At 40.2% G+C, this 136843-nt stretch overlaps 1 protein-coding gene across 4 annotated transcripts; it reads left to right on the top strand.

The window, feature by feature from the left end:
* The first annotated feature begins 63909 nt into the window (after positions 1 to 63909).
* Positions 63910 to 116933, top strand: KDM3A (lysine demethylase 3A). 4 transcript variants are annotated; one of them, XM_060655869.3, is made up of 26 exons: positions 63910 to 64041; positions 64648 to 64863; positions 71425 to 71580; positions 72696 to 72806; positions 75963 to 76065; positions 76773 to 76897; positions 77150 to 77222; positions 77333 to 77421; positions 83188 to 83351; positions 85112 to 85632; positions 90936 to 91140; positions 94582 to 94796; positions 98239 to 98391; positions 98529 to 98624; positions 99033 to 99160; positions 100650 to 100845; positions 102929 to 103101; positions 103480 to 103716; positions 105117 to 105288; positions 107644 to 107731; positions 108400 to 108530; positions 112787 to 112906; positions 112992 to 113128; positions 114855 to 115031; positions 115115 to 115249; positions 116222 to 116933. In XM_060655869.3, exons 2-26 carry the CDS (start codon positions 64678 to 64680, stop codon positions 116300 to 116302), a joined length of 3972 nt encoding a protein of 1323 aa, XP_060511852.1. In that variant the 5' UTR covers positions 63910 to 64041; positions 64648 to 64677; the 3' UTR covers positions 116303 to 116933. The 4 variants fall into 4 exon arrangements, with proteins under 4 accessions (XP_060511852.1, XP_060511835.1, XP_081651367.1 ...); XM_060655852.2 differs by having other exon boundaries at positions 112989 to 113128; XM_081795241.1 differs by lacking the exon at positions 63910 to 64041 and adding an exon at positions 64064 to 64156 and having other exon boundaries at positions 112989 to 113128.
* The last annotated feature ends 19910 nt before the right edge of the window (positions 116934 to 136843 follow it).

Genomic DNA, 136843 nt, shown 5'->3' with positions numbered 1-136843 from the left:
ATAAGGAAGTTATCAAACTCAACACCCAAAAAACAAATATAAGACATGAATAGACACTTCTCCAAAGAAGACATCCAGGTGGCTAACAGATACATGAAAAAATGCTCAACATCACTCATCATCAAGGAAATACAAATCAAAACCACAAGGAGATACCACCTCACACCTGTCAGAATGGCTAAAATGAACAACTCAGGCAACAACAGATGTTGGTGAGGATGTGGAGAAAGAAGGAACCCTTTTGCACTGTTGGCAGGAATGCAAAATGGTGCAGCCACTCTGGAAACAGTATGGAGGTTCCTCAAAAAAATTAAAGATAGAACTACCTTCAGACCGAGCAATTGCACTACTGGGTATTCATGCAAAGGATACAGGAGTGCTGATTCGAAGGGGCACATGCACCCCAATGTTTATAGTGACATTATTGACAATAGCCAAAGTATGGAAAGAGCCCAAATGTCCATCAACTGAAGAATGGATAAAGAAGATGTGTTTTATACACACACACACACACACACACACACACACACACAGGAATATTACTAGGCAGTCAAAAAGAATTAAATCTTGGGGCACCTGGGTTGGCTCAGTTGGTTAAGCAGCCGACTTCAGCTCAGGTCATGATGTCATGGTTCATGAGTTCGAGCCCTACATCAGGCTCTTTGCTGATAACTTGGAGCCTGCTAAGGATTCTGTGTCTCCCTCTCTCTCTGCCCCTCCCCCACTTGCTCTCTCTCTCTCTCTCTCTCTCTCTCTCTTTCTCTCAAAAATAAACTTTAAGGGGCGCCTGGGTGGCGCAGTCGGTTAAGCGTCCGACTTCAGCCAGGGCACGATCTCACGGTCCGTGAGTTCGAGCCCCGCGTCAGGCTCTGGGCTGATGGCTCGGAGCCTGGAGCCTGTTTCCGATTCTGTGTCTCCCTCTCTCTCTGCCCCTCCCCCGTTCATGCTCTGTCTCTCTCTGTCCCAAAAATAAATAAACGTTGAAAAAAAAATTTAAAAATAAACTTTAAAAATTAAAAAAAAAAGAATAAAATCTTGCCATTTGCAACAATGTGGATGGAACTACAGTGTATTATGCTAAGCAAAATTAGTCAGTCAGAGAAAGACAAACATCATATGATCTCACTTATGTGGAATTTCAGATACAAAACAGATGAACATAAGAGAAGGGAAGCTAAAATAATATAGAAACAGAGAGGGAGCAAACCATAGGAGATTCTTAAATACAGAGAACAAACTGAAGGTTGCTGGCAGGGTGTTGGGTAGGGGAAAGGGCTCAAAGGTTGAGGGGCATTAAGGAGGACACTTGTTGGGATGAGCACTGGGTATTATATATAAGTGATGAATCACTAAATTCTATTCCTGAAATTAATATTACACTATATATTAACTAACTTAGATTTAAATTTTAAAAAAGAATTAAAAAATAAAACCACAATGAGATAGGGGTGCCTGGGTGATTCAGTTTGTTAAGTTTCCAACTTTGGCTCAGGTTATGGTCTGGTGGTTCATGAGTTTGAGCCCTAGGTTGGGTTCTATGCTGACAGCTCAGAGCCCAGCACCTGCTTCAGATTCTGTATCTCCCTGTCTCTCTGCCCCTCCCCTGCTCGCTCTGTCTCTCTCTCAAAAATAAACATTAAAAAATTTTTTAAAATAAAAAATAAATAAAACCATGATGAGATATTCCCAGCCATGAGGATGGCTAAATTTTAGAAGACTGACCCTACCGAGGAAGACAAGCATGAGGAACAAGCGGAACTCTTCTACATTGTTGATGGGAATGTAGAATGATATAACCACTTGGAAAAATAGGTTGGCAGTTTCTTACAGAATGAAATATATATACAAAAAGTATAAATATGAAAATGTATGTCTTTACAAAAAAAGAAATGTATATTTACTGCATAGTCCAACAACCTTATTACCTAAGAGTAATAAAAATAGATCATCACAAAAGACTGGTACACAAATGTTTATAATAGTATTATTTGTAACAGCTAAAAAGTAAACAACTCAAATAGCCATCAACAGGTGAACGGATAAGCAAAATGTGGTAGATCCATGCAATGGAATACTGCTCAGCAGTAAGAAGGACTGAATTACTGATACATGCAACAACATGCATGAATCTCAAAAAACTCTATGCTAAAAAATATCTTTGGAATTCTGAAGGGAAAACACAAATGTAGATGGAAAAACAAACTACCACTTAACATTTGCAAGAAGTTGTCTGTCTCTAGAGCTCTGTTCTGGAATGGAAACCACACAAGGGCAGGGCTCCCGGTTGGTTTTTCTCTGCGATGGATCCCAAACACCCACCAATTAGTACCTGAAACTTGGTTGGGACTCTATTAGCATGTATTGAGTGAAAGTACCTTTGGGGGCATACTGTTTCTTTGACTTGATGAAAGACTGGGCCAGGCTTTTGCATTTCCTATTATAAAATGTACATTTCTTGGGGAAGATGCAGGCATTACTGTCATATGGATCCAGGCTTTGAGATTGCTGGTCGGGAATGTGAAACTGTATTCTCTTGTACCCTGTAACCTGTCTCTCTGTATATCTTTTATTTTAAGGCGTGGGTGTGAGCGAATGTTATTTGACTGTGAATGAATGTCTTTGAGAGGGTTGCCTCTTGCTGTGGTGATGAGGGTGGAGTCCAGTTTTGGTTTTGTGAGGGGAAGGGTGTTGCTTGCAGGATCTGAGAGGTGGGTGGGACAAGAGGAAGGGCCTGATTTAATAAGAGACTATGTGGGACCCCAGACACAAGCTGGGCTGTTTGGGACAGAAGTAAAGATGTGTGGTGTTAGGAGGGAGGAAAAGACGTCCTTGACCTCTTCAGACAGAACCCAAATCTGCTTTGGCATGTGGACGAATAGGCAGGGAGCCAGGGAGGCAGCTTATTTTGGTAGGATGCTCATGGTCTCTCAGGGCACTATTTGAAGCACCCATGGGGATACTCCCTCAGGTGTTTGGAATAGGAAGTGAAGGACATGGCAGGTACTATATGGAAACCTTTGTGATCTGAGAAACTTGTGAGCTCATATGAAGTGCCCTGTTGGGGACCCGATAGACAATGGGGAGACACTTGATGGGGTGAAGAGAATCAGAATCGAAAATCAAATCAGCAGAGGGCTTGAACTCTTGTTTATTCAGTACTAAAGTTAATGAGAATCTAACAACCAATACTGTGTAGTATTTATAAACACTCACATATAAAGTAAAAATAGAAATGAAAAAATACTGGGGCACCTGGGTGGTTCAGTCGGGTAAGCATCCAACCTTGGCTCAGGTCATGATCTCATGGTTGGTGAGTTCGAACCCTGCATCAGGTTCTGTGCTGACAGCTCAGAGCCTGGAGCCTGCTTCAGAATCTGTGTCTCCTCTCTCTCTGCCCCTCCCCTACATGCTCTCTCTCTCTCTCTCTCTCTGTGTCTCTCTCTCTCTTTCTCTCTCTCTCAAAAATAAACATTAAACATTTTCAAATATTACACATTTAAAAAAAGAAATGAAAAATACTAAATTTGAAATCCTGATTCTTTCTGGGCAGAGGATGGCAGGGGATGTAATCAGGTAGAAGTACATAAGGTATATCCATCAGAGAGGCAAAATTTCAAGAAGATATCTACCCATCCCTAACTATCCACCTGTCTACTTACACCTATCTCTATATGTTCTTTGTTACAGGATTTAAACTTATACAATTGTGGGGGCAGGTTAAATAGTTTCTGAAGGCTATTTCTTCTCTGATGCTGCAGCTAGAAGTCCACAGTTCAGGGGGTCAGGAGGAGAAAATTGAGGTAAAGCAGAGAAGAATGAGAAAAAGGTGAAACCCACAAGCATGGACTGAAACCCACAAGAATGGACAGGAAGTTTTGTCAGTCACTCACCACCGCCAGCCTTGGTGAAGAGTTCCTGCAGGAGAAGGTGGCATCCTTTGTTGTGGAACGAAACACACACCTGGCTCAGCAGCCAGAGAAAGAAACCAAAGAGAGAGGGGGGCAAGATGGAGCATTACAAGGCTGGATGCCGCCCCTGCTAACAAGGTGAGCAGAGAAGAAGCAATGTGCAATAAAACACCTGCTCTGACCTTCTGTGTGTAAAGAATAATACAACTCCTGCTTCAGCTCTGTCCTCTGATCTCAGAAAAAGTCTCTTGTGGCCTACCTTAAGCAAAAAGATATAGGAAAGGGAGTTTCAGGAAATGAAATTCAGCCCAGCCAAGACACAATACAAAGCAACCTTGAATTTGAAGTTTCATGTCTTAAAGCTGGTAGGTAGGTACTTTAATATTCATTATGTTGTTCTCTGTATTTTTTGTACCTCTGAAATGCTTGATAATATTTAACAATGTACCTTACAGCTGGGGAATTATAAAGAGGTGGATTACACTTGTCCCTGATCTGTATGGCCTGTACACATTTATTTTACTTTATTTTCTAAAATAATTGATCATTTATTTTTTTAATATTTGTGAAAGAAAATTTGATAATCCATGCTATGGAAAAGATTAATTTAGGGGCTCCTGGGTGGCTCAGTCAGTGAAGCATCCGACTTCGGCTCAGGTCATGATCTCACAGTTCGTGGGTTTGAACCCCGCGTTGGGCTCTGTGCTGACAGCTCAGAGCCTGGGGCCTGCTTTGGATTCTGTGTCTCATTCTCTTTCTGACCTTTCCCTGCTTGTGCTCTGTCTCTGTCTCTGTCTCTCTCTCTCAAAAATAAATAAATAAACATTAAAATTAAAAAAAAGATTAATATATGTCTGTTTTTGTATCATTTTTAAAATGAAAAAATTAGATTTCATCTATAATTCATTTCATTCTTTTTTTTAATTTTACTTCTGAGTTCTTTTTTTTTTTTTTTAATTGTCTAGTTAGCTCACATACAGTGTAGTCTTGGCTTCAGGAGTAGATTCCCGTAATTCATCACTTACGTACAACACCCAGTGCTCATCCCAACAAGTGCCTTCCTCAGTGTCCATCACCCATTTTTCCCCACCCCCATCAACCCTCCGTTTGTTCTCCGTATTTAAGAGTCTCTCATGGTTTGCCTTCCTCTCTGTTTGTATCTTATTCTTCCTTCCCTTCCTCTATGGTCATCTGTTAAGTTTCTCAACTTCCACATGAGTGAATTCATATGATATCTGTCTTTCTCTGCCTGACTTATTTTGCTTAGCATAATACCCTCCATTTCCATCCACGTTGTTGCAAATGGAATGATTTTATTCTTTCTCATCACCAAGTAGTATTCCATTGTATATATAAACCACATCTTCTTTGTCCATTCATCAGTTGATGGACATTTGGGCTTTTCCCACAATTTGGCTATTGTTGATAGTGCTGCTATAAACATTGGGGTGCATGTGCCCCTTCGAATCAGCACTCTGGTATCCTTTGGATAAATTCTTAGTAGTGCAATTGCTGGGTCATAGGGTAATTCTATTTTTAATTTTTTGAGGGACCTCCATACTGTTTTCCAGAGTGGCTGCGCCAGTTTGCATTCCACCAACACTGCAAGAGGGTTCTTCTTTCTCCACATCCTCACCAACATCTGTTGTTGCCTGAGTTGTTCATTTTAGCCACTCTGACAGGTGTGAGATGGTATCTCCCTGTGGTTTTGATTTGTATTTCCCTGATGATGAGTGATGTTGAGCATCTTTTCATGTGTCTATTTGCCATCTGGAGGTCTTCTTTGGGAAAGTGTTTATTTATGTCTTCTGCCCATTTCTTCACTGGATTATTTGTTTTTTGGGTGTTTGGTAAATTCTTTATAGATTGTGTATACTAACCCTTTATCTGATGTGTCATTTGCAAATATCTTCTCCCATTCCATCCATTGTCTTTTAGTTTTGTTGATTGTTTCCTTTGCTGTGCAGAATCTTTTTATCTTGATGAGGTCTCAGTCCATTTTTGCTTTTATGTCCCTTGGCTTTGGACACGTGTCAAGTAAGTTGCTGCTGCTGAAGTCAAAGAGGGTGCTGCCTGTTTTCTCCTGTAGGATTTTTATGACTTCCTGCCTCATATTTAGGTCTTTCATCCATTTTGAATTTACTTTTGTATATGGTGTAAGAAAGTGGTCCAGGTTCATTCTTCTGCATGTTGCTGTCCAGTTCTCCCAGCACCATTTGCTAAAGAGGCTGTCTTTTTTCCATTGGATACTCTTTCCTGCTTTGTCAAAGATTAGTTGGCCATATATCTGTGGGTCCATTTCTGGGTTATCTAGTCTATTCCATTCGTCTATGTGTCTGTTTTTGTGACAACACCATACTGTCTTGATGATTACAGCTTTGTAATACAGCTTGAAGTCTGGAATTGTGATGCTTCCAGCTTTGGTTTTCTTTTACAGGATTGCTTTGGCTATTCAGGGTATTTTCTGGTTCCATACAAATTTTAGGATTGTTTGTTCTAGCTTTGTGAAGAATGCTGGTGTTATTTTGATTGGGATTGCATTGAATGTGTAGATCGCCTTGAGTAGTATCAACATTTTAACAATATTTGTTCTTTCAATCCATGAGCATGGAATGTTTTTCCATTTCTTTGTGCCTTCTTCAATATTTTTCATAAGCTTTCTATAGTTTTTGGCATACAGATCTTTTACCTCTTTGGTTAGGTTTATTCCTAGGTATTTTATAGTTCCTGATGCAATTGTAAGTAGGATTGATTCCTTGATCTCTTTCTGTTGTTTCATTATTTGTGTGTAGAAAAGCAGCTGATTTCTGTACATTGATTTTATATCCTGTGACTTTGCTGAATTCATGTATCAGGCTCTAGCAGTTTTTTGGTGGAGTCTTTGGGTCTTCCATGTACAGTATCCTGTTATCTGTGAAGAGTGGAAGTGTGACTTTTTCTTTGCCAATTTGGATGCTTTTTATTTGGTTTTGTTGTTTGAGTGTTGAGGCTAAGACTTCCAACACTATGTCAAACATGTGGTGAGAGTGGACATCCCTGTCGTGTTCCTGACCTTAGGGGGAAAGCTCTCAGTTTTTTCCCCCATTGAGGGTGATATTAGCTGTTGGCTTTTCATATATGGCTTTTATGACATTAAGGTATGTTCCTTCAATCCCAACTTTCTTGAGGGTTTTTATTAAGAATGGATGCTGTATTTTGTCAAGTGCCTCTCTGCATCTATTTACAGGATCATGTGGTTCCTATCCTTTCTTCTATTAATGTGATGTATCACACTGATTGATTTGCAAATATTGAACCAGCCCTGCAGCCCAGGAATGAATCCCACTTGATCATGGTGAATAATTCTTTTAATATACTGCTGAATTTGATTTGCTAGTAACTTGTTGAGAATTTTTGCATCCGTGTTCATCAGGGAAATTGGCCTATAATTCTCCTTTTTAGTGGGGTCTTTGTCTGGTTTGGGAATAAAGGTAATGCTGGCTTCATAGAATGAGTCCAGAAGATTTCCTTCCATTTCTGTTTTTTGAAACAGGTTGAGAAGAATAGGTATTAACTCTGCTAGCAAAATGTCTAGTAGAATTTCCCTGGGAAGCCATCTGGCCTTGGACTCTTATTTGTTGCAAGATTTTTGTAACTGATTCAATTTCTTCACTGGTTATAGGTCTGTTCAAAATTGTTATTTCTTCCCTTTTGAGTTTTGGTAGTGTGTGAGTGTCTAGGAATTTTTCCATTTCTTCCAGATTGTCCTGTTTGTTGGCATATAATTTTTCATAGTATTATCTAATAATTGTTTGTATTTCTGGGGTGTTGGTTATGATCTCTCCTCTTTCATTCGTGATTTTATCTATTTGGGTCCTCTCTCTTTTATTTTTGAAAGTCTGTCTAGGGATTTGTCAACTTTGCTTATTCTTTCAAAAAACCAGCTCCTAAAAAAACAAAAAAACACAAAAAAACAGCTCTTAGATTCATTGATTCTATTCTACTGGGTTGTGTTTTTTGTTTGTTTGTTTTTTGTTTTTTGTTTTTTTTTTTTTGGATTCTATACTGTTTATCTCTGCTCTAATATTTATTATTTCTCTTCATCTTCTGGCTTTGGGCTTTCTTTGCTGCTGCCTTTCTAGTTCCTTTAGGTGTGAGGTTAGATTATGCATTTAGGACCGTCCTTGCTTCTTTACATAGGCCTGAATTGCAGTGTATTTTCCTCTTAGGATTGCCTTTGCTGCATCCCAAAGGGTTTGGACTATTGTGTTTTCATTCTCGTTTGCTTCCATATATTTTTAAATTTCCTCTTTAATTTCCTGGTTGACCCATTCATTCTTTAGTAGGATGTTCTTTAACCTCCATGTATTTGGGGGCTTTCCAATTTTTTGTGTGTAGTTGATTTCATATTTCATAGTGTTGTGATCTGAAAATATGCATGGTATGATCTCAGTTCTTTTATATTTGTTGAGGGATGTTTTGTGACCCAGTATGTGATCTATTTTGGAGAATGTTCCATGTGCACTAAAGAAGAATGTGTATTCTGCTGCTTTTGAATGAAAAGTTCTGAATATATCTGTTAAGTCCATCTGGTCCAGTGTGTCATTCAAAGCCATTGTTTCCTTATTGATTTTCTGCCTAGATGATCTGTACATTGTTGTAAGTGGAGTATTAAAGTCCCCTACAATCATGGCATTATTATCTATACATTTATTTATGTTTGTGATCAACTGATTTACATATTTGGGAATATAGGAATATTGGGGGCATAAACATTTACAATTGTTAGCTCTTTTTGATGGATAGACCCCTTAATTATGATATAATGCCCTTCTTCATCTCTTGTTACAACAAGAGATGTTTTAAAATCTAGTTTTAAAATCTAATTTATCTGATATAAGTATGGCTACTATGGCTTCCTTTTGCCGTCCAGCAGCATGAGAGATGGTTCTCCAATCTCTCACTTGCAATTTGCAGTGTCCCCGGGTCTAAAATGAGTAGGCAGTATATAGATGGGTCTTGTTTTTTTAATCCATTCTGATACCCTATGTCTTTTGATTGTGGCATTTAGTCCATTTACATTCAGAGTGATTATTGAAAGATTGATTTAGTGTCATTGTGTTATCTGTAGGTTTTGTGCTTGTGGTTATGTCTCTGGTCCTTTGTCGTCTTTGCTGCTTTCCACTCATAGAGTCCCCCTTAGAATCTCCTGCAGGGCTGGTTTAGTGGTCATCAACTCCTTTAGGTTTTGTTTGTCTGGGAAAGCCTTTATCTCTCCTTCTGTTCTGAATGACAGCCTTGCTGGATAAAGAATTCTTGGCTGCATATTTTTCCTATTCAGCACATTGAATATTTCCTGCCACTCCCTTCTTGTGTGGCCTATACACATTTAGAATCATAGCTGGGGCAACTGGGACTCAAGGCCACTCAGCCAGCAGAGGGCAGCACTGAGGCCAGGACAACTTTCCATGCTCTTCTTCTATTCTAGGCTACCTACAACAAACTTGAGTTAGAGGTGATCTAAAGAGGCAGCTGCTAATGCATACTGTCTTTTTAATTTAATTTTCTTGTTTCTCATTTGTCTTGTAACCAAAATGCAAGCTCCATGAAAACAAGGATATTTGTTCATTTGTTCATTGTGGTGTCCTCAGAACCTAGAACAGCGACTGGCACACAGCAGATATACAGTCATTATTTGTTGAATGAATGAATAAATGTTCCAAGAGGAATCAGAAAAGGATTATATTCCTTACATCACATGAGAGCTTTGGATACACGCTTGTTTAACCTAACAAGACATTGCAGGGAGTCTGAAGTGGGACATGTTTCACATTCTGCCTCTAGCCTAAAGCTTCTAAATACCAGCCAATGTTCCAGAGACATTATGATTATCACATAGCATTGAATTGTGGTCTATAATCATAAGAGAAGAACAGATCCTAAGGAATTCGCTAGCATTGTTGAGAAGGGCCCTACATCCTGAAGACCGAGTCAGTGGGACTGAGTTGTGTGCCTGAATGGTGTGATTCCAACGGTGCTCAACTACTGAGCATGAAGATACAGCCCCTATTACCTCCTTGCACCAGGATGCCTAGGGCAGTCTCTACTGTTTTATGGGTTCAGGTGTATCAATCAAGAGAGGCCAGATTTTGCCACAGTAACAAACAACCCCAAACTCCCCAAGGTTGTTACGCAAATTTACTTCTCAGTTGTCACTATGTGACAATTACAGTTTGACTGGGGGCTCTACTCCATGTCTCTTCACTCCGGGACTGAGGCTGACAGAACAGCCACTACTGGAATACTGTTCAGGAAAGAGTACTCTGGAGAGTCTCACACTGGTGACCATTGAGTTCATACCCCATTAACCAGACCCCCTCATATAGTTCTACCTTACCACAAAGAAGCTAAGAAGTGCAATCCTATCATATGGCCCAAAGCAAGAAGCTAGACATAACAATCACTACCATATCAGGACTCTCCACCTGCCATAACCTACTGTATTTCCCCTTCCCTGATGATGCCCAGGCTTCTCCTACTCTCTTATCTATTAAAAGGCAAAACTGACCTGTCTAGTCCCCATTCTTTCAGGATCCTGTGCTCTACTCTCCATGGTGACATCTGGCTAAATTGATCCGCTAACTCAGATTGTGTGAATAGTGCTAATATTTCACAGATTAGGTTGCTGTGGACTGAACTGTGCTCCCCCAAAATTAATATGTTGAAGTCCTAACCCCCAATGTGATGGTATTTGGAGATGGAGTATCTAGGACATAATTAGGTTTAGACAAGGTCCTCATATGGGATTAGTAAGAAGAGATACCAGAGAGCTTGCTCCCTTTTTCTCTCCACATTGTGAGGACACAATGAAAAGGTGGCCAGTGCAAACCAAGAAAAGAGTCCTCACTGGGAACCAAATGGGCCAGCACCTCAATTTTGGACTTCCCAGCCCAGAACTGTGGGAAATAAATTCTTGTTGTTTAAGCCCCTGGTCTATGGTACTTTTATTATAGCAGCCCAAGCTTTAGGGTCTGCAAGGTAGGAACCCTGCATTTAAAGAAGGGCTATCTGGAGACAAAAATCTTCAACTCAGGCATGGAGGGAAGCTCTTTGGGGATAGCAGTTCAGGATCTATGGGTCCTCTGGGGCCTCTGAACTCATCACACACAAGGTTAGCTACTAAACATGCATGAGAAGGTATACACCAAAGAAACAATATGGATTGAGCAATAGAGACTGTCTTGGGAATCAGAATTTCCAGATTTCTGCCTCTGCCACAAATGAGCTGTTGGCCTGGGAGCAAATCACAACCTGTCTGAGCTTCAGGTTTTTATTTCCTGTAGCAGGGAAAATTACTTTTGCCCTGCCTACCTGTGAGGCTGTTGTGAGGCTCAAATGAGATGCTCAAAAGTCCATAATACAACCCCATTATTCTTATGAGATGCGTAACATTCTGGGAGTGGAAAGGTGGACATAAACAGGATCACAGGTAGACGTGTAAAGGGCCAACTATTCCCGTCAAAGGATTTCTGACCATTGGGGACCCCTGGAGGCTAAGGGATATTCACCAACAGCCAACAACAAGCATAGCAAGCCCATAGTACCAGCTCTCTGAGGGTGGGAACCCTAATGCCCCCACCCACAGCCCAAACCCTTCAAGCCACCCCCCCCCCCCCAGCTCAGACAGGTCCTTAAGAGAGCTTTATTTACCTTTATAATTTATCATCTTTTGGTATACTACACATTGTTCATTCTCATTGTTTTATTCCGTATTTGTGAATTCACCTAATTGCTAAAATTTATCTGTAACCTCCAATCAATACATGCAGCACTTTCACGGTCACTTGTGGACATGCCCAGAGTTCTGAAAAATTGAGTCACCCAGAACACACATTCCCAATTGAGGTCAAACAAAGCAATGCTTTGCCTTCCTGTTTTCATTCTCCTATAGACAAGTGTCCTTTCTGTGATCTCTTTAGTGCTATTTTACTTACCCAGAGTTTGTGCTTTTTGTGGCGATTTCATTGTTTAAAGTGGTCCCAAGAGCAGTGTTGAAGGGTTGACTGGTGTTCCTAAGTGCAAGAGATGTGATGAGCCTTACACAGAAAATATGTGTGTTGGATAAGCTCCATTCAGGCATAAAACATAATGCTGTTGGCCGTGAGCTCAATGTCAATGAATCAGTGGTATATATTAAATAGGGTGTCTTTCAACATAAAAACACATAAAACAGGGTTAATGTTGATTGGGTGATGGAAATGTTGTGACAGGGCTCCCAAGAACCTAACCCTAGATTTCCCATAGAAACAGCTGTTCAGTGTTTGCTAATTCAGTGCTAGTGGAGATTTTATAGAACTACCATGAACAAAGAAAATAGACTATACTTTTTTTAATGCTTATTTATTTATTTTGAGAGGAGAGAGGCAGAAAGAGAGTGTGAGAGAGGATCCCAAGCAGGCTCCATCCTCTGGGTGGAGCCTGACATGGAGCTTGGTCTCACTACCATGAGATCACGACCTGAACCGAAATCGAGAGTCAGACGCTTAACCAACTGAGCCACGCAGGCACCCTGAAAATAGACTATACTTTGTTAATTTATCTTATTTGCTGTCTGTCTCCCCCACTAAGTGTAAGCTCATGAGGACAGAGATTTTTGTCTTTTTTTTTTTTTTTTTTTATTCAATCTGCTGTGTTCCTTGCTGCTTCCATGGTACCTGTGCCAAGCACAGAGCAAGCACTCGGTGAATGAAGTGCAAACCTGTCATATGGCCTATCATATGGAATGAGTGGGTGGGAAGGGAGGAATGGGGCTCAAGTCCACAGCACAGGCCCTCCCATAAGTAGATTTTGTTACCGCTTCCCCTATTACTGGCTTTCTCCCATGACACACAGAACAGCAGCATCGGCCTCGTACTTATCCTGGCTGCACTCAGTGTCAGCAAGACCCTTCCCTGATCTCTCTGTTCTCTTGTACATCTTGTACGATCTGGTGTGGAGCAAATCTAATTACTCTCTACTTTGCACACCTAACAGGTGGTGGTGAAATGGCTTGTATTTGATTATGTATCATTCAAACCCAGTAGACTGGGAGATCCAGGAGAGCATGGGCCTGGCTTATTCATCTATAATTTCTGGCTCTTTGGCTCATGGACTTAAGGTAAACATGTGGCAGTTGTTACGTATAAATTTGTTGAATGAATTAATTAATGAATAAATGAAAAATACAAACTCCCAAACTGCCTACTTTACTCGTATCGCCCCCATTGAGCTCTGTCTCACTCTGCCTTGCTGATATTTGTGTCTGAATGGAAGGGGTGGCCACAAAGACAGCCAAAGACAGATGGCCCAGTGGCCCCAGACTTTTATCCCCCGCGGTAGACAGACCCAGAAGAATGAGCCTCTAAGGGGCGCCTGGGTGGCTCAGTCTGTTAAGCATCTGACTCTGGATTTCGGTTCAGGTCATGATCTCACATTTCATGAGACTAAGCTCCACGTCTGGCTCTGGGCTGACAGCATGGAGCTTGCTTGGGATTCTCTCTCTCTCCCTCTCTCTCTGTCCCTCACCCCCTAGTGCTCTCTCTCTCTCTCTCTCTCTCTTTCTCTTCCAAAATAAATGATAACTAAACTTTAAAAAAAACACTTAAAAAAAAAAAAGAAGCTCAATTCCCCCAGGTACACATATCAAACCCAGAGAAGAAGCTGATTGGTCCTCTCTCCCCATCCCCACTTTCTACCCAACCTCTTTTAACTTACCGATGGATGTCTTCTCATTGGTGATTACCTATAAGGGGTTCATTTATTACTCCACAGAGCTGATGCTATAGACTGAATGTGTTCCCCCTGACCCCCCCCCCCTCCCGATTCATGTTGAAACCTAATCCCTGATGTGACAGTAGTAATGGGATCTTTGGGAGGTAACTAGGTCAAGAGAAAGGAGCCCTCATGAATAGGATTATCGCCCTTATAAATGAGACCCCAGAGAGATCCTCCACCCCATCTGCCACGTGAGGGCACAGCAAAGAAGACAGCTTACTGTGAACCAGGAAGTGAGTTCCTACTAGACGTGGAATCTGCCAGCCTCTTGATCTTGGACTTCCCAGCCTCCTGAATGGTGAGAAATAAAGTTTTGTTTTTTAAGCCATTCAGTCTATGATATTTTGTTATGGCAGCTGGAGCAGACTAAGACAGCTGGGCTGGACGAATGCTGAGCACAGCTGACTGCACACACTTCCTTTCCCATAGGTCCGGGGTCCTCTGGGTGAGGGCCTAGAGAGAGCTGGTTAGATTTCAGGATAACATCCCACTGAGAAATGTGAAGGAAGTTCATGCTTCCCTGCAATGCCATTGTTCTAGAAGACCTGGCTGACCAGTCTGGAAAAACAAGTAGCTCTCCCTCCAAATGGGAGAATTAACGTGGATTGTACAAGTAGAAAATTGCTAGAGCAAAATAAACCTGGCTCATGTCCCATCTTCAGGAAACAGTACAGTTTAGGCTATGCAGGAAACAAGGGTCTCAGTAGAAATCAGAATCATAACCATCGTCATTACCATCATAATAAACCACAGCTCTCAGAACCTTAGTTTCTTACCCACAAGTAAGTATCTCCCACAGGGTTGTTTACAAAATAAAATTAAATGAAATAATACATACAAAGCAGGTAGCAAGTATCAGGGTGACACAAAAGAAGCACTCCCTAAATTTCAGCTACTTCTCTGCCACAATCAGCCTCTATCCCACCGCAGTTGGGAATAAAAATTCATGAACAATAGCTTAAATGAATATACACACACATTTATTCTGGATATTTATATTCTTTTCATTCAATGATCAGGTACTATTATTTTAACATAATAATCTTTTGCTTCTATATTTTAATTGATTTAGTTAAAAATGAGATCAACATTAATCATTTAAGTCTGCTGAGTGTGTAAAACTTGAAATTCTGACGTCTACAGCTAGCTTAAATTTCAGTTTGCTTACTCTGATTGGTAGCCTGGAGAGATTTTTTTTCTAGTTATTTTAATTCAGAATTAATTAAAGCCATTTCTTTTTCTCTCTAGGCAGAAGCAGGTTCTCTGGAAGCTGGGTGAATTACTAACCATAAACTCTAATTAATCCACCCGGAGTCCAGTTATTGTGACGAGCGCTGGCTAGCCATGGCACAGGAGAGCAATGCTTGCAGAACACTCGGATTTGGAGGTGGGAAGCATTTCAACTCAGAGCCAGGGCCACAGAAAAGGCCCAGAAAAGACTGCTTTGTCTCTCCTTACTGTTGAGCTCATTAAAGTGGATTACCATCAGGACAACCAACCCCCAAATCACAAACTCTGTTGTGCTGCAAGAGCCCTTTAGAGTCTGTTGTGGAAGCAAGCTTGCATTTCCCCTTGGAAACTGTGTTGCCCAGTAAGCGGTTAGGTCCGGATCAGCACTGCTTTCTGATTAACGCACAAAGCTGCTGCGTGTTTCCAGCCTGAATGCCAGGAGCAAGGGAGTCTATGGTGTGGGAGGGAGATGGTCCTGGGGCACTGCTGTTCTTTTCCAGAGTATATGTTGTCACTCTGGAACAGAGGGTGTTAACCTGGGGCCCACAGGCCCTTTGTTGACCCCAAAAAGTTTGTGTAAACATTGGTTTATGTGTGTATATGGGCACTGTTCCAGGGAATGGATTCAAAGTTTACTTGTGACTCAGAGATGTCATTGACAACTCCATCTGCCCTATCTCCCCCACTCCCACCCCCATCATGGAATGTTAGAGTTAACTGTGCCACACTCCAAAATGAGCCGCAGTCTGGTCATATCTGTCTGTCCAGATTCCCCTCTAATACCTCATCCCTCTCAGATCCCCATTCTGCTCCCCCCAGCCACTGCCACCTGAACTAGGGTGGCAAAACTGTGGTTCATTGGTGGAACATAATCCTTTGGCAGGGCTGGTTAGAATGCAGATTTTGGGGGGGGGGGTGCCTGGGTGGCTCAGTTGGTTAAGTGTCCGACTCTTGAATTTGTGAGTTTGAGCCCCACATTGGGCTCCCCACTGACAGTGCTGAGCCTGCTTGAGATTTTCTCTCTCTCTCCCTCTTTCTCTGCCCTTCCTCTGCTCACACCCTCTGTCTCCCCCCCCCCCCCCACACACACAAAAGAACGCAGATTTTGGGCCCTACTCTTTGGATAGAAGTGGGGGGTAGGGGTAGGGTTGGGGGATGCATGTGACAAAGCCAGGCCTCCTGGGCCTGGAAGCCAGCCAACCTGTTGTCTTGGCCCCCAAACCTCACCCATGGCCCTGCCTGAAAACTTGGTTCTTGGTTTCCCTACCACTGGAAGGGGTGGGGTGGGGGTGGCAGTGGGGGATGTTCAGCCTTAGATTCTGCTGCAAGTTAGCCATGGTTAACCTGGAGTCAGCACTGCCTCACCCCTGCCAGCTCTGTGTTAGTCTGAGAGACTGTGCACATACCACGTCCATTCATGCTTCTTCTTCCTGGACAGAACATTCTCTCTTAAGGAAAGCTTCTTCTGACCTCCAGATGGGAGCAGTGCTCCTGTCGCTCATACACCCTCTGAATTCCCAGAAGGCTCCTTCATTGCCTAGTACCCTCACTGATGATTATGCTTTGTGATATTGATGAGCAACCTGGGATAGGAACAGTGTGTATTCCAAACAGCCCCATTGGCGCCCTGGTACCTGCACATAGTAGGTGCCCGGTTGTTGAATGAAAGACTGACTATGGGGGAACTGGGGTGGTTCAGTTGGTTGAGCGTCAACTCTTAATTTCAGCTCAGGTCATGATCCCAGGATCCCATGATCCCATGGCGCTCCGCACTGAGGAGTGTGGAGGCTGCTTAAGATCCTGTCTCTTCCTCTCTGCCCCTCTCCCCTGCTTGTGTACTCTCTCTCTCTCTCTCTCTCAAAAAAAAAAATTATTTCTTAAAAAAATACTATGTGTTAAGGACTGGGTAAAGTTTTTTTTTTTTTTTTTTTTTTTTTTTTTTTTTTGCCCCCAAATTGGGACAGCAGTCTGACAAGTGTGTGTGTGTGTGTGTGTGTGTAGCTTTGGATAACAGGAAGAATATTTAAAAGGGGGATTGTTTCTGAGAATACAGAAGGCAGAGAGGCCTTAGCTATAAACCTCAAACATTTAGGCTGCATCTCAAACACCCAGTATTTAAAAATTTTTCAAGCCAAGACAGCTCTCTTTACACCTTATCCAAATTCCCTCAATCTCTGGCTTTGGTGAACTTCTACAAATATCCATAAACACTATCTGGCATTTTCTCAAAGATCATTAGAGGGCCTTCCTCTCAGCACTGTGAGATTTGTGCAGAAATATCTGAAGTGAGGGTCAAATTTGTCACACTGTACTGTTTTTTTTTTCCTATTTCATCCCTAACACCACTCTCCCACCCATCAGTGAATGATAGAGTTAGAGCAATTCAAACATGATATTCAAGCTAGCAAAGATTCCTCAATTAAAAGAGCATCTATGTGTGTTTCTTTGAACCTAAGCATAGTCTCACCTTGGTAGACCATGTATCTCTCTCTCTGTGAGGGACCAGGACCACCTTCTAGGAGCAGTAACAACCCCACCGGTGGGATGGGAGGTGAGGGAGTGTAGTGGCATGAACAATGTCCCCCAGAATTCCTATCTATCCAGACCTCAGAATGAGACCTTATTTGGACACAGAGTCTTGTAGATGTAAGTAGCTAAGATGAGGTCATACGAGATTAGGCCACTCCTAGGACTTAGGACCAATGACTGCTGTCCTTAGAAGAAGAGGACAGGATACACAGAGTCACACAGGAAGGTCACGTGATGATGGAGACAGGGATTGGAGTGAGGCATCCAGAAGCCAAGGAAGACCAAGGGCAGCCGACCGCCACCAGAAGCTAGGAAAGAGGCACAGGACAGATTCTCCTCAGAGTCTCCGGAAGGAACCAGCTCGACCAACACCTTGGTTTCGGACTTCCGGTCTCCAGAACTGTGAGAGAATAAGTGTCCGTTGTTTTAAGCTACCCAGTTTGTGCTAATTTTTTATAGCAGCTCAAGGAAACTAATACGAGTGGCCGCCTTCAGAATCCTCGGGGACCTGCCTTTGTGTCTCCATGTTCTCTGTGGTCTGGGCTCTTTCTGCATCACCTGCAGGGCCCAAGGTGGGAATCACAGTCATATTAGGCAAGCATACAAGGCCATGGGTTTGTGACAGCCAGCCACAGGGCAACCTCCTTGAAAATAACTCTGCAAAGTCCAATCATGGGTCTGGGGACAGGATGCACTGCTCACCTCAGTTGCCCCCTGTCTACAGTAGAGATGATAATATGGCCCCAGTGTGCAGGTAGTGTTAGTGAATGAGAAGAATTTTGCTAAAAATAGACAAGGCTGGTGCTCGGGAAAGAACAAGGAGTCAAAAGCATTTGGAGGTTATGATGCAGTTCTTATTAATTATGTAATGATAAGACCTACCATTTATTGGGCACTTAGCATGCCAGGCACCCATGCTAAGACTATACAAGCGTTGTCTCAGTTTAGCCTCCCATCGGGCCTGTTGACATATATAACATGTCCAAGGTCAAAAAGCTAGGCAGTAACAGAGAAGGGCAGATAAGACACGTGTACATTAAAAGAAAGAAGAAACAACAGAGCCGAAGATAGGATGTGCTTAGGATACGACTTAGCACCAGAAACAGCATGCGGTGTAGAAAAATCTGTAAAATAGAGACAAAAATAATTCCAACCTCATAGGGTTGTCCCGAAGCCTAAATGAGCTAATGTTTCAAAGGATTTTTTTCTAAAGTGTCTAGCAGAGAGTAAGCTCTCAATATTAGGAAATCTAATTATTAGTCAAATGGGTGGGGCAGACAGCCAGAGCCTTCCAGATGGAAAGACTATCTCAAGAAAAGTAGAGATTCTGGAGTGGGTATTCCGTCCTGGAGGCAGATGTCTACAATGAGCATGGAGATGAGGAAGGCACACATGTGTGGCTAATAAAATAACAGGCAGTGGGAAAGTGATCGGTGATCTCCTGAGCCAGAGGGCCCACAGAGTTGCTGTGGGAGGAGTGAGCAGGAGGCAGATGTTCTAGGCCCTTCCCTACCTCTCCCACCCTGAGCCAAACTGCACTGAGCTGCTTCACCCACAGGACTTCATTATGGGATTACATCTGAAAAAAGGGATTCTGATTCCCAGCTTTGCCCCTCCTAGCTCCATGATGTTGGGCACATCGCTGCACCTCTCTGAGCCTCAGTGTCCCCATTGTGATAATATTAGCCCTTCTCTCCCAGGGTGGTCATGAGCAGTGCTTGATTCAACATGTCAAGAAGGTAGAACACTACCTTACAGAGGAGGAAACGACTGCCACCACCTCATAGAGGAGGAAACTGCTGATCAGAGACAGGAGATGACTCCTTGAGTTGCCAGGCTGACTAGTAGCAAAGCCAAGCCAAATCAATCTTTGACAAGTCAGATCCACTCCATAACCCCGACCCGTGCCACCTCTATGCCAGACACGGTGCTAAGGACCTCACAAATATAACCCACTTAAGCTCCTGACAGCCGTGGGAGGCAAGTATTATTATTCTCCCATTTTACAGATAAGGGCACTGAGGCCCAGAACAGTTGAGTCACTTGCCTGAGGCGTCAGAGCTGGTCAGTGGCTGGGCTGGGATGCAAACCAAGGCAGGCTGGTACCAGACTTAAATTTTGCCTCGAATGACTTAACTGTTTGTAATTAGGAGGGCTGATATACAAATTCAGGGGCAGAGTACAAGTGGCTTGCTGGGCTGATTGTGGGACAGGCCAACTCGGGCTGCCTTTGGGAAGCAGCCCTCTGGGGACCGGGTCTTCCAGGACCCAAGTGCTCTTGCTGAGTCTCCTTTGCCCTTCCCCAGGTGCCCTGGCTTCCACTGGATAAAGAAAAGCTTTTCAACTCCGGGGTTCAAACCCCAGCTCTTTGTCGTGCTAACTGTGGGCAGGTTATGTAACCTGCCTACACCCCACTCACTATCTCTACAGTAGGGATGGTTTTCTTGTATTTTCTTTGCTTTACTGGGAGAATTACATTAACAGCGTCTATAAAGCAAGTGGCATATAGTATTCCCAGAATTCTTCTTGCTTCCTCCCTCACCCCCACCCTGCTAAGCCCCTCCTCATCTACCCACACCTTCCCTCTAATTGCAGAATCCTGTGCCCTGGCTCTTTCCTGCAAACATCCCTCCATCAGATGAGAAAATACTCAACTCAGATGGAAATTAATGGATCCAAACTTAATAATAGCAACTTCCATTTAGAACACTGTTATGCACCAAGCTGGTGGTAAGTGCTTTAAATGCAGCTTCTTGTTAAATCGTCACACTAATCCTGCAATTTCCTGAGGTTTTAGGGACGGTGAGTACCTTGCCCGAGGTCGCGCAGGAATTTAGCGTCTGAGCGGGACCCAGCAATCCGACCCCCAGCCCAGGCAGAGGCCCCGCCCCCAGTGCCTGCGCCCCACGATCCGTCCCACTGAGAAGCAAGCCTGGGCGACCCAATTTCTCTCCCAGCTAGGGCGGTCCAGGCGAGAAGAGGCTTGCGGTGCGCGGCCCAAGGAAGGGGACTCCCCCGGGATCGGCCTGGGGCGGGTGCGCCCCCTGGGGGAGCGGGCGGAGAGAGCCCGAGGAAAGCCACAGCTGCAGGTGGGGAGGAAGCAGGAGGTTTGGAAGCCCCCTCTGCCTTCAGTAGGTTTTGGCTCTTTGCTAGGGATGAGAATTAAGTGAGGTCCCCAAGTTAAACCCAAGTTCAAACTCGGACTGTTCGAATGCTTAGGACCTATGAAGGGGATGGGGTAGCATGAATCAGGAACAGGTGGGTGAGAATTTTCAAAACAAGCGAGGTTCCCAGAAGAGCCCCCTTCACAGGCGACAGTCCCTGGTGCCGGCCAGCGGACATCATCTTCGGTCCTGGGCTGGTCAGAGGCAGCCGGGGGAGGTGAAAGCTGTTCATGTCCAACTCAGAGGTAGTCAATGAGGGGACTAGGACAGTGGACTATTACAGAGGGAGAAGTTTCAAGTGCAAAGGACCACTTGGATGGGGAAGAGGATTCCTGTTTGGGACACAAAGTTGGAATTAAGAGAAAACTCTGAAGTTTCTCTGATTAAAGCTTCTGTGTCGAGAATCCGTGGTTCTGTGACAGGTACCTCCCTAGGGAAAAGTGCACCTTGGAAGTCTTCCCACACCTGGGGCTAATCTGAGCATTACAGAAGCACATTTGGAGGGAATAGTGTGAAAGATGGGTGTGAACTAGCTTAGTGGTTCTCAAAATGTGGTCCCTGACCAGCTGCTGTAACATCACCTGGAAACGTGTTATAAATGCAGATTTAGGATCCCCCCCCCACCCCAGACCCATGGCATTAGAAAGTCTATGGGTGGGGCCCAGGAATCTGCATTTTAACAAGCCCTTCTCTCCCAGCACCCCTTACCTCCACCCTCTCTACCCCCACCTTGGGATTCCGATGTAACCTTAAGTTTGAGAACCACTTGTCTGAGTTCATCTTTTTCTGGTTGTTTTTGTCCTCTGCCTGTTTATCGCTTAGTATCAGTTCTGTTACTGGCACTATAACAATACAGCATTGGTTAATGAGGCACTAGTGATTTAACACAAAAATGAAAAAAACATGGTACCTTCTTAGTAGAATGCACAATCTAATGGGAAACTTGACTGTAGCCCAGACAAACTGTGATCTGCTCTGCAGCCAAGGGATAAACACGATAGGGGCACAGAGGAGAGAGGGGATTCATTCCTACCGATAAGTTCAGAGAAAGCATTACTGAGACATGTGATTTGGATCTTGAAGGATGTGTGTGATTTCCAGGAAGCAGAGGAAGAGGAATTTCTTATGACTCAATAGCAGTTCAGATACCCTTCAACTGAGTTTTTGTTTTGTTTTTAATGCTCAACAGAGCAGAATAGCTATTATCCTTGATGTCTCTTGTATACCCAACAAGTCAGGGAGCCTCATTTGCTGGTAGCTCTGCATACGAACAGGAAAGGGAAAATAAATGATCTTCATTAGTTTACAAGGTTAGTAATCACGTAGGGTCATGGCTGGGGACTGTTAACCCAGATGCCACTGGTTTTGTGTAGAGAAGCAATATGCAGAGATAATTACCTGGTGACAGCCAGAATGCATCGTTGTGCAAAGAGGATTAGATGCCTGAAATGGAGAGAGGGGAACGGAGAGACATCAACAAAGAGAAGGAGAGAAGAAATGGAGAAGTAATTGACTGAACTGGTGGCTGCTGCATAGACGCCATCAGAAAAGATAAGCAATAGTTCAGTAGTGGCTGCACTGAATTCAATGTCAATAAGGCTTTCAACCTGAAAGCTCCAAAGGAAATTTAAGTCAGAGTTTCAATTATTTAATACTGCAACATAGGCTATTTGGGGCTGGCAGAGCTGAGATCCGAGTTGGCTTGAGGGATTAGGCTGCATTACCCATGAGAGAGATGAGGACAGTCTCACCCCTGGATCAGTCAGGGTCCAATCAGAAAAGAGAAACCACACAGCAAGTTGAACAGGGAAGGTTTAATATAACGAATTATTAACTGCAATAGTGGATTGGAGTAACAAGGGGTTGGCTGGAGGGAAGCAAAGGAACTCTAAAGAATGTGGAAACAGTGGATACAGGGAGCAGCTGCTGGCCCTAGGGCTGCCTGGTGCACAGGATGGCAGGGTTGCTGAGATGCTGCAGCAGCAGAACTTGCCAGGAACCAACCCCCTAGGGTGCTGGGGAAAGCTGCACATGGGGAGGTGTCACCAGAGGTGCTCTGCTACAAAACTGCCAGTGATGTGGGGCCAGCAGAAGGCGCCAGGCTCTGGGTGCTGCAGGAGCCTGGGGCTGGAGAGGCTGTTCTGCTGCGGGAACCTGTCGAACAAGAACACAGGACCCAGAAGCAAAATTCTTTCCTTCTGCGATGTCTCTCTAGAGCCCTCTACTGATCAAGCTTTAATGCCAGTTGGGAAGGGAAAAATGTTTCAAAGTCTCACCCTCATTTTCACAGAGCAGTCAAAAAGGGTGAATCTGGAGCTGAAAAGCAAGAAATCGATAACCAGCACACTCTAGAACTATTTCAGAATATTCAAGATACTGAAAAAATGGCATCCTTTGATTTGAGTGGGGCTCACGTTACATGTAGGAAACAATCTAAACTGTCTACAGTTGGAATTATGGCGAGTGGAGACTTGCCTGATGGGCCCCTGGCCACGCGTGCATCAAAAACTGTTTAGAAAGTCCTGCTCTTTGAGGTAGGATTTCTACTCCTAAAGACCCATGATAAGTGGATGCAAACAAATTATCATTGCTGTGCTGTTTATAACAGGAGAAAAAAGTGCTTAAAAGTCCGACAAGAGGATGTTTAAATAAATTATGGTGACTTTACAAGATGGAATATCATATGGTCATGAAAAATGCTATTTTAAAGCAATTAACAGGGTGCCTGTTTTGCTCAGTCAGTTCAGCCTCTGACTCTTGATTTTGGCTTAGGTCATAGTCCCAAGGTTGTGGGATCTAGCCCTGTGTTGGGCTCTGCGCTGAGCGTGGAACCTGCTTGGGATTCTCTCTCTCCTTCTGCCCCTCCCCACTCATGAACGTGTTCTCTCTCTCTCTCTCTCTCTCAAGTCAAAACAAAACAAAACAAGGAATTGTAAAATTCTCAGGATATAAAGTACAAAGGGGAAAAGACCAAAATAATGTATCTATAGAATATTCTCAATTATGTTAAGATAAAAAGAGTGTGTGTATATGTAATGAAACAGAAGGAAATTATAATAGTGTTTATCTCTGAATAGTTATTAATTTTTCTTTTCTTCTTCATATTTATCTATACTTTCCATGTTTCCTAGACTGAACATGTGTCACTTTTATAATTAAAATAAAATATATGGAGGCACCTGGGTGGCTCAATTGGTTAAGCGTCCGACTCTTGATTTCAGCTCAGGTCATCATCTCATGGTTCGTGAGTTCAAGCCCCGAGTCTGACTCTGTGCTGACAATGTGGAGCCTGCTTGGGATTCTCTCCCTCCCTCCCTCTCTGCCCCTCATCAGCTCGCTCTCGCTCTCTCTCTCTCTCTCTCTTAAAATAAATAAATAAGCTTAAAAAAAAGAAAGCATGAAAATAAAATGTATGATAAATTTTGAGGAATATACATCTCTCCAGCTTTCGGTAGCTGGAGGGAAGCTTCACAATTCCTTCTGGGAGCTTAACTTCAAGATCTGATTCCTCTCCAGGAGCACAGACATTTAACTGCCTATTTACAGCTCCAGTGGGGATGCAGCTAGGGGTCCACTACCGCCTTTCTCATTTCCTCTTTGTCTCTCTCTTGAATATTTCCTCTCTTTGTGCAAGAGGAGAGAGAGAACAAAAACATGCAGCAGTGTGATAACATGGTCTTAGTAAACTCTGCCTCTGACAGCAGGCAGCAGGGCATCCCACAGTTTATTTACAGACTGTAGAACCCCCTTCTGTCCTCCCCCCAAACCCCTCTTTCTCTCCTGGTTATGTACCAGTTCACTTGTCTCTATGTTTCCTCTGAAGCAATCACTGGAATAAGATGAAATGACTTTTTCTTAGATTTTCACTTGCCAGATCCACATTCCAGAATCCTGAGTGTTGTTGTAATTGTTTTTTAAATAGAACTCAGTTATGGTAAAGAAATGCATGCTACATAACAATAAAATCTAATGTTCATTTCAAATAAAAAGGTATATTAATCAATATCCATTTGCATAGCTTCCTGTATAATAAAAGGAATTGCATTTTCATAGGATGCTTCAATAAATCACTGTGTGGCCAGCGCCTTCCTCTTCTTGTGAGTCTGAAGAAAGTCCAGCAATTTAATGACCGATACCACTTAGGAAATAATGGGAAAGCCATGGAGAGAGGTGTTTTAAACTATTAACCAATAGGCCTCCCACCCCCGCACACACTCAACGGGAGATGGAGATTCCCTTTGGCCTATGGAACAGAGGCACTGGGAGAGAAGCAAGAGAACTGAGACTGGTGGGAGTCTCAGAGGAAAGGGTATCATTTCCCACCAAGGTTAGATCCAAATGAGTGGAAAATAATAGTCTAACTGTCCAGGGGAGATCTGAGAGCAGAGGAGCTCTGTTCTACCTTTCCCTCCAAAACTCTGGTACCTCACAGGAATTTCTCATGCCCTCATGCAGTGGGAGCCATAGAGTAAAAATGGGGCATTGGGATGCCAGGGACATAGAGGTCCTGGGACAACCTCACCTAACTTCCCATGGTTCAAAGGGGTATGGGGGAACAGTCAGCCACATCTTCCTGAGCCCCTCTCCTCCAGAGAGTACAGAAGTTAAATAAAAAGAGAGAAATGCTAACCTGCATGGTCTTTTGGTCATAAGAAGGGAATGTTGCTGTAGAAAGTGGTGTGAGCTCTATGGCTACAGCCATATGAAGACCGGGCCAAGAGCCTGGCTTTAGTGGATACTGTGGTGCTCCCCCATATTTCCTCTCGACGGGATGCACCTCCCTCCCAAATGCTGGGGATACTGGTGGCTGGTCATTCTGCAATGGGAATTTCCCTGGCTGTGGGAAACTGCCCTCTGTGCGGGAGCAGACCGTAGCTAGAGACCGGCTGATGCAGGAATCCAAAGGTCAGACTCCCTTGCTTCAATTTGGAATAATTCCGAAGGATCATTCCAGCTCCAGAGCCCCTCCTAGGATGTGCTAAGGCCTCAGCTGCAACCACATTACAGGCTGGCTTCTTTGTCTGTCTGTCCTACCTTCCCCATTCCTTTACAGATGCACTTCCCACAAATACTTTCCAAAAAACCCTTTGTGTGGGTAGACAGTTGCAGCTCTCCATGTCAGAATGGGAATTTATTCTAGGGTAATTGGTGCTGGGGGTGGTCCTAGGAAGCTAACTCTAAAAAGGAATCTGGCAGGGGTGGGTGCCTGGATGGCTCCATTGGTTAAGCATCCGACTTCAGCTCAGGTCATGATCTCTCAGTTTGAGGGTTCAAGCCCTACATCGGGCCCTGCACTGACAACTCAGAGCCTGGAGCCTGCTTTGAATTCTGTGTCTCCCTCTCTCTCTCTCCCCCTCCCCTGCTCATGCGTTTGTGCACGCTCTCGCTCTCAAAAATAAACATTTAAAAAAAATAAAAAGGAATCTGGGAAGTGAATCATTTGTTGGCTAGCTGGCAGCGAGGACCTCAGTACTAGTGGTTGGTGGAATACAGATAGTCCCTGGAATGCTGTAGCCATGCAACTGTTAAAATTTTCACCGGTGGTGATCTGGGATGCAATGCCAGTAGAAGGGAATACACCAGCAGATCCAATGAACCCAGCACTGGAGGGAGAGGGTGACTGGAAGGACTATGGAATTGGATGACTGTTGCTGAGAGCATTGAAGTTATTGAAGAGAGAAAATGGCCAGCACAGGGGGTCACTCACCAACTCAAGGTGAAATGTGAAAGCCAGGGGGCCTCCTTGGCAGTATTTAAGGAGACTCTAATCTCCTGCAGCCAGAGGGCAGACAGAACAGAAGACCAGACTCCAGCTGTGGACTTAATTGTAATCACGGAGCATCAGAGGATACTGGATTGTCAGCCCCCATGGCCTTCTCTATGGCCTCCCACAGTGAGGGGCCTGCCAGGGCAGTATCGGATTCTGAGACTCACCATGGGGATATCTGGGTAGATGCAGATGAGAACTTCGAATGCTCGGATTCCCCCAAATGCTTTGCAGAAGTAGCAGTGAACTTTGGCTTAGCCCTTTGGAGTTCAGGTGAGCAAGAATTTTCACGAACAACATCCCAATGCTACTTGTCCCTGAAAATACCCAATGAGATGGGCAAGGCTGGTATTATTTCTCCCATCCTTCAAGGGAGGGGTTCGAGGTTCGGAGTAAGAGATTGAAAGAATGACTCTAACCTGGGACTCTGACACCTACTCTAGTGTTTTTCTCGTGAGGAAGGCAGAGTCAGGCTAAGTGGCCATCAATACAGTTGCTTCTGCAACGACACTACATTTCCCAGGCTGTTTGCCCTTGGGTTGGCGCCTTGTGACTGAGTTCTCGACAGTGGACTATAGACTATTGCCACTTTCAGAGCTGCCTGCCCGGCCTAAAATACCACCTCTGTGCCATCTCAACTTTCTCTTCTCTACCCTTGGTGACTTTGGCTGCTGGATACCTATGTATTTATTTGTACAGCTCCTCTGTTTGTGATAGGTAACAAGAAATAAAAGTCAGACGTGGTCAGGAAAAATTAGCACATCATAGGAAGGCACGTATGGGAAAAATCACTGCAGTGGTGCAAGCGTGAGAAACACTGCGTTGTAACCTTCCACGTTTTGATTTCAAACACACGTGTAATCACTGGGGACAAGCGAAAGAGCAAAGAGATAAAGGAGCAGGTGAATCTGGGGACTCGTGGTGGGAGAACTGCCCTGGAGCATCCTGTTGGAGGCTATAAGGGTGCGTTGGGTGGATGGAAGGAGCAGGTCAGGCTGGTCCCACCGACCCAGGAATTAACAACCCATGCAGGTAATGTGTCTGTAACTGTTTCCCATCAGGCCTGGCTCCCAGAATCTGAATGAAGTCTCCCTGAGGGCAGAACACATACCTCTCTCTGTCTATGTCTCCTTGGCTGCGGGCCTGGAGCCACACACTCAGGAGGCCTTCAGGAATACCAGGTGCAGGAATTCTGCAGAAGAGCAGGTAAGGTCTCAGGTATCATCACTCCCTGAGCGCTGATGGGACCACATGTGGCTGGCAACCCCAGGTAGGCCATCTGCAGAAGTGCATCTGCAGGTAGGTATGGCCGCAGAAAGCTCTGGGAGGCTGGAGTTTCAGTAGCCTGAGGACACCTCTTTCTCTGCAGCCCATGGCTCCTGCTGCTCTTGGTGTGTGGGGGAGGGGTGGGGATAGGGAATTTCACAGAGTGGGTCTAGTGGGGAGAGGCTGGCAGGGCGGCAGTGGCAGGGGAACCACTCATCTCTGCTCTCGGCGCCCAGGGCCTCCTGGGCAGCTGCAAGGTGAGGAAATTTGAGAAGAGAAGATTGGGTTTGCTCCCCCCTCCGCTCTCTCGTGGCAGAGCTGGGCAAAAAGAGGCAGGATGCCCTCCCCACACACTGTTACATCATCCTCTACATGCAGGCTACCAGACTTGGCTCCCTGGCTCCCTGAGATGCCCATAGGAGTGTGCGATCTAGCGGTGGAGACAGCAGATGAGTCACAATTACACCTTAAGGCAAAGGAAGAAGAACAGAGGCCCCGGGGCAGGGGGAAGGACCAGACACAAGTGCCATCATTGGGAGGCAGGCCTGTGAGGTGAGGGCCTTGCCAGAATTGACACAGCGAGATCCAGAGAGCAGCGGGAGGAGGGGCTAAAGGAACTCAGCAGCACCTGCAGGACCAACCTGGCTCTCCTCTGGCCTGTTGTCTACTGCAAAAGTGGAAGCAATTGTTTCCTTCTTCCCCTTCGACCACACCCCTTTCCATCTTGTCCCTTCCTGGTTTGCCCAGGCGGCCAGGCTGAGGGGTCCTGCCCTACTTGGCTGTTCTTGAGGCAGAGACAGTCTTAAGAGAGGCCTATTTGCTGTCACAGCAGAGGTCACCAAGGGACTATGATGAGGATGCACGAGGGGCAGGGCCTCTGGGAATCAGGCAGGGGACCCCTCCCCAACCCCCCAAACTGAACAGGAAGGAAGAGGTCTGGGAGCCTTGAGCTTTGGTCACTCTCACTCTGCTCCACGTTCCATGAGATGGTAGCCAGGCCTCAGGAGGATGACTGAGTATGGGAAAGAGGGAGGCTGAGACTCCAGTAGGGCATTCCCAACCTCAGAAAAGATCCCACAAGTGACCTTCAAACCAAAAGGTACCATATCTGGAAACACTGCAGGCCTGAACAATGAGGATAGTGGCAACTGTTCTAAACTGGAGAGTAAGGACCCTTCTCTGATTCTCAGGGCTCCGTACCAGCATTCTGGAGTGCCAGAACACCCCTGTGCAGGGAGCTCAACAGTGCCCCGAGGGATCTTGTAGAAAGGACTAGGTCTTGGAGCCAGAATTAAATTGATTTAAAGAAAATAAATTTAGGGGCACCTGGGTGGCTCAGTTGGCCGAGCATCTGACTCTTGATTTCAGCTCAGGTCATGATCTCATGGTTTGTGAGCTCAAGCCCTGCCTCAGGGCTCTGTGCTGACAGTGCAGAGCCTGCTTGGGATTCTCTCCAACTCTTTCTGCCCCTTCCCAGCTCGCTCTTTCTCTCTCTCTCTCTTGAAATAATAAATAAATAAATAAACAAACAAACAAATAAATAAATAAACAAACATTAAAAGAAAAAAACCTAGGCCTTTAAAAAAAAAAAAAAAGAAATTTAGCCAGCTGAGACTTATACACACCATTACATTTGTTTGATTATGTAGCTTCCTCTTTCCTACCTCAGCCCTCTTAAAAGTGGATTATCATTTGCATAAGCTAATGTATGTGTAAACACACACACACACACACACACAAAGTTTCCATATAAACCCATCCCCACACACCCACAGGACCCTCTACTCTCCGTATCCTGCACCAGAGTGGTACATTTGTAGCAATTAAAGAAACTATATTGACTCATTATTATCACCCAAAGTCCATAGCTTATATCAGGATTCACCCTTGATGTTTTCCATTCTATAGGTTTTGACAAATGTATAGTGACATTTATCCACTGTTGTAGTATCATACAGAATAGCCTCATTGCCCTAAAAGTCCTCTGTCCTCTGCCTGCTCATCTCTCTTACACTGCTCCCCTGCATCGCATTGCAACCACTGATCTTTTTACTCTTCCCCTAATTTGGCCTTGCCTGGAACATCATATACTTGGAACTGTACAGAATGCAGCCTTCTCAGACTGGCTTCCTTCACTTAGTAATCTGCATTTAAGGTTCTTCCATATCTTTTCATGGTTTGATAGCTCATCTATTTTTAGTGCTAAATAATTTCATTGTCTGAATGAACCACACTTTATTTATCCATTTACCACTGAAAGACATCTCGGTTGCTTCCAGGTTTTGGCAACTGTGTATAAAGCTGTTATACACATCTACATGCAGGGTTTTGTGTGAATGTAAGTTTTCAGTTCCTTTGGGTAGAAACCTAGGGGTGCTATTGCTGGATTGTATGGTAAGAGTAGGTTTAGTTTTGTAAGAAGCTTCCAAACTGTCTTCCAAAGTGGCTGTACCAGTTTGCATTCCCACCAGCAATGAATGAGAGTTCTGGCTACTCCACATCCTTGTCAACATTTGGCATTGTCAGTGTTCTGGATTTTGTTCATTCTGATAGGTGCATAGTGGTATCTCACTGTTGTTTTAATTTGCAATTCTCTCATGACATGATGTTGAACCTTTCATATGCTTATTTGTCATCTGTATTTCATTGATGATGTGTCTATTCAGGTCTTTGGCTCATTTTTTAATTGGGTTCATTTTCTTAATGTTGAATTTTTAAGAGTTCTTTGTATATTTATTTACCTGAAATATCTTTTGCAAATATTTTCTTCAGTCTGGCTGTCTTCTCATCCCTTGACATTGTCTTTCACAGAACATAAGAACAGAACATTTTCAATTTTGATGAAGTCCAGCTTATTATTTCAATTAGTTCAAATTAGTTTTAATGTATCTTGAGAGTCCTTTTTTGACCTATGTGTTACTTTTTCTTTATTTTTTTAAATGTAACTTATTGTCAAGTTAGCTAACATACAGTGTATACAGTGTGCTCTTGACTTCAGAAGTAGATTCCCATATTCATCGCTTACATACAATACCTAGTGTTCATCCCAGCAAGTGCCCTCTTCAATGCCCATCAGTTGATCCATGTGTTATTTAGAAGTGTGTTGTTTAATCTCCAAGTATTTTGTGATTTTCCAGCTATCTTTCTGTTACTGATTTCTAATTCAATTCCATTGTGATCTGAGAGCATTGTATAGATTCTATTTTTTAAACTTGTTAAGGTGTGTTTTGGCCCAGAATGTCTATCTTGGTAACTTTAGCACACTTTTTACTTTTTATTATGTGGCGAACATAGTATAATAAGTTATATTTTCATCACTCAACTTCAACAATTATCAACACATGGCCAATCCTATTACGTTACTGATTTCTCACTTTCTGGCCATTTGATTTGATTTGATTTGATCTAAGTGTTTAATTTAATTTTTAAAGTAGGCTCCACGCTCAACATGGGACTTGAATTCATGACCAAGATCAAGAGTTGCATGCTCTACAAACTGAGCTAGTCAGGTGCACCCCTCACCCCCACCCGGCCATTTTAAAGCAAATTTTAGACATGATGTAAGTTTATCCATATATACTTCCATATATATTATAATGTAGTCATCACCTTTGTGAATGTGATCCTTTGGAGTTCAACAAAATCAGCCCATACTGAGACCTATTGGTATCCTGCTTTTACCCACCCCACTCCATGCCCTTACCCTTGGCCAAAGCTAGATAAATCTAATTTGGCTCTGTGCATTGAGAAGATGCCAGAGGCTGGTGATGTAAACATGCCTTTAGGTAGCTATTTTGGGTGGGTGAGGGACAGTGTTGCAGTTGGGAGTCTGAGTCCAGCTGTCACCACCTGTGAGCCATGTAAACCAGAGCAAGGCATTTAACTTTAGAACAGTGTCTTAGTTTTCCTCTCTGATTAAATGGAGATCATAAGACCTACTTCACCAAACTGTCGTGAAGCTTAACTGAGATAGTAGAAGTGAAAACCATGTTAGTCGTTATTATCCATTGGCACAAAACCATGTTAGGGAAGATTTTCAATTAGCCTTTGGTACAAGAACCTCTTTTGTACACAGGAAAGCCTGTGCCTCTTTAGAGAAGAAAGTTCAAAACACACCCACCCCCACCCTCCATGAAACCACAAGCTCCCAGGACACTAATTCTCAGAACAAGGCTGAATTTAGACCCTGGTAGAGACTGAGTCTTAAACACGAGATACTAGGCAACCCAAACTATCTATCATGAATTGAGGTATTATCTGATCCACTGAGTCATAAAGTTGGCTTTGTGAAGATATCCAGATGGCAAACAGACACATGAAAAGATGTTCAATGTCACTCATCATCAGGGAAATACAAATCAAAACCACAATGAGATATCACCTCACACCGGTCAGAATGGCTAAAATGAACAACTCAAGAAACAACAGATGTTGGCGAGGATGTGGAAAAAGAGGAACTCTTTTGCACTGTTGGTGAGAATGCAAACTGTTTTCCACTCTGGAAAACAGTATGGAGGTTCCTCAAATAATTAAAAATAGAACTACTCATTGACCCAGAAATACACTACTAGGAATTTATCCAAAGAATACAAAAAGACTAATTCTAAGGGGCACATGCACCCCAATGTTCATAGCTGTGATATCAACAATAGTCAAATTGTGGAAAAAGCCCAATGTCCGTCAACTGATGAATGGATAAAGAAGATGTGGTATATATATACAATGGAATACTACTCAGTGATGAAAAAAAAAATGAAATTTGTTTTTTCAACAACATGGATGGAACTGGAGAGAATTATGCTAAGCTAAATAAGTCAGAGAAAGACAGATTCATGATTTCACTCATATGTGGAATTTGGGAAACTCAGATGAACATAGGGGAAGGCAAGGAAAAAATAAGATACCATCAGAGAGGAAGGCAAACTGTAAGAGACTCTTAAATACAGAGAACAAACTGAGCATTGCTGGAAGGGGGGTGGTGGGGTTTAAATGGGTGACAGGCATTAAGGACAGCACTTTTCAGGATAAGCACTGGGTATCATATGTAAAAGATGAATCACTGGGTTCCACTCCTGAAGCCAAGACTATACTGTATGTTAACTAACTTGAAAATACATTAATTAAAAAAGGGTGTAACTGACATACAATAAACTACATATATTTTAAGCAAAATAATAATAATAATAATTAAGTTGGCTTTGTTCTCTTGGACTGGCTGCTCATTGGTTGAGGGGATGTAACTGTGGGCAGTCCCAGCTTTACATCTTGGGAGAATGCAACCAGAGAGGAAATAGGGCTGTTTTCCAAGTTCTAATGAGAAAAATCCCACAGAAAAACTCTGTCCAGATCATATGCCCATTGCTGGCCCAATCACAATGCCTTAGAAATCAATTCCCAACTTGTGCCACCTACCCTCATTAGTGGCCAGAAGCAGACTCATGGCTGGGTGCAAGGATAGTTTCCTAGATGAAGGAGGTTGCTGTTATGGGCAGATGATATAAATAATCATATACCACACAGATACATACTAAATTTTGCTATGGAGGAAATACATGCTTGTGAAATAATTAGTATTTTTTAAATTCTATTTTCATATATTGTCTTTTACTCAGAACAAGGTATTTGCCTTTTAATATAAATTAGCAAATAACTTAATTCAAAGTTTCAGAAAAAAAATATTTGATCCTGTTATTTTCAGCAAATTACTGTGATTTTACAACTCAATTCATGTCCATGAGATGAATATTTGTCATTTACTTTATAGTAACCTTTATAAAGGGACTTATTAAGCCCTGGCTTAGGGTGAACAAGAACCTTCTTGCCTACTCTATGGTACATAGGGCTTCTTTCTTTCTGTGGCCACAAATGCCTATAATTCCCAATATTATGTGAGATTGTCAAGTGAAAAAGTATAGATGGAAGAGAAGACAAAGGAACTCTGCAGGACATTCCCTTCATGGGTGGAGCAAGCAATTGAAGCTAGAGAAAGAAGCAAAGAGGGAGTTAGAGAAGAAGCAGAAACTGGAGAAACCATGACATAGGCATTAAAGAAGAGTTGTAGGAAGGAGAGTAACCTGGAGGCTAGGAAGTCTAAGATCAAGGTAATGGGAGGATTCAGCGTCTGGTGAGAACCTCTTCCTGGCTCATAGATGGCCTTATTCTCCTTATAACCTTACATTGCAGGAAGGTAGAGGGAGCTCCCTGGGGCTTTTTCTTATACGAGCACTACTCTCGTTCATGAGGGTTCACTCTCAGGACCTAATTGCCTCCCAAAGGCCTCACTTCCAAATACTATCACAATGGGGATTAGGCTTAAATGTATGAATTGGGGATGGGGTAGGTGCATACCAACATTCAATCTATAGCACACATCATGGCAATGGGCTCCATTATTAGTGATGTTGAGTTATTTGAGTGTGAGGGAGGTCTTTTTGGAAAACACACTGTGCAACTCACCTTGAGATCAGACAGAACGCCCCTCCCCCTGAGTCTAGACCCTGGAGAGACTTTCAAATTGAGCATGTGGCTGACAGGCAATTTTTGAGATCCCCTAACTTAGAACAGCATTTCCCTGCTGAGGGGTTAAAGGTTGAATTAGTTTGCAACTTTTTCAGAGTCCTGCAGCAGCTGTGACTGTGGCCCAGAGGCTGGGGTATTAGGAGTAGGAGACAATGACAGCTATAGTTTGCTGCTAAAAAAGATGTTAGACTAGTCAAAGGCAGCCAACATGAGTAGGAGTGTCTGGGATAGCCTGGCTCTTCTTTCCCTACCCATAAGGGTCCGGTTCTCCTGGAAAAGAGTTTTCTGGTCTATGGGACAACTGAGGTTTGGAATCCCTGTCCAAGAAAGCTACACTATGAGCTGGGGCCAGGCTCACAATGGGGTCTGGAGGTAAATGCATGCTGTGCTTTGCAAGTGTTGTGGCCCTCCAGCCACATGGGCACATGCTGCCCCCATGAAGTCCAGCTATGTGTTCAAAAGGCAGTGAACAAAGCAGAGAAGAGAACATCACCTTGAGGAATCCTCCTTCCTGGCTGAAGAAGCAGTAGCATCTTGACCTGCCAGCAACATGACACAGGGACAGCAGGTCCTCCATCCTGTTCAGATCATGTGGCAAACCCTACCCCCACCTCCATAGTGTCTGGCAAAGTGTTCACGGAAAGGTCAGAAGCTTTCTGTGACATGCTTGGCCCATGAGCAATACTAACTCTGAGACAATAGAAAATATGTGTATTAGTCTCTGCCCCTGCTTTCTGGCACAGGGCTCCTAAAACCCTTTTAATTGCCTAAGTGATAAGAACACTAGGAGCATCATTTGTTCCAATATTTGGTCTTCGACCCTGGTTTCTCCAAAATTTCTTGGGATTCCTGGGTGATAGGAATGTCTTTTGTTCTAATGCGATGACTCTTGATGGACTCCTTGTTAGGGACTTGTTAGGGTCACCAGAAAGACCAAGCCACAGTTAGAAGCTTGGAATTTTGGGGGCACCTGGGTGGCTCATTCGGTTGAGCCTGTTATGATCTCATGGTTTGTGGGTTTGAGCCCCACTTCAGGCTCTGTGCTGACAGCTCAGAGCCTGGAGCCTGCTTCAGATTCTGTGTCTCCCTCTTTCTCTGCCCCTCTCCTGCTCATGTTCTGTCTCTGTCTCAAAAATAAAATAAACATTTTTTAAAAATTAAAAAAAAGAAGTTTGGAATTTTCAGCCCCATTCTCCATCTTCCAGAGAGGAGAGAGGGGCTGGAAATGGAGGTAATGATTGATCATGCCTATGTGATTAAGCCCCCATAAAATCTCAAAAATACAGCATTCAGGTTGCTTCCAGATTGGTGAACACATGGAGGTGACAGGAGAATAGTGTGCCTGGAGAGGGCATGGGAACTCCGCACTCCTTTCCTGGCCCTATGCATCTGTCCCATCTGGACGTTCTTCTGTATCCTTTATCATACCCTTTTATAATAAGCTGGTAAACAGTAAGTAAACTATTTCCCTGGTTCTGTGAGCTGCTCTAACAGACTAATGGATCCCCAAAAGGGGGTCATGGGAACCTCTGATTTATAGCCCATTGGTGAGAAGCACAGGTGAGAACTTGGACTAGAGATTGGCATCTGAAGTGGGGTGAGGGCAGTTTTGTGGGACTGAGCCCTCGACCTGTGGACTCAATACTATCTCCAGGCAGATAGTGTCAGAATGGAGTTAAATTAAAGGACACAGCTGGTGTCACAGAGTACTGCTTGGAGGGGACAAACTTTTACACACGTCCAGTGTCAGAAGTGCTGTGAGTATGGTAGTTGTGTGAGAGCAAAGGAGACACACAGGAGGAAGAGTGAGATTTTTCTACACACTAACAAACTACAGTGTGTATGGCCCAGTGTGTATTCCAAAACACTTTCCTAGGTTTTCTAACTCAATGCCCATGACAACCTTATAATATCAATGTTATTATTACTACTATATGGATGGAGAAAAGGAGGCTTTTATAGGTCAAGTGACTTGCCCATCTCCAAAAAGCTAAAAATTATCAGAGCTAAAATGCAGACCCTGGTTCCCCTGCCCTATGAAGCTTAGTTAAAATGAGGGGCTTGGGTGAGATCTGGGGGTACGTGTGCGAGGCTGAGTTCCAAGAGCAATCTTTAATTTGCTGCTTTTCTTTTTGATGACAATCTCAAAAAAAAATTCCTAAACCATGTCTAATGACAAATTCTCCCTATTTTCTGTGAAAAATCACTGAAGTGTTCATAGAGTAAGACTTTTTATGTGTTTTTCTCAAACTGGAACAAGGAATCTGTGGGTCCACAAAAATAGTGTCAGGGGTTTCATGAGATATTTTTTGTGTTTAAAGCAGTTGTAAATAGTATTAAAGTTTGAGAAATACTGGACCAGATGCTTTCAAAGGGAGACTCTGGCTCTAACATCTATTTTATAGATTTACTGTGAAGTAGGAGTTGAGTGACTGGTTAGATTCACTCACCATCTATTCACTCAGTCTTTTGTTTCATTACCCAACGTTAATTGAGTGCCTAGTATGGCTTGAGGCTACAGATGCCAGAAAATAATAGACTCTATTCCTGACTTTGTGGAGCAATGGTCTGTTAAGTGAGCAAGATGTGAGGAAAAAAGGTACCATAAAAATAAAACGATACAGTGACCTGTGCGCCGCAACATTTACAGTGTTTAGTGATGCACAGAAGGTGAGGAATTGCTTGTGTTTTAAGAAGAAGTCATTGTTGGGATGAAAGTCACAGGTAGGTCTACCAGGGGGAGCAAAGGATGAGTGGTGTCAGGGTCACTAGGATGAGGCACTCAGGGGACAAGACTTAAGGCTCCCATGCTCAGGTGTTGAGTCTACGTTTGCACAATGACCCTGAGAGGGGGTGCCTCTTGGAATTTTGCATCCTAGTTGCTTCAGTCACCTCACACTAGGCCTGGCCCAAGTTACATGGTGGAATTCTTTGTGGCCTCCCCAGATCCCCTTTGTTTGAGCAGGACATCCATCCCCTAGCTGCTGTGGAGTCAGCGACTAACAGCTCACGGCAGACCCTCTCTCCAGAGAATTACCTTCAGCCAAATGGAAGTTATATCACTTGTGATATTATGCCTCTTTCCCACTCCTCACCCACGGGCCCCCCACAATTAACACTTACTGGCTTGGAGATACAAAAGGAGAGAACCTGAAAGAGGGACTTCTGGAGCGGACCCATTTCCAACTGAAGTGGCGAAAATTATTTAAAAAAACCCCAAAACCATGGAAAGCCTCTGGAAATGGTCCCAAGGGCAGATAGCAACTGAAGAAATGTTTATGCAAGAAAACTTACTAGAATTCAGTATGAATAGCAAGAGTCCGTAGTATTCGAACCTAGGTGCGCTCCCTGCCTCCACCTTCCCAAGTCAGGGAGGTGGAAACCCCACTCCAGACTGGTTTAGCCAAGAACACTGGCTCCTACCCCTCTTTTCCAGCTCCTGGGTAGAGAGCTGCCTTCCTGAGAGAGCTCAGAATTTGTCATCTGGCCCCCAGCTATTTGTCGCAGGTAAGTGTGGCTATCTGGTGGGGGTTACCATCTTCCACCCAGCCTGCACTCCTGAGGAGGAAGTTTTGTTTTGGGTGGGAGAGCCCAATTGCTCTTGTCCCTGCTTGTAAGCAAGACAGTGATTTCTTGCCGGGAGAGGTAAGTCAAGGAGAATGAAACCTGGCCATGGAGGACATGCTCTGTCCTTTCCACTGAGTTCAAAGCATTCAAAGTCTAAACGAGTCACAGAGCCAGAGAAGTGCTTTCCCTTCTGGGTACATATTCCAGCAGCTCAAGCTCTTCCTGGGCTCTGGAAGCATCCAGTCATCCTGACACCAGCATAAGGTGCAGGTTGAGACGCTAGAACCCAATCCCTCTCTTATTCTCAACTCTTAGGAGGCACTGAGAATTATGAGAGGGAGCCAATTCTCTAATACTTTTTTTTTGTTTTTGTTTTTGTTTTGCTTATCAGCATGGCTGGGAAGGCTACTGGCATTTAATGGGCAGGAATAGTCCTATGCATCAAAGAATTATCCCACTCAAAGAGTCAGTTGTATTGAGGAAAACAATACTAAATCTCCTGAATGCATATTTCTGACCTTGCTTTAATATGTAGCTAAAGATGGATTTGGCAGCACAGTTAGCCCCATATCTTTTTTTGGTGCCTCAAACCAGGTACTGGATAATATGCTGAGCCAATATTCCTGGACCCCCAGCATGGGTGGGTACGGGTAGGTGTTATGTTTCTGTCTCCTCCATTCTCAGAATTTGTTTCATGGTCTGGCACTGGAATGGAATGTGTGCTCCCGATCACCCTCTCGGACCCAGACCCCACAGAAAGGAGGACCTTTGGGTCTAGCTCCTGTCACTGACATGAGGTAAGCTTCATCCGACCTGCCCCAAGATAGTCCTTCTCTGGCCTCAGTCTATGCAGAGGTCAGCAAGTAATTTCTATAAAAAGCCAGCTGGTAAATCTTCAGGCTTTGTGACCCACACCCCCTCTGTCACAACGACTCAACTCTGCCAGTGTAGTACAATGGCAGCAACAGATAGTTCATAAGCAAATACACATGACCATATTCCAGTAAAACTTTACTTATGGACACTGAAATTTGAATTTCATGTCATTTTCATGTGTCATAAAAGGTTATCCTACTTTTGATTTGTTCCAACCATTTAAAAATGTACAAGCCACTCTTAGCTCGTGGGCCACGTGCTTACTGCACGTGTAACCAGGCACTGTCTTTGCACTTCATGTTTGTTCTCGCAACAATGCTTTCAGATAGACACCATTGCTATTCTTGTTCTACAAATGAGAAAACTTAGGCATAGAGATATTGAATCACTCACTTCCTTGTCTTGTTCTGGAGTAGAACCAGAATTATCCCACAAGTCTGCCATGGATTCTAACAGGAAGGAGAAATTCACAGGCATAAACATGGGGCCTTGAAGAAATTTCAAATGACGGAAGGATCATCTCTAAGCCCAAAAAGCCTGCGGGAGAGGAAGCAGAGGAAAGGGAAGAAATGGCCAGGAAGGGAGTCAGTCTTTAGGTCTTGAAGGAATAGGTACCCTTGTCTTCTTGTCAGCCTCAAAAAGATGCCCGTGTCTTTAGCAGGCACAGAGCAGGAGCATAGCAGAGCCCCAGCTCAGATGACCGATGACCAGATAGTCACCCTGCACAGCCATCTCTTGGACACAACTTATGGGTGGGGACCCCAGCCACGACTCCAGTTAGAGTCTTTTGCGAGGCCAGAGATGGAATTTAAGGTAAGCTAGAGGAAGTGAACGGACTTAGGTTTCTCACATACCTGTGTTTGTGGATTGAACGTCACAGCTCTTTGCTTGCTGAAGACATGTTTCTCAGGAGGATGGGGCCCAGGAGTGAATATCAGCACAGAATGATCCCTGGTGCACTCCCACCATCAGCCTCAATGTGTGGTTCTGGCACTGCCTCCCTGGCTTCATCCTGACACGTTGCTCCCCAAACTCAGTGACAGGGTCTGTTAAATCCGTGCCCCCCAGCAAGCTGTCCATGGCAGAAAGGCATTTGGAGGGGTGATTTGTTTCTCTGATTGCTATTTTTTAAGTCTCTAGACCAGTGTCAAAGGGCATGTGAAATCTATTAAGAGAAACCAGAGAGACAGCTGTAGCCATGGCCAAAAAAGAAGTCTTCCCAGTTTATGTTAAGAGTTTTTGCTGTAGTCTTCAATTCCTCACCAGTTTCCTAATTATGAAAACAGTGAAAAGTAGAGGTTAAGAATAAGTAGGTAAAGCTATTAAGATGAAGTCATCTTTTCAAGCAGGTAAAGGAATCAAATGAAAGGGGAGGAAAAGAGTTATGGTTCAAATGCCTGAAACAAACTCAAACCAGACAAAACCAGAGCTTAAGAACTCATGTGGTAAATGTAATGGCATGATTTAAATATAAAATTATTTTTAAGGAATTTAAAGTAATGTAAATATGAGAATGAATATCGACAAAAAAGGACCAAATGACTTTGGGGGCCCCTGGGTGGCTCAGTCAGTTAAGCGTCGGACTCTCGATTTCAGCTCAGGTCGTGATCTCATAGTTTGTGGGATCGAGCCCCGAGTCTGGCTCTGCACTGACAGTGTGAAACCTGCTTTGGATTCTCTGTCTCCCTCTCTCTCCGCCACTCCCCCACTCGTGCTCTCTCTCTCTCTCTCAAAAATAAACATTAAAAAAATTTCTTAGAGGACCAAATGACCTTTAAGATTGAAGAAATAAATCCTAAGCCAATATAGTGTGTTCAGATAGCAAAAGAGACTAAAAGAATAGAAATCATGAAATAAAAATAAGGAAGCTAATTTATAAATTAAGTTTTTATTGAACTATAGTTGATATACAATGTCATATTAGTTTCAGGTGTTCAACATAGTGATTCAACATTTATCTACATTACACTATGCTCACCACTGTAAGTGTTGTTACTGTCACCATGCAACGTTATTACAATATTATTGACTGTATTTCCTACGTTGCGCTTTTCATCCCTGTGACTTAGTTATTTTATACGCCTAAATTTGTAGCTCTTAATCCCCTTTCCCTATGTCACTCATTCTCTCACTGCCCCTCCCCTCTGGCAAACACTAGTACTAATTCTATATTTATGGGTCTATTTCTGGTTTTTTTTTTGTTTGTTTTGTTTTTTAGATTCCACATAGAAGTCAAATCATATGGTATTTACCTTTCTCTACCTGACTTCTTTCATTTAGGGTCTATCCATGTGTCACAAATGGCAAGAATTCCTTCCTTTTTTATGGCTGAGTAATATTCAATTACATATTACCACATCTTCTTTATCTGTTCTATTGATGGGCACTTGGGTTGCTTTTTTATCTTACCTATTGTAAATAATGCTGCAATAAACATAGGAGTGCATATATCTTCTCAAATTAGTGTTTTTGTATTCTTTGGGTAAATACCCAGAAGTGGAATTTCTGGGTTGTATGGTAGTTCTATTTTTACATTTTTGAGGAACCTCCATACTCTTCTCCACAGTGGCTGCACCAATTTGGATTCCCACCAATAGGGCACAAGGGTTCCCTTTTCTCCACATCCTCTCTAACACTTATTAATTCTTATCTTTTTGATACTAGCCATTTTGATTGGTGTGAGGTGTTATCTCATCGTGGTTTTGATTTGCATTTCCCTGATGATGAGTGATGTTTAGCATCTTTTCATGTGTCTGCTGTCCATCTGAATGTCTTCTTTGGAAAAATGCCTATTCAGGTCCTTACCCATTTTTTTCAATTGAATTGTTTTGGTTTTTAGTGTTGAGTTTTATACTTTTTTAAGATATATTTTGAATATTAGCTCCTTCTCAGATATATGAAAGCTGATTAATTTGAAATGTAAAGAATTTTTTAAAGAACATTGAAATAAGTAAAACCAAAAGATCAAAAATGTTGAAGATAAAATAGTAACTGCTAAAGCATAGCAGGATTAAAAAAAGAAAAATATTAAAGGGTAATACTGGTAAAAAAAATATTAAAGGGTAATACTGGTAATAAAAACCAGTAATAAAAAGATTAAAAATCAAACACCATGTTAGAAAAATAAAATATTATTTAAAATGCCTACAAAATAAAAGTCTAAAAAGTTTAAAAAGATTAAAAGCAAACAAATATGAAAAGATTAGAAAGATAAAACTAGAAAACTGATAAAGACTTTAAAAGGTGAAAAAATAACACCATTTGAAATAATTCAAAGCATCCTAAATTAGAACAAAAACCAGAGAATTCTAAAGTACAAAGATAAAATTATTTCAGACTAAATCCTTATTAAGGAAAAATATACTCATGACAAATGGTCAAAGGTGAGTGTCTAAGCATGAATTTTGGGCTGAAGCAGCCCTACAGGGAGGTGAAAGGGGGTCCAGGGTAGGAGCAGTGAAAGCGGGCAGGACTCGTGCCCTTGTGGAAGCCCGTTGAAGGATGCTGCAGGAGAAGCCACAGTGCAGGAATAAGCAGCTGACAGCCAAATCTGTCAAGCCAACTGGGCTTCCAGGAGGCCCCTTCTCCCCCTTATATGTGCCAGTCACAGCTGCAGCAGTCGATAACGGTCTGTGGTGGCGTTGGGCACCTTTTTACACTCAGGGTCACAGACAGCATAGGACAGGAGTAAATGAACACACCAGTTTTGAATACAAATTAACTCACCCTTCTTAGCTACATGTTCTTAGGTAAATTTCCTAAGTTCTCTAAGGCTCAGGCTTCTCATGAGAAAAGTGCGAATAGTATACCTACCTTATGATGCCTTTTGGAAGATTCTACAGCTGAAGCTTACAAATTCTGTTACAAGTAATCAACAAAGGATAGTATTTATCCTTAATTCACTAGGAGGAAGAAAGTCCAATTGCCTTGCAGCTATACAGGAAAAAAAATTTTTTTAAGGTGTTAAGATTTTTTGAAGAACCAGAAAAGGTTGAACCATGCCATCTTTTTTTTTTTTTTTTTGACTTAAAATAACACAAATTTATTATCTTACATTTCTGGAGCTCAAAAGTCCTAAAATCAAGTTATCAGCAGAGCTAAATTCTTTCTGCAGATGTAAAGCATCTATTTCCTTGCCCTTTCTAGCCTCTAGAGGCATGTGTGTGATGTGTGTGCTCTCTCTTTCTCTCTTTCCCCCTCCCTCCCCCTCTCCCCCCCCCCCCCCATCTATCACTCATTTCTATAGTCATGATCTCCTTCTCTGACTCTCCTGGACCTCCCCTTCCCCCTTTCCCACCACCAAGGAATCCTGATTACATCATGGCCACCTGGGCAATCTAGGCTATTCTCTCCATCTCAAGATCCTTAACTTAATCATATTTACAAAGTCCTCTTGCCATGTAAAATGATATATTTACAGGTTATGGGGATTAAGACATGGATGTCTTTAGGGGACCATTATTCTGTCTACCATATCCCCTATGAGGATTAACCTAGTATCCATCTTAAGGTGCCCTAACTCTTTAAGCCCTAGCTCGTATTAGGGGAGGATTATTCACATCTACCTCAAAGGAACTTCTGCCATATCAGACCTCTGCAGTTGAGAATATTCCCCTGACTTTTTACGTATGCAAATGGGGCCCAGTGCTCAGTCCAGGGGCAAACAGAGAGCCCTTCCCAAAAAGGGTATGGAGGAGTGGAGCCCAGCGGTTTGTGGTGAAAGTCAAGGGAACACTGTACTCTGGGCATGTTACTGTCCTAGCTATCTAGGAATTCATAAGAAAGGTAAAACAGTGAGAACTTATTGGAAGGAGGAAGGAAACTCAACCAGCTTCCTCAACTTTCTTAGCTGCACTTATACAGACTTGTGTGTGTGTGTGTGTGTGTGTGTGTGTGTGATAAAATTCACCATCTCAACCATCTTAAAGTGTACAATTCAGTGGCATTAGTACATTTATAATGTTATTTAACCATCACCACTATCTAGTTAGAGAACGTTTTCATCACTGCAAAAGGAAACCCTGTACCCACTAAATAGTCACTCCCCATTTCCCTCGTCTCCAACCTTTGGCAACCACTCATCTACTTCTGCCCATGTAGAATGTCATATTCAGATAGTTCATACAAATGGAGACATACAAAATGTGGTCTTTTGCATCTGGCTTCTTTCACCTAGAACAATGTTTTCAAAGTCCATCCATATTGTAGTATGTATCAGTAGTTCATTATTTTTTGTGGCCAAATAATATTCTGTTTTATAGATATACCACATTTGTTTATCTGTTCATCAGTTGATGGACATTTGGATTGTTTCCAACTTTTGGCTCTTGTGAGTAATGCTGCTATAAGCATTCATCTATGAGGTTTGTTTTTTTTAACATCCGTTTTCAGTTTGGGGTACACACCTAAGAGTGGGATTGGAGGGTCATATGATAATTATGTGTTTAATGGGCCATCTTTTATTTAAAAAATTTTTTTAATGGGCCATCTTTTAAAAATACAACATAAATAAAACTTAAGTAAATTCAGCAAAAAAAAAACATTACCATATTCCAGTAGGGAATAAACGCTCTCAAGGAAAAGATGGCAAAAGAGAGAGGGACAAAAGAGGAGAGAAGGAGGGGAATATGAAAGGAAAGAGAAAAAAAAATTAAAGAAAAAACCATGAATTAGTTGGGGTATAGATTCAGTCCTGTAAAAGAAACCAAAATGACAATAGCCTGGACAAAATAAGTGTATTTTTTAATGATGTTAGAGTCATGGGGCCAGGGTTGCAACAGTTTCCCAAATGGCAACTCCAATCTCTACCATCACATCTGCACTTAAGGTGGCCAACTTGTCCCAGTTTGCCAGAGACCTTTCCAGTTTTAGCTCAGAAGGTCCTGAGTCTCAGAAACCTGTACAAACAGGGATTGTTGGTCACCCTATAATATTCCATCCAGTAGGAGGCATAGGGGAGGAAGCGCAGGTCATGCCTTCCCTTTAAAGGTATGACCTGGAGGTACACTTATTGTTTTTGTTCATATTCTACTAGCCAACAATTAGTCACATGGCCACATCTAGTTATAGGGAAGGCTCAGAAATTTGACCTTGATCTGGACAGCTACAGACCCAGCTAAAACTTAGGGATTCATTGCTAAAATAGAATAATGGGTATACAGAGACAACCAGCTGTCTCTGCCAATATACATGACAAAGAGAGGTACGGGACACAATGGAAGCAGAGAGAACTGTGCAAGGAAGACAGGGAGATATGTCATTAGGTTTGTCACTGCTGAGGTTTGTAAGTCTAATTGTTAAGAGATTATTTCCTCTTTGAATACTTAGCGATTCCACCAACTGGTTAGTAGTACAACCAACAGGTGATTATTAAATGTGTCCTTTTCCCTCCTTCCTTCCTTCCTTCTTTCTTCCCTTTTTTTTTTTTTTTTTTTGTTTATTGATTTATTTTGACAGAGAGAGTGGAGGAGGGTCAGAGAGAGAGGAAGAGAGAGAATCCCAAGCTGGCTCCATGCTGTCATCATGGAGCCTCATGGGGGGGTTCAATCTCACGAACCATGAGATCATGACCTGAGCCTAAATCAAGCATCAGACACTTAACTGACTGAGCCACTCAGGAGCCCTCTTCCTTCTTTTTAATAAGGAACATCCTTTATCAGTCAAGCTCCTGGCAGCAAATGGCAGGTTCAAGTGAGACAACTGAGGAGAATGTAATGAAGGGATTGTCTAGGGGGTGAGGATAATCACAAGGATGGTACAGTACTCTAAGGCTAGCAACTATGTAAAGCCATCATGCTCCTCCTCTCAAGGGCAAGAGGAAGAAGGGGTTACAGGGGCCTGGAAGAGCAGCTGTGGTTGTAGGAGACTGCCACCCAGCAGGAGTTATGACTTCCCCTGAAGGAATGTAGTTAACTCAGGGTCCAGTAGGGAAAGAAGAGCCTGGGCGCAGAAATAGGAGGAGGCAAATCCAGAGGGGCAGATACAAAATACCAAACAAATCCACTTTTCATTAAAACAGCTCAAGTGTACAGAGTTAATAAGCATGATTTAAATGAATTAATAAATAATAAAAAGAAGTAATAGTTACTTTACCTTTTAAATTAGCCTTACTATTATTAATTGTAACTTCATCTAATGCTAGTCTCATATAGAGACCTTGATTTGCAATTCCCTTTGGAACTCATCTTCAATCTTATTTTGAAGACTATTCTAAGACTTGTGCTTACCCACCAGACTCACTTTGTAGATTCCTGTCTCTGTTTTCAACAGGGTATTTTACCATGTTATGAAAAGTATTTTATTTACACCTGTAATTATCCCCTTGACATGGCTTATTAACTATGGATGCATGACTATGAATGCATCCCCCATAATAAAAACAAACAAACCAAACCATCTTTGTGGGCATGTGTTCATTCTGGGATTCCAGTGATATGTTTTAAAAGAGATTGAAGCTTCTGGAAAGTCAGTGATCTTTAAAATTCTACCTTCCGTTATAAAGAAAACATGTAAATGAGTACAACAAGTACTAATTCCCTAATAAGCAACAGACAAAGGATATGAGTAAACAATTTTTAGAAAGAGGATAAGAAATATTCAGTTTTACTAGTGATCAAAGAAAAGCAGATTTTAAATAACCAGATTCAAATTTGGTTACCAGCAAATAAGCAAAATCAGAATTTGTAAATCTTACCTAGTACTATCACGGGTGCAGAGAAACAATGTCACTTGTCCAATTTTTTGGAAAGCATTTTGACAATATGCATCAAGACTCTTTACAATATTAATAATATTTCCAAAACTGAGCATTTGCCATGTGCCAGGCCCTTTTCTTGCAGCGTTTTCACCAAGTTTTCTATAGTTAACAAAACACACATTTCTTCTCTGTCTGGTGTGTGAAGGGGCGTGGCAATGGATAATAAACAAGTAAATAAACAACAGGATAAATTCGGGTAATGATAAATTCCACAAATAAAATAAACGTGTTCGTGGGAGGCGGGGGAAAGCGGGGCTTGTTAAGGAAGTTCGTGGGAGGCAGTACAGAGAGGGGCTTGTCAGGGAAGTCACTTTTCAAGAAATAAATGCTAAGTTGAGACCTACATGAGTAGGAGAAGCCAGTCGTGGGAAGACCTGGGAGAACAGAGTCCCAGATTCAACTGCAGGTGGCACCATTCTGCTTGGGAGCCTGCCTATGAGTCTAGGAAGTAGCTGAAGGCCTGTGTGGATGGCTGCAGCGGGGAGAAGAAACCAGATGAATGGTCCCCATTCATAACGGTTGGGTTTTACTCTGAATATGATGGAAGTCACTGGAGAAGTCTAAACTGGGGAGCGGTGGGAATCAGGAAGATCACTCTGTAAATCTGTATCTACTAACTTAGAAGTATGTCCAGGATGTAATATTTTAGATCCAACCCTGCCCTGGAGTTTATAGCACCCTGATGGAGTACAGGCTTGCAACAGAAATGAGGTCAAGTTATCAAAAAAGTTGTCTATGTTGCATGTCTGAGTTGCAGTGTGCTATGACTTCTGTGTTTATATAAAGAGGCAGTGTGACTCTTCGGGCCTCTTTGTCTCAGCTCCAGAAGCAAGGTGATGAAGAGAAGGTGATCAGTGGGAAAGCATGGCCATAAGATGCACATGTTGTGCTGCTGCTGTGTCATTAAGGCCTACCATCTTCAGAAGTTGACCTGTGGCAAGTGTGGCTTCCCTGCCAAATAGAAGAGAAAGTATAATGGCAATTCGAAGGTTGAAAGATGAAACACCACTGGGGCCAGTCAAATGAGGCACCTAAAGATTGTATGCTGCAGATTTAGGCATGGATTCCATGGAGGAATAAGATCTAAACCCAAGAGAGCAGGTGTTGCAACATTCAGTTCATCTTAAAGATTTCAATGATTAGTCACAATACCTATTTTGGTTTAAGATGATGATGATGATGATGATCATAAATAAAGAGGAAGTGTTACATATTGCTATGGGTCCAATAACTGCAGCTGGAATGCCCAGGCTTGAGCCCCAGAATCTCAGCAACCCTACTTAGTGGCTAGATATGTATCACTAAGAAGTTAGTGTATCAGTCCGGATAGGCTAGATTATACTACAGTAACAAATGACTCCCAAGTCTTGATAGCTATAGCAGCAAAGGGTATTTCTCTCTTGTGCTATGTGTTTGTTTGTTTGTTTGTTTGTTTGTTTTAATTTTTAAGTAGGTTCCATGCCCAGCGTGGAACCCAATGTGGGGCTTGAACTCACGACCCTGAGTTCAAGACCTGAGCTGAGATCAAGACCTGAGCTGAGATCAGGAGTTAGATGCTTAACTGACTGAACCACTCAGGTGCCCCACATGCTACATGTTTTTTGAGGACTAGGCTATGTCTCTACTCCATGTTGTTTTCACTTCAGGACCCATGCTGATGGAGCAGACTGTATATGGGGTATTGTAGGCCACTGTGGCAGAGGGGAAGGAAATGTGGAGAATCATGGGCTAGTTCTTAAAGCTTCTACTTCAAAGCGATCCACTTCACTTCTGCCAACATGATGTTACTGCTGAGTTTAACAGTGTGGGATTGGGGACTTTCATAGAAGAAAGAGAAAGGGGAAAGTGCAGGGAGAATAAAGGATTTAAGTATTTCAAGATATTATGTAGCACCTAAGAACAGAAATTACCTGCTTCTTGAGGGTCATGTTAAGGGGATACAGAACATGGATGAATTATTTCATGGTGATATTAAAATAGGCTTTGTGGTGAACCACAAAAGTGAGTACAGCCATGAAGGGAATGCCATTCATGAAGAGCATCTGTGAGTAAGGCCACTGTGTGAAAATGGGGCAGGATGTTGGCCTGGATTGTGTCTGTGACTCTACTCTTTCTCTTTCTCTCATGCTTCACATCCACTCTGTCAGCAAAGACTTCAAAATGTATGTATCATCTGACTGCCTCCCGCCAGCTCCACTGCTACCCTCATCTCCCACCTGGACCATAGCAAGAGCCTCCTAATTGGACTCCAAACTTCTGCTCTTGCCCCAAGGAGCATCCTGACCAAACATATGTCAGGTCATCTCTCTCTGAGTCTGAAAATCTTCCAGTGGCTTTCCATTTCACTCAGACGAAAATCCAAAGTGCTTGTAGCACCTGTAAGGACTAACACTGGCCTTCTGTTACCTGTTAGACCTTACCCCTCTTCACTCACTCTGCTGCAGTCACTCAGACCTTCCTGGGACATGACAGGTACACCCTGCCTCATGGCACTTGTTGATCCCTCTGCTGGGAACACTCTTTCCCCAGGTACCCACATGCATGTTCCCACACATCCTCAGGTCTTTGTCCAGATGTCGCCTTCTCACTTAGAACCCCATTCATAGCACTTATTGTCTTCTGATATTCCATGTAATACCCAAATTTATTTTTCCCTATCTCCCCACTGGCATGTGAGCTCCAGGGGGTCAAGAATTTTTTCTGCATTGTTTATTGCTGTACCCCAGTGCCGAGAATAGAGCCTGGCACATAGCAGATGCTCAGTTAATCTTTGTTAGATATTAAATGACTCCACTGTAGCTGAGAAATAAAAAATTAAGCTGTAAGTGTCCTTAGATCAATTCACATCTGCAGTAGACCAGGTTTCCTACCTGTCTCCCGTTTCATGGCTAAGGTCACCATCCACCCATGGTTCAAGCCAGAAAACCTGGAAATATCCTGGATTCCTCCTATACTTTTAGCCCCTTTTAAGCATCACCAAGTCCTACTGTATATTCCTTATTGTTTCCCAAACCCTTCCACTTCCTCCATCTCTTCTGTCACTAATCTGGACCAAGCCACTATCTTCTCTCCTCTTGATTAAGAGAACAGTCTCCTGACTCATCTCCCTCTTCTGCTCTCATCTCCTCCTAATTCATGATTTGCTTAAGCTTGCTTCAACCAGTCAATGGCTGGTGTATGCTCTCAGGAGAAAATCCAAAATCCCTGATAGGGCTTAAAAGCTCCTTTTCATCTGGCCCAGTATAACTCTTTAGACTTATTTCTCTGGGCCTTTACACTTACTCTTCCCTTGGCATAAAACTGTCTCTCTATCCCCTCGTTGCTTGGCTAACAGCTGCAGTGTCACTTCTTCCACAAACCTGCAGCTCAGACAGAACCCTGTACTTCCTATCATGGCATTCATCACCTTCTCTGCTGACTAACCTCCCACCTCACACACCCACCCTAATCTCCGAGCCCCAAGAGCAGGAGAATGAAGGTTTGATGCTCAGCCTACCCTGGAAGCATCAGAGAAGTGGCACTGGAGCTGTGTTTCAAACGTGAGCAGGAATTATTATCCGCCTTTACCAACATTCCCCACCACAGTGGTACATTTGTTACAACTGACTAGTCTACATTGACACATCGTAATCACCCAAAGTCCATAACTTACATTACATTCACTATTGGTGTTGTACATTTTATGTATAATGTGTAGGATACTGTAAAATGACATGTATCCATCATTACAGTATCACACAGAGTAATTTCACTGCCTTAAAAATCCTATGTGCTCTGCCCATTCATCCCTCTCCCTGAGCTCCCAGTCCCCAGCAGCCACTGATCTTTTTACTGTCTCCATAGTTTTGCCTTTTCCAGAATGTCATACAAATGGAATCATACAGTATGTAACTTTTTTGGATCAGCATTTTTTACTTAGTAGTATGCACTTAAGTAGTATGCATCTAGGGGCACCTGGGTGGCTCCGTTGGTTAACCATCTGACTTTGGTTCAGGTCATGATCTTGTGGTCTGTGAATTCAAGCCCTGTGTCAGCTCTGTGCTGACAGCTCAGAGCCTGGAGCCTATTTTAGATTCTGTGTCTCCCTCTCTCTCTCTGTCCCTCCCCCACTCACACTCTGTCTCTCTCTCTCTCTCTCTCTCTCTCTCTCTCTCTCTCTCTCAAAAATAAATAAATATTAAAACAATTTTTTTAATAAATAAAATTTTAAAAATAAAATAAAAAAAGAATCTTCCCTGTCTTTTCATGGCTTGAGAGCTCATTCCTTTTTAAGTACTGATTGTCTAGATGTATTACAGTTTATTTATCCATTTATCTGCTAAAGAACATCTTGGTGGCTTTCAAGTTTGGGCAACTGCTGATATAATAAAGCAATAAAGCTAATATAACCATTTGTGTGCAGGTTTCTGAGTGAACATAAGTTTTCAACTCCTTTGGGAAGTATCAAGGAGCACAATTGCTGGATCCCATGGTAAGAATATGCTTAGTTTTTAAAGAAATTGTCAAACTGTCTTCTGACGTGGCCATACCATTTTTCATTCCCACTAGCAATGAATGAGAGTTCCTATTGTTTCACATCCTTACCAGCATTTGGTGTTGTCAGTGTTTTGGATTTTGGCCATTCTGGCAGGTATACAGTGATGTGAAAAATGGTTTTGAGGATGCCACATGGCAAATAAATGGACCAATGAGAGGATTTTACTTTTCTAAAGCCTCTCATCACATCAACTATGTCCTCAGTTATACTTTATTACTGGTTCTAATAACCAAGTTCAGTTAAATCAAATAAGTCAAGATATGCTTTCTTTTGGAAGTAAGAAGACATTTAAACAGAAAAAATATTTAAGGTGGTCTATTCAATAGTTTGCTTTTTTCATGAATACTTCTTCAACTTTCCAATGTTACGTATCACTTCTCTATGGCCCTTGTTAAACCAGGAACTGCAAGGATTAAACCTGTGTTTCTCCAAATATGGAAGAGATAAACCAGTTTTACTTTCCAGGGCTTTTGTGTTAAGGGGGGAATGCCTCTCTCGCTTTAGGCAAATAAAATGGAGTTCTGAAAGACTATCACTCTTAAAAATCACTGACAGTGAAAACCTTATACCATCTTAATTTTCTTAACCTCTTGATCTCATCAGTTCACCTGTGAGCCCTGGAGAGTTTAAAATGTATGACTCTTTGTGCTTTATATAAATGTTTCCTTTCTCACAATGCAAACTCTGTCTTCCTTGACATATTAGAAGGATAATTTTCTTCATTTCCAAAGGAAAGTGCTATGATAATTTGCTATTTCAAAATTAATTTTATAAATACTGTTGTGGCATATGTATGCTTTAAAATATGTATAGCTAAACATCTCTTCTTTCATGAAAATAGTATTTATCATGTTATTTTCATTAATAATGAATGATGAATAATAATGAATAATGTAATGTTCATTAATTAATGAAAATAACATATATGTGAATATGTTATTAATTATTTTATCTATCTATCCATAGATAGATTAGATCTATCCAATCTATCAATCGATTGATCTATCTATAAAACTGTGTGATAAGTATTACTGGGGCTATCTTATCTGTGAGTAAACTGAGACCCATAGAGATTAGATAATGTGCCAAATCAAACAGTAAATGATGGAACCAGGGCATGACTCAGGACCCATACGTGACTCAAAGCCCTTGTTCTTTCCACTGTTCAAGTACCTCTCCTTGTGTCTGTTGTTTCACAATGCAATTAAGAGCTTTCAGCAACACTGTTAATAATACCACAAGAAAGACCGCTTCACCCCCAGAAAGCTCTTAGAGGCTAAAAGGGCTCTGTGGGAGATGTGCATGATGACAAAAGTAGAGACCTGAGGGGGTAGGACCTAGAAACACAGTTGATTGGTTGTGGATACTTTGTCATACAGATGGGAAAGTTTTGTAGGGTCTTTGGTACTCTACTTTGTAGAGTACCTCCCAGATGCTATTCATACAGCTTACTCCTAAGGCAGAGCCATTTGGTTGGATTTATGTTCATTTTATAGGTCATCAGCATTTCATTGGTCTATTTTAATGTTTTATTTTTTTTAATATTTTTCATTTTTTTTTGAGAGAGAAAGGGAGAGCACGTGCACTTGCATGAGTGGGGGAAGGGCAGAGACAAGGAGACACAGAATCTGAAGCAGGCTCCAGGCTCTGAGCTGTCAGCACAGAGCCTGACACCAGGCTCGAACCCATGAACCGCAAGATCATGACCTGAGCTGAAGCTGGACGCTTAACCGACTGAGCAACCCAGGTGCCCCTAATGTTGTTTATTTTAAATCTGTAAACTCTTAAATAGTTGATTAGAAGATACAGATGCAAAAAAAATAATTATTTAAAAGTTTTCTTAGTTTTCTTTTAGCACTGTTACAGTTTTATTTTTTCCTGCTTGAATCTTTGAACTTCAGGTGTAAAGTATGATGTCGAAATTCAATTTTACCTTTTTTTCAGATGACTATCCAATTTTTGCTGTGGGATCATTTGTCATATTTGTAACCACCCAGTGTCATTTGATAAAACACCATAACAAAGCTTAGTACTATTTATAGGAATACAAAAAGTATCTGGCATCTAGGAAAGCAAAATTCACAATGTCTGGCATCTGATCAAAAAACCACCAGGAGAGAGAGAGAGAGAGAGAAAGAGAGAGAGAGAGACATACCATCCACGATGAGAAGAAAAATCAATCCATTGAAACAGACCCACACGTCATGGATAATAGAATCAGTAGACAAGAACACTAAAGCAATTATTATTCATATATCCCATATGATCAAGAAGGTGAAAAATGGGAGAGATTAGCAGCAGATTAGATACTGCAGAAGGAAAATTAGTAAGCTTGAGATCATAGCAATGAAAATGATCTAAAATAAAACCTAACAGGGCATCAGCTGTAGGACAACTTCAGGTTGGCCCAAAATACGTACAACTGGAGTAGGAGAAAGAAGATAGAGAGGAAAACAAAACAAAACAAAAATATCTGAAGTAATAGCCAGTTTTTTCAAATTATTTGAAAATTTGTAAATCTACAGATCCAAGACTCTCAACACCTTCAAGCATAAGAACATGAAGAAAATTATCTCAAGTCACATGATAATCAAATGAAACTCACCAGCATAGCCACAATACAAGAAATGTTAAAGGAAGTTCTACAGATTAAAAAAAAAAAAAAAGATACCAAATGGAAACCTGTATCTACATCAAGGAGTGAAAACCCCCAGAAATGGCAACTGCATGGGTAAACAATTAAGATTTTTCTTATTATCTCGTTAATAGAAAATTGAAAACAGAATAGTAAAAATGCATTTTGGGCCTTATGACATATGTAAAGGTAAAATGCATGAAAATCAAAAATCATAAAGGACTGAAAATGGCAGAGTAGGGAGGTTTAAAACTCTGTTCCTCTTTTATTTTTTTAGATGTTTATTTCTGAGAGAAAGAGAACAGGGGAGGGGTAGAAGATCTTAGGTTCCCATCGCCACACTGACAGCAGAGAGCCCTGTGTGGGGCTTGAACTCATGAACCATGAGATCATGACCTGAGCCAGAGTCAGGGGCTTAACCAACTGAGCCACCCAGGCACCCCAAACTCTGCTCCTCTTTTAAAGCAATGATTAAGTTTGTAAAAGCCATCTGAATGAACTTTACAGAACCTTAGAACATAATAAAAACTTATAACAACCAGGGAATGCTAAATGCAGAAAGAAGCTGCCAAACTTTTTTAATAGAGCATTGTTTGGCATTTTTCCTTACCTGCCTACCATCCTCAACCTCTCAGATCAGCAGCAGCCACAAAATAAGTCTCAATAAATTTAGAAGAATTGAAATCATACAAAGCATATTCTTTGACAACAACAGAATAAAATTATAAATCATTAACGAAAGAAAAACAAGAAAATGGATGAAGTAGAAACTGAATAACACTCTTAAATGATCACTGGGTCAAAGAAGAATCATAAGAGAAATTAGAAAATATCTTGAGACAAGTAAAAACAAGAACACAACACACCAAAACTTAGGGCATGCAGCAAAAACCGTGCACAGAGGGAAATAAAAGATCTCAAGTCAATAACTGTACACTTTAAGAAACTAGGAAGAGGAGAAAAAACTAAATCCCAAGCTAGCAGAAGAAAGAAAATAATAAAGATTTGAAATCGTTGAAATAAAGGTTAGAAAACAATAGGGAGAATTAATGACACCAAATGTTGTTTCTTTGAAAAACAGCAACAAATATGACAAACCTTTAGCTATACTAACAACAACAACAAAAAAAAGGACTCAATAGAATTAGAAGTGAAAGTGAGAATATTATCAACCTTATAAAAATAAAAAGAATTATGAGAAAATACTATGAACAATTATACACCAACAAATTGGATAACACATATGAAATGGACAAGTTCCCAGAAACACACAAAGCACCAAAATTGACTGAAGAAGAAATATACAACCTGAACATACCTATAATAAGTAAAGAGATCAAATCAGTAATCAAAAACCTCCCAGTAAAGAAAACCCCAGGACTAGATGACTTCACTGGTAAATTCTACCTGGTTCATTTAGGCATATCGTCCTGCCTTTTCCCTTTTTTCTTTCCAGGTGTTTGTGCCCTGTCTTTGAATGCCAACCCTTTCTGGTTTTTCCAGCTGTGTGTATGTGCCCAGACTTTTCTGTGGTAATGCTGTGTTTACCAGAGAAATCTGCCTGGCGCATCTGCTGATCTCACGGATCTGCCTGGTATCTCTGGTTCCTTTCAGCCATGCCTGGTCATGTCCAGTAAGCTGAAAATGGATCCTGGGCATAATAGAGACAAAGGCAAGGATACAGATAATTTGGAGAGAACTGTGTAAAGAAGGAAGTTGGTTCAGAATATACATGAAAGGGGAATCAGCAAGGAACATGGGAGCAATAGATTCAAACTGTCAAGGGTCAGTTCAATATTTATTGAGGAACTGCTATTAACTAGTGCTACTAAGAATAGATTCAAAGAAAATAAGACAGGATAGAAAAATCCCAGGCAGAAGCTTTGAATGAGAAGGTAGGCAAGCCTAGTTTAGATGCAGGGAATGCATAAACGTTGGGGTTAAGACTGAGTCAAAGGCAAGTGTATCCAGGATCATGGTCATCTAAGGGTCAAAAGTTTCAAACAGTACATCAGAGTCAGACCAGTTTTTATCAAAAGAGTAATATAAGCAAACAAAATTGCCTTTTGCCTTCTACTTTGGATGTAGAAAACTTCAAGAGAATTTTGTTCTCACTGTAATGATGAAAATGAGCTGAGTTATCTACAGAATCATGGTTAAGTCCATTAGAAGCTCCAAAGAAATCTAATAAATGAAAAGCCATGAAGTGGAAAAACTTCTTAGGAGAAAAGGAACCCATGGCTGATTTCATTCATGGTAGAGCAGCAGAAACAGCAGAAGGAAGAATCTGTGGATGCAGGCAAGAAGAAAACAGCTGAATTTTATATGAATTTCTAAAGGCAGGATGTGGTCTATGACAGCTTAGAATTCCTGGAATGTGAAGAAACAGGTGAGTCTGAACCAAACTGCCAACTCTTTTCCATAGACCTTTTCACTGACTTCTCAGAAGAAAGGTTAAGACGGGCCATTTGAGAGACACCTTCTGAGGCACAGAAGTGTTAGGCCTGTTGATGTCTGAGGGTGAAACGAGCATGGAGAATCACTCTGGGTCTTACACTGAATGTGAGGGAGCAGTTGCCTACCACTGGGGAGGGACAGGTAAGCTGAGAGCCCCCCTGGAGAAACTCCCCCAAGCACTCCAGGCCTTACACTGAGAATCGGGCAGTATCTGCTGCTTGGAGGAGATAGAAAAGCTCAGCAAGACCCCTGAAATACAGTCACATGGGATCTGCTGACATCTGTGGGTAGAGGAAGAAAAGGAAGACAAATCTTCCAGATATTCAGATACCAAGTCCTGCTAAAAGAAATGTTCTGATACTGTAGGATCAGGGCTAGTGTGAGGCAAATGTAGCAAATGAGGAACTTGCCCATGGCACAAAAAAAGGGTACCCCCCCAAACACAGCACTTACGATAAATAATATTTTAATGCAATATTTACAAAAACTCAAAGTTATGCAAAAACATCTATGATGAGCAAAATCTAAAAATTTTAAATACAGAAATGGCATTACTGATTTATCCTTCTGCCTCAGGCTCCAAAATAGCTCAGCGTAGCTTTTATGGACCCTGTCTCATTTTTCACCTCAGCAAATGCCTCACTTACCTTACCTTAGTCCTGGCCTTGACTTTCTCTCACATAATTCAAAGTACAATAAGCTGAATCCAATTAATAAACATAAAACCCAGTGCCAGATAATTTGGGACCAACTAGATTGTCCCAATACCACACACTACAGCTTGACAGAAGAGATATGCCTTTTTCCGAGCATGAATATTATGTATCCCAGGATCTTCTGTTATTTGACATATAATATCTGTTATTTAATTTAAAAAAATTTTTTAAAGAGAAATAAAAACAAATCCATTGTCAAGTGATAAAGTACACAGTAGAACCAAACACAGAGCTGTCCTGTATGTTGGCATAATCATCTCCATGTTTTAAAATAACTGTGATAAATATGTAAAATATTTAGTGGTAAAAGTAGACAACATATATTAACATATGGGGACTTTTCCCTAGAGAGAGGAAAACTATTAAGAAAAAAGAAGTGGAGGGGCACCTGAGTGGCTTAGTCGGTTAAGCCTCTGACTTGGGCTCAGGTCATGATCTCACGGTTCGTGAGTTTGAACCCTGCATCAGGCTCTGTGCTGACAGCTCAGAGCCCAGAGCCTGCTTTGGATTCTGTTTCTTCCTCTCTCTCTCTGCCCCTCCCCTGCTCATGCTCTCTCTTTCTCTCTCTCTCTCTCTCTCTCTCTCTCTCTCTCTCAAAAATAAATAAACATTAAAAAAAAAAAGATGAAGAACCAAGTGGAAATGCAAGAAATGAAAAGTATAAGAGATAATTCTTTTAAAGGGAAGGTTAGACATACGTATCAGCCAACTTGAAGAAAGTCCTTAGAAATTATCTGAAATAAAATACAAAAAGGAGAAAGAGTAAAAAAAATAAGAAGCATCTGAGCTGTGTAGAGCAATATTGAATAGTTTAATACATGTGTGTGGGGAGTCCCACAGAGAAGAGAGAGATAGAGTGGACAGAAAACATTTGAAGAGATAATGACTGAGAATTTTTCTAAAATTAATTAAAGACATTAGCTCACAGATCTAAGAAGCTCAGTAAATCTACAGTGAGTTATTTACAAAGAAACCTGCACCTAGGCACCTCAGAGTTAAACTGCTAAAATCCAAAGGTGAACAGAATGTTTTGAGAGCAGAGACCAAAAGACACATTGCATAGTGGGAAACAATGATAAGAATAATGTCTGGCTTCTCATCGGGAATAATAGAGACCAAGAGATAATATATTGCCATCTTCAAAGGTGAAAGAAAAAAATCCTGTCAATCCTGAATTCTATATCTAGCAAAAACATCCCTCAAAAATGAAGGTGACATTAAGAGTTTTTGAACAAAAGCTGAGATAATTTATCTATAGCAGATCTGTACTACGAGATCTACTAAAAGAAGTTCATTAGTATAAAAGAAGTGCCAGACTCTACCTGAAGACTTCAAAATTAATGGTTTGGATATATTTATGATAAACTGAATTAAGTTTTCTCTGTAAGAAGAAAAATTAAGATCACTTATTTGAAAACAAACATGAAGCCTCACCTTCCAATTTGCTTTATTAGTAAGTCCTTCCAAAGTAAGATCTTAAAGCTATGAGTGACATTTTTCTCATAATGAATCCTCACAGAACATTGCTTAGCTTGTAGGAAGCACAAAGGGAGAGGAAGACATATTTAAGAGCTTTACTATCAGCTTTACTATTAGTTGAATGTTGTTCTCCTCTTGTTCCTTTAAGTCAAAATACAAACCAAGACTGATACTCAGTTTCCAGTATTTTAAAATGTATCGAATACTGATGAAAAGTATTTCTCATACAATTGTGTATGTATTGCTTACATACCTCAAGTTAAGCTGATGGCTTTAACTATGCTCTAAAGCAAAGTGAATAATGCAAAAATTAATACTACTAATTATAACCATGAGATGAGTCCTGACATCAGTGCTAAGTACCTTTTTGTACTTTCCCCCTTATGTTCTCTATAATGTACATATTCCCCAAATCACTGAGCTGTTCTTAAAAACAAAAAAAACAGCTTGACATTGTGTATGTATTTTCTTTTTGTTGATCAAATCACGCACATGGAAACGTGTAATAAAGCTAAGTGGAGTATATATTATCAGTCTTGACTTAATATTATAGGTGCAGAATTGCACAGTGAGCTTTATTAGATAATCTCTTTGATTGGTCCTTATGCTACCTAAATTCCCAAATAAATTGTTAATCCATTTTAAAAGTTCATTAGACTGAAGGGAAATTATATTGGATGGAAAGCTGGCTTTGAAGAAGGAATGAGGAACAGCAGAGTTAAAATATTAGAAAATAAAAAGGCAGATCAGATAAGATAAATAAAAATAAAACTTAATAGCTTTAAAGCCAAACATATTTATAATCATATTATTCATAATGGCCAAGAACTGAAAACTGTTCAGGTGTCCATCAACAGGGTATGGATATAGAAACTACGGCATATTCAGACAATGGAATAGTAACTAGCAATGAAAGGGAATAAACATGTTGTAGATGTAATCACATGGATGGATCTCAAAAAACATGTTGAGTAAAGGAAGCTAGGCACAAGAGTACATACTGTTTGTGTCACTTAAATAAAATTCAAGGACAGGCGAATTCAATTTATATTGATAGAAATTGGAACAAAGTTTACTATGGGCAGTAGTATTGACCAGAAAAAAGCACTTAGAAACATTCAGGGGTGATGGAATATTCTCTGTCAGGGGGTGTAAGGAGATGGAGAGTAAATACTTTAGGCTTTGAGGCACGTAGGGTCTCTAGTGACTCTGTTCAACTTTACCATTGAAATTAGCCATAGATAAAACATAATCAAATGGGTATGGTTGTGTTATAATTTTATTTATAGACCTAAAACTTGAATTCTGCATAATTTTTATGGTCATAAAATACTATTATTGTTCTTGAATTTTTTCCAAACATTGAAAAAATGTTAAAAACCATTTTTCAAAGGCTGTAGAAAATTAGGTGGTGGGCCAGATTTAGCCGATGGGCTGTAGTTGTCTGACCCCTATTCTATATCTTGATAGGGTGTGGGTTATATGTATGTAGGCCTTTGTAAAACTGATGAAACTGTTCACTTAAGATCTGTGCATTTCTCTAGATGTAAGTTAACAGAAAAAGCCCTTAAAAAATAGCAAGAAGCTTACTTAGTACTGATGCTCTGCTTGCTTCACTAATTGTTACAGGTGCACTGCATTAACAGAAATAGCATAAGATATTTACATCTTCACACAAAGACACCATTCTTGTGCTATTTAAGGAAAGGAGATTTAGACAGAAAAGACTGTATTCTAATTGTCTTGCAGTTGAGAAACCAAGGTCCAAACAAATTCCAAATTACTAGTTGTTAACTTTCCTAAAGTCTTTTAGAAACTTCTGATGTCCTTTGGGGTAAAAGTCAACTCAACTGATTAGTTAGTGGCAGGATTTTGATGGGAATGCATATGCTGGAGCTTATTAACCAGTAGAAGTGATGTCTAACAATACTTTCAAGCTAAAATATATTTGTTGGAAGTGTCAATAACCTGATGCTCAGTTCTTTATCTGCCTTGACCTCAGCATACCTTGATCTCTCTGAATGGTTCTCCAAATTGGAATTCTCCCCTGCCTTCTTTCCAGAATGCACCTCTCTCCTGGTTCTCCTCCTGCTTGAAACATCTCTCTTGGCCTTTTCAGTGTCCTTTGCAGGTCACCTTCCTTACGTTCTAATACCCTGTGCCAGGCTTCCCCCCAAATGAGCAGTCTCTTCACCTTGTTGGACTTTTAACATACTACACTAGGTAACTCCCATTCATGGATGCCCTTCTCACCTCACTTGGGCTCTAGATATTCCTTGTTGGGTTCATCTTCTGTGTGTCTATCCTTCTTACCCCACTTGGGCTCTCCCTCCCCGTGCCAGGCTACTACTCCTTACTTTTTCTAGTTCAATCATTCCATGCCAGGCAGCCTATCCTTTGCTCTGCATTCCTACTGCCTTCAGGACTAAAATGTTCAGGAAGAGGAAGGGAAAGAGAAGGAGAAAGAAAAGGGAAAGGAATCTTAATTAGTAGATTTTTGTTTAGCTCTTTGATCCATACAAACAAAAGACCATAAAGTATATATTGAATAGTTTATTATTTACACTCACTTGAAATGCTGTTAATTATAAACTATTTTTTCATATATACATGGATTTGTTTCTGTATTCTCAACAATTTTATATTCCTATTTTGATTCTTTCATTCATTGATGTTATAGTTTAAGAAGAAACATTTTTATCATGTCATATAAGGAGACAGAACTTTTCAAATCTTCTTTTATTCCTGTCAGCAAAGTCTCAGAGTTTTCTTCACATACATTTTGTTGATTTCACATTATGCTCTTTTCTTAGGATTCTGAGTTTTTAGGATCCCAGACGGTTTCTTTTTTTCTATTGTATGTTCTAACTGATGCTTGTTAAGGAATAGGAATTCTTTTGATTTTCATTTGATCTTTTATTTCACCACCTTTTTGACACATATTAGCTCTAACAATTTGTCACAAATGCTCTTGGGTGTTAATGTAGTAGATTCCATTCATAGGATTTTAAAATTAACTTTCAGTAACATAAGAATACATTTGCCTTATAAAAACGAGAGAATTACAAATGATGCAAAATCACCTTTGACCAATACCCCCAGTTCTATTGTGCACACCCCCAAACCAGTCACTATAATTATGAGTTTAAGTATATATGTTTCATAGAACATATATGGTGTTATTTGTGTGTATTTTCAAATACTACCAACTGCAACTATCTTTTTCATCCAAAATGTGTTTTGCTAAAATACCCTTATTGGTACATTTAAATATATCTCATTTATTTTCAAATGATTTACAGCATTCTATTAGATGTATCACATTCCATTTATTAATTTTATTTATTCATTTCCCAACTGAAATGCATTTAGATTATTATGAAATTTTCACAACCACAAACAATGCTGAAATGAACAAATTTGTTGATGTCTCCTAGTTCAATATGTGGGTGTTATATTCAAAGGTTCCTAGGAAGTTTAACTTTAAAAAACAAAACAAAACATGAGTATCAGTGTATCTTTACATTCCTAACATTCTAGGTGGTTCAGCGTTCAGTGTGAATGCACAGTCTTTTTAGCCTCTACTTAAATTAACATACGATTTTTCTCTCTTAACCTGTTTTGGTGAATTATAGTAATTTTCTGACATTGAAATATCCTTGTATTTATATGATAATCTAATTAATCCTGGTGATTATTTTCTATAGATACTAACTTTAATTTGTTGATATTTTATATAAGAATTTTCCATCTATGTTCATGAGCCTCATTTATGTATACTTTCCCTTTCTTGTATTCTCTTGGTTCAGATATGATAATAGGTTTTTGCAAGTTTTATAAAATGCTTCAGATATTTTTCCATTTTTCCTGAGTTCTGGAACCATGAATATAACATAGGAATTATATGTTCTCTGAAAATTGGTACAACTAAGTTATCCCTAGGGATTGTTTTCCAGATTAATAGTTAACTGTGTAATAAAGGTCCTCTACACCCCCACTTACTTTAAAAATCTGAGATGCCTATTTCTGGGGTAGATATATTTGTATCTTCTGCTTCTATTACAGATTGTCAAAATTTTCCCATAGTTCTGATATTTAGTCTTACCAATGTTCTCAGAGTGATACTAGTTCAAGAGTGTTTATTATCTTTGTGGACTTTATCCTTTATTAATATAAAATCCTTTTCTCTTTTGAAGCTTTTGTTTCCAATTACATTAACATTTCTATATTGTTTTCCTTCTATCACTATTTGATTTGTAAACCTTTTCACTTTATATTTTCAGGCTTTTTGCGTCATTATTGAGTCTGCTTGAGGTGAAGTTATAGCTGGATTTTGTTTTTAATCTAGTGTTTCTTTTAAAAATTAGCCCATTTATATTTATTGTAAATACTGATGTTGGGTTTACTTCTCTCGTCTTATTTTTTCTATTTACTATACTTTCATCTTGCTTCCTTTTCTTTTCTTGTTCTCATTTCTGACTTTTGTTGGACTGGATAAGTTTTCTTTGTTCCATTCCCCCCCTTTTTAATGGTCTGCAGATTACAAACCCAATTTAATTCTTCAGTGTTTATACTTAAATTTAAAAACTTAATGTCATATATTCAGAACATCTATATTAAAAATTAACATCTGGAATTAACCTGTATCTATACTTCTTTGAATACATTTCTGAACTTTTTCTGATTTTCAGTTTTCACACTTGTAAAATTGGGAGTTTGAGTTCTTCACTTAATCTTCATTTAAAGATTAAATGTGATGCCATGTCAAGCACCATCCTTTATTAAGTAAGAGGTCTTCAATTCCTTCATTCATTTCTTTTCATTCAACCAAAAAACTTCAGGTCCAAAAGACACAATCACCTTTCATCTCCTTTGTCCTTCAAAGTCACCTCTTCATATTTCTTGCACCATTATGGCCTTCCTCTAGTCTTTCAATTGCTTTATAAGACTCAGAATATCATCCCACCCTCCCTCTACATAAAAAAAAAATCCCATTCTGCATTGTACTGAATGGACTCTTTTGCTCTAGTTTAACGAACGTCATTTCCCAATGATTCCATGCCTTTCTTCATTTTTCCTTCAAAATGGCGGACTTTAGACGTTCCACGAATAGCACCACGTGCGCCTGCGCCTCCCGCGGCCATTTCGCCCAGCAGCCCAAACTCCAGCCCCCTGCTCCACGAAGCGCCTGCGCAAGAGCCTTCAGAGCACAGTGGCTCCTCCCTCTAGCTGAGTACGCTTGAAACCGCACGTTCCCGTCCCTTCCCTCCCCCGCTGACTCTGCACCGCCCTCACCCCTTTCCTGTGAGATTCTTCCGCCAAGTGGAAAGTCCACCTTCCGTCGACAGCCTACGCAATTGAAGAGCAATCCAATAGGCACCTACGGCCCTGGGGCTTGTCATTCAGTCTTATCAATGCACCACTGCAATTTTTCTCTGGCCCCTAAAGTTGATAAGCGATTTCGCGGGACTTTTTTGCATCCCGTGGGCAACAAATGGAAAGAATGGCTGTGGCGGAGGGATCTCTCGCTTACGCTCTGTGTACTTTAACCTAATGGGGGTCGTCCGGGAGTCGGAAGGGGGAGGGGAGAGGGAGGAGGCAGCCAAGGAATTGTTTTTTTCTCTCGCCCCGCCTGCGCCAGGCCGGCCAATGGCGGCGGGCTGTTTACCCACGAGCCTCGCCCAGCTCCTCGAACTAGGCCAATGAGCGGCGGCAGCGGCTCCGAGGGGGCGGCTCCGAGAGGCTGTGCGTGTCTTGTGAGAGCTCTTGAACCAAGTCAGAGCTAGAGCTGGGCGGCTGGAAACGGCGGCCGCCGCTGGTGACTCAGGGAGGCAGGAGGCGGGGTAAGAGCGCCGCGGCCTCGGCTGAGGGGAGAGGAGGAAGAAAGATGAAGGCGCGGAGCCCGCGGCCCTGCCGCCCCCGCGCCGCGGCGCACGCCGGGACAACGGACGCCCGGGGGTCCGCGGCCGGGGAAAGCGCGGTGTCGGGGCGGGGCGGCGGGGCAAGTGCGGAACCGCGGGCTCGCCCCTCCCGCGGGGCCGCCCGGGGCGGGGACACGGCCGCCCGGGACGGGCTCTTGCTTCGGGCCTTTTCTTTCCCGGGGTGGGGGGGCGAACACTTTAAAATCCGCGTAAGCTGCAAATAATTCTCCCCTCACTCTGTCTGCGTTTGGGTTTAAGGTTTTGGAAAAGCGAAACTTGGGAGAATGAGGGTCACGCGGCGCTTGGGCCCGTGTTTGCGGTGGGGGAGGGATCCGGGGGGCGGGGGAGGACGCGGGTGTAGAGACAGGGTGTTGGGGTCTTGCCTGGTACCGGCCGCCGCCGTCTGGGGTCTCGTCTTTTCGAGCGCGGTTAGGCTCCCTCCCTCCGCCCTCGCTTCCCCCGCGTCCTCTCTTCCCGGCCCCCTCCCACCGACAGCCCCCGTTGCATTTTGTTTTTGTATTTTTGCAGGGAGGAGCCCTTCCTGCAGGCGTGGAAACCATGGTGCTCACGCTCGGAGAAAGTTGGCCAGTATTGGTGGGGAAGCGATTCCTCAGTCTGTCCGCCGCCGACGGCAGCGACGGCGGCCACGACAGCTGGGACGTGGAGCGCGTCGCCGAGTGGCCCTGGCTCTCTGGGACCATTCGAGCCGTCTCCCACACCGACGTTACGAAGAAGGATCTGAAGGTAAAACCAGCTCCCGGGCCTCAGCTGTCGGACGTTTCGTAGTTACCTTGGTAACGAGACAGCCAGCGGCCCCACTCCCCTTTTCAGAAAAGGGCGACCAGAAAGTTGGCATCTGATCTGAAGGTGCAGAAGACTAGACCTTGAAAGTCTTTGAAATGGTCGTGTAGAGCCGAGGTGTGTTTGGCCTCCAGTTGCCCGTGTTTAATGACGGCCTTGGGGTTGCTCAGACATGCTTCGTTATTGCCCGCGCGGTGCCCTACTAGGACCGTAGCAGTGTTTCTCCGAAGGGGGAGCATGGTTAATATTGGATTCGTCAGGTAGGTGATGTTAGGAATCATTAGGAATTGAGGGCTAGTGTTTTCGGGTGGATTTTTTGGTCTGCTCCTCTTAATTTCTTCACCCAACTTGTTAAACTTTTAGCCGTGTTGGAAATGAAGTGTGAGTGAAGAGGGAGGAGCTTAGTTCTGTTTGGCATATTAGGGTGGGTGCTTGTCCGTATATGGCAGGTCAGAGTGGAAGTGGGTTCCTGGTCCTTTGATGAGTTTGTAGGTAGGTGTGGGCTATGACCATATATGGAGGGCGGGGGTGGAGCCACCCCTTATTTGGTGTGTTAGAGGAATGGCTTTGAAGCACACTTTGGTGTTCGCGGGGAGGGAGAGAAATGAGAACAAGTGTGGACAGTGACTTTTCATCAGAACGACGCTCAGAATCTTTTTCAGTTAGATCATTTCAAAAAGGTGAATTTTGATTATACTCCCTTGTAGAAGTATTGGTGGCAAAGGATTGTCTGGGAACAACCAGTAAAGAAGCCATTCCACCAACAAAGACTCCTTTGTGCAAAAATAACTGGAGAAAGGTCCCTAACAAAGACTCCAAAGTGGTGGCAACTTGAAGGAAGCTTGTTAGAAGAGGAGAGATTTCCACCCTGGGTAGTGGATATGTTTCAGTATCTTCACTTGGTCATCACTGCTTTTTCTTGAGAACGATGTTCAAATTGGGAAGCAAGTTTTAGCATCAGCAGCTGAATACATGTTGATTTCGGACACACCGTTCATTTGAACACTTTAAGGCGACCGTACATGTGCAAGCCAGTTTTAGTCTGCAGAGGGTTGTTGGATGTGTGGTTCTGTATTTTTAAAGCTTCCAGGGTGCCTTGGCTTCATGTTGAAATGGATGACTGTTGAGCACTTAGCCACGTGCCAGGCATCATGCTGAACACTTCATAGCCGTGATCTGATTAATCCTTACAGCAGCTCTGTGGGAGTAGGTACTAATATTGCCCCATTTTACAGACAAAAATATCAGGGCTGGGGAAGATTAAGTCACAAAGGTCACATAGAAATTGGCATAGCCTGTGTTCTAACCCAGGAAGTTTTGACACCTGAGCCCACCCTCTTTACCATTATGTTCCCTGTGCCACCAAAGGACTCCTTCAGACACTGTGGAGTTTGTTTTTTCTCCTCCTTTTCATTACTCCTACCAAACTGGGTGTTGCTGTTTATAGAAAGAAAGTAGAGTGGCACAAGGATGGCCAATCTATTTGTTTTAGGCTAATAACCTTTTTCCATAAAGTGGGCTTTGTGTACCAGATTTCAGTCATAGTTGTTGTGGTTTATTTCACTTGCCAAGTAAAATGTTCTCTAGTGCATTTGTTTTTATCTGATTTGAATGGAAACAAGATTTAAGTCCTTATTTTTTTGGCAGATGATGACAGACTAGGTGTTCCCTTCCCCCACAGGACCCAATTATAGACCTGTTGGATTAAGAAGGCAATCTAGGAGGTCATTTTTATGTGTTCTTTTTAATCTCCCACCTTCCTGCCACCCCAAATCTTTGAGGTGGTGGTAATATCTTCATTTTCAGAATGAGGAAGTAGATTGGGGAAAGGAGTCTTGTCCAGATTTGCATAGTTAGCTACTAAATGATAGAGGGAGGATTTGAATCTAGGTTTGGCTGTGTCTTTTCCATTGCACTAAAGTGCCTCACCTGAGGATAAACAGGGATTTTAATTTCAATCCCTTTAATACAGTTTTAACTATATTTGATTTTTGCTTTACCTGCAGACTTCGTAATTCAGCTTTAATGTAAGGTACAAATTCTGTGATTTTTTTTTGTATCTAGTCATAATTCATCATTATGTTCCTTAATTGAGTAGCAGATGGCTTAAGTTTAAGGGCATATTGTATTAGCAAACACAGAATTTCAGAACACTGGAACCAAATTGTGCTGGGGAAATACAGGCAGGAACTAGTAAGTAGCTATGACCATGCTTACACTTGGGCTTAAGGATCCTGGGTTTTGGGGGGGGGGGGGGGTGGAATGGGACTTGGGGCTAAAATGTATATAAATGAATAAGATTCAAGTAGTATGCAACTGTTTTGGCATCGGTAGAAATAAAGTTTGTCTAGACTGATTTGCTGTTAGTTGAGGATGATGATAAAGCCAAGGCTTGTTAACTTTGTTTCACCTAGAGAGAGACTTTATAACAAAGTCACTTGGGTACATTATGTCTAGTTGTTGATTATATAGAGTCAAAGTGAAGACATAACAAGGAGTAAATATTTAGTATGTGGCACCTAATTGAATCCTCACAAATATCCTAGATGGTAAACCACATTTTTTAGTGTTAGAAATTGAGGCTTGAAGAAGTTAAATAACTTGACCAAGTTTGTCTCTAGATCTTAAGCACTAGGCAGTTAATAGAGTGAGATTAAAGCACTTTATTTTGCTATCCTTAGCACTTAGATCGCTTGGCATGTAATATTTGCTGAAATATTTGAATAAATGGAAGGAATCAAAATTATTCTACACTGAAAAGCAGCTTTAGAAATGTACTAATGGAGCAGTGGCATTCTCTTTCTCTGGAATAACAACAAATCTTTATTAGGTGTGGTTATAAGAACCTCTTTTTATACTACTCTTCCTACAGGTGGCTTTGGGTTTGTTCATTATGCATGTTGGGAATGGCCTCCTTCCCCAACTTGTCTGTCTAGGTCTTTTCCTTCCTTTGAAGTTACCTTATCCTTGAGTCTTCTGCTCTTAGTCCTTCGGGATATCCTTAGCAGATGAGTAGTACTTGCCATCTCCGTATACTATTTCCTGCTGTTAAACCTTTTTGGCAGTTGGGTGCTTTGACCAGTGCCTAGCCTTTTCATCCTTACATACAGTTGGAATTTGCATGTTGATAGATTCTGCTGCCAGTCAAACCATGTAAAATGAGAAAGTCCTAACAGTGTAATAAAATCTGTTTATCCCCCATAATTGAGCGCTAGACTGGGATTTTAAACGCTTATTTATTTATTTTTGAGAGAGAACTCCAGCAGGGGAGGAGCAGAGAGAGAAGAAGACACTGAATCTGAAGCAGGCTCCAGGCTCTGAGCTGTCCGTGCAGAGCTGGACACAGGGCTCAAACTCATGAACTGTGAGATCGTGACCTGAGCCGAAGTCAGACGCTTAACCGACTGAACCACCGAGGCGCCCCTAGACTCTGAGATTTTAGACAAGTATTATATTTAGGTGTAAGAAGACCTAATCAGAAGCGTAATGAAATAATTTTCTAATTTGTGGAGTAGTGAAATAAGTGGTATTCTACATTGTAGTGCTGGGCATAGAATAGATATGTCAAAACTTGCCTATAAACCATGCCATTCTGTAAGTACCTACCGTTAACTTAGAAATATTTCACTTGGCCTTTCTGATGGTTTTCTTAATCATATACTCAGGTGATATTAGCTTGATTAGATATAAAGAGATTTTCTGTTGGGGAAAAATTAACTTGAAATAATTAGTTTGAAATAGTCCAGTTTCTGGTCCAGATATTTAATAGACGAATAAGGTACACATTTATAAAATGTCGTAATTAAAAGAAGAGCAAATTTGTTAATGATTTGTAGTGAGTACTGATAGGACTCTTTTTGGCTTTTGGAATCAGATAGCATAAATAACATCTCCTTTGTGGACCAAAAGAACATGGGGGAATAACAGTATAAATGAGAACTAGTTTTATCGATAAGTTTGCAGAAGCTTGGTCAAGTCACTTTAGTTCCCCCCGAATTTGAATTTTTATTGGTGTGTCTTTTTATATAAATTTTTGCTTAGGAGGCTTTGGTGGTAGAAGGTCCCTTATGTAGAGAACCTCAAGCTTCAAGGCACAAATGAAAGGTATATGTGGTTATGAGAAGAAACTTTTGAAAAAATGTTGAAAAGAGCTCACAACTTATTGGTTTCATTATATTTTAAGTCACCTTTTAAACTAAAGTTAATATGAATTTTTGACCATGTAAGCTAACACTCCAAAATCACAAAGTAAGTTATTTTTTAAGGAGCTAAACTTAATTTTTTAATTACTCAAAAATTAGGATATAAAGAGGGAGGGGCCCTGTCTAAATTTTGGGTTAAGGTTGATTGTAAGCTTTATAGGTGGTGGTTGGATAAGAATTGTGATGTTGCTTAAGTTTTGGGAAGCCACTGAATATCTTAATCCTTTACTTTTTTTTGTCTTTGTTTCTTAGTTTTTTGCTGAATAGATACTGGATAATCATATTTAAGATCTTTCCACCACTACTAAGTGAACTGATACCTTGATAAATTAAGATTTGAATTCCCATGGAGCTTTTAAGGCTACCTAGTCTCCGTGGCAGATGCTTTACATACATTGTCTTAAAAATCTATATTAAAGTTCAGTGATGGGTAGATGTTAGTACTTTCATTTTGAAGCTAGCAAAACCAGTTTCAAAGAGCTTAGATTTTAGTAGGGGTTCTTAACCTGCCAGGCAGGTTAATTGGTTTTCTTTGTAATACTATGTATCTTATTTTATGCAAGTAAAATCATTCTAAGAAAGCTTCAGCATAGCTGGGATTCAAACCCAGATTTCTCTGGTGCTGTAGTTTATATATGCTCATTCCTCTTACACATTGATGGGAAAACTCTGCCATCTAAAGCTAGTTTGGGTTTGGAGTTGATGTGATGTGGGGCAGAAAGACTATCCAATTTAGGGGAGCTATCAGAGGACCTGGATTCTGGTGGCTGGGGAGGCAGGAAGATGAGCAGTCTCTGAACAGCTCTGTGAAGGACCATTTGATTAAGTATAGTGATGGATGGGGTGGGTAGAACCAAAGAGAGAGTACACACACAGGGCCTTGGCACATAGTAGGTGTTCACACATTTGGATGTATTCTGTGATAACTGCAAGATTAAAAGTCTGCCATGCCAAGAAGATATGCATCTTCTCAGGAGAAGTTGCCTGGGAAGTTAGGGATGTAGATTTTACTGTTGGGGGAGGAGGATAGGATGGATTTTAAATTTCATTGATTTTTAAAGATTGATATTCTAAGGCCATGAAACTGGAGAAGGTTTAGGATTGGGGCTATAGTGGTATACCAGTTGGGAATGTCCTGCCTGCTAAGTGGTTTAGAGTAAACAGAAGGTAAGAGCCCAATTCAGAGAGACATTTATTCATTCAACAAGTATTTGAGTACTGACTGGGGACTGGATGCCAGTGAAATACAACAGTTAAGTAAAAACAGATGCAGACTTTGACATATTAGAATTTATGTCGATCAGTCAGCCACAAGTAAATAATTCAAAGTGTGGGTCAGTGTTAGGAAGGAAAAGTATAGGGCTTTGAGTGCAATGAACAAGGGAACTCTCTTCTGAGGGGTGGAGGAGGCTCTTTGAAGGTAAGGTAAAGCTTCTTGGAGGAAAGGATTTTTTTAATCGGGTTCTGACAGATGAATGGAAGTTAACTAAATTTTTTTTTTTAATTAAAAGTTGAAAAGGGAGATATGATTATCTGTGAACTTATGAACAGAGTTGGCATGTTTATTAACTAGTTCTTTGAAACCAAAAACGAGAGGCTGCTTTAGTAGGAGAGGGGATTTTAAATCAAATTTAAAAAAGTGATTTTTACACCACGTATTGAGGAAGTTTAACTCTGGGGTCAATTTATCAACTATTTGCTTCTGTATTTAGCAAAGTAGTCTTTGACTCCAAACTCCCAGTTTATTCAACTGAAAGGGATATTGAGGATATGCTCTCTACTAGGCCTAGTGTTAAGTCCTGTGAATACCAAAGGGATTGAAAAGCAAGTTGTGGATTATGGTGAATGGGTGGGGGTGCTCATCTTAGGCCCACAAGCAGCGTCAATTTAGAATTACAATGACCTGCAGTAAGTACTTTTTTTAGGGTTTCAAATTTCTTTCTTTTGGTTCTTAAAGTTCTGATGTCTAACATATGTAAAAACTTTCCACAGGGGGGGTTCTTGTTGTATGTATGGGCTTCCTAGAAGTTATTTTGGGGGGCAGAGATTGGCCTCCAAAACCCTTGGCTGCTGCTTCCCAAAGTGATTTGGGAGCCAGAGCTTGATGGTTAGATTAACATGTCAGACTGGTTTATGTGGACTGCGAAGGGAAGTAAGAGTGGGAAAGAGGGACAGCAAACACTCAGATATTCAGATTAAAGATTCAAGTAGAATAATGGCATAATTCAAAGTTGGCATTTTTCGTGTTTATTTTGTTAATCAAATCTGATTTTTTTTTTTTTTTTTACTTCTGTTTGTCTAGGTGTGCGTAGAGTTTGACGGGGAATCTTGGAGGAAGAGAAGATGGATAGAAGTCTACAGCCTTCTAAGGAGAGCATTTTTAGTAGAACATAACTTGGTTTTGGCTGAACGAAAGTCTCCTGAAATTTCTGAACGAGTTGTTCAGTGGCCTGCAATAGTGAGTAGAACTTGGCTTATGAGAAGAGGGTATTTAATTGGTTATGTGTGAAACAAGGGAAATGGATATGTAGTGCCTATATTTGGCATCTGGAGAATAATAGTACAGAAACATGACAGCGTAGGGGAGTTAGAAGAGCATCTGGGATCTCCTGTCAGCCCCCCTGCGAGGAATTCTGGAAGTCTAGGCCCTTGACTTTCTCAGCTCTATTTCTTCACTTGAAAAATGGGGATGGTCATATGGGTAATGTCTAGGTCAGAAGTCAGAAATCAGCAGTTGTATATGGACATACAGATCTGTTTGGCTTGACCCTCATAGTGTTTTAAGAAAATTTGAATTAGTTGTCTGCTTATGAAACGGGGAGAGTATACCTTAAAATCTGGCTGTTGCCTGGTTCCTGTAGAGAGTTGCCAGTCTTGGCCTCATGATCCCTAAGGTTCTCTCTGAGTCATAATATTCTTTGGCTCTGAAGGTACTGGTAGTCAGTACCATTTCCATATCATAAGTCTGGTGTAGTTGGAATACGAGAGTGATCACAGGGTCTGGAGAAGACAGTTCAGGTTTTGTGAGACATAGGGCTTAATGGTGGAAGGGTCAGATTTAGACAGTTGGAAAGGCCAGGAAGGTGACTGAAAGGCTGACCAGATTGTGAAGAACCAAGTCTGCTGTGTTAGCAAAGTTAAGATTTTGTCTGTAGGTGAGAACAGCTACTGGAGGTTTTTGAGTAATGTAGGGTTTTGGTTAAAGTTATATTTTGTCTTTGTATTTTTCCACCCCAGCTATTAAGAATTGGCTAAAAACATGGTTCTGTATCCTCAGAAAAATGTATATACACAATTTTTTGCATAAATTTTAGAGAAGCTGTATATCTTTGGGCCCAGACTTCTATGTTAATGAGTCCCAAATGTGTATCTGGTTTAAATGATTGACTTTTGGATAAAAATTGTGTGATATTATGGTTGCATAAATAGTCGTTATTGGGATACTGGCAGTAAATAAAAAAAACTTAATGGTTTTATCTCTTTCTATATGTGTGGAGAATTGCTAGTCCCCATTTTCAGAGTTATGCTGACAGCAGTTGTGATGCCAAAACATTTTCTTTTGTTTTGCTATAGGTGTACAAGTCTCTGTTGGACAAAGCTGGTTTGGGATCCATAACGTCTATTCGCTTTCTGGGAGATCAGCAAAGAGTATTTCTTTCTAAAGACCTCCTGAAGCCTATACAGGTAAAACATAAAAACAATATTAAACTCTAAAGATAGAAATACAGAGTCTTTTAAGACAAGAACTAAAATACTGATGTTGATTGCTCTAATTCGAACAGCTATCTAACAGAAAAGGACCCATCCCAGCAGTTAGTTGTTAGGCATCATCCCTCAGTGTTAGCCATTCGGTTGGTGCTATCCATTTGGTCTTGGAAGGACAGAGAAACTATGGTTGGGGTGTGTGTGTGTGTGTGTGTGTGTGTGCGTGCGCATGTGCGCATATGTATGAAACACCTAGGTGATACAAAAATAATTTTAAAAAGATTGGTTCTCATTCATATATATATATATATATACACACACACACACACACACACACACACACACGAGTATATATCCATATATGGCAGTTGTTATTTTATGTATCCTGTATTATTTGGGAAGTTGCCTATCTGCTAAAATATATTTGTAACGTTCAGATCAGTACTTCGGCACTTTCATGGTCATCAGACATTGGCAGGGTGGCAAAAAATTTGAGTTGCCTGACAAATGTTCCCAACTGAGGTTGAATAAAGTGATGTTCTGCCTTCTTGTTTCATCTCTTATACTGTAACAAGTATCCTTTCTGAGGTCTAATTAGTGCTGAATTTTTATGTTTTTTTTTTTTTTTTTTTGTGGTTTTACTACACCAACTATAGTGCTGAAGTACTGTCTAGTCTTCCTAAGTGCAAGAAGGCTGTGATGTGTCTTAGGGAAGAAATACATTTGTTAGAGAAGTTGTATTCAGCCATGAGTTATAATGCTGTTGGCTGTGATTTCTAAGTTAATAATGCAGTAACGTATATTAAATAATGTGTTTTCTAGCACGCGCATGTGAGCACACATACACGCACACACACACATAAAACAAGGTTATATATAGGTCGGTTGATGAAATTGTGACCCAGAGGCTCAAAGGAACCTAACCTTATCTTTCCACTAGGAGCAGTGGTTCACTATTCACTATTCCAGTGTTTGTGTGGACTTAATAAACATAATTACAATGAATAATGAGAATTGAGAGCACATGCATGTGTGTTCTTTCCAATTAGCTTGCAAAAGCCCCACCCTTTTCTTCACAACATTTAGGCTCTTGGGTCTTGCTTATATGTGATTATTTTCCTCATGAAAATGTTCGCAGAGAGGGGGAAAGAACATATAGATTATTTCCAGATTACTACCTTGGGAATAGAGTTGGTCATGTCATATCATTTGTCTTTTAGAGGTCATTTATGAAACTTAATCCCCTTTATCCACATCCATTTGGTGACCTGACTTGTTTCTGTGAACTGTTGTTAAAAGACAGTTTAGGGTCAATGGTCATTGCCATTGATGTGCCTGTGTTGGAAAACCCAAAGCACGGGCTTTCTCACTAACGTCTCATTTCTGTATCCTGAAGGTGAGTGAAAACAAGGTCCACATTCTGAACCTTATTTTACAATGATTAAACAGAACAAAAAAAGGTGCTTTTGCTTAAGTTAATTTCAGATGCAGGTTACCTTCGTGATGTTCAGATAGCCATGTTGATGTTTTATTTGCCTTAAAAGGAAGAATGCCTTGCTCTTAAGGACCAAGGAACATACAGGAGGGGCTTTGGGTATCTTGCTTTACTTAGTGATAGAGTAGTTTTTACTTCTCAGCATTGTTTTCTGGACAGTTGTGTTTTGCATCTTTTGTATATCCAAGCTTTTTAGTCAAAGCAGAACTCATAATTTTGTTTCTTAAGATGGAAAAAGCAAAATCTAGATCAGTAAGTTTTTATTCTCAGGAAGGTGCACCATGGCTATCATTGTGAATATTGCTAGTAATATTAATTGAGGTAGATTATGATGTGTGCTCTTGACTTTTACTGGTGATAATAGTGGCCCAAGCTTAGTGCTTCAGGACATTCTCTTGTAGATGTGGGTAGTTACATCCAGTCGCTACTGTATGAAACTGTGTTGGGAGATGTTATTAGTGCAGTAGAATGCTTGCCCTATATAATACACAGAGAACCTGAAAATCATTTGGCATATATAGAAGTTGGAATTGAAACTTAAGGTCTGTTTTTTGGATTGAATTTGACTTATTTATCTGTGGGTAAGAAGACAAAATACCCAGGTCAGTCATCTGGCACTAAAACTTTCCTGGGCAGAGTAGAATTATTCTACCTTGTTTAAGAGCCATTTGTGACTGTCCCTAGTAATGTGCATTTTATCTCTTAATAAGAATTGGAGCACACATTTACATTTTTTTTTTTTTTTTTGAAATTGCAGCAGCATGAGGGGAAAAAAAAAACAACCGTAAATGGTTCATTCTGATAATTAATGTTGAGCTCTTCTGAAGACCCTAGGTTAAGTCTAATGTTATTTGGCTTAAGAAATGCATTTTTCCAGCATGGCCTCTCTAAAAGACTAGTTTTCCCAGTGGGAGGAATGGATGAACTAATTTTGGCCACTGTGTATCCATTTCAGTGTCAGAAAAGTGTGAAGCCCTGATATTAGAAGAGCTTCTGTGCTGTATAGTTTGTGTTCAGCAGGTTATTTGTATTGACATTTTCTGTATACATTTATCATAACTTAGTGTGCACACAAAGCCAGAAGACTGTGGAATAGCGCCCAAAATGGAGCTGCTGCCAAGAATTGAGTGTTTCAAAACTGGCTTGCTGAAAACTTAATGCTATTCATTCAGATTTTGTCTCTCCCATACCTCCCTTTACCATTTGTAAACAAAAATGCATTTGGAATTTTAGTTGGGTTAAATCAATCTGTGTGGTGATTTGTTAAAAACAATTTCAGCAAATTGACTCTACATATCCGTGTGTTTCTATGTGTGTGTCTTTTGCCCCTGGGAAATCCTTGGATTGACCATCTAGTTTATTATATTTTCCGTAGTCAAAGTTGTGTCATACTTAAAATTATGCTTTGAGCCACTCCTTAGTATTTGTCATGCTCTTAGCTTGGGGTGACTTCACTTTAGTCTCCCTATACCTGTGATCATTTGATGGATTCCTACTATTTGACCTTTTCAGTTCATTGGAGTTGCAGTGGTTTGGTGCCATCAAATGGCTACTGACAGTACTTAAACATTAAGCTGATTGAAATATCCACTGGAGTTTAACGCTTCTTATTTGTTACCTTAAAATCTTCCATTTTTCAGGATGTAAACAATCTTCGACTTTCCCTTATGGATAATCAGAATGTCAGTAAAGAATTTCAAGCTTTGATTGTGAAACATTTGGATGAAAGCCATCTTTTACAAGGTATATAGATTATCTGTTGATGATAGTTCATGAGTTGACAAATAATTAGTTTGTAAGAAACTACATTTTAGTCCTCATTCATTGAAATTTCTAATTTTTTAGTAATTGCTTTCTTCATGCAACTAGATGATTGAAGGACTTTATATATTCAAAAGCCTCTGAAATTTGGAAAGCTCAGGGCTTATGTGAAAACTAGTAAAGTAGGTATTAAAAAAGCTCAGATGTATTTTGACATGGAATTTGATATGTTTGAAATTTCAGTCTTATAAAATTAATGAAACATGAATGTGGTAATCCTGATCTTCCCATATACTGTTACTGAGTTTCCTGGTCAATTTTACAGTTTTTTAAGTTCTGTTTAGGCAGTTCTGTTGGGGTTTCTGAATTTGGATCCCCTAAAACTCTGCACAGGAAAGTAAGTTTGGGTTCAGTGAGCTACCTGGATTCTGCTTGGTCTCCTACAAATGGTAGAATAAATATATTGCCACTTTTAGGTAAATTAATAGGAAAGTGGAATAAAAAGTTTAAAATAAAGTTAAAAATTTCTCCTAGCTTTTCTGAAATGTCTGTCTTCTCGTGTTTATAGCAGTATCTTTTACTGTTTATTTTTGTCTACTGATTTTTTTAAAGACTTGAGAAAAGATTATCCTGGATGTTGGTGTGTTGGGAGATAATGCAGATTGCTCTAAGGATTTTTTTTTTTTCAGGTGACAAAAACTTAGTTGGTTCAGAAGTAAAAATTTATAGCTTGGACCCATCGACTCAGTGGTTTTCTGCAACAATTGTAAACGGAAACCCAGCATCAAAAACTCTGCAAGTCAACTGTGAGGAGGTAAAATAGGATGCTAATTGCATGTAAGATAACCTGACAGAGAAAGATAATTCTAAAAAAGAATTATAATATCTTATAGGAGTTAAATAGTTTTATTATCTTTGTATTAAAAGAGTAGAAAGAGAAGTATCATGATTGTTTTTAAAAAAATTATTTGTAAGAAGCTCTTCTTGTATGTTAACAGAACTAATTTCTGGTATGTTTCTGAGCGTTTTTAAGTTTCCCAGTATCTTTGTTTTATTTATTTTTAAGATTCCAGCACTGAAAATTGTTGATCCATCACTGATTCATGTTGAAGTTGTACATGATAATTTTGGGACATGTGGTAAGATACTGTTTGATTAAAGCCTTTGTTCTCCTTCTGACCTTTCCTCTTTCTCCTTTGCATGTTAAGAGAAACAGGGAAGCCAACTTACTTATTTTTAAATATTTTAGGTAATTCCACAAAAATTGGAGCCGTAAAACGCAAGTCTTCTGAGAATAATGGAAGCCTAGTTTCCAAACAAGCAAAATCTTGCTCTGAGGTAACCTTATGTTTGTCACTTGTGTCAGAGTTTCCTGAACTCTAACGGTGCGTGGCCAGTTTGTTTGGTGGTTATAAAGCTTTCTTCTGTGCTGTTCTACGCTGTGTTGTCTGCTCTTCTTTGCTAGTTCCAGATCTTGGCCATAATTTCTACACTCAAGCAGATGGAGATAATATAAGTTTCTGGTTATCTATTTTTTGTGTAAAACGTGTATTATTTTTTGATATTTGCTGAAAATGCTCAATAGATTTGACAGTTTTCATCCATAAGGAGTGTTTTTGAGGGTAAGCTGAGTTGTGTGTATCAAATTGGAAGAAGGCCTGGCACGAGAGAAGGGGAGGAACCTTAGAATTCTGAGTAGGTGTTGAAATAGGACTCCTCCCTCCTTGGTAATAGGTTTGATTGGTAATTTATGATTGGTTAAACAGACATGCTAGATTTTTAAAGGAAGTGTTGGTTTGCCATAACAAATTTCTGCCCAGAAAAGTATAGGCTTGTATGAATGCCACTGTGAGTTCAAGTACTGGATTTAATTCTATTCTGAAATAGTAAGGATTTAGATCAAGAAACTTAAGCCTGTTTGTCTTTGAGGTGAGTTGAATCCTTAGGACCTATTACAATACACATAACTTTTTTACAGCTTAGGTAAAAGCTCACACAGCTGTGTATCCAAATGCACTCATGTTACAGGGACAAAAACACCTTTGTGATGCTCTGCTCCAGGCTGGAGCTTAGATTTTGAAAATGGACCAAGTTGGTATTAAGATTGTTGGCAGCACTTTAGAGGGAACTTTGGGGTCTGCAGGAGTAAGGCAAGTAAGGCATGGTAGTGGGCCAGAGTCAGTTAATGCATCCAGGGTTCTGTATCGGGGCCCAGTGGACTACAACAACATCAAGTAGAACCAAAGCAAGTGCTGTGCTACACAAAAAAAATTTAAGAATCTGCGTGGCTAGGATGATTGCCTTTCCTGAGTCTTAAGCCTGTGAACAGGCAATAGGAACTTTGACACTTGACCAAAAACTTTGTAAACCAAGGTATATAATATTGTCTTCCTTCCAAGTGTGTAGGCCTGACTTTAGGTTGTCCAGGAAACAATGAAGAGGTAATTATTGGAAATTAGTATTACTACTTTCATTTTTGCTTTTAAGTTTACAAGGGGGAAGTAATGTAGTAGGGAGTGATTATTGTATCTTAGAGTTAAGCTCACAGAGGATATTGTCGAGTAATCCACAGTATCAGCAGCTGAGAGAGAAACAGAGTAGAACCTGTGAGGTTATTAGCAGTCTTGGGTCCCAGAGGTAATAAAGGCCAGTTTGGAGAAGTTGATTGGGTGTAGCCTGACATGGAGAATACATCAGTATAAATAGTTGGTGAGATGAAAAGGAGAACCACATGATGTTGTGTTGAGGAGAGGCCAGAGAATAGGAAATGGCATCCTGACAGATCATTGAAGAATCAGCCTGGGGTGCAGGCAGAGGACTGGGGTCAGTAGGGAACTCCTGTGGAAGAAGGTGCCACAGGAGTGGCACATGTTCCTTACCACATGTCCCAACCTGATAAATGTCAGGTTTATCAGTGATGGGACAGATAGGTGAGCAAGTAGATGTATAGCCTTCAAGGAGACACCTGTAAAATGTGGTAACATATATGTCTATAAGTGATCCTGTCTGCCTGACTCCTACTGTTCAAGGGCAGGAAGCATGTCTTTTTGATCTCTGATAGCATTTTGTCCAGCTCAGTAGGTTTGTGTGCTGCTGAACTGATTGTTGGGCACAGTATAGGCTATTTTTGAAAAAAGCCTGAACGTTGGCTAGGAGATAAGTTCCCATAACCTATTTGAGCTTAATTTCTGCATCTAAATTGAGAAACTAAATTTGATGTTTTAAAAATGTCTGTTTCAGCTCTTAAACTTTGTACTAGTCAAATTCTCATTTTAAAGGAAATTGGGATGATAGATTTGGCTGGAGATGGGTATTGGCTTTTTATTATTTTTATTGTAACACTTTTTCTCCTTTATACTGCATTTATTTGTCAAATGAAGATTCTCACATTAAAAAAAAAGTTGTTTAAAAATATTTAGTTAGCCCAGAAAAACGCTAAAGAAGTGTCACTTATTCACATTTTGGAATACCTGTCCTTCTACTGTTTTTTGTTTTTCATTTTTTCCTGTATAATCATGGAGGCCTTTAAACAAAACAAAACAAACTAAAAACCATAGCGTTTTGTAGCCTCCTTGATTCCTTTCCAGTGTGTTGGGAATATTTTTCCGTATGTGTAAATATTCTTTTTTGTTCTGGGTGGTTCTTGTAATCAGGCAAATTTTGGAAACAGTGGCTGGGGCTAGATTTTAAGAGAGCTAGAGAGGTATAGGAAGAAGTGAGGAAAGAAAGAGTTCACTTAAATGTGGGAGTGAAAGGTGAGTATAGTAACATACTTGGCACACATCTCACCGTGTTTGCACTTTCCAGATGTGTTGGACTGGCACAGAGTTTACTTTTAGGGTGGTCTTTGGAAAACAGGAGTTTGGGATTAGGTAGACGAGACTCTGGATTGCATTGGTGAATACTTTTGGACAGAATAAACCTGTTTGCCAGTAACAGCTGGCTCCTTGAAGGTCTTCTCTGCCTAGCAGACTATTCCTCAGAGTTAGGACATTGCTTGGTTAATTGAGAGAGTCTGCTGAGTAGTGTGAGCCAGCAGTGTCCTTTTTAGAATACCATCATACACTCAATTATATTATCTCCGTCTGCTGGCAGGGAGGAACTATTGCCATGACTGGTATAGAAGACCTTCAGGGAAAACTCTTCAGGTAAGAAGAAACCTTGACCCTTGTCAAGTCAGAGGCCAGTGCAGTGATGTGCACGTGAAGATGGGTTTTGAAATTGGAGCCCTATCCCTGTTGAGCGTATTTCAGTTTCTAAAAGGAAAAGCTTCCTAAGTTATGTATTTGTTATACATGGTGACTGCCCTGAGAAAATTTTCGTCTTTCTGCTTTCAGTCAGCTAATCTGTGTGCCAGGCATCATGGTGAAGGACAGCCCTGTAAAATAGGCGTCATTATTCTCATTTACAGTTGAGGAAACTGAACTCGGAGAGGTTAAATAATGTGCTAGGAAGTGTCAGAGACCAGATTCAGACCAAGGTCTGCCACCAAAGCCCAGTACCCTTAGGCACTGTGCTGGTGTTGCCATTCCTCTCCAAATCTTTTCCTTGGTATGGTTAGTCACCACTGTAAAACAGCAGATTCCTGCTTCATTCCCTCTGTCCTTCCATCCGTCTTTCCAACAGATATTTACTGAATACTAAATATCTGCTAGACATTGGTGAGTATTACTGTCAGTCATAGGACTGACCTAGCTGTTTTGAAATATTAAGTCCTAATGGCATCATTCATTCATGCATTCCACCAGTCTTATTTGAGCATCTGCTGTGTGCCTTGTTTTATAAGGTTTAACAGTGGACACAAGATCAGGGTCTGCCTGTAGGTGTGTATGATTCCTTGTGAGGAGACTGACAATAAAAAAGTATCTTAAATAAAGGAACTTTGACAGTGCAGTGTCCTAAAGCAATGGCGGGTACAAACAAACATAGAAATATGATGAAGCATAGTGGGATGCTTTTTGGGGCACTGCTTTGGAAAGAGTAATCAGAGGTTCTGAGGAGGTGACAGTAGAACAGATTTGAGAGTGAAGGGATGGAACCAGTCAGCCACATGAAAACTGTGCAGAGGGAATGAATGGCAAGTAAGAAGGTGCAGGCAAGAAAGAGTTTAGACCGGAAATGAAGCCAATGTATTTGGAACACTGTGAACAAGTAGAATGAGAGGATCGGGAAGGTTGGTAGAGACCAGACCACACAGAACTCTTCCAGGCAATGGAGTGCCATGATCTGATTGCTTTATATGTTACAGATTGGTCTGTGGTAGGATACATTTTGGGTAGGAGGCAGACCATTTGGACAAACGTGGAGGGAAGTCAGGCCAGTTAGAAGACCCATTGTAATCCCATGTGGGGGGAAAATGGTGGTAGTGGTGGAATGTAAAGAAATTGGTTAGATTCTGTAAATATTTTGGAAATAGAGGCAGGATTTACTGGTCCATTGATTGGATTTAGGAAATGAGATGGAGGGTTTTTGTTTTTGTTTTTGTTTTACTTAAGCAGCTCAATGGCTATTGTACAGAATAAAAGTTTATGCAATCTAAATTTCTTCAGTGTGTTACTCTAGGTTTGCAATCAAAATTGCTCTCAAGAAAGTAGTTTAAAAAAAGGTATGTATTAGCATATCAACTCTAAACATAATTCAGAACAAGGAAGGCGGTATGAGGGAAGATCCTTGGTAAAAGTGAGCCTCAAGTAAGCATTTTGAAATGACTTGGCAATTAAACTTTGGGAGGGTAATCGTTTTATAGGCGATTACTAGAGAATTACGAAACTGAGTCAAAAAGGACTTTCAGGACTTCTCTAACTTCCTCAGCTTAATGATTAGGAAACTGAGGCTCAGAGAACCGAAGTTGACCATCCCAAGAATATTCTTAGAATAGCCAAAGCCTCCCCACCTCCAAAGAAATTTTTCTGGGGAACACTAAGTTAATACTTAACCAAAATTGAGTTGACTGAAGTAGTATAATATACGAGCAGATAATTTTATATTTTCATATAGTTTGAAACTGTGCCAAAACTTTGACAGTGATTCAGTAGATTTTTATTTTTCAGATATTTCTGTTTAGCATATATTAGACAGTTTTTTCGAGGCTGCCAGAGTTAAATGTCTGAGAAAGATTCATGAGTAGACTGAATGTAAATCAATATATTCAGAATGGTGAAGTTTTAAAAACTAAGGGAGGTTGTACCTCAAATTTTAGAAGCTAATCTCTAGAAGATGAAGAAACTTTGAAGATTCCTGCGGTTTAGATTTGGTGGTAAGATAAATGTAGAAGTCATTGTGGAAGGGGAAGGGCACAGGACTTAAAGTTTAAAGCCCATGCAAAGAGGCTGGTGATCAAGCGGAATAATTTCCTCTGGTTTCGTTGAAGACTGGTCACGGGGAGTTGAGTTTAATCCCTTCCTTTTTCCCTGGTGGGAAGTTGACGTGTGTGGATAGTAGAAACTGGAAAGAAGAGGGTCCATTATTATATTTTTGTGAAGATAAAACTTCTTGAAAAGAGAAGGTGTCCCAACTTTGTCCCACAGGCTTGTCACGACTTGATATTTTTTGCAGCTTACGGTTGCCTTTGTGACTTGAAGAGCCACATAAGAGCAAGAACCATGTTCTCAACTTTATTGCGTTGTAGAGGCTTACCCTGGTACCCAGTAGGCACCACTGCCTACAGGAGTCCTAGTGGTCTGGTCCCCTGCTAGCCTGTGCAGTAAGTGCACTTCACATGCGAAACTGAGTGCATGTGAAGCTGCCACCGTTTAAAGACTGTCACTTGAAAGCTCACTTTTGTGCATCACATTTTTAAAGTAATTGCCACATGGCTGCATTTTCCTGACATAATGATTCAGAGGTCTGTAAAAGATCAGCCGGTGATCTTTTATAGGAAGACTCTAGCTTTATGAAAAGCTGGGATGATTTAACAGCCTTCAGATACAAGTCCTTAATTTTGTGACTTTTCAGTTGTTTTACTGTTTTGTGCGTTTTGTTTGGAAATGGTGTTGTGCTTGTTTAGTATTAAACCAGGCAAATAAATGTGAATCTTGCTAGGACTTCACAATTCTCCAACTAGTTACTTTCCTTTTAATATCTGTTGGTTTGCTATCTTTTTAGGCCTCTCCTAGTATGTGTCCTGTACAGTCTGTGCCCACAACGGTTTTTAAGGAGATCCTGCTTGGCTGTACGGCAGCAACCCCACCTAGTAAGGACCCGAGGCAGCAGAGCACTCCTCAGGCTGCCAACTCGCCACCCAATCTTGGAGCAAAAATTCCTCAAGGGTAAGTAGGGATATTTGTTAAAGATGTTTAGTCATAGTAGGAGAAAAATGATTTCAGCCGTAGTCGCTGTGTCTGAGCTTAACCATTGCTCTGGTGGCAAGACTTAACCTGCATTCCGTGGTTCATAGGGTGTTAGTACAGCTACGTTCGGCATCATGACCTGCCATTCCTCACATCTCAGGTTATCCACAGAGGCTTTTCATTAGAGTTTTCAAATCGGTCAGGTGCCTTTTTGGAGGTGAAAAGGGAAATAGGCATATAGAACAATGTGGAAAACGTTTTTAAAAAGTGAAGATGTGAGGAAAGGGCAACTTTCTTCACTTGATGCAGTGAGAACGGTCAGTTGAAATACTGTAGACAGTTGCAGAATAAACGTCTGCTGTGACGAAAAGGGAGCGGAGTGGTTGTATGTGGAAGACTGAGGTCAGTGGGAGTGTGCAGAACACGGAGACATGGTGATAAGAGAGTAGTTCTTACTAGTCCAGACCTCAAGTATAGGCGGCGGCAGATAAAATATTAAGTCATAGAAATGAGGATGCGGTAGCTGTAGGAGGAATAGGTAACTAGTTTATAGGTGAAAAAAATGAATAAGAAATGTAAAGTGTAATCAGAGAGTTGAAGTGGCTACAAGGTTACAGAGAGAAGAGTTTTAAAGGAAAACTCTTAGAAGGGGTGGCGGCCTGTGCAGGCAGCTGATAAAGACCTAAGATACAGGTCAGAGAGACAACGATGTAGAAAGGTGGGTTTGGAAGACTGTTGCAATAAGGTGGAAGACTGGTTGAGCACATTGCTTCCTTGGGAGGAAAGTGGGCTGCCTGGGATGAGCTTGGAAGGTGGCCACAGAGCAGTCAGATGGAAGGAGGAACAGTCTTTGGGTAGAAAAAGGGAACAGTAAGAAGTTTGGTGCTACCCAAGCAAAATGTCTCATGTGAGTACTTAAATGAAGAAGTTCTTGGGGCACCTGGCTGGCTCAGTCAGTAGTGCCTGTGGCTCTTGATCTCAGGATGGTGAGTTCAATCCCCACGTTGGGTGTAAAGCTTACTTAAAGAAAAGAAAATCTTCTCAAGGAGGAAATCCTGTGTTAGAGACAGAGAAAAAAAAGTATAATAGGAAAAAAAAGGAAAAAGTATAATAGGAAAAAAAAGGAAAAGAAAAAAAGGAAAAAGTATAATAGGAAAAAAAACTTTATGTTTTGCTGGGGAAAAAACTTTAAGATGAATTTCAGAGAAACAAAAGTTCTTTAAGGATGCTTCCTATTAAGGTAGGGGATAGGAGAAATACCCCATCATTTTGTGAGCAAGCACGTAATTAGTTGAATTTTCAGTTGCTTTGGGTCTTGATCACTAACCAAACAGGAATGGAATTATCCAGTGTCAGAGTCAGTGACATGTTTTTTGTAGCTGGACTGGGTTTTGTGCTGCTGGTGGTTTTGGTTGCATGAGCTACTGTGTGCTTTAAGGGAAAGCTAAGTTTCGTTATACTGTGATAAATAGAACTAACCTGAAGTAGTTAGAGATTTATGAGCATATATAGATAGGATTTAGGATTGTATTTTTCTAAGTGTTTAGGATATTTTTGCAGAGCCATTGACTGATTATCTTTAACTCCAGCTCACAGAAACCTATCCTTCATTCTCTAAAATAAGCAGTTTGTTTTCTCTCTCAATAGTGGTTGCCTTAAGGTACCAAACAATTGTTTTTGGGCAGTAGAGGAGTGATAAAAGAGACCTAGATGCTAGTTTTTTGTATTCTCTTTTTCAGATGTCATAAACAGATTTTACCAGAAGAACTTTCTTCCTGTCTAAATACAAAGCCTGAAATACTGAGAACAAAACCAGATGTTGTCTGCAAAGTAGGATTGCTGTCTTCAAAGTTCTCTCAGATTGGAACTGGAGACTTAAAACCCCTTAGTGAACCAAAAGGTAGCTGTACCCAGCTGAAGACTAGCACTGATCAGGAAAACCAGTCGGAATCGGTTTCTCAATCATCGACTGGCCTTCCTAAGGAGTGCTCACCTACAAAGCCTTCTTCTACGGCAGAATTAGAAATTGCCAGTACTCCTGAACTGCAGAAGCACCTAGAATATACGCCTTCCACATCTGATGTCCTTTCAGATAAGCCAGAGGAGAAAGCAGGTGTCAATAGTAATAGCTTTAATAGTTGTGTGGAAAAAAAGATAGAATCTTCAACTTTAGGATGCCGGTCACAGAATTTGAAGGAATCTTCAGTAAAAATAGATAATGAAAGCTGTTGTACAAGAAACAACAGTAAAATCCAGAATGGTGAGTGTTTCTACAAGTCTTTATTGGTAGAAGCTGAGAGATGGTAGTGGGTACATATATGTCTCCTTACTTTATGAGAAGATAATATGAAAGTGACTATAGCAAAAGTTCACATAATTGGGAAAGTTAAAGGAGAAAAGTAGCATCCTAAAATCTTCTTAGAAATGATTACTATGAATATTTTAGTGTACCTGGTTCCATGTGTATTAGAAGTACAGATAAACTATAACACAAATGGGTTTATACCAACAATTTTATCCTGTGAATTAGTGTAAGTGTCTATCAACCTTTCAGAGGCTGTACGGATTCCATTATATATGCATTTATTAGATGACTTAACTGGTTCCTACTAGATGGGTAATTAGGCGGTTCCCAATTTCTGGTTGTAAGAAAATAATTTTGAAACACAACCCAAAGTAATCTGATGATTATTTTATCTTAAGCTTATCACTGATTTTTTGGTAGCATCCAGATGGAGTGTTAGAGATGATCGACACTTTATGCTCATGCAGGTAATTCAGATCTGCAATGTATTTTTAAAGACAGAATTTATACTAGCACCTCTAGAAAAGGGACTTTTGGTTAAAGATTTTAAGGACAGGGCTATAACACCGGGCAGTCTCCTTGCCTAAGGGGAAATCCTGCTGCACCTACAATTTAAAACTATGTGCTAGCATACCTTATTTTTTATTATTATTTTTTTTTGTACTTTGCTTTATTGCACTTTGCAGATACTGCAGTTTTAACTTATTGAAGGTTTGTGGCAACGCTTTGTCAAGAAATCTGTTGGCACCATTTTCCCAACAATATTTGCTCACTTCTAGTCTATATGTCACGTTTTGGTAATTCTTGTGGTATTTCTGACTTTTTCATTATTACCATATTTGTTATGATTGTGATGAGTAATCTTTATGTTGCTGTTGTAATTGTTTGGGGGCACCTCAAACTGCACCCATATGAGATGGCGAACTTAGTTGACAGCATGTTGCGTTTGTTCTGACTGCTCCACCAGCCAACCATTTCCTCATCTCTCTTCCTCTCTTCAGGCCTGCATATTCTTTGAGACACAAAATTAGTGAAATGAGGCCCAATAATAACCCTACAGCGGCCTCTTCAGTGTTAAAGGGAAAGGAAGAGTCACACGTCTCTCACTTAAATCAAAAGCTAGAAATGGTTAGGCTTAGTGAGGAAGGCACGCTCAAAGCCAAGATAAAGCTAGGCCTGTTGTGCCAGACAGGCAAGCTGCGGAATGCAAAGTAAAAATTCTTGAAGGCGATGAAAAGTACTACTACAGTGAACACAAATGATAAGTAAAACAACCTTATTGCTGACTTGGAGACTGTTTTAGTGGTCTGGATGGAAGAGCAAACCAACCACAACATTCCTTTAAGTCCAGAGCAAGGTCATTATTCTCTTCAATTCTCTGAAGGCTAAGAGGTGTGAGGAAGCTGCAGAAAAGTTTGAAGCTATCATAGGTTGGTTTGTGGCGCTTAAGGAAAGAAGTCATTTCCATAACATAAAAGTGCAAAATGAAGCAGCAAATGCTGATGTAGAAGCTGCAGCAAGTTAGCCAAAAAATCTAGCTAAGATAATTAATGAAGGTGGCTAGACTAAACAGATTGGAAGAAGATGCCATCTAGGACTTCGAGAGCTAGGGAGGAGAAATCAATGCCTGATTTGAAAGCTTTAAAGGACAGGCGGACTCCTTTGTTAGGGGCTAATGTAGCTGATGACTTCAAGTTGAAGCCAGTGCTCATTTACCATTCTGAAAATCCTGGGGCCCTTAGATTATGCTAAATCTAGTCTGTGCTCTATAAATGGAACAACAAAGCCTGGATGACAGCACATTTGTTTACAACATGGTTTACTGAATATTTTAAGGCCATTGTTGAGACCTACGGCTCCGAAAAAAAAGATTCCTTTCAAAATATTACTGCTCATGGACAATGCACCTGTTCACCCAAGAGCTCTGATGGGAGATATAGTATGAGATTAATGTTGTTTTCATGCCTGCTAACACAGCATCCATTCTGCAGCCCATGGATCAAGGAATAATTTTGACTTGCAAGTCTTACTTAAGTAATATATTTTGTAAGGCTATAGCTGCCATAGATAATGGTTTTTTTTTTTTTTTTTTTTTTTTTTAATGGATCCAGGCTGTTGCACGCTTAGTAGACTACGGTATAGTGTAAATATAACTTTCATGTGCACTGGGAAAACAAAATTCATTTGATTTGCTTTGCTGCAATAATTTGCTTTATTGAGGTAGTCTGGAACCACACCCACTGTGTCTCCAAGGTATGCCTATACTCTTTAGAGAAAATGGTACACTGTATTTCATACAGCTTCTGTTAAGTTGGAGGATGCATTCCACTGACGGTAGTTAGCAGAAGTTCCCTTATTAGAATTAGTAGAACTAAATGGCTTCAGTATGTCAGAAAGTTCAGAGCTATTACAATTTAAAAATACCTTTGATAATTGTCAGCTGTGTGGGAAAATGAGCATGAATTTTTGATAGCTTTAAAAAAACTTAATGAGAAACACTATTCACTTGGATAAGTAAGACATGAATATATCCACAATTTAGCTTTTACTTCAGGTCTGTGAAGCTAGAGAGAAAATGGGTGGATTTGACTTGGTCTTTGGATGCAGAGTTGGAGGAGTGGGAAAACCTGTCTTTGACTAATGATACTTCTAGCCCGGCTTCCACGTTCTTGAGGTTTAAGTTGATAGAACTGTTGATTTGCATAAAATTAATTGCATAATATTATACTTTTCCTCTTGAGTTATGTAACTCCCCAAAGAAAGTGAATATTCATAACCATATTTCTGTTCTATTTTTTTATTCTTTTTGAGTCATCAGGCCTTACATTCAGCTAGTTTTTGAGGCAAATTATTTTAATATTATGTGAAGAAATAGTAACAATTCTAGACTGATAAGCACATTGTAAGTATATTGATGAGTTATGGAGTCTCACTTTGTCTTAATATGTTGTACAACTGTGCACCAGCTAAAGTGATTTTAAGAGAAATGAAAAACCTAGTTAAGTGTCCCGGTGCATACTGTCTACTGGAACTCTTGGTTGAAGAATGAGAGGCTGTGATCAGGATCTCTCCACTGTGTCCACTGATACTGCTTGTGGGTATGGAAAAACTTGACTGGAAGTTCTTCTGTCCCCTGCGTTCCTTCTCTGCTTAGGGACTAGAAAACAAAAGCAAGCTGAGTGCAAGAACAGCTCCCTTTTTTCCGTTAGGTAGATATATGCCTCCTCAGAAGTTGGCATTGCCTTTTTCCCTTGGCTCTGCTCTGAATTGAGGGAATCAGTTATTGGGTCAACTATTATTGCTCTCCTCACTAAAGAGCTAGATATAGATAGTTCAGCTTGCTTATTTCTACGTATTTCCTCTCATAAGCCGGCGAAGAACAGATAACCTTTGGACTCTTTGCCCATGATCTGTGAAAAACTGGCCCAATTTAAAGGATGATGTTTTTTCAGTATCTGAGTAATTAAAACTCCATCCTTGAACTATTGATCTCTTTATTTTCTGTCCTTCCTTGCTGTACCTTCTCTTTACTATAACTGAATAAGAATGCTTAAGGGATCATGGCTTGACAGCATCCATTTAGCGTTTTACAGTGTGCTTTGGTTCGGCTTTAGGAGAAGTAAGATTGGAACACCTCTATGATCGTTATTAGAGATGCTTATTTTATTTAAAGCCATCTTTGCTTTGAGATCTTACAGTTTGTTCCCACAACTACTAACTTCTCCCAGCTGTCTCTCAACTGGCTCCCCAAAAGTTGTTTCTTGGTTTTTGTTTTTTGTTTGTTTGCCAAAGAATCTACTTCCCTGCTCCCTTGGATCCTGAGGAAAGGTCTTTTTCTTTCTTTCTTTCTTTCTTTCTTTCTTTCTTTCTTTCTTTCTTTTTTTATTTTATTTTAATTTTTTAGAGTGTGAGCAGGGGAGGGGCAGAGAGAGGGAGACAAAATCTGAAGCAGACTCCAGGCTCTGAGCTGTCAGCACAGAGACCGACGAGGGCCTCGAACCCACAAACCTTGAAATCATGACTTGAGCTGAAGTCGGATGCTTACTTAACTGACTGAGCTACCCAGGCGCCCTCAGAAAGGTCATGTCTGTCAGTTTCATATAAAATACTCCTCAAGGCTCTTGATTTATAAATAGGTTCATTTCTGTGCTGTTTGGGCTGATGCAGTGGACACAAAGATCACTCTTTCCTGTCAAATCTCTACTTTTTCTCCCTTTTTTCTTTATGGTGGTTATTTATTTAAGTAACCTTTATATCCAACACAGGGCTTGAGCTCACAACCCCAAGATCAAGAGTTGCATGCTCTATTGAGTGAGCCAGCCAAGTGCCCCTCTCCCCTTTTCTTTAGAAACTGTGTTAACATTTCCTTTAAGTTATCCTGCCCATTGCAAGTTAAAATTTAAAAAATGCTTTTACTTAAAATCATCATCCTGTCTGTAGTTACTGCTCTTAATCCTGAGTGGAACATACACGTGAAGGAAATTGAAGACCTATCAAAGGTCAAGTGACACCCCTTGGAAGCATTTAGAAGATAGCTCCTATTTTATAGACCCAGGGACCTGTGTGGGAAAGCTGTTTGGTTATTATATTTAGAATGGTTAGCTTTTGCAGGGTGCTTTGGAAAACACACTTAAACCAGTCTTTGAGTGTGAAAAGTGACAAAATTGACTTGCACACAGAACCCTCTGTTGAGGTGAACCTGTCTCTGTGCATTGCTAATGGAATGAATTTAAGTATCTGATTTGGAAGAGTCTTCCTAAAATAGTTTTCTTATCTAGGGTTGTGAATAGAAGTACACACTAACTTGGAATTATGAGTCTAGTTGGTGAATTTGGGGTTTTAAGTTGCCTTGCCAAATTGATTTACCAAATGAGAATTATTTCATTTGAGAGAATGAGAGTGTAAGTGGGGGAGGGACAGAGGGAGAGAGAGAATCCCAAACAGGCTCCACACTCAGCGTGGAGCCCATTGTGGGGCTTGATTTCACAACTGTGAGATCATGACTTGAGCTGAAACCAAGATTTGGAGGCTTAACTGACTGAGCCATCCTGGAGCCCTGAGGATTATTTTATAAAGATAGTAAAACTTTCCAGTTATTCTGATAGTTATCTTATGTTAAGCCATCTTTAGAAATTACAGTTGAACCAGAACTTAAGGAGTTCTCCATTTGGGGAAACTGGTCTTTGGAATAGATTTCAGTCAAATGTTGGTGACTTAAAAATTTGAGGTCTCATTTTTTTAATCTTGCGTTTTCCTAGCCCCATCCCGAAAGTCGGTTTTGACAGACCCAGCCAAAGTCAAGAAGCTGCAGCAGAGTGGTGAGGCCTTTGTACAGGATGACTCCTGCGTGAACATCGTTGCACAACTGCCTAAGTGCCGGGAGTGTCGCTTGGACAGTCTCCGCAAGGATAAGGAGCAACAGAAAGACTCACCTGTGTTTTGTCGCTTCTTTCACTTCAGGAGGTGAGGCATTTGGAGAAAAGCTCAGATAATCTGGGCCTGATAGCATACAGTAAATCTAGAACTAAAAAGAGTGCAGATTGTATTTTTAGTCTTTGGGTTTGAGCATCTAGATCTTACTGAACGTTATTTCCTTCTCAATCTCCCTTTCCATTTTTTTTAAAGTAGAGAAACTTAAAAAAAAATTCTTATTCTAACACTGACATTATAGAAAAGTGCTGAAGTTTTTAAAAAAAACCAGTACAAGTAACCACTGTTACTTCCCAGTGCAATTTAGTATTTGATGTGGTCATAAAATATGTTTGAGCTTATCTACTTGGGTATATTGCAGATACTATTTTGAATCTTAGTTTTCCAGCATGTAGTAGGAACCACTTGATTGTGTTAGCTTTTTTTTTTTTTTTTTTTTTTACAAAATCTTTGAAAAAATAGGTGGGCGTGACAGTGTTTGAAAATTCACTTAACCAGTTTTCTTATTGGCATTAAGATCATTTTGTGGTTTTTGCCACTGAAAATAATACAGTAACAATCATCTCCTTGGCCCCATTTCTCACTGTTTACTTTGGAAGGATTACTGGAAGTGGCATTACTGGGTCAGAAGCAGTATGTGTTTTAAGACTTTGATACGTATGTTCTCCCAAATTCCCCTACAAGAGGGCTGCACCTGTGTCCATGCCCCGTGGCAGTAGTTGAGATTTCCTATCTCTGCAGTTTTGCCAGCAGGAAGAGGTGTATCTTTTTAAAAAATCTTTTCTAATTGTATAGGCAAAATCTTTTATTTTGACATTGTATTTTTAAGTCAAATTAATTTTCTCTAAATTTTTCTATCCTTAGTGAAGAAAAAGGCTGCTTCTTCTTGATATATCAGTGAGCAGTGTTGTTCTGGATGTAGATTCACTTTAGGTAGGATTCACTTTCTCAGAAATGTAGACGCTCTTAGGCTCAACTAGTTCTGATCCTAAACAGGTGTTGACTTGTATTTCTTCCTATTCACCCCCTCCTCTTTAGTTTTATCAAGATTAAAGAGTGATGAATAACTGAATTAAATGCACAGATATTTCAGGTCATTGACTATATCTGTTCTGGTAACTTTCAGATTCAGTCTTATTTAATGAACTCTAGCATTTTTTAGGTGGTAGTTTGCCCCATTTGTTCCTGAGTAAATTGCAAAAGCACCATGATAAAGTGTGTGTCTAGTATTTAGGACTGTAATAACTGTTAGCATGTTACCATACCCATATATTAGTGTATATCTTAAATAACACCTGGCCCAGAATATGTTCTTAATACAGATTAGCTCTATTCTACTTCCTCTCTGGAGAGTTTTTTTATACAAGTAAGTGTGTGAAGATGCATATGCAGTGGGTTCTGATATATGTTTTTTAGAGAACACAAAATATTATGTGTTGTACAGATCTTTGTATTTCCTTTTTTTTTTTTTTAATGTTTACTTTTAAGAGAGAGACAGAGTGTGAGCAGGGGAGGGGCAGAGGGAGAGAGGGAGACACAGAGTCTGAAGCAGGCTCCAGGCTGTGAGCTGTCAGCACAGAGCCCCAAGCAGGGCTCGAACTCACAAACCATGAGATCATGACCGTGCCAAAGTTGGACACTTAACCGACTGAGCCACCCAGGCTCCCCAGGTTTTGGTATAAGTTGCAGAGGCCTTATAGGGAGGGGATAGTTTTTTCTTTTGAATATTACTGGAGCTTTTTTTTTTTTTTTTTTCAATGTTTGTTTATTTTTTGAGAGAGAGAGACAGAATGCGAGCAGGGGAGGGGCAAGAGAGAGAGGGAGACACAGAATCTGAAGCAGGCTCCAGGCTGTGAGCTGTCAGCACAGAGCCCGATGCGGAGCTCGAACCCACAAACTGTGAGATCATGTCCTGAGCCAAAGTCGGATGTTTAACCGACTGATCCACTCAGGTGCCCCTGGAGCTTTTTTGTAACCACTGTTTTGTAACCATCTAGAAATCACTCATTTTATGACCTAGCTGTTTTCCTGTTTTTGACCTCTTTGAAGGAGAAAGTGCCTTTGCTTAATGTTGCATGGTAGAAGCCAGTCTAGTAGAAATTAGAACAAATCCACCTCTTTGCTAGAAAGAATATCATACTTTAAAGAACAGAGTCTTTTCCCCCCTGATGTTTAGAGAGAAGTTAAGGCTGTCATTAGCTTCCTCATCAAGTTTGTTTCTCATTAAATTTTCCTGCAGATAAAATAGGAGGGTTAGAGTTACAGTAGTAAGGCCCAGTTGCCAAATCCTGTTTGCCATCTCCCCCTTTGAAGAGCTTTTCAGATTCATTTTTTAGTATTATGACTATCTGTAATTTGGGCGATCAATTAAAAATTTGCATCTCTCCTTTGGACTGCTTGAAATAAATTTGCCTCTGTTAAGCGACTCTCAGTGTCCTTTCAGTTCATTCTACACTCTTCTGGACAAATGGTTTTTCTAAAATACAACATTAGGTATGTATCATGGACTCAGAGATTTTTGATAGGTGCCCAGTGATCAGTGGAGAAATCAAGATCTTTCATTTTTTTTTTCTTTTGTATGAAATATAGTTTCTTTGACATGCTTTCTCTTACCTAATATCCACCTGTTCTTAAAGGCCAATGTTAATCACTATCCCTACCACAAAGTCTTAATATTAGCCCCACAAAACTCCCAGTCAGTACTTCCTTCTCTGGCTCCTATAAGATTTAATGATTGTTATGATACCTAACATATCCTACTTCTGTGTATATTATGTCTACTTCTGTGTCTCCAACTCGATTGACATAGAATGTCATTTTGAATAAATTTTGAAAAAATTCAAAACTAACACTTAGGAAACACACTTGGGTGTTAAAGATATTGAAAGAAAATCCTGAGAATGTATTCTGCCTTTTGCTTCACCTTCAGGTACTTAGGTCTGTCTTAATACTGCCTCTCATTCCAGAAGCTTACATAATAATTTGTAGCTGGTATTCAAATGGGTGCTGAATTCCTCAAGGATCTATGTGGACATGGCTTCAGTGACTGTCTAGAGTTAGCCTTCCTTGGCTGAGCATTATTCTTGAAGCAGTGTTTGTATTCAAATCTGATCAGATTATCTATCACCTGCTGTTTGGTTTCCGTTTTCTTCTGTGGTGACTTGTGATGGTCCTTGCTATAAAGTCCCAAGTCTGGAAGGTTCAACACCTGCCTCTGGAGGCAGTATGATTATATCTTGGTTGAAGTAAATAGCACTTCTCCCCCACCTCCCTCTCTGCATCTTCTGAGGGAAAACTTAGAAATTTAAAAATTTTTTAAATCTTTCCACTGACGTTGCTAAGTAACAATTGGCTGTAATTAGCCATGGAGATTATAGAAAACTGGGAAGGAATTTGATTTAAATAGTAACTATAAGGCGTAAATCATTTCTTTGTATGTGTGTAACATGCTTTTCCCCCCTCCACTTCCTCTAGGTTACAATTCAACAAACATGGTGTATTGCGGGTGGAAGGGTTCTTAACACCAAACAAGTACGACAGTGAAGCAATTGGCTTGTGGTTGCCTTTAACCAAAAACGTTGTGGGGACTGATTTGGACACTGCAAAGTATATCCTGGCCAACATTGGAGACCACTTCTGTCAAATGGTGATTTCTGAAAAGGAAGCTATGTCAACTATTGAGCCACACAGTAAGAGCATCTCTTAGGGGGTAGGATTTTTGAGTCCAACTTGATTTGTTCCTAAATGACACCTAAGTTCTAATTTGCATGGGTTTCATTTTCATCCAGAGGTTTAGATGACTTTGGTATAGTGAGGTTGCATTTTCCCTTTTATAATTTTTATAAGGTTCTGCCTGTTGGTCAGAGTCAGTCACTTGTCGTTGGGGTTGGTTTTGGAGTAGTTACCAAAGGAGTGGAACTCTTTGTTAAGGAAGGTGAAGTAGTGGTGGAATTTGCACAGCCTTATCAGCAGTGTGGGCTCCTCAAAAGGTGATGAGGCCTCTCTGGTTGGGTTATTTTTCAGACGAAGGCTCTTCTTTGTTTCTAAGTTTGTTTTGAGATGGAGTGCACGTGCACAAGCAGGGAGGGGTAGAGGATGAGAGAGAGCGAGAATTCCAAGCGGGATCCACACAGTAAATGCAGAGCCCAACATGAGGCTTGATCTTAACTGTGGGATCATGACCTGAGCTGAAATCGAGTCGAGCACTTAACCGACTGAGCCGCCCAAGCGTCCCTGAGACAAAGGTTCTTAATCAGGAATTCATTTCAAAGAAAATAGACTTGACTGAAAAATCAGAGTCTGAGGAGCTGGGTCCCAGGCATGAGAATGGGAACAAGTTCAGATGAAAAGGATTCTGTTAGAGTCAGGGTTTTAACAGAATATATGGAGGTTCCAGCTGGATGAGTGCCAGTGTCTTCCACTCTCTGAGAGCACTCTCACACTGATCTGGCGGCCCAGTAAATCACAGGGATCAGTGTGGGTGACATGAGAGCCAGACCTCCCTCATGATGTCTCAAAATCTGGTGTCTGGGAGAACAGCAGCACATCCTCCCTTTTTTATGCCTCTGTAGAAGTGAGACATCCCGCCAGAAACACCAAGGAGCAGCTATTTTATTTAAGTCTCACACTTTCCTCTATCATTTTGTCTTCCCCAAATGGTTGCAGTTTAAAAGTGAAGCCTTTCTGTTTCTCTGTAGATATCTTTTCAAACTTTGCATAACCAAATATGTTTCAGTACTGGCATCCACACATACCAGCCTTAAGAATTTTGGTTCTAGCTACCAGAAACTAAAGCTACTGGTTTCAGCACCAAAGTAGTTTGTTGGATAGGTACAGATACTGTTAAATTGCCAAGTCCAAGGAATGGAACTGAGGCATTCCAAGAAGCAGGAGGAATTCAGAGCTAGAAGGAGAATAGGATTGTGGGTTCCAGGAGGAAGCCAAAGTCACACTAAAGAGAGCTGTAGACTCTGTTCTGTTGAAATAATAGAGACTCTTATGAGTCAAGGATCTTATTAAAGTTGTTTTTCCTATAATTTTCTATTTAGGACAAGTGACACTGGTTTCCATTTTTAGTAGAGATAACAGAGTTTCCTTATTAAATACATTTAAGTAAAAGTGGGGTTAAAGAAAAAGTCTTTTTTTTTTTTTTTTACATGTTTTATTTTATTTTAAAATGTTTATTTTGAGAGAGAGAGTGTGCATGCACGGGGACAGGTAGAGAGAGAGAGAGAGGGTGAGAGCAAATCCAAAGCAGGGTCCGGGCTGTCAACACAGAGCCTGAAATGGGGCTCTAATCCCACAAATTGTGAGATCATGACCTGAGCCGAAATCAAGAGTCAGTCACTTAACCGACTGAGCCACCCAGGTGCCCCAAGAAAAATTGTTAGTAGTCTAGAAGTATTATATAAACGACTGGAATATAGAAACACTTTTTTGGAATATATTAGTAGCTTCACTCATGAATCAGCAGGACTGTTATAAGCAACTGATGTTTTTTTCTTTGCTCAAGAGAAGTCATTTGAACAATGTATAGAAAAAGGTACCGATAGTTTTCTTTTAAGAGCATAACTAAGAATCTCTGTCCTTGAAGATTTAAATATGATTAACCTTTCCTCCTTGCCTTTTTGATCATCCTGTTCTTCTCTGTTTCCTCTGTGACAAGTTGGTCAGTTGGAGAGAGGAGCTCACTGTGAGTGATACTGACAGATGCACCACAAGGTGTTCCAAAAAGGGTTACCCTCTGATCCTGAGATTGGGAAGCAGGTCTCAACCTTTATACATTTAGTCCTGTCTCTTCAATGACAAATAATCATTAAATGGGTGGCTGAGAAATGTAAGAATACTCTGTAATAAAACAGTCTACCTGAATGACCAAGGTGAAGTTCATAAAACCTCATTTGTAAAACACCTAAGGCTCTGTGTATCGTGCACTGAACTATTACATTATAATGAAATGGCAGAACTTCACTTAGCAATTGGATTAATTTGGTAAAAGCTGAAATTGATCATTTATGTTTTGGCCCATCAGAAGCAAGAATGAATAAACCACAGATTGGATTAGGAAAAAGATATTTTCCATATAATAAGAACATGGCAGTATTGATCCAGTCTTATTCAGAAGAGAGAGACAGACAGAAAAGTTTTCTGATTAACAGACATTGGGCTTTTGTGTGATCCAGGAAAATGTCCTCCTTTTGCATATAATCCTGAAGCTTTCTGATACCTGATTTGGCACTCCTCCTTACTAGGGGAGGGGAATGATGGTCTGCTCAGTCCTGTAAGGCTGCCCCATCCAGTTATCAGGGCTTGGCCACTGCAACAGAAAATACTAGTTTGTAGAATCTTGGATTATGCTTCAACCTGTTGGATATTTGGTTAGTGTGAGTCAGACCTGGATGCCTGCATCACTACTGGCACTAAAAAAATCAAGTTTCTGATTCTGGCCAATGAAGGAACCCAGCTGTGTACTGTTGTGCCCCCTTCAAGTTAATGTTCCCTAAGGGACAGGTTCCCTAAGACCTTGGGGCTTTTTCTAGGCTGTGTGAGTGGATTCAGGGCCTGTGTGAATAACCTGACAATCTATGTTGGGCTGGCAGATCTGAGTCATTCTTGTTTCCTTTGGAGAAAGTATTGTCCACGCTGTCTTCAGATTCGGAAAGGGGCTCATGATCCAAACAAAAGGTGAAAGAACCACTGCTGTGTAATACCTGTGTCTTATTGCAGCTTCTGTAATTACTCATGCTTTTTCCATTGATTTATTCAGCAGTACTTATGTGCTAGCGGTATGCAGAGTGGGTTTGGTATAAGGCACAGTCTGAGCAGGGATTCTGCATGGACAGAGTTTAGTCTCCTAGGAGGAGGTAAAACTACACCTGACTGTATACAGTGTGAAGAAGCTTGAGTCTGAAATACCAATACAAGTTGATGGGAGTGCTGAAGGAATCCAGGAGAGCGTCATGGTGGAGGGTGGAGAGGTTGGGGGGGCATTTGAGATGGTCTTTGAAGGCTAAACAAAGTTGATGAGAACTCCAGTGAGAGGGAGGAATGATGTCAACTTCTCTCCCCTTTCATGTTTTACTTCAGAAGCACTCTCCTCCCCAGGACTAAGTGATTTATTGATTTTTGTAGGACAGGTTGCTTGGAAGCGAGCTGTCAAAGGTGTTCGGGAAATGTGTGATGTATGTGACACCACCATCTTCAACCTGCACTGGGTGTGTCCTAGGTGTGGGTTTGGAGTGTGTGTGGATTGCTACCGGATGAAGAGGAAGAATTGCCAACAAGGTTAGAAATGACTTGATTCTCTCCTTCAAGCCCCCTTACACAAATTAAGCCGTTTATTGATTTGTGATTGATGGATTTCTGAAGCATTTAGGGCCAGAGTCCATGGGGAGCAATTACTACAAATCATTTCTTTGTAGGTGCTGCCTACAAGACTTTCTCTTGGCTAAGATGTGTGAAGAGTCAGATACATGAACCAGAGAACCTGATGCCTACACAGATCATTCCTGGAAAAGGTATTTCATGCAGTGCAGTGGTTTTCTTTTCCCCTTGTTCTGGTTAACTCAGGGGCTGGTGATTGGTTTTACTTTCTGTAGTATAATTACCTGCTAACTCACTTTAGTGTGTATCGTAAATTGTCCAAAAATGTGTTAAGTAATGCCCCCAAAACATTTTGATTAAGGTCTTGTGAATCGTTTTGTAGAAGGAAAATAATGCTTTTGTGGGGGAAGGCATACTTAGGATGAAAAGGAGGAAATATAAGCACCATGCTGCTAAAAAAAAAAAAAAAAAAAAAAAAGAAAGGAAAAAGTAATTCTGTTGGAAGTACCAGTTTCTACTTTGTAATATTGAGGTTGATAGTACCTAATACCCTTGTTCAGATGTTTGTCTCTGCCCCCCCCCCCCCCCCGCTTTTTTTGTAGCCCTCTATGATGTTGGAGACATTGTTCATTCAGTGAGAGCAAAATGGGGAATAAAAGCAAATTGTCCCTGTTCAAACAGGCAATTCAAACTCTTTTCAAAGCCAGCCTCAAAGGAAGACATAAAACAGGTATTACTGTTTATGCTAGATTCACCAACCTTGAGATTGTTGTCTGTCTTTTCAAATAACCCAAGGATTCCTATAGTGTATTTGAAAGGAACATGGGGACAGTGGTCCGTGGAAAGAGGCAAGTCATGTATTTCATGTGACACTTCATAGACCCATTCTCCCTTTCCACATTATTTTTGTGGACCTCATCTGTAGTCTCTTTTAGTAGGTTTTAATTTTTGTTCCTTGAAAGAGCAAAAACGTCTGTCTGTTGTAGTCTACTTAATGAGTTGCTATTGAATTTTATGTGGGTTTTTTAAAAAACTTTGTGCTTTATAGAGTTAAGATTATTTAGATATTCTTTACAATCTTTTAAAATTACTGAATATGTTTTACCTATATATTTGAGGGGTTGAAGGAAATAATATTGAAATGAACCTTTATATCCCCATTTCTCACCTCAAAAAATGTACATTTCTGTGGTGCCCATGTGACTTTTCCTGGTAGCATCCCTTTCATCTCCACCATCACCTCTACCCCACTCTCTCTTCTTCCCCTTTACCCCAGTGTATCATTCTCTCACATTGTGTTTGATAATCAGAAGTTCTTTCACATTTTCATAAAGCTTTGGCGTCAGAGGCAGTATAGCTAGAAGAGCTGTGCCCCTTAGATTCAGAACTGAATTTGAAATCTTTTTCTGCCACTTTCTAGTTGCATGACTTTGGCTCACATGGACGGTTTCACATGAGGAGTTCCACTTTCTTATCAATAGCAGAAGAAGAATAATACTGATAATTGGGTATCACAGAAATCCATCACACATAAAAGAAAGATCAGGACCACAGCAGGAATTTGTTGTTTCCTTCCTTATGTTTGTATAAACTCATTAGCTGAGTCAAGGCAGTTTTTAAGTAACAGAAAAATAAGTGGTGTGCTCTGTCCAGTTTTTTAAATGTTTGAGTTCTTTTAAGAGCTGTTGATCACATTTTAAAGCCTACTATGCTATGCTAAAACAAAAGAGCATTTTGTATTCTGCATCCCATTTCCTTCTGAAATCACAGCTGTACCTTTCCTACCCTGCTTCATTCATTCATTTATTCATTCATTCATTCATTCATTCATTCATCAGCCATGCTGTGAGTGCCTATTCAAGATATTATGAGCTCACAGGGAAGATAGACACAAACTAGTCATTTTAAAGCAGCGTGGTAAGGGGAGTGATAAGGGTTTGTATGAGCAAGAGATGGGTGGTAAAGGGGTAGAGAGGGAAACATGTCTTTTGTTTTCACCAGCAATACTTAGAAGCTATAAGAAAATTAAAATCTCTTTTATCTTGTATAGTTCTGCCCTGTTATTGCAAGGTTACTGCAGCTGTGGTGATGTCCAGGACTATTAGGTGGTTTTGTTTGGGGTATTTATGTCCTACTGGTGAGCTGTTAGGGAAGAGGATAAGAAAAAGGAAATGTAATGTTTTAGCTTGTGGAAAATTCTCCTTTTATACTCAACACAGACTTCCTTTGCTGGAGAAAAACCTACTCTTGGTGCCGGGTTCCAGCAGAATCCCTTGGTGTTGGAGCCAGTGCCTGTGGCTGGGGAAGCTGCTTCCAAGCCAGCCAGCAGCATGAAGCCCACCTGTCCAGCCAGCACATCTCCTTTAAACTGGCTGGCAGACCTGACCAGCGGGAATGTCAACAAGGAAAACAAGGGTGAGTGTTTTCTGCTTTCCTGTGGGTTCCTGAGAACTTTAGTCCATTCACGGGAGGAATTGGCAACCTCAGTTGTTGTGAGAACAGAGTAATTAGAAGTGTGTGGAATGGAAAGTATTGGTTCCCTGTAGTTCTCCTGAGTCCTGGTACAAATGCAAGTATTTTTAAAATGCAACCCCAAAGGGGAGAACTTTTGCTGACTGTAGAACTCTAGGTTGAGATTGTGTTTGGCAAGAAAGGAGGGGGCTGAGACTTGTTTTAATAGGCGATTTTCCATCTTTCTGTCCTTACCCTGTTTGTTTTTTCTGTTTTGTCTAATTAGAATGTTCTGGCTTCAGTTTTATTTTTCTCATCTGTGCTTTGTCTCAGGATGCTTGACGACAGTATAAAGAACATGGGCTTTGGATTCAGGTAGTTCGTTAGGTTTAGGCGATTATGCTTTTTAGCCATGTTTTAAGAAAGAAAAATTGCAGGTTAATTTCTTTTGTGCAAAGATCCTAATCAAAATTTCAGTGAATAGAATTCAACACTGGGGCGCCTGGGTGGCTCAGTTGGTTAAGTGTCTGATTCTTGATTTCGGCTCAGGTCATTATCTCATGGTTCGTGGGTTCAAGCCCCACATTGGGCTCTGTGCTCACAATGCAGAGCCTGCTTGGGATTCTCTGTGTGCCTGCCCCTCTCTCTCTCTCTCTCTCTCTCTCTCTCTGCCCTTCCCCTGCTTGCTATCTCTCTATCTCTTGCAAAAATAAGTAAATAAATATTAAAAAAAAATTCAACACTATGAGTAAAGGAATTCTATAGCATGACCAAGTAGGGCTTCAGAAATGCAGCTGTAGTTTAACATTGAAAATGTGGGAGAAAAGTCATGTGACAAGACACAAAGTAGTATAATTCAATAGCTATTCATGATTAAAACAACTCTTAAATAGGAACAAAGGGAATATCCTCAATCTAATGAGTTTCTATAATAAAACTGACAGCAAATATAATGGTTGGTTTTTTTAATTGATATTTTTTTAACAGTTTTCCTCTGCTCAGGAATAAGAGAATACCTGCCATCACTATTTTATTAAACATTGTACTGGAAGTCCTGGCTGTTGCAAAGGCAGACAAAAAGATATAAGGATTGGAAAGAAAGATAAAGCTGTCGATATATATTTTTTTAAAGTTGTCGATATTTTAGACAATCTGATTATATGTGTGAAAAATCTAAAAGTATCCATATTTAATAAACATATCTACCAAGATTGCTACAGTGTTAATTTACATAAATCCATTATATTTTGTATATCAGGAGCACACAAATAGAAGAGGGAAGTCTAAAAAATACCATTTGCACCATGTGAGTTCACTCATGTGGAATCTAAGTGTTTTTTTTTACATTTATTTATTTTTGAGACACAGAGTGTGAGCGGTGGGTTTGGGGGGGTGGGTGCAGAGAGAGAGGGAGACACAGAATCCAAAGCAGGCTCTAGGCTTTGAGCTGCCAGCACAGAGCCCGATGTAGGGCTCGAACCCACGCACCATGAGATCATGACCTGAGCTGAAGTCATACGCTCAACCGACTGAGCCACCCAGGTGCCCCTCACTCCCCTCACTCATGTGGAATCTAAAAAAACAAATGAATAAACAAAAAGTAGAATCAGATCTATAATTGCAAGAGGGGAGAGGGGGTGGGCAAAATGGGTGAAGGGGAGTAGGAGATACAGGCTTCCAGTTATGGAATGGATAAGTCACAGGAATAAAAGGCACAGCAATAGGGAATATAGTCATTGATGTTGTAATACTGTTGTATGGTGACAGATGGTAGCTACATCTGAAACTAAAGTAATACTGTGTGTCAACTATACTCAAAAAAAAGTTTTTTTAACATAATATCACCTTGAATGTTGGATATTTATTATTTTAATACAAGTTGGAAATCCTTGTCTAAATCAGTAATTTCATTAGTATTTATCCTCTTAAGTTTTTTGGTTCTAAAGTAAATGAAAGCCAAGTTCGAAAGTAATTCTAATAGAAGACAAATAAGGGATTTGCCTTTTGGAATGCTTTTCCATATGGATGTTTTTCGTTTTGTTTCTAGAAAAACAACCAACAATGCCAATTCTAAAGAACGAAATCAAATGCCTTCCACCCCTCCCCCCTTTGAGCAAATCCAGCACAGTCCTCCACACCTTTAACAGCACAATTTTAACACCTGTAAGCAACAACAATTCTGGTTTCCTCCGAAATCTCTTGAATTCCTCTACAGGAAAGGTAAGCATTTGTTTTATTGTTTGTATTCCATCTTACAAAGATGAATACAGTCAGAGCAGGAAGAGACTAGAGAAATTGAAACAGAAAGTAGAAAGAAGGATTTGAATCTTAGGCTTTCCTTCATGGGTGCAGGTTTTATTGGCAGGCAGGCTTCACAGGGTTGTAGTACTGGGCTGGGCCATTTTCTCCTAGTAAACTTTTTTCTATACCTGCTTCCTGTGAGTTGTAATGTCAAGTTGACGGAAGGGGACTTACCTGTTTGTCTTAGGGTCCTGACTTGGAATCTTTTCTGGATATGTAATGGCCATCCTACTATTATAGGAATGGGTCTTTTGATGGTAGGGAATATTTAAGACTTGTGTTCTTTCTCAAATTCAGACAGAAAATGGACTCAAGAATACACCAAAAATCCTTGATGACATCTTTGCCTCTTTGGTGCAAAATAAGACTGCCACTGATTTATCTAAGAGGCCTCAAGGACTGACTATTAAGCCTAGCATTCTGGGCTTTGACACTCCTCACTATTGGCTGTGTGATAATCGCTTGCTATGCCTCCAGGATCCCAACAACAAGAGCAACTGGAATGTGTTTAGGGAGTGCTGGAAACAAGGACAGGTAAGAGGGGCCTCTGCTCCTCCAACCCAGTTCAGACCCCCTTTTGGAGGTCTTTTGGCAGGCTTCTGACAGCCCTGCTCCCCGCCCCCGCCTCTACCTCTCAATTGTGAGTGGTATATACTTTATCTGCTACTTTTGTACTTTATTGTTTGGGGTGAATATAATTAGGGCACTGTAGCTGTGAGTCTTATTTTTTGGAGTGGACATTCCTGAGCTCTCTACTAGTGAGGTTTTGATTGCTTCCAAACCAGTTATCACTGGGTTTTTGATGAGTGCTTTCTGGGCTCAGTGATTCTTGGGTATTGATTCTCAACAGAAGAAGTGAGAGCATGACTAAGAGGCTGATGGGGTTTAGGAGATTAGACAAAATACTATCCAAATCATGTGTCCCTCTTCCCAGAGTTAAAACCCTTATGCTGAAGGCAATTTTAGGTGGGCCAGAGCCATGTGGTATCATCTTGGAATTGGTGTGTAGTCTCCCAGGGGCCTGTTTTTAAAGGGCAGCCTTGTTCAATCTTAGGTTTTGGTTGATGGTTTAGGAGATACATGGCTTTGTAGACCTACTCCTCAGTGTTTTTGTTTTGGTTTTTGTATTTGGGATCTTTGGCTTCTCTTCTGGGCCAAATGGAGTCCTCACTACAGGAACGCTATGTTCTTGGACAAGTACAGGACTTGGGGAATTGGCAAATAGAGTTATGTATTTAACCAAAAAAAAATTTAAGAATTTTTTAATTCAGCCCCATATACTAACTAATAAGATTTGTTCATGATGGCAGTGACAGGCTGAATACGATCCACCACCCATGTTTTGTTTAGATTACATAATTTTTTTAAAAAAAATTGAACTCCCCAGTATTTTAGTCAGACTGTTTCACATAAAGATCGGGATTCCTGGGGGTGCCTGGGTGGCTCAGTCCATTAGGTGACGGATTCTTCAGCTCAGGTCATGATCTCGCAGTTCGTGAGTTCAAGCCCCGCATCAGGTTTTGTGCTGACTGCTTGGGATTCTCTCTCCTCTCTCTGCCCCTCCCCCCCCCTTCACTCTCTCACTCTGTCTCTTGCTATCAAAAAAAAAAAAAAAAAAAAAAAACAAACCATTAAAAAAATTGGGCTTGTCTTGGCCTTTTCGGGTGCCTCTTCCTGCCTGGTAGCAAGCATATTCTGTGAGTAATGGATCTGAGTCGAAGATGTGATTCTTGCTCGTAGACACTTACTAATGTAGTTAGAGCAAGGACTGTGTGAAGACAAATGCTGTGGGAGCTGAGAGCACTAAGCTGTCACTTTGGGATCTAACACTGAGGACCAGCCACAGAGAAACAAGGGGCTGTTTGAAAAGGGGCTGCCACTGGTTTGGGGACAGAGCTGGGGGAGTTCAAACTAAAGTCTTTGTTCTCTTTTAGCCAGTGATGGTGTCAGGAGTGCATCATAAGTTGAACAGTGACCTCTGGAAACCTGAATCCTTCAGGAAAGAGTTTGGGAATCAGGAAGTCGACCTAGTTAACTGTAGGACCAATGAAATCATCACGGGAGCCACAGTAGGAGACTTCTGGGATGGATTTGAAGATGTTCCAAGTATGTATTAAAGACCTTTTAAGGGGGTTAGAATGTGAAGGGAGAGCACAGGAGTAGCAGGAGTCTGAAGCCCTTCAGCAGCAATGACAGCATTGTCTGTGATCTTAGAGTTTAAAATTAGTGTGTTCTCTCTTCCTCCCCTTTCATTTTGCAAAGGTTATGCTTTCGACCTGAGGCCCATTCACTTTGTAGTTCCTTAAAGAGGTGAGGTTTTAGTTACCTGTACTTACGGTGGCTCCATGTCTGTCCTGTAACTGACATTCTGTGCCTCCACCTGTGCCTGGCGGGAGGGGAGCACAAAGCCAGGGCGTGGGACTCAAGGCTGGTGGTGTTATGTGTATCTCACTTTTATACATCCTTTTTACGTTTAAAAATTTTAATTATTGATTAATAAAATAAGACCTGAAGATGCCAGGGAATGTGAATTCATTTAACACCGGGTGTCCTGGTCACTGCCTACTGCAACTGGGCTAGAGGGGCATTGAGGCAGTAAGGCAGCTTGTGTGTCTGGTGCTAAGGCTTGGCCCTTTCTATGTATTGGCCAATCAGTAGTAAACTGTTTCCAAGAACATCAAGTTCATCTTTGACCCTGGGGATTCACATCACAGGCATCTGTCACCAGGCCTCCATCCCTGCTGGAGGGTTTGACCAGTTCATTCTTTAGACTCTCAGTAGCTCAAGGTCACTCATTCATCACCCTCACTTTTTTAGACACACTTCCATCTTTGAATCTGCTTCCTTATTTCCTTTTGTCCATATTTATAGATTATGGCTCATACTTTATTTGTAACAAAGTATTTAATACAAGGCATGATGGGGTTTTCTACAAGTACATACTAAGATGGAGTTTCAGACATAAGATGGTTACTTAGGGATCAACATCTGCGAAATAAAGGAAGAGGAAGCAGGACTGAGCAGGCAAAGGAGTCAGTTGCAATGCAGACTCAACAAAGCCTCAGCGAATCTTGCAGGGAGTTCTGAAGCAAGTATTGCCCTCCATTGTCTCTGATTAGGCTGCAGTTGGAAATTGCCAGGGTCTTTATTCCCCTGCCTCCCTTATTCTCTAAATGCTGGTGTCCCAGGACGGACATGATCTGGCAAGGCAGCCCTGTGCAGCTGGGGCAGACCTTATGAAGCTTTCCAGTTAGGCCTGAGTTCAAAGCCTGACTCTTGATATGTACTTGTGCATATGAGCTTGGTAACTTCATTTTTCTGGGACTCAAAACTTCCTCATGCCGGCAGATGGTAAAAACAGCTAAGAGTCAACTATAGCTTGCCTTTTCTTTACTGACGATTCTGCTGCGCACACTCCCAGCTCACCACCCACACTGACATACTGCTGGTATTCTGAACATACGCGGTACCCTGTGTTTTTCTTTGTTTCCTCCTGTAGTGTGCACTTAGCTAGGTTATGGGACAGTACTTGGTTGACTACAAAACATTATTACAAATGTTAGTCCTCAAGAGTACAGGGTCTGAAGTCAAACCTGGGCTCCAGTTCCAGTTCTGCCACTTAGTAACAGGTTGATCTTGGGCATCTGCCAGTTTCCTCATCCCAAAATGGGAATATTAAATAGTGCCTAAACTCACTGGGATGTTGGCTTTAGTTGTAAGGATTAAATGGTTAAAACACTTAGCAGAGACTAGAACACAGCAAGAAATGACATAATAGTTGTCATTGCTGTTAATCGTAATTATCAGTATCTTTTTCAAGTAGAGCTTGGTTCTTGGTTCCTTGGCATTACAATGGGTAATTGTGCTGACTAAACCCTGTGGTGCTGTTGACCCTAGTTATCCCTGGACAGAACATCAGGTAGTTTCAGTCTTGCTGGGCAAAACAAGTCATTTATATTTCATGGTGGCCTCAGAAAATCTGGTCTACTAAACATCTGTGGCCTCTGATTTTTAAAGTGCAGTACTGTTTATTAGTTGGAGAGCTACTCACTTCTTCCAGAACACTGTATAGGAGGAAGAGACTGGATCTGAAACAGACAGCTGTCAAAACCAACTATGTGTAAAGGGCAAAAGGGGGTGGCTGAAGTCTGTAAGTGTGCAGCAGTTTAATAAGCATCTAGAAAAGCTTAGTTCGTAATTTTTATTTTGCTACTCCTGTGTTACCTCCTGGGTACGAATGCATTTCTTGGCCCTACGGAAATAAAATAGGCAATTTTATTGCAATTGGCAGGAGGGGAATATTAAAGAAAAATATTTGTGTACTGAACGTATCGGATTGTGAAGATTTTGCAGAGGTAAATTTTATTGAATTGTTAAGCATAAAATGCTAATTTGCCATTTATTTTGGTCTGTTTCTGAGTTATGAATAATAACAATTCAGTAATTCTGGCTACTTTTCAGACCGTTTGAAGAATGAAAAAGAACCAATGGTGTTGAAACTTAAGGACTGGCCACCAGGAGAAGATTTTAGAGATATGATGCCTTCTAGGTATGATTATTGGTGGGGTGAGGGATGAATCTGTCCTTGACTTGATAGGCTAAATTCTTTTTGAGGTGGTGAGAAAACAGTTTTCAGAAGAGAAAGATGAAATATGGAATAGTTCCACTGGTGCTGATATTTCATTTCTAGTCTTGGAGAAGTATGTTTTAAATGAGATGAAGTTCCTGACTCTGAGATCTGGCTGACTAATGAAAGGTCCACTAGTTTCAACTGTAGTGCCCTGCTAGAAAGAGGCCGGCTGAGGTGTGCAGCCTCTGGGCTGGAGGCAGTGCTGGGATCAGACACATCAGGTTCAGTGCAATGATACCGTTGAATTAGACAGCAAGACTGCTGAATTGGTAGATCCATTTTCCTGATTGGAGCTTGGACTTTGAAAAGAATGCTTAGAACTAATAATACATCCCTGAGTGTCACTTCTTACCATCAGAAAGTTATCACTCAAATCATTTGTCTGAAATATTCCAGATCATTTTGTTAAAGATGTGTGCTGTAGGAGAGGAAGAAGACATTTTTGTTCCTAACTACTATAAGTCTCATCTTAAATATTGTAAGGAAAGCTATCTCCATCTTTATCTTCCTATTGGTAAGAAGGAACAAAAAAATGTTGGATTAGAAAGGCAGACTTATTTTGCTAACGCTTGGTTGTCTTGTCCTAGGTTTGATGATCTGATGGCCAATATCCCACTGCCCGAGTACACAAGGAGAGATGGCAAACTAAACTTGGCTTCCAGGCTGCCAAACTACTTTGTTAGGCCAGATCTTGGTCCCAAGATGTATAACGCCTACGGTAAGGAAGAAACGGCTAAGTTGAAAACCTTATAATGGAAATAGAGTTAAGTCAGAATGTTTGGAAAATTGCTTTTGGGGAAGATGGAGATGGACAACATTCATAATCCTAATAAGAACACTGCATTTGGCTTCATTTTTGTGTATTTCCTTTCATTCCTTTCCGTGTGTGTGTATTTCCTTTTCGTAGTTACAGTTGTAAGACATATGCAGTTTTTACTTTTTCTTTTTTTTACATCTAATATTATATCTTAAAATCTTTGTGGTGCTTAATTGTTTTTAGTGTGATATTTTTTAAATGATTGTATGGTATATCATCAAATCAATTCTGTTATTCATCTTAAAATCAGTCTGCTAGCATTGCAGCTGTTTTAAAACCAGCTGTACTTAAATGCAAGTAATCCATGTTGGTGAGTAGTAGTTTGTTCCTTAAGTTAGTATTGGAAGCACACTTTGTTGTTTTATGTTTATTTTTGAGAGAGAGAGAAAGGAGTGCAAGTGAGGGAGGAGCAGAGAGAGAGATAGACACACACAGAACCTGAAGCAGGCTCCAGGCTCTGAGCTGTCAGCCCAGAGCCTGATGCAGGGCTCAAACCCACGAACTGTGAGATCATGACCTGAGCCGAAGTCGCTGCTCAACTGACTGAGCCACCCAGGCCCCCTGGAAGCACCTTTTGAATTGGATAGTTTATGGAGTCATGTCTAAACAATGAAAATCCAACGAGGAAGACTGTACAAGATAGAGATTGATTTCCTTGGTCACCAACTAGTTTGGTTTTTTTTTTAATTTTTTAATGTTTTATTTTTGAGAGAGACACACACACAATGCGAGCGGGGGAAGACCAGAGAGAGAGGGAGACATAGGATCTGAAGCAGGCTCCGGGCTCTGCATGGAGCCCAATATGGGGCTTGAACCCACAAACCGTGAGATCATGACCTGAGCTGAAGTCGGATGCTTAACCAGCCTAGCCACCCATGTGCCCCTGATCTTGAATAGTTTTATGTTGGGTCTTTATTTAGGTCTTGGTGATAGTTGGCTGTTTTGAAGGAATTATTTACCCATTGATTGTTGAATGAAGTTTCAGTTTTTTGGATCGTTTATTGAATTTGCTTTAGTCTTTTATACTATTTGGATCCCATTTTTCCTTCTAGAAATTACTTCTTTGATTTTATTCTTTCCTTCTATTTTTTTTTTTTTAAACGTTTATTTATTTTTGAGACAGAGAGAGACAGAGCATGAACAGGGGAGGGGCAGAGAGAGAGGGAGTCACAGAATCTGAAACAGGCTCCAGGCTCTGAGCTATCAGCACAGAGCCCGACGCAGGGCTCGAACTCACGGACCATGAGATCATGACCTGAGCCGAAGTCGGACGCTTACCCGACCAAGCTACCCAGGCGCCCCTATTCTTTCCTTCTATAATTACTCTCAACTCCAGTCTCTCGGGCCTGAGGGTGACAGCCCTCCTGAAGATGAGACAGAGTCCTTTAGCACCTTTGCTGTGTTTTCCCGAGACTGTCAGGGGAGGAGAAGAGCAGAGGCTTGGATCTCAGCCCCACAGTTCTTCCATTAGGATGGAGTCAGCTCAGGGATCCACCTGGACTGGAGTCAGGGAACATTTCGAGAAGGAAGTTCATGTTGGGAAGCTCCCACGGTCTAGATGCCCGGGATGGTGAGAAATGGTCTGTGGGAGAGAGGACACAGCAGGCAGGGGTCCCCTGGCCTATTCCCTTTGCTTTCCAAATCTCAGTTTAGAGAACTCTGCATGTGCTGTGGGGCTGTTGCATGTTCCCTAGTTGAGTTGCCTTTCTGCAAGCCCATCGGAGCAGTTAGTTGGTTGGAGCATACGCTGTTTACAGTGGGGGTTTACAGTGAACTTACATGAATGAAAGTATTTTTCCACAAAAGGAAATGGTGGAAGTGGTATAATGTCGCATAGTGATTATCCTTGCTTTGTAGACATCCTGAAGCTTTATGGGGTAGAAGTGGTTATCTGAGAAGTTTTCAGAATAAATTGTCTGCTTGGTTTGAATGGCTTGGCAGCATGGACACCCATAGATAGATGGCAGTGTTGTTACTCTTTAAAAGCTTTACCTGTGACAAAATAAGCAGTGAGGGATTGAAAATAATGAAAATGTGTTCGTTTTCAAACACCTTGTACTTTCTCATAAAATTAAAGAGTGGTCATTTTCAAACGTCCAGTGATCGAGCTGTGACTCCTCAGTCAGAGTAGAGTGAAAAGGTTCTTTGGAGAGAGAGAGAGAGTCAGTATCTCTCCAGCTCCAGTACCACCAGCAGTTTTACAGATGTCCAGGTCTTCAGGACAGTAGCAGGGACAGTGACCTTCTCGGGTCTGAGCCTAGGACGTCAAGTCTCCTAATTTCCAGGCTAGAGCCATTCTACTCTGCCCCCAACCCCCAGCAGCCCGGATTGTGTCCACTTACATGCTTTTCGTAACAGTCCATGGTGCTGTGTTTCAGGATTTTCTATTTTCTGGGAATCCTTTCCCTGGGACCTTTATGTTTTTGTGATCTTAGTCTGTTGGAGTTCAGGCTCCTTTTAGAGACTGTTTTATCAGTGTGCAGTCGCCGTGGCCACATTTGGATGGGCTTTGTGCTGATGGCTGGGTAGGTGTCACCTCCTTCCTCGTTGGCACAGCTGTTTTCCCCTATTTGGCACTGATCCAAGAGCAAGCAGCCTGACGAAGCTCTGAGACCTACCTGTTCACGCTTCCTTCCACAGTGTTAACTGTCGCCCTGCAATTTGTGTTTGTCGTTCCCGCGTATTTGTGATGCTACCATATATATTTGTATTCCCGCGGAATATTCTTTGAGATTTAACCTGTGTTTGAGCTTCATAGAAATAGAATCAGGCTTTTGGATATTCATCCATGCTATCATTTATTACTGTCCATTTCATTCATTTTTCTTGTGTCCTATTAATTGCTTTTTCTTCTTAAATTTTAATTTTACTCTTTATTATAGAAAAATGTCCCAAATGCACTCAGAACTTCAGAGTCTAATACAGTGACTGCCCATATACTTACTACCCAGTCACAGTAGCTATCAGTTTTTTACCATGAGTGTTTCATTATTCAATCCCGTTATATTTGTCCCTTACCATGTTAAAACAAATCTTTTATGTATCGCCTTTAAAGCACATCCTTTGATTTTGCCCTAATACCTAATGTTCTCTCCCCACTCTTGGGGCTCATAGGTCAACTGAATGGAAAGAAAGGAAGGCACGGCAGGGCTTTAGGGCCACAGTCCCAGGTGGACGTTATGGGGTGCCTTCTGCTGTGGAGAGTAGCTCCTAGAACCGTAGGGTCTCACAAATCAGAGGGAAGTCCTTGGCCTCCTCCAGACAAAACAGGGCTGTTTCGGGGCTGGCAGGTTAGAAAATGACTTCCGCTTGCCCAGTTCAAGCCAGGCTTCCCTTCACTGCCCATTCAAGAAGCAGAGTCCACATGTCAGGGTGGGCTGTCCAGGGTGACCACAGGGCTTGGTGAGCCTCAGGGTGAGTGCTGAGCAAAGTAGATCTTTTCCAGGGGGTAGGAGATTAAAGTCTCAGACTATGAGCTTGTGCTGTGGCTCACCCTACCCTCCCTATTTGTTTTTGTTTTTACAGTTGAAGGAACCAAGGCAGTGTTTTCTTTCGTTCTGAGTGTATAGTCATTTGAGGTCCCAGCTTTATGTGTATGTGAAGGGGATTTCTGTTAGACTCTCCATCCTGAGTGGACCCTGGGCCTTAGGTTTTACCCCACAGTGCTCTAGGCTGTGACAACCTGGGCTTGGATTCACCTGGTCAAGCACATGTCCTTTTGGAGGAGCCACTTTACCATTCCTGAGTCCTGCTTTCTGATTTCTTGGCTTATGAGTGTTTCTTTCTTTCTTTTTTTTTTTTTGCCAGCACACTGATTCATTAGAAGAAAATTTTCTTCAATAATTTCATCCAGTAGTTTTGGTTCTTACAGGAGGGTGTGTCAAGGACCTACTTTGCCTGTCATCAGAAACAGAAGTCCTACTGTTAGAACTTGTTTTTGTTGTTGTTGTTGTTGTTTTGTTTTGTTTTAACGATTAAATATTTGATGAGATTGCTTTCTTTCAAAGTTGAAAGGATAATTTAATATTAAATACTGTTGTCTTGTACGTGATTTAGAGAGGCAGGTTTTAAGTTTGTGACCAAGTATCTCCCAGAGAGTGAGAAAGAGAATGGCAGCCTTCACATCTCAGTAAATTTAAGGTGTTTTCTGTTGGCAGGATTGATTACTCCGGAAGACAGGAAATATGGAACAACAAATCTTCACTTAGACGTATCTGATGCAGCCAATGTCATGGTGTATGTGGGAATTCCCAAAGGACAGTGTGACCAAGAAGAAGGTAGGGTGCTGCTGAGCATAAAAGTGGGGCTTACTCTCTGAGCTGGAGACTTTGGTGTGATATTTGCTTTCTCTTGCTCCAGAAGTCCTTAAAACCATCCAAGACGGAGATTCTGATGAACTCACAATAAAGCGATTTATCGAGGGAAAAGAGAAGCCGGGAGCCCTCTGGCATATATACGCTGCAAAGGACACAGAGAAAATACGAGAATTTCTTAAAAAGGTGTGCCCTTTATCCTATGGCATGTGAGGAGAGAGGCGTGGAGAATAGCAGTATTATAAATTACCACATGTTGAGACTAGCTGGTTACCAGGAACTCATCACGGCCTCAAAAGTTAGACCTGTGCCTGTCAGACTGATGTGGCTGAAGCTGGTTGCTGAGGAACAGACTTCAAAGTGATTAGGCTCACACCTTTGAAAAGAGGAGAGGGGCCTTGCCTTTTTCCTTATGACTGTGTTTTACATTATAGTGGATTTGGAGATTTTTGTGCTCTACCTTCAGGTTAGTTCCTCTGATCATCTGTTAGTACCGGTTTGTTCTTAATTTTTTTTTTTTTAACGTTTATTTGTTTTTGAGACAGAGACAGAGCATGAACGGGGGAGGGTCAGAGAGAGAGGGAGACACAGAATCTGAAACAGGCTCCAGGCTCTGAGCAGTCAGCACAGAGCCCGACGTGGGGCTCGAACTCACGGACCGCGAGATCATGATCTGAGCCGAAGTCGGACGCTTAACCGACTGAGCCACCCAGGCGCCCCAGTACCGGTTTGTTTTTATTGCCTTGAAAATCTAAGTACTGTACTTTAGAGGTTCATATAAAATTCCTTGGCCCTTGATATCTTTGCTCAGAGTGAGTTACTTAGGTCCCTGTAGGTTTTGTCTACCCTCACTAGTAGTAGGTCAGGAAAGCCTCAGGCATTGCTTGTGGCCATTAGCTTGTGAAGGGTCATTGGAAAGGGATGCAGGGGTTTTTAAGATTTCAGGTTTCTAGTAGTAGGCAGATTGTTCAGCAAGGGCTGTGTCTGGAAAGTTCTAGGTGAAATGGACACACTCAGTTTTTAAACCTGTTTGCCACTGAGGCTACTGATTGCAGCCCAGGCATCTGTGACTGACATTCTTCAGTTCATGAGGAATGAATGTGAATACTCCTAGCCTGTTGCCTGGTACCAGGTAGGTCCTTAACCAGCATTGGTTTGAGTCAAAGCTGTTTCTTACTTGGGATCATTGGACTCTTTCAAAACCTGCTGGTCACCATATTGTTCCTTTGATTGTGTCAACCTGAGTCTGGGCTGCCAAATAACTGTGTCTAGAATAAACAGATTTATTCTATGGCTATCTTTGGGACTCGTCTGTAACACTGTATTTCAGATTGTTAAATGAGTATAGATTTTTAATAACTGCAATACAGCAAGTCTGTTTCTAAGGAACTTGAGCCTGTTTATGTTCAAAAGTTTAGACCAGGGACGCCTGGTGGCTCAGTTAAGCATCCGACTTTGGCTTGGGTCATGATCTCGCCCTGTGTAGGTTCAAGCCCCGTGTTGGGCTCTGTGCTTACAGTTCAGACCCTAGATCCTGCTTCAGATTCTATGTCTCCCTCTCTCTCTGCCCCTCCTCCTCTTGCACTCTGTGTCTCTCTCTCTCAAAAAATAAACGTTAAAAAAAAAAAAATGTCTAGACCAAAATATTGTCCAAATATAGCATTTCCAAATATATGCAGACTGCCAGTCAGAGATTATTGGAAATAACAGAAGGAAAACCACATTTTCTTTCAGTTTTCTCTTGGTTCGTTCAATTAATGTCTTTGAGTATTACTTGTCTCTTTCTGCCAACAGAGTATCTGTTAAGGAAGGCCTGACATCTGTTGACTGCCCACACTATTCAGAGGGGGAAAGTGCCCTCGCTGGGCCTCAATACGTTGCTCAGTTTCATATTACTTCAAATGTATTCTAGGTATCAGAAGAGCAAGGTCAAGAAAACCCAGCAGACCATGATCCCATTCATGATCAGAGCTGGTATTTAGACCGATCACTAAGAAAGCGTCTTCACCAAGAGTATGGAGTTCAAGGCTGGGCTATTGTACAGTTTCTTGGGGATGTGGTATTTATCCCAGCAGGAGCTCCACATCAGGCAAGAAACATTACTTTATTCTTTATTCTCCTTACACTAAGAACTTTTGCATATGTGTTACTGATGCAGCTTGTGTTTTCCAGGTTCATAACTTATATAGCTGTATCAAAGTGGCCGAAGATTTTGTTTCTCCAGAGCATGTTAAACACTGTTTCTGGCTTACTCAGGAATTCCGTTACCTGTCACAGACTCACACCAATCATGAAGATAAATTACAGGTAAAAATATTACCGATTCCTGGTGTTCTCTGACTCTGGCTTCATGACCCATTATTGACCTTATAAAGAGAGTCTGTGAACTTGGCCATATCACCCTTGGCACATGAGTTGATGAACTGGCTTATGTCTAGTTCCACTGTCTACATAGGCCAAGGAGGAACAAACATAGAAGAAATCTTACCTTGGTTTGCTACTGTTTAGACTGTAAATACTGTGCCCCAAGAGAAAGGCTTTAGTATTGAAAATGAATAGATCTGATATCTAATCCTGGCTCAACTGCCAGACATTGGTCTTGAACAAAGACTCTTAATGCCGTGTTGTTATCCTTGAATAGAGCAGAATCTTGAGTATCCAAAGAGGATCCAGAGAGTGGGTTCAAAGATGCTTTTAATAGTGAATTATGTAAAATATAATTTCATACTTGGAAAACTAGGGGAACATACAGGTTTTGAAAAATTGTACCTTGGGACTTGCCTCTCCCTGTATTCACCAGGCTCAGTGCCACGTGGCATCAAAACCTGCATGAGGGGGAAAAGGCATGGGTTTAAAATAGGTGTGAAATACTGGCCTAATGGAGTCTAGGGGCCTTTCCAGTATTGACACGTTGAATACTGAGTTTTAAATTTGGAGAGAGGGGCTTCCTGAGCGGCTCAGTTGGTTGAGCGTCCAACTCTTGATTTCGGCCCAGGTCATGATCTCACGGTTCATGGGATCAAGCCCCATGTCAGGCTCTGTGCTGAGCATGGAGCCTGCTTGAGATTCTCTTTCTCCTTCTGCCCCTCCTCCCTGCTCATGTATTCTCTCTCTCCCTCTCTCTCTGTCTCTCTGACTCTAAATTTAAAAAAATATTAAAAATTAAAAAATTTTTAATTTAGAGAGAATGGTGGTAAAACTGGTAAGGGAAAAGTTTACTCTTAAGGACAGATTTTAGATTTATTGGTGAACTGACCATGTTTTCTCCTGTCCTTTTAGGTGAAGAATGTTATCTACCATGCAGTGAAAGATGCAATTGCTATGCTGAAAGCCAGCGAATCCAGTTTCAGCAAACCGTAGGGGTCCAAGGGACGCCTTAACCCCTGTACATTGGACGTGAATTACTGGCAGCTGTTCAAATTCTTCAGGCAGGATTCCTGTGGACTTTGAGATTCATGTTACCTCATCTTCTTTTTTAAACTGTACCCAACTGGTAAGGGTACTCTGTCTAATGTATATTTCTAGTGTTTACACACACTAAATGTGTATATGTAGGAACTATTTACAGAACATGCATCCTTAAACTGTGACTTTTCACCTAGTGCAGACCTTCTACCATGCTGTAAAAACAAAACCTCTTACCAGCTCTGGAACAATACCTGCAGTTATTCCCAGCTGTTTGGTTGGACAGCTTAGTCAAATGGATTTATAACTCTTAGGAATCACTGCACGGTTTATTTGGCTGTATTTTGTTTTGTGTCTGTCTGAGTATCCTCTCCCCTACCCCTTAGGGTTCAGATGAGCGATGGAGGAAATGACAGCTAACGATGCAGTTCCTACTGTATTGCATTAGGACTGGCATTATATAGCAGAAATCAACTACTGTACAATTCTTGGGTTTAACCATCTTTAGTTAAATGGAGTTTTAATTTAAATGAAGCTTTGCTAATTTTAAGTGTTAAGCATTTTGCATTAAAGTATTCATATAATATTTTGACTCCACTCATTGGCATTATTATCCTCTGGTTATAGATTCAGCACACTTTTCTGCAATGTTCTAGGTATAAGAGGTTGCTCCGGGAATGCCTCTTAAAAGCAAAAAAATTAGATGCTATAGTGATTTGTGAGTGATAATTTATAATGCTAACATGGAAATAAGTTTCTTCTTAGCCAAATGGAAGCCTTGTCACACTTTTGCAAAGAAATACCGCCAATTAACTAAATTTGGAAGTGGAAGTTAACCAAGAAATCAAATAGTGACTGGTTAAATGGTTCTAAAAAAATATTTCAAAGAGATTAAAATACTTTGTCTTGTCTTTCATAATATAAGAGTTTACGAAGGAAAAGGAAATTATTAGAAATTTTAGAACAGTAGGATCTTAAAACAATCCTTTCTGAAGGAAGAGAATTCATCAGGAAGCCACCTTTCTGTATTTCCCTGGGCTTCTCTCCAAGCCAGGCCTCAAAGGAGTCCCACCGATAGTTACACCACTGTTACTCATAATCAAATAGATTGTAACAAGTGTGAAAACAGAAAGCCACCATGAACAAGAGCCGATAAGAACTTTCAAATTGCCGTATTAAACCTGCAAAGGTTTACAGACTGGAATGATCCAGTATTATTTTATATTCTGAACTGTTTAATACATTAAAAGAAATGAGAGTATTGGAATATGATGAAAGAATGAGATTTCCAGAAATGACCAAATATGGAAAGAAGCTAAATAGCATTTATAGAAATGAGATATGATGGTTAAAATTAGAAATTCAGCAGATGAGTTAAACAGAAAAAATTCTTTTATGAACTGGGAGATTGGTAAAAATATAGAATACGGCATTGAATAACAGGAAACTATAAAGAAGTGTTAACTGATAAGCAGGACACTGAAAAATACATGTTTGATAGTGAGTGAAAGCCAAGAGAATCGGGGCGGAGGGGGAGAAAGATGCTGTTCAGAGATAATTTTCCAGTATTAATGACCTCATCAGATTAGAGAAGCCCACCTAAATCAAGCAAGATAAGTTAAAAGTCCACCTGTATGTTAATAAATTAAAAGACTACTCAAACAAGTAGGTTTTATATTAAAAGCAGCCAGAGTGGGGAAAACATGATCTTCAGGGAAGTGACAGACGAACAGTTGACTTCGTAACAGCAACGGTGGAGGTCAGAAGAAAATAGATTCCATTCTTCTGGTGCTGAAGAACATAGCCAAAAACAGAAATACAGACACAGCAAAATTCTTCCTCTGTTCTTTATGGAAAATTTCAGATGAAAACCAGAGTTTATTTTCAGGCCCTCGCTGAAGGAACTTTTAAGGATATCCTTAGGAAAGAAAACCCAGAGCATGCAAGAAAAAAATGGAGTACAAGGGAAATTATAAACTTCTGGATGAATTTAAACAATAATAGTGTTAACCAATATTTTTTAAGGTATGGATAAATTTCCTTAAAAAGTTAAACAGAACTAACATATGTGATCCAGCAGTTCCACTCCTAGGCTTACTTAAAAGAATTGAAAGCAAGGATTCAGATACCCATACACTTGTGTTCTTAGCATCATCATTCACAAGAGCCAAAAGGTGGAAACAGCCCAGGTGTTCATCAACAAATGAGTGAATAAACAAGATGTGGCATAATACATACGATGGAATATTTTTTGGTCTTAAAAATGAAGGAAATTCTGGCACATGCTATAACATGGATGAATCTGGAAAGCATGCTAAGTGAGACAAGCCAGACACAGAAGGAGAGATACATGATTTCACATCTATGAGAAATAATCAGGGGCACCAGCGTGGCTCATTTGGTTAGGCGTTCGGCTTCGACTCAGGTCATGATCTCGCGGTTCATGAGTTCGAGCTCCCCGTCGGGCTCTGTGCTGACAGCTTGGAGCCTGGAGCCTGCTTCGGATTCTGTGTCTCCCTACCTGCCCCTCTCTGGCTTGCTCACTCGCTCGCTCTCTCAAAAACAAATATTAAAAACAATAATAATCTTCGAGAAGTCAAATTTCATAGAGACAGAGTAGAATGATGCTGGGAATGGAAGGGAGTGGGAGTGGGAGTTACTGTTTGATGGGTAGAGTTTCTCTCTGGGCTGATGAAGTTCTGGGGATGGATGGTGGTGATGGTTGCACAACATTGTAAATGTACTTGCTACCACAGAATTGCACATTTAAAAATGGTTAAAATACTCAATTTTTTCTTACGTATATTTTACCAAGATAAAAAAACAACATTCTTATTTTTAAAAAACCGATTAGAAGGGCAGGAAAGAAGGAACAAATGGGACTTTTCTGAATACTCCAAATGCAAGATACAGATGGTCTGACTGTAATAAAAGACTTGACTATATGCTGCTTATGAAAGAGATGGTTTGTAGATTAAAAATAAAAGTACAGAAAAGAATTATACCATGTAAACACTACTCATATGAAAGTAAGTATGGCTATATTGATAACAATTTTAAGATTTTAAGATAAAGAGTATTACCGGAGAGAAAAAGCGTTTTTGTTTTTTTTTTTTTTGGTTTGTTCTAGAAAAAATTTTTTGTTTGCTTATAGTTGACACAATTTTACATTAGTTTCAAGTGTACAGCATAGTGATTGGACAACTCTATACATCATAATACACTCACTACAAGTGTAGCTACTATCTGTCTCCATACAACGCTATTACAATATCGTTGGCCATATTTCCTGTGCTGTATCATTTATTCCTATGACCTATTCTATAACTGGAAGCATATCTCCCACTCCCCTTCACCCATTTTGCCCATCTTCCACCCCCTTTCCCTCTGGTGATCATCAGTTTATACGTCTAGCTCTGCTTTTTGTGTCTTAATTCATTTGTTTTTTTAGACTTCACATATGAGTGAAATCATGAAGTATTTTTTCTTGCTAAAAAAAACTTAGTGGTCATAAAAGGGTTAACTTGGAAGATATAATAATCTTACTGGCTACATACCTAATTAGGAGAGCTTCAAAATAATATGAAGCAAAATTTGACAGAATTAAAGGAGAAAAGAAATTCACAGTCATAGTTGGTGATTCTACCTCTTTCTGTAATTAATACAATAAACAGACATAAAACCAGTATAAGTACAAAATAATTGAACCTATCAACCAAATCAGCATTTATTAGAACACTAAAGCCAATGACTGTAAAACACACATTCCTTTCAAGTACGTATTGATTGTTCACCCAGAAAGGCCATAGACTGTACATTTCAATGGATTATGTAAATTGAAATTGTATAAGGTACGTTCTTGATGCGATGACAGTGGAATTTAAACAGTAAAAAGATAACTGCAAAATTCTCAAATGTTGAGAAATTAGCATACTTCTAAGTAACCTACTGATCAAAGAAAACATCAATTGAAATCAAATTATTGGAACTGAATAATAAAAATACATTTCAAAAATAGATTCAGTTACAATAGTGCTTAGAGAGGAACGTATAATTTTCAGTGTATGAGAAAAAGGTTTAAACTGTATGTATATAATATAGAATATGTTTTGGAGATTTTTGCATTTTTGTTAATGAAGGGTATTGATCTAAAAAAAACTTTTTTATATTGATCTAAAATTTTGAAATGTCCTTGTAATGTTGGGTTATGATATTGAAGTTATAACCTAAAACAAGTTAGGAAGTATTTTCTCTTCATCTAATTGCTGAAAAAAAAATATATATAGATCGATACATATCTATCTATCTATATATATCTATCTATCTATATATATATATATATAGTTGATCCTTGAACAACACAGGTTGGAACTGCAGAAGTTCATTTATGCATGGGTTTACTTCAATAATTGGAAACATTTTTGGAGATCTGCAACAATTTGAAAACTCACAGATAAACCCTATAGACTAGAAATACTCAAAATTTGAAAAAGGAACGTCAAAAATGTATAAAATATATGTAGGCACTAGGCTCTTTTTTCATTTATTACATAAAATGTACTATTATGAAAAGTTAAAACTTAATAAAATTTAGGAACAGAAACACAGGCTATATATATACATGGTGCCATTCGCAGTCAAGAAAAGTAAACAAAGATGCAGTATGAAGTAACTGCATAAAATCAGTTGTACATATTGTACCATAATAATTTCATAACCACCTCCTGCTGAAGTGAGCACACGTAAAACACCATGTGACACTAGTCCTCTCTGCATGAGCAGTTCACATCTTCAGTAAATTGCATATTGTATTGCAAACTGCCTTCTTTCAGTTGCCATGTATTTTTGTGTTTAGTGCAGTACCATATACACTACAACAGGGGGCCCACATGAAGTGCCACTAATGGTGCTGGAGGTTCTAAGAAGCAGAGAAAAGTCATGGCATAAGGAAAAGTTGAATTGCTTGGTGAGTACCATTGATGGAGATCTGCTGCTGATGCCTACCATTTCAAGACAAACGAACCCAAGTGTAAGGACTGTTGTTAAAAAGAAAAGGAAATTCATGAAGTCATGGTCGTGGTACACCAGAAGGTGCAAAACATTTTCTGTGAAATATTTTCTTGAAAATGCAGCATTTATGTGGGTGCAGGATTGCTATTAGGAAGGCATATCTATAGACTAATATCATTCGACAACAACTTAAAAGGCAAAAAATCTAAAACTGGAGAATGTAACACCAGCAAAGGATAGTTTGATAATTTTAGAAAGGTTTGGCTTAAGAAATAGCAAGAGAAGCCGTTTCTACTGACCCAAAAGCAGTAGACGAGTTCCCAGAAGCCATTAAGAAAATCATTGAGAAAGGATATCTGCCTGAGCAGATGAAAGAGCACTATTCTGGAAAAGTCTCAAAGGACATTTATTAGGAAGAGAAGCAAGTACCAGGATTTAAGGCGAGAAGGGGATAGATCGGCTAACTTTACTGTTAAGTGCAAATGCAGTCGGGTTGCTGATGAGGACAGCCCTTATCTTTGAAGCTGCTAACCTCCAAGCTGGAAGGTGAAGGGAAAAGATAAACACCAACTGCCAGACTTTTGGTCTCACAAAGAAGGCCTGGACAATGAGAACCTTTTTCTGGGTTGGTTACATTGATGCCCCCGAAGTCAGGAAGTACCTTGCCAGCAAGGGACTGTGTTTTGAAGTTCTTTTGAAATTGGACAAATACCCCTTGCCACTCAGAACTCTATGAGTGTAACATTGAAGGCACTGGAGTGTCTACATGCCCCCCAAACACAAGGTCTCTAGATCTGGGGTGTCATAAAAACCTTTACGGCTCATTACACCTGGTACTCTATGGAAAGGATTGTAAACGCTATGGAAGAGAGCCCTGATGAAGGGTTAAACTGTTGAAGATCCCTCCATTGTTACAGAAAAAAGCTGTGAAAGCTACCAAGCCCAAAATAATAAATTCTTGCTGGAGAAAACTGTTCAGATACTGTGCATGACTTAATAGGATTTATGACAGCCAGCCAATCAAGGAAATTATGAAAGAGATTGTGAATATGGCAAAAGGGTGGGGGTTGAAGAGTGTTAGGGTATGGATATTGGAGAAATCCAAGAGCTAACAGACACCGCATCAGAGAAATTAAGACTTGATAGGAATTAACGGTGCCTGACAATGAGGAAGAAGATGCAGTCAAAGCAGTGCCAGAAGATAAATTGCCCTTAGACAATCTGGCAGAAGGGTTCCCGATCATTCAAGACTGCTTTTGACTTCTTTTCATAAAAGAAGTAACATGGACCCTTCTATGATACAGGCACTGGAACTAAAGCAAATGGGGGAAGAGGGATTGGTATCATATAGAAACATCTTTAGAGACATAAAAAGACAAGTCAGATATTATGATGTATTTCCATAAAGTTACACTGAGGCAGGAAGCCTCAGGAGGTGGAAGGCCACCTCCACCTCCATCCCTGAGACAGCAAGACCATCTCCTCCTCTCCCTCCTCTTCCTCAGACAACTCAACATGAAGATGAAAAGGAAGACATTTATGATGATCCACTTTTATCAATAGTAAGTAATCATGCCATACGGTTAATAAGCTGATCTGTTGTGTATGTATGTGTCTATATTTGAAAATATAATTGCATGGCAAGAATGGCAAATAAGAATAGCTATAAGGTGAGTGATCTTTAACATAAAATTAATAAGGGTTAGTTTTCTTACTGTTTTGTGCTTTCAAACAGAAAACAGTTTTTCTTACTGTACAGTATGCCTCTCATAATTTGAGAAACTGCCTATCAGCCCATCATCACAGGTAAGTGGGTTTTTTTAATGTAACATTTCCAGTACTGTAAATATGACTGTAACTCTGTAGGTCATAAAAATTGTATAGAGATTCATTCATTAGTGCATAGGCTAGGGTACTGTGAAGCATTTGGATCAATTGCACTAGGCTACCATAAAGCAATCCTGTTGCTGCTGCTTCATTATCAGTGCATACATCATTATACTAGTAAATATATATGAATTTCTTTCTTACATTCTTTCCATCTTTTATGGCTAGAGTTATGTCTACAGTGTTTGATGTCACATAAGACAATATTGACGTAGGTGCTGACAAGTGACTCATCTTGTAAACAGACGACGTAAATTTAAGGTATTGATAAATACAGTACAGAACTGCTGGTGTATTTTCCCTTATGATTTTTCCTAAGAACATTTTCATTTCTCTGGCTTACTTTACTGTAAGAATATATTATATAAGACATATACAAAATATGTTAATTGACTTTTTACATTATTGTAAGGCTTCCAGTCAACAGTGAGCTATTAAGTTTTGGGGGAGTAAAAGTTTTATGCAGATTTTTTACTTCATAGGCCAGTGCCCTTAACCTCTGTGTTGTGCAAAGATCAGCTCTACTAATATTTCTTTCTTGAATATTTATATAGATGCCCTTCATTAGTGAAAATATAGGCTAGAGAGACTTCTAACTATGGATTCAATTTCTTTAACAGATCTAGGACTATTCAGGTTTCATATTTTATATTTCTAGTTTATTATTTTATTTTATTATTTTATTTTAGCTATTGGCTTGTCATATATGGCTTTTATTGTGTTGAGGTACATTCCCCCTATATACTTTGTTCAGAGTTTTTATCATAAATAGATGTTGAATGTTGTCACATGCTTTTCCTGCATCTATTGACATGATCATATGTTTTTAAGCTTAAGAGAGAGAGAGTGGGGGAGGGGCAGAGAGAGTGGAAGACAGAGAATCTCTCTGCTGACAGCACAGAGCCTGATTCAGGGCTCGATCCCACAAACCATGAGATCATGACCTGAGCTGGAATCAAAAGTCAGATCTTAACTAACTGAACCACCCAGGTACCCCATGATCATATGATTTTTTTTTTAATTTTTTTTTAACGTTTATTTTTGAGACAGAGAGACAGAGCATGAACGGGGGAGGGTCAGAGAGAGGGAGAGACAGAATCTGATACAGGCTCCAGGCTCCAAGCTGTCAGCACAGAGCCTGACGCAGGGCTCAAACTCACGGACCGTGAGATCATGACGTGAGCCGAAGTCGGCTGCTTAACTGACTGAGTCACCCAGGCGCCCCGATCATATGATTTTTAAGCTTCATTTTGTTAATGTGGTATATCACATTGATCTGCAGAGGCTGAACCATCCTTGTACTCAGGATAAATCCATTTGGTTATGGTGTATGATTCTTTGAATGTATTGTTGAATTCAGTTTGCCAATATTTTATTCAGATTTTTGCATCTGTGTTCATCGGGGATATTGGCTTATAATTTTTTTGTGGTGACTTGTCTGTTGTTGACATCACTGTAATGCTGGCCTTGTGAAATGAATTTGGAAGTGTTCCCGCTTCTATATTTTGGAAGAGTTTGGAAAGGATAGTTATTAATTCTAATTTGAATATTTGGTAGAATTTATCAGGGAAGTCATCTGGTCCTAGACTTTTTTTTTTGGGGGGGGGGGAGGTTTTTGATTACTAATGCAATCTCCTTACTAATATTCAGTCTGTTTGGATTTCTTCCTGTTTCTTCATGACTCAGTCTTGGTAGGTTGTATGTTTCTAGGGATTTATCCATTTCTTCTAGGTTGTAAAATTTGTTGGTGAATAGTTGTTCATAGCAGTCTCTTATGATCCTCTGTATTTCTGTAGTATCCGTTGTAACATTTTCTCTTTCATTGTGGATTTTTGAGTCTTCTCTTTTTACTTGGTGAGTCTAGCTAAAGGTTTACCAATTTTGCTTGTCTTTTGAAAGAACCAGCTTTCAGTTTCATTGATTTTGTTCTATTGTCTTTTCAGTCTCTATTTCATTGAGTTTCACTCATCATTGTTATTTCCTTCCTTCTGCTAACTTTGGGCTTTATTTGTTCTTTTTCTAGTTCCTTAAGGTGCCATGTCAGGTTGAGATTTTTCTTGTTTCTTGATGTAGGCATTTCTTGCTAGGAATTTCCCTCTTAGAACTGCTATTGCTGGGGCACGTTGGTGACTCAGTCGGTTAAGCACCCGACTTTGGCTCAGGTCATGATCTCGCAGTTCGTGAGTTTGAGCCCCACCTTGGGCTCGGTGCTGACAGCTCAGAGCCTGGAGCCTGCTTCGGATTCTGTGTCTCCCTCTCTCTCTGCCTCTCCCCCGTGTGCACTCTGTCTCTCTCAGGAATGAATAAATGTTAAAAAAAAAAATTTTTTTAATAAAAAGAACTGCTGTTGCTGCATCCCACAAGTTCTGGTATGCTTTATTTCCATTTTCATTTGTCCCAAGGTAATTCTTGATTTCTCTTTGATTACTTCTTTGACCCACTGTTTGTTCATAGCATGTTGCTTAATTTCCAAATATTTGTGAATTTTCTAGGTTTTTTCTTGCAATTGATTTCTAGTTTCATAGCATTGTCACTGGAAAAGCAGCTTATGATTTCAGTTACCTTAAATTTATTAAGACTTGTGGCCTGACATATAATCTATTCTAGAGAATGTTCCATGTACACTGAGAAGAATGTATATTCTGTTGCTTTTAGATGGAAAGTTTCTGGTATATGTCTGTTAAGTACATCTTGTCTAATATGGGTCTATCTATTGGTGTAATTTGGGTATTGAGGTCCTACAATTGTAGGACAATTGTATTGCCTACAATTGTATTGCCATCTATTTCTCCCTTTAGGTCTGTTAATATTTGCTTTATATATTTAGCTGCTTTTGTGTTGAGTGCATAAACATTTATCAGTGTATATCCTCTTGTTGGATTGACCCCTTTATCAATATGTAATGTCCTTCTTTGTCTCTTATAATATTTTTATTATATCTTATAAGGTGCTAGTTATATAATTAATCTAACATATATTAATTATATCTAATCTATGTGTGTGTTACATATAGATATATATAAAGGACAATATGACCATGATTTATTCCAAGAATGCAAGATTAGTTTAATGTTTGAAAATCAGTCCAAGGGGTGCCTGGGTGGCTCAATTGGGTAAATGTCAGACTTGATTTCAGCTCAGGTCCTGATCTCACAGTTTGTGAGTTTGAACCCTGTGCTGACAGATGGAGCCTGCTTGGGATTCTCTCTCTCTGCCCCTCCCCTGCCAACAATTTTGCTCTCTCTCTCTCTCAAAATAAATAAAACTTAAAACAAGTAAAAGAAATAAGTCCAAGTATTTCAGTGCATTAACAGAATAAAGAGGAAAAACTTAACTGTCAGTAGATCAGAAAAAGCTTTTGATAAAATTCAACAGCCTTTTTTGATAAAAATTCTCAATAAACTAGATACGATAAAGGGCATTTATTAAAAGCTACAGCTAAAATGATATATAATGGTAAAATATTTTGTACTTTCTCCTAAAGGTCAGGAACAAATCAATGATGTTCTCACTCTAACCACATCCACTCAACATCCACTCCTAACCAGTTCAATGAGGGGAGAAAAAGATTTGAAAGTAAGAAGTAAAATTGTCTTTATTCCTGGATGGCATGATTGTGTACATGAAAAGTCCAAAAGAATCTATAAAGTACCAGAATAAATTAATTTAGCAAGGTCACAATAACAATATATAAAAATCAGTTGTATTTCTAAATATTAGCAATAAACAAGTTTAGAATGAAATTTTAAAATAACATTTACAATAGCAAAAAAAGTAAAATTGCTCAGAGGAAATTTAATTGAAAGACATGCAAGACTTTTACATTGAAAACTACAACTGCAAAATGAAAGATGTGTATATAAGGAAAAGTACACCATGCTCCTGGGTTAGAAGGCTCAATATTGTTCAGATAAGTTTCCCCAATGTAGATTTATAGATTGTTAGAAAACAAGTCTTTCTGGTTCTTTCATGTTTTTGCATACACTGTGAGTGAGGCACTGACTACCCTTTGTTTTGGACTATCTTCTCAAAGCTGTTTGATAGTAAACAGTCTTATAAGAGATACTGCATCCCTGTGGAGGAAAACTGCCCATTACAAAACATTTGGGTTCCCTGAGCCCAGTATCCCTCTCCTATAATATAACCTCTGTAGATGGAGGTATTATTTGGCCCTCTTGACATCACCGTGGGAATTGGGGCTTGAGGCACTGGCCAAATATGTGAATATTGAGTCTCAAATTCTTCACTAGCATCCATGGAAATGTGGCAGGCTAATTTGTTAGCTTGTACATAGAGTAAGATACTTGTAGAATGCACCTGAAGAATTACACAAAAGAAAAAGTGTAGCTTTAAAAGCATTTATGAGAAAACAAAGACCAGAAAAAAGAAATATTTAACTCAAAAAACTAGAAAAATAAAGTACTCTCACAGTACACAAAAGGAAAAGATTAATAAAAGAAATTTATGAAATGGAAACGATCAACAAAATTAAAGCTGAATCTGAAAAAATCAGTAAAATAGACAAACTTCTGGCAAGACTGATGAAGAAAAAGTACAAATGAATAATATTAAGAATGAAAATGAAAATGTAACTACAAATATGGCAGAGATTTTAAAAATCTTAAATGAATCATTGTTAATTTATTTAAAACATGAAATCTGGACAGTATTCTAGAAAAATTATCAAAATTGACTCTTGAAAATCTGGATAAATAGTATTAAAATAACTAAATCGTTAATTAAAAATTTTGCACAATCCATACCCCCAAAAGGCGGCAGGCATAGACAGTTTTTTAAGTGAGTTTGTATCAAGGTTAGAAAATAATCCTTATTTTACGTAAAATTAGCCAAGAGGATAGATAACAGAGAGAACTATTTAGTGGATTTTATAAGGCTAGTACACTTGATACCAAAATCTGACAAGAAAAGGAAATTACAGGCCAATATTACTTATAAACATACTGGCAAAAATCCTAGATAAATTACTGGCAAGTTCAAATCTAGCATGAATTAAAAATGGTGTGTCACTACCAAGAAAAGATTAAGGAATAAAAATCTGGTTTAATATCAGAATATTTAGACATTAACTCATCACTTTTAACAGAAGGCAAAAAATCCATGTGATCATCTCAAATATACAAAAGAATCATGTAGTAAATTCAACATAGATTTATATTTAAGTGTACAAGTGAGTGGCATTCACAAATCTCTGTAACCAGCACCATTATCCATTTCCAAAATATTTCATCACCCCAAACAGAAACTCTGAACCTATTAAGCAATAACCATTTTCTTCCCTACCTCCAGCCCTTGGTAACCTCTAACCAGTTTCTATCTATGAATTTGTATATTTTAGATATTTCTTATGAATTTGTATATTTTAGATATTTCTTATAAATATCTATGCTTTTGTTTGTAGCTTATTTAACTTGCAGGGTAATGCTTTCAAGGTGCATCCATTTGTAACATGTTTCCAAACTTCATACTTTTTTATGGCTGAATATTTCAGTGTATAACACATTGTGTTAATCCATTCACTTGATGATGGATACTTGAGTTGTTTCCACCTTTTAGCTACTGTGAATAACGCTGCTATGAGCACTTATGTACAAGTATCTGAGTCCCTGTTCTCAATCCTTTGGAGAATATAACCTGAAAGTGTAATTTCTGAGTCAAATGGTAATCATATATTTAACTTTTTGAGGTATCACCAAGCTGTTTTCCACATTCCACAATGGCGGTACCACTTTACATTCCTGCCAGCAATGCTTGGTGTAGTTCCAATTCATCCATGTCATCACCGTGTGCTGTTTTCCATTTTTGTCAAAGTGTAGCCATCTTCATAGGTATAAAATGTCATCCCATTGTTTGATTTGCATCTCCCTAATGATGGTATCTTTGGGTATACATATTGGTCACTTGAATATCTTCTTTGGAGAAATGTCTACTTAAGTCCCTTGCCCATTTTTTTTTTAAACTGGGTTGGGTTGTCTTTTTGTGGTTATGAATTCTTTATATATTCTGGATATTAAGCCATTAACAAACATAATATTTGTACATATTTTCTCCCATTCTGTGTGTTTTTTCACTCTTGCTAGTGTCCTATGATGTAAAAAAATTCTTAAATTTTTAATTTTAGTAGTCTGAGTTACCTATTTTTTACTTTCTTCGGCTGTGCTTTTGGTGTTATATTTAGGAGAACATTGCCAAATTCAAGGTCTTATGATTTCTTCTAGGAGTTTTATGATTTAACTCTTAGATTTAGGTTTGATCTATTTTGAGTAAAGTAAGCTTCAAAATTCATTCTTTTGAATATGGTATTTCAGTTTTCTAACACCATTTGTTGAAGAGATTGTTCTTTCCCCATTGAAAACAGTTGACTATAGATGTGAGGATTTACTAACTAGGCTTCCAATCTATTAGACTATATATCTGTCCTTATGCCAGGGGTGCACTCTTGATTCTTGTAGCTTTGTGTAGCAAGTTTTAAAATCAAGAACCATAAGCCCTCTTTGTTGTTCTTTGTTAAGATTTTTTTTTTTTTTTTAATACTCAGGGTCCCTTTAAATTCCACATGAGTGTTTTGAGTTGGGTCTGTTTATAAAAAATAAAACCCATCTGGGTTTTGAAAGAGATTACACTGAAACTACCTTTATGGGTTTGAATAGTAGTATCTTCACAATGTTAAGCCTTGTAATTCATGAACATGAGAAGTCTTTCAATTTATTGGTGTCTTTTTTTCTCCTCCTAGCTTTATTGAGACATAATTGATATATTGTCTAAGTTTAACATGTACAAGGTGTTGATCTGATAAATTTACATATTCCTAAGTGATTACCTAGTGGTGTCTTCAATTTCTTTCAGCACTGTTTTCCAGTTTTCAGTGTACAAGTCTCGTGCCTCCTTCGTTAAATTTATTCCTAAGTATTTTATTCTGTTTGATGTTATTGAAAGGGGAATTGTTTTTGTAATTTTCTTTTTGGATTGTTCCTTGCTGATATATACAAATGCAACTGATTTTTCTTTCAACCAATTTTTGCATGATTCTGTATCCTGCAATTTTGCCGAATTTATCAGTTCTGACAGGCGTGTGTGTGTGTGTGTGTGTGTGTGTGTGTGTGTGTAGAATACTTAGAGTTTTCTACATGAAAGATCATATGAGTAAAGATAATTTTAGATCTTCCTTTTCAATCTGGGTACTTTTACTTTTTTAATCTTACCAGTTGCTCATGTCAGAGCTTCCAGTTCCATGTTGAATAAAAATACCTCAATGCAGGAACCCTTGTCTTGACTGTGATCTTTTTTTGCTTGCCTGCTCATGCTTGTATATTAAAATAAATCCAAACAGCTCTTCCCTTGCTCATTTCCCTGCATTTTCATGACACACTTTCTTATCCATTTCAGACAATTAGGAAGGCTGTTGCCCCTGGAGGATTAATTCTGGACTCCTCTTGCACTTAACTTTGTAATCCGACAGGCTTCTTTTTTACCCCAGACTTACAGTTTCCCTCTTTACCATCTTTTTTTATTTTCAGTGTCTGGTTCAACAATGATTTCTTTTTCTTTCTCTAGGACTTGAGACTGGGATTTTTTTCTCTTTTATTTTCCTTCCTCTAAAGGAAAAACTAGGTTTCATGACTTAAGTGTGAAGATGCAAGGTGAGTAACCTAGTCAAGATGCTAAGATACTAGTTCAGATACTAACTGGGTTGAGTGAAATCAATACCAAGGTTTTTAAAAAGTCCCTCATCACTTGCTTTGTTTATTTTTGCTTTTGTTCCTTTTACTTTTGAGGTCAGTTTCAGAAGAATCCTTGGCAAAATCTAAGCTGAGGTGCTTACTACTTATGTTCTCTTCTAAACATTTTATGGCTTCTGGTCTTATGTTCAAATCTTTAATGCATTTTGAGTTAGGTTTTGTGTCTGGTGTAAGATAGTTGTTCAGTTTCTTTCTTTTGCCTTTTGCCAGTTTCATTCTGTCCAATATTCATAACGCCATTTATTAAAGAGACTGTCCTTTCCCCATTGTATATTCTTGGCTTTTTTATGATTTTAAGGGGAAAGCTGTTTTTTACTGTTGGGTACAATGTTAGCTGTACATTTTTCATATATGGTCTTTATGATGTTTCTAGTTCATTGAATGTTTTCTGTTCTGAAAATGTATTCGATTTTGTAAAATGCCTTTTCGGTGTCAATTGAGATGACCACATGGTTTTCTTCCTTCATTCTGTTAATATGGTGTATTATCTTGATTTTCTTATGTTGAACCACCCTTGCATTCCTGGAATAAATCTCTCTTGATCATGGTATAGAATCTTTTTAATATGCCACTGGATTTAGTTTCCCAGTATTTTGTTGAGGATTTTTGCAGCTATATCCATAGAGGATACTTGTAGTCTTCTTATAGTGTCTTTGTCTGGCTTTAGTATTGGGATATTGCTGGCCTTATAGTATGAGTTATGTAGTGTTCTCTCCCGTTCCATTCTTGGGGGAGAGTTTGATGATTGGTGCCCATTCTTTTTTAAATATTTGGTAAAATTCACCAGTGAAGTCATCTGGTCCTGAAGTGTTCTTTGTTGGGGGTTGTTTGTTTTTTGATTCCTGATTGTTCCTTGTTTTACAGGTCTATATACATTTTCAGTTTTTCAGTTCCTCAGTCTTAGTAGTTTCTGTGTTACTGGGGCTTTTCCCATTTTACCTAGGTTTTTCCAATTTTTTAGCATGTAGCTCTTTATGTTATTTTCTCATAAACCTTTTTTGTGTAACGTTGATAGTAATGCACCCTCTGATGTTAGTAATTGGAATCTTCTTGCTGTCCTCTTTCTCCTCCCTCTTACAGTCAGTCTAGATAAAGATCAATTTTGCTGATCTCTTTATAAAACTGTCTTTGGTTTTGTTGATTTTTCTTTTTGTTTCCGATTAGATTTCCACTCTAATCTTTTTATTTTCTTCTTTCTGCTATTTTTGGGTTACTTTGCTTTCCTTTCTCTAGTTCTTTAAGGTGACAGTTTATAGATTTGAGGTATTTTTCATTTTTAAATATTTGCACTTACAGTCATAAATCTCCCTCTAAGCACTATTTTTGCAGTAACTCTTGGCATGTTGTCTTTACATTTTCATTCATCTCAAGGTATTTTCTAATTTCCATTGTGATTTTTTTTCCTTGACCCTTTAATGTTGAGATAATTTCCACATATATGTGATTTTCCAGTTTCCCTGTTACTGAGTACTAGTTTCATTTCTTTGTGGTCAGAAAAGATATTTAGTATGGTTTCATTCTTTTTTACATTTCAAGAGACTTTGTGGCCTTACATGCTTTATCCTGGAGAATATTCCATTTAGAATAATGTGTATTTTTACTGTTGTTGGGTGTAGTATTATGTGTATGTCTATTTGGCCTAATTGACATATAGTGTCCATGTCCTCTATTTACGTATTGATTGTATGCTTGGCTGCTTTCTTTATTACTGAAAGTTCTATTATTATAGAACTATTTCTTCAATTCTGGCAACCTTTACTTCATATATCTTGGGGCTCTATTGTTAGGTGCACATATAATTGTTATATCCTTTTTTTTTTTAATGTTTATTTTTGAGAGAGAGGGATAGAGCAGGAGCAGGAGAGGGGCAGAGAGGGAGACACAGAATCTGAAGCAGGCCCCAGACTCTGAGCTGTCAGCACAGACCCTGATGTGGGGCTCAAACTCACAAACTGTGAGATCATGGCCTGAGCTGAAGTCAGACATTTAACTGACTGAGCTACCCAGGAGCCCCCTATAATTGTTTTATCTTCTTGATGGCTGACCCTTTTTCTTCAATATTTCATGTCCTTTATCTCTTATAATCTATTTTGACTTAAAATCTATTTTTGATATACTCATTTTTCAAACTCTTCATCACCTGTTAGTATTTTTTTTTTTATTGTTGTTATTGGATTTTTCTTCTGTAAGATCTATACCCAATGTGGGTCTCAAACTCACAACCCCAAGATAGAGTCGCATGCTCCACTGACTGAGCCAGCTAGGCACCCCAACTTAAAATCTGTTTTAGTCTCATAATAATATAGGTGCCCCATATGTGTGTAACATATGAGTACTATTCACATGCATTATCTTTTTCCATTTTTTTTCCATTTGTACTGTTTAAGTCACTGAGTTTTTTTTTTTTAATTCCACTATAGTTAACATACAGTATTATATTAATTTCAGGTGTACATTATAGTGGCTCAGTAATTGCATCCATCACCCAGTGCTCATCATGACAAGTGCAGTTCTTAATCCTCATCACCTCTTTCATCCATCCCCAACCCACTCCCCTCTGGTAACCATCAGTTCTCAATAGCTAAGAATCTGATTCTTGGTTTGTCTCTTTTTTCCTTTGTACACTTTTTTGTTCTTAAATTCTGCATACAGGTGAAATCATATAGTATTTGTCTTCCTCTGACTTATTTCACTTAGCATTATACTCTCTAGCTCCACCCATGTTGGTACCAATGCCAAGATTTCATTCTTTTTGATAGTGAGTAATATTCCAATGTATATGAATACCACATCCTCTTTATCCATTCATCTATCTCGATGGACACTTGGGCTGCTTCCATAATTTGGCTATTGTAAATAATGCTGCTATAAACATAGGGGTGCATGTATCCTTTTGAATTCGTGTTTTTGTATTTTGGGGGTAAATACCTAGTAGTGCAACTAACCACTGGATAAAGTAGTCCTCTTTTTAACTTTCTGAGGAAAGTCCATGCTGTTTTCCAGAACGGCTGCACTGGTTTGCATTGCCACCAACAGTGCAAGAGGGGTCTTTTTCTCCATATCTTCACCAACACTTGTTGTCTCTCATGTTCTTTTTTATTTTAGCCATTGTGACAGGTATGAGTGATAACTCATAGTTTTGATTTGCATTTCCCTGATGATAAGTGATGTTGAGCATCTTTTCATGTTTTGGTTGGCCATCTGCATGGTTGTCTTCTTTGGAGAAATGTCTGTTCATGTCTTCCCATTCTTTAATTGGATTGTTTTTTGAGTATTGAGTTGTATAAGCTCTTTATATATTTTGGATACTAACCCTTTATTACATATGTCATTTGCAAATATCTTCTCCCATTCAGTAGGTTGCTTTTGGTTCTGTTGATTTGTTTCCTTCACTATGCAGAAGCTTTTTATCTTGATATTATCCCAACAGTTTATTTTTTGCTTTTATTTCCCTTCCCTCAGGAGATACATCTAGAAAAATGTTATGTCTGATGTCAGAGAAATTACTGCCTATGCTCTCTTCTAGGATTTTTATGGTTTCACATTTAGTTCTTTAATCAATTTTGAGTTTATTTTTGTGTATAATGAAAGAAAGTGATCCAGTTTCATTGTTTTGCATGTAGCTGTCCAGTTTTCCCAAAACCATTTGTTGAAGAGATTGTCTTTTCCCCATTGGATATTCTTTCCTCCTTTATTGAAGACTGATCATATAATTGTGGGTTTATTTCTGGGTTTTCTATTCAGTTCCATTGATCTATGTGTCTGTTTTTGTGCCCGCACCATACTGTTCTGATTACCACAGCTTTGTAATATAACTTGAAGTCTGGAATTGTGATACCTCCAGCTTTGCTTTGGCTATTTATGGTCTTTTGTTGTTCCATGTAAATTTTAGGATTTTTTGTTATGGTTCTCTGAAAAATACGGATAGTATTTCTATCTTACTTTTAGAGAGAAAGACAGAGAGGGAGGGGTGGGGAAGAGGACTGGAGGGAGAGAATCTTAAGCAGTCTCCATGCTCAGCACAGAGCCTGATGCAAAATCAAATCCCATGACCCTGTGATCATGACCTGAGTCAAGAGTCAGATGCACAACTGACTGAGCCACCCCAGTGTCCCACTGTTGGTATTTTGATAGGATTGCATTAAATCTGTAGATTGCTTTCAGTAGTATAGACATTTTAACAATATTTGTTCTTCCAATTCCATAAGCATGGAATGTCTATTTCTTTGTGTCATCTTCAGTTTCTTTCATCAGTGTTTTATTATTTTCAGAGTACAAGTCTTTCACCCATTTGGTGCAATTATAAATGGGATTGTTTTCTCAATTTCTTTTTCTGCTGCCTCATTGTTATAGAAATGCAACAGACTTATGCACATTAATTTTATATTCTGTGACTTTACTAAATTCATTTATCAGTTCTAGTTTTTGTGGAGTCTTTAGGTTTTACTATATATAGTATCATGTCATTTGCAAATAGTGAAAATTTTACTTTTTCCTTACCACTTAGACACCTTTTATTGCTTTTTGTTGTCTAATTGCTGTGGCTTGGACTTCCAGCACTATCTTCAGTAAAAGTGGTGAGGGTGGCCATTCTTGTCTTGTACCTGATCTTAGGGGGAAAGCTCTGTTTGTCCCCACTGAGTATGATGTTTGCTGTGGGTTTTTCATACCCCACTGTGTTGAGGGCTTTTATCATGAATGGATGTTATACTTTGTCAAATTGTTTTTCTCCAACTATTGAAATGATCATACGGTTTTTATCCTCTTAATGACATGATGTATCACATTGATTTGCAAATATTGAACCATTCTTGCATCCCGAGAATAAATCCTACTTGATGGTGGTGAAATGTTTTGCTGGATTTGGTTTGCTAGCATTTTACAGAGAATTTTCACGTTCGTGTTCATAAGGGTTATTGGCCTGTAGTTCTCCCTTTCTGTGGGGTCTTCATCTGGTTTTAGTATCAGGGCAATACTTGCCTCATAGAGTGAGGCAATTGTGGGGAATAGTTTGAGTAGAATAGGTATTAATTCTTCTTTAAATGTTTGGTACTATTCGCCTATGAAGCTGTCTGGTCCTGGCTTTGTTTGTTGGGAGTTTTTTGATTACTGAATCAACTTCATTGTTTGTAACTGATCTGTTTGAATCGTCTATTTCTTCCTGTTTCTGTTTTGGGAGGTTTTATGTTTGTAGAAATTTATCCATTCCTTCAAGGTTGTCTAATTTGTTGGCATATAGGTTTTCATAATATTCTTTTACAATTGTTTGTATTTCTGTAGTGTTGGTTGTTATTTCTCCTCTTTCATTGGTGATTTTGTTCATTCGAGTCTCCTTTCTTTTTGTTTGGATGAATCTGGCTTCAGGTTTATCATTTTTTGTTGATCTTTTCAAATAACCAGCTCCTGGTTTCATTGATCTTGTCTTTTTAGTTTCTGTATCACTTATTTCTGCTCTAATCTTTATTATTTCCTTCTTTCTGCTGATTTGGGGTTTTGTTTATTCTTTGTTCTTGTTTATTCTTTGTTTATTCTTTTCTAGCTCCTTTGGGTGCAAGGTAAGGTTGTTTACTTGAGCTTTGTTCCTGCTTTTGAGGTAGTCCTGTATTACTATAAACTTCCCTCTAAAACCACTTTTGCTGCATCCCAAAGGTTTTGGACCATTGTGTTTTCACTTTTGTTTCCATGTACTTTCTGATTTCTTCTTCAATTTCTCAGTTGATCCAGTCATTGTTTAGTAGCATGTTATTCAATATCCATGTATTTGTGGTTTTTCTAGATTCTTTCTTGTGGTGATTTCTAATTTCATAGCATTGTGGTCAGAAAAGATGCATGGTATGACTCC

Source organism: Panthera onca, chromosome A3 (assembly GCF_046562875.1).
Source record: "Panthera onca isolate mPanOnc1 chromosome A3, mPanOnc1 haplotype 2, whole genome shotgun sequence".
NCBI classification, from domain to species: Eukaryota; Metazoa; Chordata; class Mammalia; order Carnivora; family Felidae; genus Panthera; species Panthera onca.
Note: the sequence above shows the minus strand (reverse complement) of the source record. Positions and strands in the feature narration are given on the sequence as shown.

Coding starts and splice junctions, on each gene's coding strand:
- KDM3A (XM_060655852.2), top strand. CDS start 64,678: ATGGTGCTCACGCTCGGAGAAAGTTGGCCAGTATTGGTGGGGAAGCGA. Junction 71,581..72,695: donor TTGTTCAGTGGCCTGCAATA/GTGAGTAGAACT, acceptor GTTTTGCTATAG/GTGTACAAGTCTCTGTTGGA. Junction 77,422..83,187: donor AAGCAAAATCTTGCTCTGAG/GTAACCTTATGT, acceptor CTATCTTTTTAG/GCCTCTCCTAGTATGTGTCC.